Below are 118,093 nucleotides of genomic sequence, written 5' to 3'. Positions count from 1 at the left end.
GGTGGGAAGGGTATAAGGCCCAATAGTCCCACATTGGAAAGATTCGTTCCAGAGCCTGGGGATATGAGACGGATGTCTCTAAATCCTGCAGATGTATTTTGGGTGGAAAATAAAACGAGGAAGGGGTCTGAGCGGTGCGTGCGGGCCCCAAAACCGGACAATATCTGGCAGGGGAGCCCTGTGTTCCCCCCTCATATGACCCCCATGTGGGCATTGGGTGCGCACGTGCCCCGCGGAGGTGGGGGCGTGATATTTAGTATCAGAACCGAGGACGGCTCTTGTCTGATGGTGGAAAAGGTGTGATGCTCAATAGTCCCACATTGGAAAGACTCATTCTCAAGCCTGAGCATATGAGACGGGTGTCTCCAAATCCTGTAGATGCATTTTGGAAGGAAAACAAAATCGGAGAGGGATGAAGGACGCTTGCGTGAAGCCCCGAAACTGGACAATATATGGCAGGGGAGCCCCGTGTTTCCCCCCTCATGTGGCCCCTACGTGGGCACTGGGTGCCTCACATACCCCGCGCAGACGGGGGCGTGACATTTGGTATCAGAGCCGAGGACGGCTCTTGTCCGATGGTGGGAAGGGTGTGAGGCCCAATAGTCCCACATCGGAAAGACTTGTTCTAGAGCCTGAGCATTTGAGGCGGATGTCTCCAAATCCTACATACGCGTTTTGGGTGGAAAATAAAACCGGGGAGGAATCTGAGCGGTGCGTGCGGTCTTCAGAACCAGACAATATCTAGCAGAAAAGCCCCGTGTTCCTCCCTCATGTGGCCCCCACGTGGGTGCTGGGTGCCGCACGTGCCCCGCGGAGGCAGGGCGTGACATAAAGTCTCAATTGTATTGTTCATTGCTACTCCTAAGTGACAACAAGAATAACTACTGTAGCAGCAACAAAACAAAACTAATCACTTCAACATGACACCTAACAACAGTTCCAAAAAATTTGACAGCCCCATATGACACCCAACAACTTTCATGCCGGTAAACAGGCTTTATAGATGAAAACCCAGAGAGGAGTTGGCACGTGTGCAAATCGATCTGGCCATTGGGCCAATGTCAACTTGAGTCAATGCCACCGTGACAGTATCATTCTAACTTTCTAAGTATTGGAGCATGGGACTTACTAGGGCACCGCGTTAAAATTTTAGGTAGCTTTCTTGTTCGCATCAATATCCATCCTTTAAGATAGAATTATAGGATAATGGGAGCAATTCTATGATCTTATGAAATGAAACATGTCTATGGAGGAGCTATCGTTGTTGTGAATTGGATAGTGTCATGTGTTGCTAATTTTACGGGATCTACTATGTAGATGGTCTTGACAAATATTCGTTCTAAATTGTTTGATATTTTATTTCAAGGATGAGGTGGGATGCAGGGTGGAACGCTGGGATTAGCCCTTTATAATAAAAAAATTTCCGCTAAAAGATTACACATCATTTAGATCCTTTTGGGAAAGCATGACTTCTCATAAATGCCCTTTCTATGGCCATACTAATTATTTCAAGGATTTTTATCCGGTACCTAAAGCGTTATACCAGGCTACTCTCTATTCATCTCGTCCACGTATTTCAATATGCGTAAAACCGAAAAAGGTAAAGGCAAACTGGCGTTAAAACCGGAAGGTTGGGGGTGAAAACTTTAATCCCAGATTCGACCAAATTACAAGTAAACTTGCATATTTTTATCCGCTGGCCCGCTAAATCGGTAACCAAGTATCATAATGTGAATGGCCAGAAATTTTTTGAAATAGTTTACTACAGTTTATCTACCACTAACTGGAGTGCTGTAAGTGGCTCATAGCCAACTTTGCCCATGCCTTTCTTTTTTCTCCGAAAATTATCACTTTCCTACCCTGGAATGTAGATACATTGTTCTTGGTATTCTCAGTTATTCTCAAGGGGGATTGTATCTATTTCACAAATATTTCGATTGTCTATTTACGTATATGTTTTTACCGTTCATTCTCTTTGTAGCTCTCTTTTTCCCCTTCCTCTCGGAAAATCAGACTCTTCCAACTCCTACTAACTTTGCATAGGAACAGAAGGCTGTTCAGGTGGGCATGCAGACAACGACAATCTGGATCTCTATGGCCTTTGAGTAGCCTCTCGAAAGGTTCTCTATTACCTACCCCTTTTTTTATGCTCTTTCTAATCTTTTTTATCCCCGCTTGCTTGCTGTTTTGTCTGTTTTACCTTTGAGGGGAGGGCCGGTGGGTGAGGCCGGAGAGGGAGGGAGTTGCATGTAGGGCATGGTATCACATCCTTTTCTCTGTAATATTTCTCTGTCCTCCATTGTCTGTGATATGGAAAAACTGCCCCCACTTTGTCCTGTTATTCAAAATATTTGCTTGCCCAAAACATTAGATGGTGTGGCATACGAGCTTAATTCATACCATCAGTCTCGCCAAATAATTCATAGCATTAATGTCGCTTTGTTGACCCAAAAAATACAATTAGGATCTGGACTTCCTAGGAATTATGGTGGCTTATTGGGAATTTCCTCAGGCCTTGTGCGCAGCACGTGATATATTGATGCATTAATGGTCTATATACATAAATGTATGTGTGTATCGAAAGAGAGAGAGTTATATTTGGCTACATGTGAGTGGAACTCTGTTTAAATTTGGTTATATTTATATTGAACAATAAGGATTTCAAATCGACCAATGATTTACCATCTCTAAATTATTTATCAAATATGAGTCGATATTTGAGTACAATCAGGTCTACCTCTCTAGATATGGATTATCGATTTGAGATCTTCATTATTTAATATAGATTTGACCAAATCTGAGTAGAGATCCACTTGAGTGCAGTCATGTCTATCTTTCTCTCTCTATATATATATAGAGAAAGTTAGAATAGGCTATACTCTAGTGTAGCCAAGTCCAGATTTAGTCTTCTCTGCCTGTTGGATCGACATGGATCATGAAATCTAGAAACATATTGTTCATAGCAATCCTGCTGCAACATCCAAAAAAAAAAAAAAAAAAAAATATAAAAAAGACAAAGCATTAATGGGATGCAATAACACTTATATTTTTTTTTTCCAGTGCAACATCATCTTTCATGGGATGGGATGTAATATACCGCCCTCTCTCCCTGGTCTGGCTTAGACCATATCCTTTTCTATTTATTTTTGTTTTATTCCTATAGACTAAGTATTTATTATCTAGAGGTTAATGTTTATAGTGGCCACATTAGTATTTATTTCTTCAGAGTGGTGTTTACTCCCAGCAAATTTGTATTTATTTTTGAGCACTTAGTGTTTATTCCTTTAAATTTTTTATTTATCCTTTTTTGTTGTTGTTTGTTATCAGGTACTCCTCATTTGATGGAGGATAATTATTTTTTTTGTTGATTTTTGAGATATTTATGTTTCACCACAAACGCAAAGGAGGATGGGGTTGGGGGCCGGGGAAGGCCGGTGGGCACGGACGACAGATTTATGTTAGAATAGTTATCCTGGGATAAACAAGTTTGACTGGAAAAAGTATTTTATGTTCTTAATAAGCCTCATGCCAGTCCTGTTCCCGACCCATATGCTGCCTAAAAGATCTTAAAAAAGTTCTCAAGAAGCATCGATCTAAAAACTGCACCCATGTATTGGCATAAACACAAAAATCCAAATAGATCTACGATCAAACATTTTTCCTCAATTATTTCTGACAAAACAGTTAATGATTGCAAGAAAAATATCCAATTCGTGTGAGCTATGAATGTAAATGTGGAGGATCTAACAAAGGTGCATGCCCGACTGGTTGCGTGGACATGTACCCAACCATATTACCAATCCATGTAGACCCAAACCATAGGAGACATCCTTATCACTTGGCTAGGCGAGGGCCGAAACAATCCTTAGTTTCATACAAGTTCAGGGACGCATCAAGTAAAACCGGACATGACACAATTAAACCTGAATGAGCACAATTTGTCACAACAGCAATCAATTTAAGACAACCGGTTCAGTGTAGATATCAAACGAAGAGTTATATATTATTTTCCCTCTCCTTTGGAACTGTCAATAACCTCTAATTGGGACTGCAATATCATTTTTATGGAGGGAATGCCATATTTCGTTTTCAAACAAACCATCTCCCCCAAGCCTATATGACTAAAGTACGGCTGGCAAGAGTACAAGAAGACACCATCAAAGTTAATGTCTGCCAATCTCTTGGTTTAGATGCTAAAAGGAATTGCATACTAGGTAAACTGAAAGATCTGAAAAGAGTTTCCTCTAGTTATTAGATATTGGATGCATGTCAGTCTTTTTGAGGCCCGTGATGTTAGGGGACAATAGCGACCTACCTTACATAAATGGGAATTGTGAGTTTCCGACAATTTCTGAGATGGGTTATTTGGAAAATAGGTGCAGAATCTATCTAAAAACTGTTAGGTAGGAAGCAAAAGATAGATCAATATATGCCTATCACACACTGTCAAGATATAGCTCCTCGTGATCTTATTCTTGTATTCAGAAACACAACCACATGTTCTCTGGCCTGGAATAACGGGTCTGATGATCCTGGTACACCAAGTGCCTCATAAATTAGTCCTGCTTTGAAAAACTAGGAGAAGAATAAGATCAAAAAGAAAGAAAAGACACTAGGAGGAAAGTCGCATGCTCTCTCCCTCTCAACATGTGAAACCCCAGGCCGCAGTATCATTCGTAAGTCCAAGCGTCCCCTCCAACGGCGAAAAGTAACACTCGTTATTATTATTATAATCACAAGTTATGTCTGTAACTCCTTCCTGCTTTCCTTCCGTCTTCTAATTATGTCATGGCTTCCCTCAGTAGACCTCGCACCACAAAGTCAACATCTGGTCCTCATCAAGGCCTCACGCGCTCCGTGCAACACGCGGGCAAAACAAAAAACAAAAAAGAAAGGCCTCGCGGAGCTACCCATTAGAGGAGGAGAGTCCATGGAATAGGAGAGGCACTAGAAGAGCTCTTTCTGAGACGTCCTTCCGGCCAAAAGAGCGAATGGAAGCCAATGTGGCATCAAACCTTCAAACAGGTAGTTCACTAGCTTATACTTCTTCTTCGACGATACCAAGTCTTCTTTCCTTTACGTAACTTGGATTGGAATTAACCCAATGCATGCAGGCAATTCATCTCCATCAGTCATGATCAGACTACCGTCTGGTGATGTCGAGAGGCAACTGGAACGAGCATGGGAGGTTTTAGGTGCGTCGATGGATGATGGCAGCATCGCCGAGCAGCTTATCTTGGTTTGGGATCAGATACGGGTGGCGCTTGTCGCGCCGCTGCTAAGGATTGGCATCTTCTTGTGCTTGCTCATGACAGTGATGATCCTTATTGAAAAGATTTATGTTGGCATGGTTAGCCTCATTGTTAAGATTTTTGCACTCAAGCCGGAGAAAAGATACAGATGGGAGCCCATAGCACCAGATTTGGAGAAGGGCACTGCGGCCTTTCCAATGGTCCTAGTTCAGATACCCATGTACAACGAGAAAGAGGTAAAAAACTAACACCCCACTGTTTTTTTTTCTCCTCCCATAGGTTTCGAGTACTTGGTCTGTAAGCCTTGGTGTTGTTCAAAGGTATACAAGCATTCCATTGGGGCAGCATGTGGTTTGGACTGGCCATCGGATAGAATAATAATCCAAGTGTTGGATGATTCCACTGACCCTGCTGTTAAGGTATGTCTCTCAACTCTGAACAGATGCATTGTTGACATGATCTTGCTTTCCGTTGGGCAACTTCATATTGTTTTATGTGTTTTTCTTCCCATGCCTTCGTTCTAGTTATCGGCGACACCATACAGAGGCTAAAAGGTGTGGGGAGAGAGAGAGAGAGAGAGAGGATGGAATCATTGAGCTGCACTTACGTAGGAAACACCATTGATCCCCCTGCAGCTTTTGGGTGGATTTCAGAGAGTGCACATTGTTGGTAGGCTAAAGTGGTATGATATAAATGACAATTGACAGATGAGAGTGAGTTGGATCTCACCTATTACCTGGCCTCAAATCCAGCCAATTTCCTCTCAAAGACTCTGTCCTTCGACTCCAAGCCATGTGGGAGAGAGAGATAAGGACGCACAGTTGCCCACAAAATACAAGGTACCTAGAAGTAACGCTCGTTAAAAAATTTCTCTGTTTGCAGTTGCCTGCAGCCCTGCTTACATAAAAGATATATGAGTTGAAGACCCTCACGGTAGACTTTCCTACTGCTGTTATCAACGCTTGAAAGACAGGTCTACAAGTTCAGGCCCAATGGCCTCTGTGTGGTAGCTTGGGTTTTAAGGAACACCAGCAGCTTTATCATTTTAATGTAGATGGTTGAGACTGCTCGAGAGTTCTGTTTTCACTTACATCATGCCTCACCACAAAATTTAGCAAAGACTATTAGGACTTATGGGGATGCAACCTTAAAAAAAAATCTACACATTATATGTAATTTGAAAGCTTCAGAGTCCAGCAACCCAAGGACAGCTTCTGAGACCTTCCAGCTCCTTTTACTGCATCTATTGTATCACTTCCTCCACACTCTCAATGTTAGAATTCAGAGCCATCAATGAAATACTCTTCCTCTATATTCCCTCATTGCACGCGCGGATTTTTAGCTATTATTAATGTCAGATGCCTTAAAACAATAATGAGCACATATTATTAGGATTTCTTGCGATTAGATCTTCTTTAAACAATTAATATCTTTAACTGTTAAAGATTCTTCATGATTCATTAAAATCTCGATGATATTGATAATTATGTACCCTTTTTCAGCTTTGGCTCACCAATCAATCAGTTTGTTTGAACCCCATTTGTGCGGTGGACCGCACACAGTGCGGTCGGCTTATGCACAGGTTTGGATTTTGATTTGAGCATTCACCCACACTCAGGGATTCTTAGTATGTGGTGCCTAAGTGATTCTTGCCTTAAGACTGGGCAACTCCTCCCTCAATTATGAGGTTGTGTACAAAGATTACAAAGATTGCTGTCGCCGGCACCCAAGACTTTTGGGAAGCTCGTCTAATTTGTTCAGGTGTGAGTCACACTGAATGTCTAATACTGGCTGGGCCAAAAGTAAACAAAAATGACTTGAAATGCTTCAAGAATTGTCTGATATCAAATCAACATAGCCTATAGATCCAGGGTACTGCTTAATTACTTACCACCTAGCGATTTTTGAAGGTATGAAACAGCACACGCATACAGACACACATACACGAACTCAGCCTGGGTCCCATGGATGAGGTGGATGGTAACGTGGGAGGACCAGTTTGTATGTCTCATCTCATGAATACAGCATTATGTCTTCTAAGTTAGGTTCCTTACGAGTTTCTAAAATTATTGGGAGATCCAATTATTTTCCTACCACAATCCATATAGGCGATTGTTCGGCTTCGTGCCACCTAGCACTTTTTTCTGAAGGGGTGAGACATGAAAAATTATATCCTGCATTGCGTGCACCAACGTGGCCGTGCACTATGCCAATCACGTTGTCTCATTTCTATAAGCCTCATTTATCATGTGCTCATCTCGGTGATTAGCCCACAAAAAGGGACGGCGTGGTTGTCATGCTGTATGGCCTATGGTGCATGCGGTACATAATATAATTTCTTGTGAGACATGCACACACATTCATACAAACATGCACAAACTCAACCTGGGTCCAATGGATGAGGTGGATGGTAATGTGGGAGGGACCAGTTTACGTCTCATCTCAATACAGCATTTTGTCTTCTAAGTTAGGTTCCTTTCAGTTTCTAAAATTATTGGAGGATCCAATTATTCACCTACTACAATCCATTCAAGTGGGTCTTACCTGATGACCATATGTGTTTAAACAGAACCATGGCTTATCTGTGCTTGTGCAATGATTGGCTCACATTGGCGATCCATGTACTGCACCACAAGGTCCTTCACATAGCCTGTAGCAGGGCCCGTTACGCACGAGCCAGGCCCAAACGTGACACCATCCGTTCAGGCATCTATGGTTTGATAAGTAGGACTTTCTTGTGCAGGATCTATACCTTGTGCAGGACTGTGGTGGTGCATCATTTCCTTCTTGCTTGATGACTTCTTATAATAAATCGAATTGAATGATAATTGCATCATACCATGGAGTGAATACTGGATTGTTCATCTTCTTTGCTTTTTGATTCAAGTCACTTTAGTTGATGGTTTCCCTTTAATGAATTGGCTAGGAATTAGTGGAGATGGAGTGCCGAAAATGGAAGAATAATGGTGTGAATATACACTATAAATTTAGAGATAATAGGAAAGGATACAAAGCCGGCGCTCTAGAGGAAGGAATGAAGCACGACTCCGTGCAAGGCTGTGATTTCGTTGCGATGTTTGATGCTGATTTCCAACCTGAGTCTGACTTTTTGATGAGAACTGTTCCTTTCCTCGTGCATAACCCAGACATTGCTCTTGTCCAAGCTCGTTGGAAGTTCGGTGAGATTTTTCTTGTTTTCCCTAATTATTGATTTCTTCTTCTTCTTCTCTTTTTTATTCTGAGGAGAAATCATGTTAATTTATGTTAATCTAATTTCAGTTTGATATAATACAAGATAGGTGTTACTGCTTGACAATTGAATCCTCATCTAAATCGCTATAAAAATGCATTTCTAAATCGATATTCATGAATGCAAATATAATGAACTCTCAAATTGTTCAGCACTACTGCTTTTGACACTTTCACATCAAACATCCATTAAAAAATAATGATATTTGTATGTTCACTCCCTCTCTCCCTTTCTCACATAGAGAGAGAGAGAGAGTCTAATATGGTCCTCCTTGACGTATACGCATGATGATAATAAATAAGTATATTTCAAACTGGCTTACCCAATGTAGCAGTTAGATCCCTCCGACATATGGTGATAGATTCTGAATCCTTGGTAACATCCCCAAGAGTTTGACTTAGGTTAAGTTTTATTGGTGGTGCTTGCACTATTATTCTCAAAGGATGAGGATGAGTGTAAGGACTTGTACTGGCATTGTGTCTTATTCTATATTTATTATATACTGAAAATATTTTAGGTACTTATATAGAGAGAAAGAACCTAAATTGTGAAGGGCCTGCCTCTGCCCGGTCCACTTGACCGGCCCAAACCGGGCTTGGCCCATACTAGCCTCACACGTGCTTTGCAACGTGGTAGGCAGAAGACTTCCATCGGAAGTCTTCCTTCCTCCCTTCTCCCTGATGACTCCGACTAGGAGTCCGGAGACCTAGGGCCACCGAAGCCCCTAGGTCTCCTCTATATTAAACGATTTCTCCCTATGGACCTCCACCTACGATTATCAAGATCCATTCTCTCTTTTCTCTTCGTTGAGTTCGCGGTTGCCCGATCTTGGTGCTCGCAGAAAATTGGGGGCTGCTGGATACCCACCAGAGCTGAGGTAAAAACCCCAAGCTCCTTTTCCTTTTCTTCATATTCTCCCATGGCCTTAAGCGCCCGCCATCAGCCGAGAAATCGATTGAAAATCAATCGAAAAACTCCCCTGTTCACCATCCCTATTTTGGCCAAGTTTCTTCTTTCTTTTTTTTTCTGACCACCAGCCTTGCAGCCTCTTGGAACCGGACCTTTCATTGAGTCCCACGGCCTCCGCCTACCTTCTTCCCCGGTGAAGCCATAGCCATCGATGAGCGGCCAACGACCAAAATCAAGGGAAGGGTTTCGGTTCTCCTATTTTTCAAGCCCTTTCCCTTGGATTTTCTCACTGGCTAGCCATTGCTGCTAGTTGTCTACCACCTCCGACCACCGGCTAAGTCTCCCTAGCATGACCCTTGATGATCCCCACTTCTCTCTCCACTTTTTCAGTCTAGTTCCTCTCTCCTATTTCCTCTTTTTTTTCCCTCTTCTCCCTCTTTCTCTTCGAGCAGATTGATGTACCCCAACAAAGAGTCTCATCTTTCTATCCTAGGACCTAAGTGGAGTTCGCTGCAAAGAGCCCTAACTGCCCTAGTGCTCAAGGAGACTATTGACCGATCACCCCATCCTATTGAGTGTCTCTAGAACTCACTGATGATGAAACCATATTGAAACGACCTTAGTCTTGATCGAGTCCATGCTCTATGATTCAATTGATCAAGTTTCTTAGACCTTACCTACCTGGGAGTCGCCGAATGCCCGTCATATGACCAACCATTCACTTTATCTTGTTATTTCCAATTACTAATAAAGTTATTGAATAGGAATTAACCTAACTTAATATCTTTAAATAGGTTTAGTAGGTTCGCCCTAGTAAAGTTTGAAAGCCTAAGACGGAAGAGGTAAGTAACCCTGACACTTCATACTAGTTTTTAAATTTTTACTCATTTTCCGAGTTACATAAAAATATAAAAATAATATTAAATGTTGATGAAATAATATTTTCTTAAAATTAAGGATCAAGCATGCGATATTATGAAACTCATAATTTATTACGAAAAATGGTTCCTCATATTTAAGAATTAATGACCTTGCCTTATAAAATATGAACTCTATATTTATGAAATTTGTACTTTTCAATAAAAAATAATTTCCTGATTAATCTACTGTTAAAGGCTTATTTATAGACTATAGACTCTCTAAAGCATTTAGTGATTCTTATTTGTATATGAATTTAAGAATAATGACTTAATGAAAAATTTCTTTTAAGCAAAGATGTTACTACAGATTCTCGAAAATAGCTATGTACGTCCCTCGCCCACGGAGATAAAAATAGTTGGCAAATCGACTCTCCGGCCAATGGGATTATACTGAGCTTGGCATATGGCCTTCCGCCAGCGGCATTACAGTAGCCTTAGCCATACGGCCCTGGCCAGCCAGGTTACTAGTAGTTGGCTATGATATTGATTTATGGCTCTATCACGGATATAAGGTGACCTTAGATGCATTTAGTGTTCGAGAGAATTATTATGAATTATGAATATGACAAAATGATAAATGATTTATGACTTTGTAAAATAGATGATTTATGAATTTTATTTATGCATTAGAAACTATATTTATGTAATTTACATGATTATGCATTGCAAGAGCATGACTGATTATGATTATACTGTTATTCTAAATTTTTGTTAATGGCAGTTAATTCTCTAAATAATTTATCGATGTAATAAAAATTTATGCTTGATTTGATAAGGTAATAAAAGGCTTTACTTACTGAAGCTGTGTAGTTCAATCTTCTTCTATTTTTTTAACGAATAGAATCACTAGGAATGAAGGATGATCCAGGTTTTGAAGTTCACGGCTAGCAAACTTAGCGGTTTTGTAGAAGAATTTTAGTATTTTAATTGACTATAAAATTTGTAGTTATATTACTTTCTTAAATTTTAAGGTTTATGGGTTTTTGGTAATTCTTATTTGAATTTAAACACCTCTGAACGATGTTTGCCTTATTATTTAATGGATGATGGATTTGGATCATTTTGCTATATTTTTATTTGAGGTGGTTTTGAGTACATATTGTGATTATTGGCTTCATGTTATCGTGGGCCACACTCCTGGGGCATGTTATGTCCTAAATTTGGGGCGTAATATAAATAACATCTCTCAGCTAACTTTTTGTGGATAAGTTCCTAAGTTTTTACAAAAGATATTAAAGTGGATCTGATCCATGACCTATGTGAACTTAGGGATATTGTGCTACTGGTCTATTGGGACTAATAAGGGGATGATGGTGGTACTTTTGATTGAATTTGATAAATTTGATTGAATTTGAGTTTTACCCTAACGACGGCACAAGAATTTAAATCAAGAGAGTACGCAAGGACTTGTGCTTGTGTGTATTAGTCCCTGCATCACTGGTTTTGTGTTGGAAAACCTTAGGTACTTATATAGTGTGAAGGAAGCCAAATAATACTTTGCAACTAGCCTTTTTGGATAATATCCTGAATTGTTACAAGGAGCCACTGGCATTATCTAATTGACATGGTATTGGTGATAGTTTTTGAGGACAGTGTAATTGGTGGTAGTGATGGAAGTAATCTCAAAGCACTCCACATAAACTGCGTAATAAACTTTTTTGCTTCTTGACAATCTCAAGAACTAAGTTCTTTCCCTCTCTATTATTATATGGATTTATTTTTCTATAGATTTATTAGAATTTGAAGAGTTTTCCTGATAAATATGAGCAACCATACAGTGAATGCTGATGAGTGCTGATGACGAGATACAAGAGATGTCATTAGATTACCACTTCAAGATCGAGCAAGAGGCAGGGTCATCTACATGTGCTTTTTTTGGATTAATGGTAAAATAATCTTATGGTTTGCATAGTTTATATATAATGTTCTGTGTCTTTTTGCTCATATTTAACCATAAGATTTGAAAAAAATAATGAATGAGTAGTAAAGTACAAAAGACTGTTAAGCATGCTAGAAATAGGGACGAGCAAGTGCATAAACGCCTTGATATGATGTATGAATGCTTCAGAAAGGATGGAATACAGTTGATTCAATGAACACATACATGATCTGTATTGGGCATTATAAAGTACTAAAGATATTTATCTCAGCATCATTACGTGTTCAAATAACAATACAATATTTACATTTGTTGTTATTACATGCTATTCCTTATCCATATGGTCCATTTTTACCTAAACGAAATGAAGTTGATCCTTAAAGAAAAGGGGTAATTAAATTGCTGACTAGGTGTGTTATCAATAAGCAAGTCTTTATGTCATATCTTGAAATTTGAACTCTTAAGTTGTTAGATATAATATTTGCTGGAAATTGGACCCGGGGGCTACCGCGAAGCCGGGAAAGGAGGAGCTTCGCTGCAGGGACGGTGGTCGGCGGCGCGCCGACTGGTGACGTCCTCCTGGAGGGTGTAAGTCCTGCAAAAGCCGGTGGCCGGGCTCCCCGGCGCCGGCCCTCCGATGCTTAAGTCAGAGGGGGCAGATATGTGGAGAGAGCAAGGAAGAGAGTATATGGAGAAGACAGCAGGAATATTTGGATAAGATGAAGAAGATGAAAAGGATGATATCCTCCATTGTGTCTGTGCTGTTTGCTTCTTTTCACCCGGTCCAGGAGGGTTCTGTCGGGGCCCCCCTTCCCTTCTCCAGGTTTTCTTTATAGAAGGGGATTACGTTACCTGGGAGGTGGCGGGGGAATTGTCTCTTTTCGTCATAATTGGGCACGATTTGGCCCATTGATGGCGTAGTGGAGAACGGGACCAAATCAGACCGGAACCAGGAGTTGTCACGGTCGATCGGACCTGTTGGAGTGGTTGAACCGCCGGCCGTGATGGGCCTGGGTCCGTGGATGGTAAGTGCATTTATTACCGAATGAACCGACCGTCAGGGAGACATACGCTTGATGGTTCAGTGATCCGGAGATCGTCTTGAGCCGTGTTCATTAAATGACTGAGTGCATTGGAGACTTGAGGGAGTCTCATGCATTAATGGCAGGTCGTGCCAATACCTGCGGAGATCTTATGCCTTGATGGCTCGGAGATAGTGGCAGGTTGTAGTAGAGTCGCGTGTATAGCCGCGGACCTTTCGAGAAAGCTAGGCGGGGAGGAGTATTAGTTAAAGGCATCGGCTCGGCAAGAGTGCCGAGCCGAGCTGGTCGCCCAGAGGGGCGCCCTGTGGCGGGGTTGCTTCTAGTACTTCTGGTCGACGCCTTTGGGCGAGCACCTTCTGGCCGAGCACCTCTATTTGGCGCTCTCTGGTCGGCGCTTTCTCTGGTCGGCTCTTTCTAGCCGAGCATCCCTACTTGGTTATTTGGTTGGGCGCCTCTTGGCGCTATCTCTGGTCGGCGTCCTTTAGTCGAGCGCCTTTCTAGTCGGCGTTCTCTAGCCGAGCGCCTCCGTGGCGGTATGACTTGGGGTTTTTTCCCCCAACATAATAGATCACAATATATAAACTAGCTTTCTAAAGATCTTGAATGAAAAATTTTCTTTTACTCAAGCATCTACATTTTTTACTTATAGGGACTGCGGGTGTATGGCGGATTTCTGCCATCACAGAAGCTGGAGGTTGGAAAGATCGAACAACCGTAGAAGACATGACTAGCTGTTCGAGCTGGTCTTCGAGGTTGGAAATTCGTATATGTTGGTGACATCAAAGTAAGTTACCCATACTTTAATCACATATATAGTTAAATTTATGTAGATCCAAGAACGGCATTGATGAGCATCTATTATTAATAATAACATACAGATTATTCTTTAGAATTCGTCGCAACTTTCTAATTATTATACTTTTACCTGAGAGTAAATCATTAATCAAATTTTGCTTGTATTTTAGGTCAAAAGTGAGTTACCTAGCACTTTCAAAGCTTATCGATATCAGCAACATCGGATGGTCCTGCGGGCCTGCTAATCTGTTTAAGAAAATGGCAATGGAAATCATACGTAATGAGGTTTATCATTTTTCATTTACTGTTTTTCATGAAGAGTTGCGAAGGAAGGAATATGGAGATCTTCACAATCATTTGATTTTTTTTCCCTTTCCGCAGAAAGTATCTCTATGGAAGAAGTTCTATTTCATATACAGCTTCTTCTTTGTTGGAAAGATTGTAGCTCATACAGTAACCTTTATCTTCTACTGCATCATAATCCCAGTTTCTGTTTTGGTTCCTGAAGTGGACATTCCTCAATGGGGGTGGTTATGTTCCAACAATTATCACTCTCTTAAAGCTTTTGGAACTCCAAGGTAAAACACCTATAGAATTGCTATAGGTTGCCTTACTTCAATCATGGCTACATATGAATAGTAAAGCACATCATCATCATCATTTTAACTACCATTATTAAAGAAAAGTTATGTTTTTTTGTTACAGCTCTTTTTCATCTACTGATATTTGGGTCCTAGTTGAAAATGTTATGTCTTCCATTCGGATTAAAGCAGCTACAACTGGTCTTTTAGAGGCTGGGAGAGTCAATGAGTGGGTTGTCACTGAGAAGGTTAGGAGACGCTCACAAGACAAAACCAGCTCTCAAATGGAGGATCTAAGAAGCCAATAGATCTCAAGAGATAAAGCCTTTGATCGACAAACCAAAGAAGCATCGACCAAGGTTTGGCATAGGTATATTCCAACCTGCTTTGGTGCATGCTTATTTTTATGGTTAAAACTGGCAACAAGAGAAACATGGTCTTACCTGAGGATTTTATATTTAATTGGTGTTAACTCTTAGATATATTTACGCAAAGAACTAGCTAAGCTTAGACCAACCTTGTAATTTGGGCCTCAATATGCTATAAATGCCAAAAAATGTTGGCCTGCAAAGATATTAATGACCTTCTAACAGGGGTTGATATTATTCCCTCTGAAAAAAAGGGTGCTGATATGGCTTCGTATAATACTAGATATGGCGACGCAACGTGGGGTAGCACAAACCAAGTTTTGGTTCTCGATATGCCTAACTACTGCAAATCATAGTTCAGAATACATACGCTTCTATCACAAGTAGGGCGATCTTGTTGAATTGTATATGTATACGTGTGTCTCTCTCTTTCTATATATATTTGTACGTATGTATGTATGTATCTTTATTTACTGTAGATGATTTTTCATGGTTGAATACCAGATTCTATTCTCGGAACTTGGGCTCGGAGTATTCCTTCTATTCTGCGGGTATTATGACCTTGCAAATGACGGGCAAGGTTATTCTGCGTACCTCTTCCTTCAAAGGCTTGGCATTTCTTGTAACAGGCTTTGGTTACGTCGGCATCCATGTTCCTGGTTCTTAACATTACAGGTTCCTAATGAGTTGCACAGTGGAGCATGTCGAAGGATTCAATTGCATATAGCTGCTTCACAGCCATAATAACCATTTTTATACAATTGTCCTCATTCAAATTTACACTGCTGTTGCAGAATTAGATTCAACCATTCTGTCAAATAGGAAGAAAGCTAGCACTCTGACAAGTACGATTTTTTTTTCAGTAGCATTATTTCAGTGTCAGGAAAGTCAACCATTTGTAAGATTGCAACTTCATTATGAGAGGAATATTAAAGAATAAATTCTTAACGGAGAATTTAGTCGTATATTTCGGTTGCTACTAGTCCTCCTTGCTGTGAATCTTGCCAAAATTCTTGTTTGTGCATGGATAGATGTTCTGGAAGCATTAAAAGATTTGCAAGAAAAATTCCATTCAAGGTGATCGGCTGTTAGGATTATGCCCCAAAGATTTCTTAACAGATAATGACAAAACTTGAACAGAAAAATATTGTTGGGTAATATACTAAGGCAGTCCAAGTCTGTAGCTTCTGAAGCTGTGCCCTTGAATTTCTTGAAGTGCGCTGCCACAATAGTGAGCACCATTTTATATTCAAATACTATCTTCTTTTTTTTTTTACAGAAATTTAGATTCTCTCATTTTGGTTTCAGTAATTTCATCTAGGCCTGTAAATGTTAACTCTTTTAAGTGAGTTGGAGCATTTGTGAAGAATCAGTTAGAAGATTATCTGGTACAAGGTTGCCATTAGACCAGGAAGCTTCTTGGGAAGTAAATTAAGACTCTGTTTGGCAGAGTTGTTGACAGTAGAGTTTCGAAAGTAAAACTTTTAAAGTAGAGCTTTTATAAAAAGCTATTTGCTGTTTAATAATTATATTTCTAAAGTGCTGCAAGATTTAATATGTGTTTGGTAAACAAACTAAGAAATTACTTTTGGTATGACAAAATGACTATAAAAGATATTGCATAGTATTATACAACAGAGCATAATAAAATATAATATATATTAATACATAAATATATAATATAGTATAATATTACTGTATGTAATATAATATATATAAATATAGTAATATAATATTGTATACTATAGCAAATATGTACTTTCTAGTCCTCCAAAAGTTTTTCCAAACGGGGCCTAAATTCTCAAGCCGAAGCCTTTCTTGCAGCTAAAAACAAATTTTTACTTCAACTCTCATAGGCCATCTCAAGTACATATTTGGCTCGCTGAACTATGCTGCTTTAAGCTTCCAATGCCTGTTCATCCACATCTTTTGTGTTGAGGTCATCATTTAGCTATTAGAATGAATACTCTAACAACCATCCAGGCAACAAAATTTATTCGCTCACCTTTAATTTGGCTTTTCAAGAAGATAATATACTTTTTGTTCCTGAGAAAAAGGAGGGGAAAGCCTATAGACTTTATTAAGATAATGAATGGAAAATTGGCATTAAACAAACACAAGAGATTATTTTCTACTTGTGAGTAGAAATCATAATCAAAATTAAAACTTAATACAAAACCTTTTTTCAAATCAATTGGTAGTAAGTTTGCCGAGATCGAGGCATGTACCAACACTGTCCTAAAAGCGTGATTTGTCTCTTACATGTGGGTTTGCAGCGATCTCATTCCTAAGATACAACAACTCGATTTAGCCTGATCCTCTTCTAACGAGCATAATCATTGGAGAGGCTTGATCCAAATTAATGGCCCGTTCAAATGCCTAGGGAAAAAAAAAAGTAGAAAGTTGAAGAATAAAAGAACTCTATTTGTGGATTAGGTTCGTGACTTGTAGCCAGCTGTTTGTTTTGGGCTCAAGTCTCTTCTCAGATGAATTCCATTGATTAGCTTATCAGTGCTAGCTCTTCTTGGAGTAACAGAAAAACAGACCGACTCTAAAAGGAATTGGAGATACTAGCGTCATCTTCAAGCACATAACAAAAGACAGAAGGATGAAGAGAAAGAAGATGAGGTGGTAGTGTCATCTTCCAGCATTAATGTGAATACGGAGTGACGACAAACCAAAGTAATATTGCTGGAAAGAATATATGGGAGACTTTGGCAGATTCTATATTGTGTCCAATCAGACCTCTCTGTACAGTGACCCCTTACCACACTGTTGGCATTGAGATATGACATGGCATGGAATAATTACCAGGCATTCAAGCAAACAAGCAAAAGCACTGGCCCCTTAGTCTTCTCATTTTGGTGAATTAAAGGTGGTTGAGGGGCATGAAACACATGGACCCAACATGAGACGAGTTCCTGATGTTATTTTGGTTGCTTCAGTCTTGGAAGAATTTCATAATGACAACTAAAAACTTAGCAGCCTTCTCATTTAATGAAAGGTGGCTGAGGGGCATGAAACACATGGACCAAACAAGAGACAGAGTTCCTGATGCTATTTTGGTTGCCTTCCGTTTGGAACTAGCAGCACTCGCCAGTCTTGGCTACATAATTCTCTTTAACATCTAGCCAAACTCACAAAACACGAGCAGGGCCCGCCAGTCCTCTTCCTGCTAAAGTTCCAACAATAGCTGTCCCTTTTCCCGTAGCCCGGTCCATCGACCACAGCCACACAGCCGAATCTCCTGGGCTGCTATTTTTTTTTTTTTTTTTTGCACGGTGATAGAGTTAATCCTTTGCCCCGCAATATTTGATTGATAGTGAATGAGGGTATTATATTTCAGCTATGCATTATATCATGAAGCTAACGAGACGGTGAATTAGGTGGCGACATATGTAGCGAGCTACTCAGAAAGCATGCTATGAGTTGTGGAGGGCGAGATGCCTGATGCACTTGGAATTTTTTGTTTGCCAATATTACTAGGTTTATTCGTATCCATAAGATATAAAATGTCCGTAAAAAAAAAAAAAATAAATAAATAAATAAATGATAAAATGTTTGGCCTTCCGCATGCATAAATATGGGAAAGCAAACACGGGCAAGATGAAGTACGTGGAACTGGAACACCATCAAGTCAAGCATAATGGAAGGGACGGCACTCCTGTATCGCCTTCACCAGCTGGTACCCATCCTCCGGCCCCTTCCCTCTTTCCCCTTTTTCGCTTCTTTAAATCCTTTTCCTTATGGTTTTATCACTACCTCCTTCCTCCCTGCATGGATTTCTCAGCTCTCGGCTTCTTCGCGTCCCTGTGTTCTTTTGTGGAGACGTCGCCGAGGTTTTCTTGGCACCAAATTTGGGTGATATGGGTGCAGATAAGAGCCAACGTGGTGGCCCCGGTGCTGAAGATTGCTGAGGTCCTGTGCTTGATCATGTCGGTGATGCTGCTCGCGGAGAAGTTGTCGATGGGCGCCGCCAGCCTCTTCGCCAAAGTCTTCCGGCGGCGGGCGGAGCGGCGGTACAAGTGGGTGCCCATGGAGAAGGACTTGGAGGAAGGGAGCTCGGCCTATCCCATGGTGCTTGTAAAATTCCCATGTACAATGAGAGGCAGGTAAGCCAAATATTTCCGCTGCTTGCTTTCCATTTATCTGCTCATTCTCTGTTCTCCCAATGTCAGTGTGCGTGTCGCGAATTCTTGCGTTGTTTGCAGGTGTACAAGCTCTCCATTGGAGCGGCGTGTGGAATGTCGTGGCCAGCCAATCGAATCGTAGTTCAGGTGCTCGATGATTCAACCGACCCGAAATCAAGGTAATTGGTAATTTCATTCACCTCAAGTAGTTAATTGCCGGGTTCTTCTTTAAATGTTGATTTTGGTACATGTAATGCCATCACACGATGTGAGGCTATTTCAATTCAAGTTTCAGGGCTTGCATGGAGATGTCATTTCCTAAGTTCAGCCCACCAACTGGAGTTACTGGACTGAATAAACTGAAGGGCGTCTTTTAGTAAAGGATGTCATTTTTTAAATAAAAAAAAGGGCATCTCTTAGTAAAAGATGGTATCATATGATATGCATGATACTCTTGTCTCCCGCCTCCTGACCCAGGGTACATGCCGAGGGACGTGGCCAAGGCCGGCCCGAGCGGTCGCCCAAGGCCCTCGGCCTCAATGTACCCAAAAAATAAGGCCCAGCTCATGTACCCAAAAAAAAAAAGGTATTTTTGCATGGATACCCTTCTAAATATCAAAGTTGCCAATGATACCTTCCAAAATTGATATTTGCATGTATACCCTCGTAAAATACTTGTTTTGCTATTCCCCCCTCTTTATTCTTATTTTTGCATATATACCCATACCATCTAACGCCGTAAAAAAATAACGCTTCAAATAAAATGACTAAAATACCCTTAATGGGTAAGCGTGCAAATAGAAATTTATATAAGAGTATACAAGCAAATAGTAACTTTACAAGGATATTCATACAATTTTCTATATTTAGAAGGGTATATACGTAAAAAAAAATCGTAGTAGATGGAAAGAATTTAGATACATTAATTAATATGATAGCCTTTATAATCCTTTGTAACAGTCAACATCAACTAACCAGCTCCTTTGTCTTCCAAAGTAGTACTTAAGTCTTGTAGAATTCTTAACCTTCTAAAATATCCTCCAAATTTTACCTTTAATTTGAATAGTTGTTGCTCCATTTAAGAACCTATACATTGAATAAATAAATATACACAATATAAATTGTAAGAGAGAGTGTTTATCAACCAAACCTATCCTAACAAAATAAAAGAAAAAAAAGAATAATATACAGCCATATTATGTTTCAACAATCAATCAAAAATGGGTGGTATTTCGTCATTCTTACCTTCAAATAAAGTATATGGCATGCGGTTAGAAACCAAAAAATAGAGTTTCAATATAGGTTTACAGCGAAAAATAGGAATAAAATAAATCTAATCAAATTAACCTCCCACCGGAATGGTTCTGATCGACTCGTTCGACAAGCATCATCAAAAAAAAAAAAAACCGATTTTTCGATATCCGATGCAAGTAGCCACGTTGACCCAAACTCGCGTCATCGGATTCACCACCCGATCCCACCAACACTCCATCCCTTCCTCTTCTCCTCCGCCTCCTCTCTCTCTCTCTCTCTCTCTCTTTCGTCTCTAACCAGTTCTCGGCTCCGGGCTTGGGCCCACGATTGGGATCCCGATGCGCCCGGGGGGGGTGGGGGGGGGTGGGGGTGCGCGGGATGGGGAAGCCAGGCGCCCGGGGGGTGGTAGAGGTGAAGAAGAGTAAGGGTAATAACGTCATTTCATATTTTAATTTTATTTTTAATTAATATAAATACGATTTTTTTTAACACTGTTAGAACAACTGTTATATTAGGGATATTTGTACAATAACAGAGTTTTACGAGGATATACATGCAAATATCAATTTTGGAAGGGTATTCACGCAAAATCTGATATTTAGAAGGGTATCCATGCAAAAAATCCCAAAAAAAAAGGCCCCAGCCTCAACGATGACATAATCAAAGGGGTTTTAAAGGGGGATGCTCAGCCCTCCAAAAGGGTTGCATTTAATAAGGCATTGGGGGAAACCGCCTTTCATGGGCCACGTGTCTCCTGGCGGCCAAAACTAGGTGTCGGAGCGGTTTGGGAGTTGGTTTTGAATTTATTTTTATTTATTTTTCCTTGTCCAAAATGTTCCCTCTCAGGTTTTCTTTTCACATAGTATTTTTAAGAAAAAGAAATTTGAAGGAAGAGGGCGCGTTGACGGTACGTGCCGCATTGTCGGTGGGCCCCATGCATGGGGGCTAGGCCCCATTGGTTAAATTGCTCTTGTGCTTGCTATCCAAGCATTTCTGTATAATCCAAGCATGCATAGATCATGCAATAAATATTTTAAAATTATTAAAAAAGATAGTGACATAGCTCGGAGCAGCTCAACTTGTCAACTAAACGACAACAAGAAAGATTAAATGGATTAGCTACATTAATTTTCAAAATTAAAGTTGATAAAATCTTATTTGCGGTCAACTATGTCACAAGAAAGATTCAATAGATTAGCTATATTATCGATTGAAAATAGTATTTTAATGAATCTTAAGTATAAAAGTTTGATTAGTAATTTTTTATCTCAAAAAGCTAGATGAATTATTGAAATAAATTTTTAAAGTATTTTGCATTTATTAAAATGTTTTATTATTTTTTTTAAAAAAAGCCTCTTTTAGTGAGTTCGCCTTAGGCCTCCAAATGCATTGGGCCACCCCTGGACGTGGCAACCCAACACAGGCGCATAGAGCTTGGCCCCACAAGAAAGCAAGCTAACAACATGTCAAACAACCAATCTAACAACAATCCAACACCACAGGTAGGATAAAGATTTCCTAAACTAATCAGATTTCCAGAAAGCTTGAATTGCCCACACACGTTAATCCCAAAATAACCACAAGTTCAAATATCAATGCAGAATTACAAGTTATTCAGCACAACCACTTCTCAAAAATTTTATGGTTCTACAAAACCATAATGTTAAAGAGGGTTGTGAAAAATGAGTGCATCAGTAATGATAATGGAAAAAGAGTGCATCGGTAATAATATGAGTGCAACATCTTCCAAATATTGCCTGTTAGCTAGTGATAGACATGCTCATGTTTTTAAGAATAAGTTTACTGATACTGTTGATGACACATAAGTTTGCAGATAAAGTGTGTGCGCCCATGCACAGGTGTGCGCTTGTAAACTTATAAGCTCATCATGATCAAGATAGATGCTAATCGATAAAAATTATAACGTCATCTGTTCGAGATACATACCCTACTTCACTTTGTGGCTCCGTTAAATCGATAAAACATGATCCCCCCCAACCCCAACACCACCCCCCTTCTCTCTCTTCTATCTCTCTCTCTCTCTCTTGCACACTCGTTTTATAGTGTGGATTTTCCTATTTTGGAATATTCAGGAGTCATGATAGCCGTCTAAAATTTCGTGATCTGTTTTTGAATAATAGGACTTGGTGCAGCAGGAATGCAAGAAATGGGCAAGCAAAGGGATTAACATTAAATATGAGATTAGGGACAATAGACATGGATATAAAGCAGGTGCTCTAAAGTTAGGTTTGAAGCACAGCTATGTACGTCACTGTGATTATGTCGCCATTTTTGATGCAGATTTTCAACCTGAAGCTGATTTTTTGTTGCGAACAATTCCTTTTCTTGTCCATAATCCAGAAATAGCTCTAGTTCAAGCTCGATGGAAATTTGGTGAGAACATACTTATGGTCAACTTATTTTCTCATTTTTTATTGGCAATAAAGTTGTAAGCTTATACTAGTAAATTGCCTTGTATTACAAGAAAATTTGATGATTTATCAACTATTTGTTCCATCTTAGTGGCACCAATGAATTAATACTTGTTACATTTCTTGTTTGACTAATAATATAATAAACATTGTTAATGTTAACAATAAAAGGTAATAATGTTTCTCATGATGCCTCTTCTAGGGTTACACAGAAACTGTTGCTAAAAATCCTTTCCAGTAAGAGTTCACATATTTCAGTTTGTGAGATTTCAATACAATGTCATCCTTTAGGGCAAGAGTTAGCTTATTCTTAGCAATTTGTGAGTCTTCCATTCATTTGTATTCTTGTGCGATTTATATATTTAATTTCTCTTAACACTGTCATTTCATATGTTTGTAAGGCCTATGGTGATGCATGCAGAATATGTAGGATAATAGTTATATGACTGATACATTCTTGTAAATTAGAGATAATCTATTTTGACTGTATTTCTTTTTTCTTTGGAGGAAGGAATAGGCACAAAGTGCCTCATCGGCATTCTCGTTAAGATAATGAATATTCTCATTGAGGAATACAGAGAAGAAAGGAAAAAAACATAAAGTTGTAGCTTTCTAGTAAGAAATGCCATTCACATAAAGTTGTAAGGAGAATTCAATTTTCATGTTGAAGCTCATATTCATCGGATAAGGTTTTCTGCTTAGAGTTACAGATGAAGGAATTAAATATATTCGTCATTTTTTTACATGGAACTAAAACTTTTTATGGTTCTGCCATTGCCATTTTTTTCATGAGATGATTTTTCTGATTTTGTAGTGAATGCCAATGAATGTATGATGACAAGGATCCAAGAGATGTCAATGGATTACCATTTTAAAGTAGAACAAGAATCTAGTTCGATCACATACTCCTTCTTTGGTTTCAATGGTAAGCAATCATCTGGAATTTCTAAAACTTCTGATTTAAAATGCACGAAAGTACTATCAGATGTAGCAATGAAGAGTTTGTGGCATGCATCTCACATTTATACTGGTTTGACAATTTTCTTTATGTTTTCTTGTGATTATTGACTAAATTAGATCTGTGAATTCAAATGTGCGATGGAGAGAGAATAAATAACTAAAGTTTGAATTTATAAATGGAAAACTTAGTTTGGTCTTTTTGGACATCTAATGGCTACCATACTAGAAAAGTAGATTCCTTTAATGGAAACAGAGTATTACATGGTATATTCCAAGTCCAATTAAGTCACTAAGTTTTTGACATTATATAAAACAAATAAAAAATTAATCTTGATAAACACATAAGAAACATATGTCAGTGCTAGCTGACTTAAAATTACCTCAGCAACAGCACAAGAAGTAACACCTATACTAAAATTATTCATCACATATTTTTTTCATTGCGTGGAAACATAATACTAACAGAAGACAAGGAAACAAAGATTCTAATGTATATGGGACTATAATGGATATCAAGCAGTCTGAAATGTAAAAGAAACTCTTTAACAATTAGTTGATTAGATGAGCTTAGGTCAAATACTTTTCATATGTTAACTGGTTCAAATGAAGAAGGTGGGTTGAGACATTTTTCTTCTATACTTTTTCTTTCCTCTTCTTTTGAGAATAACTGCTGGAGCACCACCAAATTGGGTTTACCAATGCCAAACACTTGGGAAACGCCAATGTTTGAACCTACAACCTTCTCCTGGGCTATGTCAATTTTCAGTGTTCCATTCATTATGTGGAAACTAAATAAGCAAATTCAAAATGGAGGATTTCATGGTTATAAACATTAATTATGCTCTCATCTTTTTTTTTTTTGGACAAAAGGTACTGCTGGTGTTTGGAGAATCTCAGCTCTTGAAGAAGCTGGAGGATGGAAAGATCGAACAACAGTGGAGGATATGGATTTAGCAGTTCGAGCAACTCTTTGTGGTTGGAAATTCGTTTTTGTAGGAAACATCAAGGTATTGATTTCATTGTTATGTATAATTGGATGCATGATTATTTATCAGATATATTACTTTTGGATGGATTTTGATGTTAAGCCATAAAAATCTATGGGTAAAAGACGTCATATTTAGAGGCCAATAGCTGGTAGCTCGGTTGGCACCCATTTGTGCACCTGAGAGGTCTCAGGTTTAAACCTAATGGTGACAAATAACCACCATATTTAGCCCCAAAAAAATAATTTCATGTTTCGAGGAAACATAAAATTTTCTATGGCATATTACTCTTTCTATAAAATTTCAACCACTTCCAGAATGTCTGTTTGTTTCAGTTGTGTTCCCACTGATTTTTCTTACCACTAAGAGCTAAGACATATTTGTCAAATGAAATGGAATAATCAGACCCCAGTTAAGAGTGAAGCTTTGGCAGCCTTCACTTTTGGTCATTTATTCTATCACATTTTACACGAGTTTTGGGTATTACATTTGTTGTTTTAGTATTACATCTGTTGTTTTGGTATTACCATGATAACCTTAACGAGAATACAACTGCATCTTCTCAGCTGATTATATATCATTAATTTTTTACTTGCGAAATTGTACCTGACCATTCTTGTGTAAAGTTTGCTATAGTTACATGGGCACCAACAACACTTATTTGAGCTTGTTGGCACCCTCTTCTTAGCACATGTTGGGAAGAGGTTCTCATTTCATCTTGTATGATGACAAAGTTACACAGGCCTAATTGTTGTAATCTTGCTTGTATCAAGGTTGGTTTAGACTATGCCTTTAGGATGCATACTTCAGTTTGCTCAAAAAAAAAAAGAAGAAAGGATATATTTCAGGATGATAGTATGAGTCCAGTGACTGAAGACGTGCTCTAATGATGATGAATTTAATTAGGACAACATCTTTTAATTTCACATAAACCACATTTGTAAGGATAAAATAACTCAAGCATTACAAACCACTGTAAATTTGCACGAACATAAATAATTTGTTTGTTACTGATATAGATGTTCTTAAGAGATTCCTATGAAACTATAATTCTTCGTATGTATGATACTTGAGCACAAATGATGTTTGTCCTCCTTGTAATTTGAATGGGTTGTTGCAGTTAAAGGCCAAGATGAGTGATTATCTGGATGCATGAAACTAATGACTCAATATTCCCTCAAAAAAAAGTAAAAAAGAAAATAATGCTTTGATAATTTAAGTATTGTTGAATGGAATTTCCACTCTGTCATTTCAAATGCAATTAAAAAATTATTTCAGGTTAAAAGTGAATTGCCTAGTACATTCAAGGCATATCGTAATCAGCAATATCGATGGGCTTGTGGTCCATCTAATTTATTTAGAAAGATGGGAAGAGATACGAAGGACAGTGGTTAGTATCTGTAATTTTTAACTCTGTATGAATTCTCAGAGTGTTCTAGCCCTAAGATGGTTTCCTCATTTTTCCATTTTCTTTTAAATGTTTCAGAAAATATCACTATGGAGGAAAATACATTTGATGTATAGCTTTTTTGTTGTTCGAAGGATTATAGCCCATATTGTTACCTTTACATTTTATTGTGTGGTCATACCGGCATCAGTCCTTGTTCCTGAGGTCAAAATTTCAAAGTGGGGAGTGGTTTACATCCCGACAACAATTACTCTTCTGAACTCAGTTGGAACTCCAAGGTGTGTCGCTACATCAATTACCTTTAAATAGCTTTTAACAAAATGTTGAAGAACTCTAAAGGAAATTGTCTACTAGTGAATATTTTGCTTTCTTCTTTACAATTTTATCTCTTTGTTTGCAGCTCGTTCCATCTATTGGTCTTCTGGGTCCTCTTTGAGAATGTTATGTCTATGCATCGAACGAAAGCAGTTTTGAGTGGTCTATTGGGTGTAGGGAAAGTAAATGAATGGGTTGTGACCGACAAGCTAGGAAGTGCTGTAAAAGCAAATGAAGGCGAAGAATCTGGCAAAAAATCTGGACCTACAACATCCAAAAGGTAGTTTGGGCACCTACCTTATTCGCATTGACATTTGGAATTATTTATAGAAAAACATTTATTTAATTATCTTCATGTGGTTCTTGTCAGTTCTCTACTTTGTTGAGCAGATATATATATGAGTAAATCGTTTTAACCAATGTCAGTGATTTTAACCAATGTCTCAACAAATTCTGTGTATTTCCTATGCTCATTTTGAAAAAGATTCAATTTAAATATTTCAGGTTTATATAAATGTATTAGCTTATTAAAATTTCTACGTGAGGTTAAATTTTGGCTCTTATATGATTGAAGATGAGTTATATCTAGCAATTGCTTTTCCTCAGGATTCTTCTTCCAGAGCTTGGAATGGCAGTATCCCTTCTAATATGTGCATGCTACGACTTCGCCTATGGGAAGAACTACTACTACTTTTACATCTATCCCCAAGCTATGACATTCTTCATTGTGGCTATTGGTTATGTTGGGACCTTTGTGCCCAGCTAAAAGACAATTAATATAATGCTTATTGCAATATTTTATCCCAACTATCTTCTTAAAAAACACACCTGTCCTAAGTACTATCATTTTTCTTATCTTTTCAGCAACCAATTTTTAGTACATTTTTCCTTAGGGAAAAGAAGAACTTTTTTTTTTGTTTGTTTTTGGTGAAAGAGGAGGGAAAATAAGAACTTCTGGTACTACTATTTGAACCTTTGCTGAATCTTAACCGTGAAGAAAACAGTGTCTTTGCGCATCTTAATTGACAAGGAGGCAAGATTATTGTGTTCATTTAGTTGTACTAATCATGCTTTAAAACTTAAATAATGCATATTGATGCCATACTGACTTGAGATGATTAGTTATTTATTTGATTTGATGGGGACAAAATACTTGCTAAGACTAGTAAAACCTATGCACTTCTTTTTTGCTTGTCTGCATGCACCTATCTGATGGTTGCAAATGCAAGCACTTTACACTTCTCTGCATTGCCAAGCGAAATAAATAAATAAAAGTTATATACGGTTGAGTATGAGCAGGTCATACCGAATCCAAGTCTGGACCAATTTGAACTGATAATTTGTACCAACGAAATTAGACCCGACCTGACTTGATCTCACCCCAGAAAGCATTTTGGTTTGAAATTTGGAGACTTTCAGGTTCTGGTCTGGGATGTTAAAAGGGTAATTGAACATAATCTGGTTAGGCCTGACTGCACAATTAAGTTTCCTTCTTTTCTGATAGGAACCAATTTTCCTTCTTAATGACCTTCTTATCTCATGCCACACTTACTTTACCCTTGCCTTTTCCTTTATTAATACAATCTTAGCAGTGGTTTAAAAGTAAAGTTCCCTATCACTATTCATTAAGCATACCACTACATCTCTTTTGACAAGTGTACTATCAAAAATTATTGTTAATATCATTAGAGGATGATTTCTAATCCAATTACACTGAGTGATTGCTCTAAAGGTCTGTCACCTTAAATCAATGACGACTGGGAACATACGGCTGCTAGTGAGGCCCAGTTATGCTGAGAAAATGATCACGTCAATGGAGACAGGAGTAGCAACTAATTGACACTAGTGAGCAAATCGATGGTCTTGCTTTCCAACAGGCTCGAAAGAGATCCAAGGCAAAAAAAGGTGCAATAAGAAATTGCCAACCGTTCATAATATATACGAGAGCATGTGCCATCTTGTGAATGACATGAGGCCCCAACATCAACTACAGACAGACTAAACAGTCTTCCCATGATCCGAGAACTTGTCCATTAGTACCTATGTTCAGATCTCTCTAATGAGACTGGCTTGGGATTCTTTCAAACGATCTTTGTTCTCTTAGTTATATACGTAGAAAGTAATGCCAAAATTTCACTCTAAACCATATCTAACTAAACATAAGAACAATGATACAGTACCCTGTTCAAATTGGTCCTACAGGCACAATTAGTTGATCGTGACAAGCATGACCTTCGTCATGAGTATGCGCATCCATGCAAAGTGCGGCCTCTGTTGATAGGCCAAACTTATGACTAAAGCATAAATTCCTTAATGATATATTAAGGAAGAAAATGACTAAAGCATCACCAATCTGGAAAAATATCACTAAACTTTTGGATCTTCTCTGGCTTAGCATCTACTTCTATCTCGAAGAAGGCTCTGAAATCTTATTCTGGAAGAACTCTCTCTTGAAAGTCTCTTCCCACATCTATCTGAGGTTGCTGTAAACAAAACCATGTCAAATGATACTCCTGTCAAATGATTTGATGACTCTATCCTGTTTTTGCATTAGAGTTTAGTCGACGATGTTAAAAATAACCGTTTTGAGGATCATTTGACCTATTACTCTATTAGGTTAATACCTTTGAAAAAATCTAGTATTCAATTTATTTTGAAAAGAATTATATTTATATTTTTAACATATTTCAATCTTCAAAAGGATAACAAATAATTTTATATTTAAAACAGCTATTTGTTAACGCAGCCAGGAGAGGTATCAATGCAATAACAGGATATTGGAGATGTATATATGCGAATAGTAATTTTTGGAGAACAAATATGTAATAATCCATTTTTGCTAGGATATATGTAATTTTTTTTATAAGATAATAGTAAAGGGTAGTGAAACCCCTACCATTTTATTAACTATGTGCAGTTGGCTAACAGCCTAATAAACAATAGAGGATTTACTAACTTCTCAAAAGTTAGTAACCGGCATCTTTGTCACAAATTATACATAGATCTTACTTCATATTCCCAGGGCTTAAAACCTAGATGCAAAGTTGAATAATTGCGACAATAATGAAGCGACGACAGCACCAGCTGGACCCGGAACGTGGTCTTGAGCCTGCGTAGATGCAACACATGCTCAAAGGCCCATCAACTCGATATAAAAGGCCAAAACACCAGTAAGGAACTCGTTCCATAGTGCGTCCCTCTCTCCAGCATCATCAGGTGCAGTGGTGTCAAGAGAAGAAGGCCAAGGTGATGGAAGGTACACAACGGAGTCCTCTCCACACCTTCGACTACATTTTGACGTGCCGGGTTAAGTATTCTCAATACTAATCTGAATTGTTCTGTTGAAATGTAGCCAATAACTTCATCCTCTCGTGCTTTCGATTGCTCGGTCTGTGAGATAATCTTCTCATCGCCTGTCGCCAACATCTTGAACAAAATTGGCGTGATATGGAGGCACGTCAGGGCTATGGTGATCATCCCAGTGATGAAGGCTGCTGTTGTGTGTGCCTGTCATGTCGGTCATGGTGCTCGCCGAGAAGTCTCAATGGCCTTATAAGCCTCTATGCGAAGCTGTTCCGCCGGAGACCCGAGAGGATATACAAGTGTGACCCCACAGCTGAAGATGAAGAGCTTGGCACCTTAGCCTATCCCATGGTCCTTGTCCAAATCCCCATGTACAACGAGAAAGAGGTAGCTAAGCTCACCATCTCTCTCTCTCTCTCCTCTCTCTCTCTCTCTCTAATAGTGGTAGAGCTATATGGGGTGATGGCAGGTGTATCAGCTGTCGATAGGAGCCGCGTGCATCTATCGTGGCCCAAAGATCGCATATAATACAAATATTGGATGACTCAACTGATCCAATCATCAAGGTATCATGATCATTTGCAGCAATGGAAAATTGGGAATTCATGAATGCATGGTCATGTCCCCATGGAAACTGATAGCCAGCGTATCCCTCTTTAATTGAATCCTGCAGAAGTGTTCTTTATCCATTATAATTTATAACTATATATTATCATTTGAGTTTCAGGATTTAGTGAAAAATGATGTGAGAAATGGTTCGGAATGGGAAGAACATAAATATGAGACAAGGGATAATAGGAAGGGATACAAAGCCGGTGCTCTAAAAGAAGGAATGAAGCACAGTTATGTGCAGACATGCGAATATATTGCCATGTTGATGCTGACTTCAGCCTGCATCTGATTTCTCATGAGAACAATCCCTTTTCTTGCGCTAATCCTAGCATTGCTCTTGTCCAAGCTCGTTGGAATTTCGGTAAGGACCGTTGCGATTTTATATAATATATCATGACCTAGTTTCCACTTTCATTTAGGTGGCATCATTAATACTCTACAGAAAGTTCTCTCTTCCATTTGTCATTGTAATTGTAGCCAAACATTACCTTTCTAACGTCTTATTGAGACATCAATATTAATTTCAGCCATTAATATATGTGGCCTTAACCCTATTGAAGACATATATAACATATGCTAATCCCTTTGGGGAAGATTAGTCATTTTTTTATTGTCTAGAATCAACATATATATCCTCTCACAAAAAATTAAAGTTCATGTTTTAAGTACATTTTCAGAAATTTTGGTTGTAGAGTAGTTGAAAAATTATTCTGATCGGGTTTGTAGTGAACGCAAATGAGTGCTTGATGACAAAAATGCAAGAGATGTCAATGGATTACCACTTCAAGGTGGAGCAGGAATCAGGTTCTACATCATGTTCATTCTTCGGCTATAATGGTAATATATATTTCCCTTCAAACAATTTTATATTAAAGAGCATGTTATTATATTGTAGATTTTTATTAAGCAATTATATCTCTCAGGCTATATGAGGACTTACTTGTTGCATGACAGGAAAAGGGAAGGGAGACAAAGATGAAAACCTTTTTTAATGTCTACATACAAAATCAGTATATGCTTAAATATGACTTCGAATTTTCATGATAATTTGTTAGTTGCAAACTTGTTTAAAAGCAAACAGAATCGGTTAACATTTGGTAAGTATATAGATATATAGATTCTTAATTAATGAGGAAGAATTTTTTATTTAATGCCTGAATAATACTTCAAGTAAGCCCCTACATAGTTTGAATATTAACTCAGATGATAATTGAGGGACAAGATGCATCATAATACCCACACATTCTCCAAATCTATTCACTTACAGGACGGCTGGAGTATGGAGAATCAAGCTATAAGTGAAGTGGAGGTTGGAAGGATCGAACTACCGTAGAAGATATGGACTTAGCAGTAAGAGCAGGTCTTGGAGGCTGGAAAATGATCTACATTGGCAGCGTCAAGGTACTACTTTCATACATGCAATAGAACCTTTGTTCTCGAATCTAGTAGAAATCATGCAGACTATATAATATAGTCACCATCATAATAGAGGATCACTTCAATAACATTCTAATGATTAATCCTAATATTGTAACCAGCACTTGATCAAAGATGCTAACCGTATCTACCGACCGCAACGTATCAAACCCTTTTTTCCTATGCTACTTGTTCATTTTTTTTAATTAAATTAAAATAAATTTATCGTGTTCTTACCTTTTCTTTCTTTTTCTACCATGATAAACGCTAATAATTGATTACAAGTAGATGATCTCATCATATTTACTTTTGAGCAAAAAGGAATACATTATATTTTATGTAAATTTTCAACTTCATACGATTTGCATTTTTCTCTCTTGTTTTTTTACATTATTATTTGGTTTCCTTTTGGACATATAACTGATACCTCTCATGTGCCCAATTATAACTTGCTAGGTCAAAAGTGAACTACCAAGTACCTTCAAAGCCTACCGCTTCCACAGCACCGCTGTCCTGTGGGCCTGCGAATCTCTGCCGTAAAATGCTATGTGATATCATGAAAGCCAAGGTAAGATTCCTTTTACTCTTGTAAATCTAGAGCTAGAACATTGATGAAATCATACACATATATGCTTATGGCTAACAAACACTGTAGTAGCATAACATCAGCCAATTGTAATAGCCAAACTTTATCAAAAAGGGCTAGCCGCTAGCTAGAAAGAGTTATTTGGATTTATTGGCTCTATATAACTATCCAAGATCTACTGAATGCATGCTTGATATGCCTTGATATCCTCACAAGTTAAAAATCTAATTCTATTCAATATAATTATAACTACACAAATCCAATCATAATACTACGATCAACCTGTGGTCAACTCAATAAGCCGGTGCTACAATGTTTCATAGTTTATATAAGCCATGGGCTGAGTCAATTCAATATTATTCATAACAATGCAGGGCCTCACCTAAAAAGACTAACTAGAAATGTTATTCGGATTCTTCGATCTTGTATAAGTATTCAAAATCTACTCAACACAGTTGATTTGGAATAAAATATGTACTCACACAATGCCCACATCAATTTACAACAGCATATGTTGCTCGAGTGTTGGCATGATTGCACCAGTTCTACAACACAACTTATTTATTTCTTGTCCTGGTACTCTCAAGGTGATGCATCGCCTCCCTTTATTTCAAAAAAAAAAGAAGGAAAAACAACTTGTCCTCATACTTTGCTAGGGCATGTGCAAATTTTGTTTGTATACAAGGTGACAGCAATTTACCTAAAAATTTTGTTTGGGCTTCATTAGTAGAATGTCACAACTTGTTAGGGGTTGTGTCATACCAATTAAGATTGTGCCATTCTTCAATATATTTAAAAATATCTAGGCTGTCATGTATCTACCATGTCAGGTTGTGAATTTTTGAACGGAGTCTAATCTAATTGTGCTTCATTCCTCCTCTGATGCAGAAAGTATCGATATGGAAGAACTCTATGTGATCTACAGCTTTTCTTAACACGAAGGATCCTATCACACTTCGTCACCTTCTTCTTTTATTGTGTGCTGATCCCGCTGTCAGTTTTCTTCCCTGAAGTTGAAATTCCCAAATGGGGGATGGTCTATGTTCCATCAACAATTACCATCCTCAATGCAGTTGGAACTCCAAGGTTTGAACCATAGAACTCTTTTTTTCTTCTACAGCCTAGATGTTCTTGCATATATCAACAAAGGAGAGAAGCCATGATCATATCTCTTAGCAGTCACAGTGTATGCTAAAAATAGTTCTGTTTTCGCCACAAAGAAGAGGAAATTTCCCTAACATGTTAGATCTATACTACCTGCACCATTGGATTTACATGTCTGGTATATTAACATCAGAAATACTCATGCTTAAATGTTCAAGAAACTTTGCAAATTTCAGTGTTTATTTGAACATGGGCACTTTTCTTAATACAACAAATCGATTTACACTAATTTTTTTTCCTGATATTGCAGTTCTTTTCACCTAATTATTTTCTGGATCTTATTTGAGAATGTCATGTCCTTGCATCGATGCAAAGCCGTCATTATCGGTTTATTAGAGGCAGGGAGAGCTAATGAATGGGTTGTTACTGAGAAATTAGGAGATATGTTGAAGACAAAACCAAACATTAAAGTTGCCAGGAAATTTCGATTCAAGTTCTGGGAGAGGTAAAGCTACTGACATCATTCATCAACAATAGGCATGAATTTGAATTGATCGAACTTGAAGTACTCAAAAATGGATGGCTAATGCTGATCAAACATTATGGTCTTTGTTCACCAGGTTACATTTCCTGGAGCTCGGGCTTGCGGTATATCTCATGATATGTGCATGCTATGACTACTACTTCCGAGACGATTACTACTTTGTTTTCCTCCTTCCACAGGCCATAGCATTTTTTATCATGGGTGTCGGTTATATCGGCACCATCATCCCTAGTGACAACTAGATGACAGTCTTAGCTCCTGCGACAGTCACAGTGCTCTTTTTCCATGTCCATGCAATTCATTTGTGCCTTCGGACATCCATTGCGTTTATTACACCGCTTTCAATAAAAGGAATGGCCAAACTTTGTGCTGAAGAGAATCATCAACTTATGTATGTGATGAAATATTTTCTGAAAACTGGGACCAAAAAAACCATAGAGAAAAAGGATGATACCTTGGATAGGCTGCCTGCTGAAATAGGGAAACAAAATATTTTGATTTTCCTTGGTTTTTCGTTATTGTGAGGGGAGAAGAGAATTTGAAGCATTTTAGCTTATGTTTCTTCACTGCTGCAGAAGTGTTGAACAATCTTGATGGAATCTAAAATGCTTATATATTACTTTTTTTTTTCTTGATATAATAAAAACTAGCAAAAGAAGCAAATTTGCAAGGATATATTTGGTGCAATCTTATGAATTAGGGTGATGTAGTTCCAGTGATCTCTAAGAGAGAGATAAATCTTAAAATACCATATGCTGAACTAAATTTAGTAGATTTAGTAGTTCATGCCATTACTTGCCTCCTGGGATAAGAATGGCATTTCTTTTGATATCATCTACTCATGAATTCTCATCCAAAAAAAAAAAAAAAAATCTGCATCGACAACATTTGTACTATTTCATTCAATTTAATAAAGCTGGGGGAAGTTTCACTTCTTCCTCCATTTCCCTTAAAAAACAAAGAAAGAGAAAAATAGAAGGATAGTGCGGGAGTGACCCAGAGGACAATATTAAATGACCTTGGTCCGCTGTCCGTTGTTTTCTGTAACAACCCAGGACCTCACCCAAAATGGCTAGCCGGAAGGTTTTATTTGAGTTCCTTGATTTTGCATAAGTAACCCAAATCTACCCAGCGAATAACCGATGTGGGACTAAAACAACCACGCCCGCACGGATCCTCACATATTCCCCCCGTTTCAAGGCCCTGACGTCCTCGTCAGATTAGGGTTCAAATCTATTCAATCTAATCACAAACACCATGATTGGCCTGTGGTCAGCCTCAATAGATTCGTGCTGCAGTGTCCCCTAGTCCACATAGGTTATGGGCCGGGTTCGCTCTGATACCATTTGTAACAACCCAAAATCTCACCCAAAATGGCTAGCCGGAAGATATATTTGGTTCCTTGATCCTGAATAAGTATCCAGAGATCTACCCAGCGAATAACCGATGTGGGACTAAAACACACGCCCGCACGGTCCTCACATACTTCCCCGTTCAAGCCTGACGTCCTCGACAGGCTAAGGGTTCATATCTATTCAAATCTAATCACAACACCACGATTGGCCCGTGTTAGCTCAATGGATCCGTGCTGCAGTGTCCTCCAATCCAACATAAGTTATAGGCCGGGTCCGCTCTGATACTATTTGTAACAACCCAGGACCTCACCCAAAATGGCTAGCGGAAGGTTTTATTTGAGTTCCTTGATTTTGTATAAGTACCCAAGATCTACCCAGCGAATAACTGATGTGGACTAAACACACGCCCGCACGGATCCTCACAGTTTCTTTCTATCAAAGGGGTGCCGAAGGCATGGGGGATTTGGCTGAGCATGAGCATGCAGTCCTTGTTGTTCATGAGGATTATCTGCCTATCAAAATAAAATGAGACTGGCGTTGGATCCTCTCAAGAAATTCTTATTATTATTCCTCCTGTATATAGTCACCACTTATAATAACAAGTTGGATTCGATCAAGGTATTTTCGTTCCTTCTTGATTTAATCTTTGTTATTATAACACAAACTGCTGCAATTGTAAATATTCATCCTTGCTGAGTGATGCAATGAGCATCGTGTGGCCATGTATTTAGTGTCACATCAGCTATACATTAGATAAATTTTTGGTATTTATATGCAGTCAGAAAAGCTAAATATTCAACTATTTTTTTTGAATAAGAATATAAGTTGCTATAAATTAGGGGTGGCAATCGGGTCGGGTCGGACATAAACGGGTCGGGTCAGATGTTAAACGGGTCAGAAAAGTATAAATCTGAACCCGACCTGTTTATTAAACAGGTCGGAAAGTACAAACCCGAACCCGACCTGTTTATTAAACAGGTAACCCGGCCCGACCCGTTTAACCTATTTAATAAACAGATCGATTAAACATTTAAACAGGTCGGGTTTCCTTCTCTGACCCGTTTAACTAAATAGAGAGAGAGAGAGAGAGAGAGAGAGAGATGGGAGGCCATGAGGGTGGGTTGGTCATCCTGTCATCGATCTCGGCCACCGGTGGGGTTGCTTCTGGCGAGAGAGAGAGAGAGAGAGAGAGAGGGGGGGGTTCGACGGAGAGAGATAGAGAGAGGTGGGGGTTCGACGGAGAGGTGGGACTGTGGTCTGTGGGAGGGTTCGACGGAGAGAGAGAGAGAGGTGGTACTGTGGTCTGTGCCTCTGTGGGAGGGTTCGACGGAGAGACTGTGGTCTGTGCCTCTGTGGGAGGGTTCGACGAGAGAGAGAGAGGTGGGATTGTGGGAGGGTTCGACGGAGAGAGAGAGAGAGGTGCCTGCTTCGATCGATAGGCCACCCCTACTCAGGGCTTGAGGATGAGGGGGATGGAGTGATAGACTGGTGGTGGTGGCGCCGGAGGAGGGTTTGGTGGTAGGGTTTATGGGGTGGGGGGAGGATAGAGGGAGTGAGGCATACCGATTGAGAGGGCGCCTCTGAAATCAGCGGCGACGAGGTCGGGGACGGCAATCCTTGGATCTTAGCGGAGAGGGTGAGGCCGAGATCGATGACAGCGGAGATGGAAAGATCGAGTTCGGCAAAGCAGTGATTCGAGAGCAAGGTCCGCCGCCGCCGCCACCGCCGCTGGAGCCATGGCCTTCTTTCCCATCTCTTCCTCTCTCCACTCCCTTGACGTGCGGTCCCTGATCTTCCGAGGATCTGAGCAAGGCGGCGACTCTGTGAGGGTCTTGTGAGGGTCTTGAGGGAAGACGGGAGGGAAGACGGCGGACGAGAGAGGAAGAGGGAAGCCTGAATCGGTGAAATCCCTATTCCCTGAATCCCTGATCGAGTGATCAATTCGTGCCCTCGCGAGCTCGCGGTGAAATCGAGCCGAGGGCCATGCGGGCCCATGCGGGCGTGCGGCAGAAAGTTGGGCCACCCTGAGCCTTTGTCTCCTGGCCCTTATCTACCAGCCCAACAGATTATACGGGTTATACGGGTTAAACGGGTCGGACGTCTAAAACCCGTATCCGACCCAATTAATAAATAGGTTAAACGGGTCAACCTGTTTATGACCCGAACCTGTTTAGGCCAAACCCAAACCTGTTTATGGCGGGTCGAACACGGGTCGGGTTGGCGGGTCGGATCATATGCTATAAATTATATCAAAACCGATGCCAGAATTAAATAGGAGGATATGGGGAGGACTAGAGTGTAGTTGCTCTTACTTTAATAATAATAAAAAAAAAAAGGAGCAACCAACCAAATCTCCATGCTTTTTCTCATGTTGCAGCCGTCGACTTCATATCTTACCAAATCTCATGTTTGATCACATTGGCACCCCGTGACTTTATGCAAGTTTCCTCCATGTGCAGCCGGTCCACTTTATTTCTTGCCAATTGTCCATGTTGATCACATGACTAAGAGCGCGGTATTGACCGGCCCAAAAGACTCACACAGGCTATAACTCCCTGCACGGACTCTTAGAGCAAGGCAAAAAAAAATAATATATATGTAACCTCATGTGCCTCGCACGTGAGAGCATATTTTTATGGATTTTATTGAGCTATGTTGAATAATCGGTTACGAGGCTTTATGATTTTTGTTTGCATTTTGATGAGGTTTGTAGTTAATCCTTATTTATATTTACTATATTTATATTGGTGTGAGTGTGTAGAATTCTTACTTAGCTATAAAGCTTACGCCACTTCTTCTTTTCTTCTTTCAAGGTCTTAGGATGCATAGTTACGAATGGATTGGGCATGAAATTCGAGCATCAGATTTGTGAGTTAGTTTGTTTATTTTTGATATTGATAGGCATTTGAAGATCATGTAACGAAATCCAATTGAATTATTTAAATGTGATTGAATTATTTATTTGAATTATTTTGCTATTCGCTATTGAGTTATTGGATATTGCCATCTTAGCTCTTGCATGATCTCTAAGACATTACTTTAGAGCTCATGCGGCCCGTGTTACGTGCTCGACCCAAGTGACGAGCTCGGGGGGTGACATTTTATATCCAAACCTGGCTTAGAAAATACCTATCTGAATGACTTAGTCCCATCTTTCTCTAAGAAAAGAGATGACTAAGTCTGATCTATCTTCAAATTAAATCTAAGCTAGACAAGACCTATCTCTGATATTTTTACTCCGAGCACATCTTGAATTAGTTAGGTTTACTTAAATCTGGTTGGGTTGGCTTAAAATATGAATCAACTTTGGGTTGAGACGGCTGGAAGCCATAATGTAGAACTAGGATTGTGTTCAGATGGGTGAAATATCTGAGCTTTCCTCCTGGTACCACCATATTTAAATTAATCATGTCGTTCGTTTCAAGCCAAACAGAATACGAGTTGGATGTAGACTAAACCAACCATCCAAAATTGCAAGTTAGCAGGTTGCATTTGAGTAAGCCCAATCTCCAAATTGCACCCCTAGTTTTTTTATTGATGATAACTACGATCGTGCCTTGCTATACCATGGGCATGCATCAGAAACATCAAACCAAAGAGAGCACATTGATTGAAACGGTTTGCCAGAATTATCAGGCATAACGCTCATACTCCCAAATTGGGCCAAATGAGAATGGAGACATATAAATTATCCTAAAATCGGCACAAATTTTTTACTCTTTGTTGCACATGGATGGTTTTACTTCTTTGATAAAAGCTAATTAGGAACAATAGTGTACTAAGCTTTCAAGAGTAAAATGCTCAGAAAATAGCTCTATTCTTTCCAAGCTTGGATTCATTCAGATCTCTGACTAAATGCATAGAGTCAACAATGGACTGAAAAATAATTGGGTTTCACAGCTGGAGGACTCGGCAGCGTGATTCCTCTGCTACGCCACGCCAGTGACAGAGATTCAAACAATTTGAGTGATTGAATGAGTAAAATAGATGTAGTTTACTAATGTCATGTGATTCTTCTTGCCAATATTTTGACGTTATTTCGACACGAACAATTGGTCGATTATTAAAGTGACCAGTTTTTGTTTTTTTTTTTTTTGACAGAACAAGAGGGCCAACATGCTTGCTTGATTATATATTTACAGTTTGAATAAACATTCTCTGTCGTGTATTGCAAGGGAGTGACCCTGGCACAAAGTCGTGTGCTATGGAAACCTTTGACAGCTATGGAAACATTAGAAACCTTGGGCTATGAAATGCAGAAGAGTAGAGATGTGTAGGCCATACTAACAAATCTGGCCGTTAATAGAGAAGGTGTGTGTGTCATGCCCGAATCCACTACCCAGATCGGCCATATGACACGACCGCATATACACCCTGAAGAATATTGAAGACCTAAAAATTTATCACAACCTTAATATATATATATCTATGAACAAAAATGACCTCAATTCATAACAAATAATAAACTTGTACAAAATTACAAGATTATTCATCCTTCCGAAAACAAGGATGCTATATCTATTCATTTTTGCTACTTGTGATCTCAACCATAGTCAAGTACTACTTAACTTACAACTCTAAAAAAAATACAAAGAAAGATATCAGCTTTTCCAGCTCAGTAAAAATTCTAAATCGCTACACCATAAGTAATAGAAAAATAATCACATAAATAATACCAGGTAAAATAAATATCATATCAATACTCGGAAAGCCCATATAATTAACATGCGCATAAGCCCTTATTATCATTTTATCAAAGAAGCACATATATATATATATATATAAAATATATATATATGCTTCTCCGGTTTTCAATCCGGGAGCTTTTCCGGCAAAGATCTAAGGCAAAGAAATCTGGAAGAGAAGCTCGAAACAGGTGGCGATTCTCGGAGTTTTCATCAGTTTAACAGAGGAGGATAAGACTAAATAGGAGGGATCTCGACCTTGTCTAGCTGGTGGTTGGAAATCACCATGGACTCTCAAAGTCTAGCACGATCGGGGAGGTGGGAGTTCTTCTCCCCTCTTTCGTGATAGGTTGACCACGATCGGTGTGAGGCCCAATAGTCCCACATCGGAAAGACTCATTACAGAACTTGGGCATATGAGGCGGATGTCTCCAAATCCTGCATATGCGTTTTGGGAGGAATACAAAATCGAAGATGGGTGAAGGACGCTTGCGTGAGCTCCAAAACCGAACAATATCTGGCAGAGGAGCCACGTATTTTCCCCCCTCATATGGCTCCCACGTGGGCAACGGGTGCCTCACGTTGCCTCACGAAGGCGGGGGCGTGACATTTGGTATCAGAGCCAGGACGGCTCTTGTCCAATGGTGGGAAGGGTGTAAGGTCCAATAGTCCCACATTGGAAATACTCATTCCAAAACCTGAGCATATGAGGCGGGTGTCTCTAAATCCTGCAGACACGTTTCGGAGGAAAACAAAATTGGGAAGGGGTGAAGGACGCTTGCGTGAAGCCCAGAATCGGACCAATATTTGGCAGGGAAGCCTGTGTTTCCCCCTCATTGTGGCCCTCACGTGGGCATTGGGTGCCTCACGTGCCTCACAGAGGCGGGGGCGTGACATTTGGTATCAGAGCCGAGGACGGCTCTTGTTCCAATGGTGGGAAAAGTGTGAGGCCCAATAGTTCCACATTGAAAAGACTCGTTCATAGCCTAAGCATATGAGGTGGGTGTCTCCAAATCCTGCAGACTCATTTTCAGTAGAAAACAAAACTAGGGAGGGGTGAAAGATGCTTGCGTGAAGCTCCGGAACCGGACAATATCTGGCAAGGGAGCCCCGTGTTCCCCCCTCATGTGGCTCTCACATGGGCACTGGGTGCCTCACGTGCCTCGCGCAGGCAGGGGCGTGACATTTGGTATCAGAGCCGAGGATAGCTCTTGTCTAATGGTGGAAAATGTGTAAGGCCTAATAATTCCAGATCGGAAAGACTCGTTCCAGAGCCTGGGCATATGAGGTGGGTGTATCCAAATCCTGCAGACGTATTTTGGGAGGAAAATAAAACCAAGGAGGGGTGAATGATGCTTGCGTGAAGCTCCGGAACCGAACAATATCTGGCAGGGGAGCCCCCGTGTTCCCCCTCATGCGGCCCCCACGTGAGCACTGGATGCCTCACGTGCCCCGCGCAGCGGGGGCGTGACAATCGGTAGACCCATTCACAGGTTAGTGGACCTGGTTTCTTCAAGGCAGCCTATAAAGTTAGGCCTTACAATCACAACCCTTCTTTTATCTCCTTTACGGCTCTCTAGACACCGGTGGCATGCCCGCATACAATTTAGCTATCAGGCTAGTAAGGAGCAACAACATTCCACTTGTATTACAAATTAAGATAGCAAGGCGAAAAAGATTGCAATCTAGCTTGGAACCTAAAAATTCTATTAATATGGGGGACTTCTGCTAGATCTATATGCTCACTAATGGCACACGTGTCCAGAAAAAACATAAGAACAAGATCTAGGAAACCACGTGGTAATTGGTTGCTTCCTGTAAGGTAATCCCTCCATCAATTTGTTTTAAAATACATGCTGATCTAACTAATATCAGTCGCTAATGACTCGATGATCAGTTCACACCATATTGGCCACAACGTGCTGACCAGATCCATCACATGCATATGTACGATAGAAAGGCCCATCTCCTTCGTATAAAAAGGCTAGAGATCTCCTGCCAACCTGTGCACAACGGTGCGAGAAAGAGAAGGCCGAGGTGATGGAAGGTACACTCGCAAGACATCTCGACAAACCTCTCCTACTACATTGTGCTTTGAAGTGAAGCAAGCCTTGGTTTTCTTTCTGCACTAATCTATCATCTGTTTTATCCAAACTTAGCCGATAGCTTCCACAGCCTCAGACTTTCCATTGCCCGGGTCTTCGAGCTCCTCTTTCCTCGACCACCACTGCCTTCTTTCTGGAACAAATTAGTGTGGCATGGAGGCAATTCAGGGCATTCGTCGTTGTTCCAATGGTGAAGGCCGCCGTGGTTATGTGCTTGATCATGTCGACAATGGTGCTCGTTGAGAAGCTCTTCATGGGCTTGGTTAGCCTGTACGCCAAGGTGTTTCATCGGAGACCGGAGAGGATGTACAAGTGTGATCCCATTGCTCGGGATGAAGAGCTTGTCACCTTAGCCTATCCCATGGTCCTCGTCCAAATTCCCATGTACAATGAGAAAGAGGTAGCTTACAGCTCGCCATCTCTCTCTCTCTCTCTCTCTCTCTCTCATAGCCAGATCTAAAATTGCTTCAGAGAAAGCTATGGTTTAATGGCAGGTGTACCGGTTGTCCATAGGAGCTGCCTGCAATCTCATATGGCCGGATGATCGAATCATAGTACAAGTACTGGATGATTCCACTGATCCAGTTGTCAAGGTACGATGGTCAAAAAGTAAACTCTTCTTTCTGTAATAGTCTATATCTATAATGGAAGACTAACGGGTGATAGACTAGATTATTTATATGTAATATCTTTTTTTACGACGGGCGCACTGCCCGACGAATCCAGCTAGGTATAAAGCTGGAACAGAGCACCAAATCTTGTCCATCTATCTACGTGGCCGCCTTGTCCCGTATGTTCAGGTCCGTGATTTCCTGTTTGGCATTGCAATGGAAATCACTCCGTAATTCGCGCTACCATTGAAAAAAAAAAGTAAAGAAAAGAAAAACAACTGTTCTACCCTACCCATGAACAGGTCGAATTTATAATGCTGACATGGCAAATTGTTATTGGTGGATATTCTGAGGTTTACGCCAGAATAAATATGAATGGAGCCATATGCAATGATTGCAAGACCTCTGTAAACAACGCCTGTAGAAAATTCCTGCATTTATGCATCCCAACGGCTGGTAAACAGCACAAATACCTTTTTTTCGTCCATTTTAGATACATTTTAAGATGCATGTTGCACTGCCCTAATACAAGCTCAAATTATTTCATGATCATTACCAACAATGTCACAATTAATATGGATTTTAAAGCTGACCTTGTCCGAGAAGGAAGCAAGTGACCCACCTCCTGGGTCTCCCTCCATTTATATGTCTTTGTGCTAGTTGATGATTTGTGAGAGACAACTGTTCTTACCAGCCATGGAGGAACCTGCTCCAGTCTTTCTATAGCATCCTTGGTTTATTGTGACCATCAACTGAGGTGAACTGGATTTGGATTTAGCTATATTTAAGCCTTTCCGGTCGGCTACACTAGAACTTCCACAATCAACGGATCACGCCCTTTAGGTATCAAGTCCTTATATACTTTTGGTAGGCAGGAGCAAAAATAGCATTAGAAAAGGTTCCTTCCAGCATGATGGCTCCACTGAATAGATTCTTATGTTTTTTTTTTTTTAATGACTCGCATGTTATCCAATTCCTTTTCACCTAAATCTAATGCAATAGAAGTGGCTTTCTAAAGTTTTCCCTATTGAAAAGCTTATCAATAGAGTTGATGACAAAGAGAACGAAGATATTCTCCCAGTCGTTTAATTAAAGAAAGTCAGAATAAACCTTTGTTACAATTAATGCTATTTTAATTTACTGTCGCCTTAAATTTCAGGACTTGGTGAAAAAGGAATGCGAAAAATGGTTCAAAAAGGGAAAGAATATAACATACGAGACGAGGGACAACAGGAACGGATACAAAGCTGGCGCTTTAAAAGTAGGAATGAAGTATAGCTACGTGGAGACTTGCGAGTATATTGCCATGTTTGATGCCGACTTCCAACCTTCACCGGACTTTCTCATGAGAACTGTTCCATTTCTTGTGCATAATCCTGATATTGCTCTCGTGCAAGCTCGATGGCAGTTTGGTAAGTTTGCATATACTTTAGTTCATGAGCTTTTTTATTTTGTTTTTTTCTTAGAGTAAAATGGATGGGAAGACCCTTTGAATTCAGTTAATTCACTGTTTCACATAACCCAGTCCAACGCAATTGACCTCAGAAAAAATTACACACCCCGTGTCCTGAATCCAATGTTTGAAATACCAAGGATCGAGGTCTTCCAAATCTAACTTTAATCTCTTTAAGGAGGGATTTGAATCCAAATTGTTGATATTAAATCTTAATAGCTTTATCGGATATTTTTAAGACATCAATAGTTTTTTAAAGTCTTGCCCGTTTGAGAAGGAAAAATAAAAGGTCTTTCTACTTGTGAATCCACACCTGACCTCTTAAGATCCGGATCAAAAAATTTTGGTGAATACCAAACCCAAATTCAGAGCGTGTGGCGTGCGGGGTTTCGTTCCAGTGGGAAATCAAAGCAAAAAAAGGCCCGTTGGAGCACCAAATCTCGATCTTTCGTACGCTGGGATGGCGAAGGCCTCCAAGATTCGCATTCCTCTCGTCGATGAGGACCAACTAATTGGGCTCCCACCACCAACAAAGGGGTTTGGATTTTTCTTTTATCTCGTATTTAGGCAGATAAGATTAGGGTTTTATTTTCCACATTGAGATGATCCTAGGTTTTAGTATTGCTGGAAAAATGTTTTTTTTTTTCAAAAAAACTGCATGCACAATTTTTTTTTTTTTTTTTTGATCTGCTTCTGTGTTTAATTTGTTTGGGGTTGAACATCATCAAAGATGGGTTTCACGACTGGGAAACATTTTTTTTTATATTTTTAATGTGGTTTTGGTTTCTTTTATTTGACTTTATCATGGTTTGTACTTGTAAATCCACTTAATTCTTATGCATGTTTATTTTTCTGCTGTGTGGATTGGAAACTTCTAGGATTTTCATCCCATGAATTACTTGTAGGGTTACATCAAGCTTTTGTTCCATGGGATGAAAGCTAAATGTTACAGTATTTTTATCCCATGGAATACAAACCCTAGCTATCTAGAGGGACCCTTCAAAGAGAATATTGCTATCCTTTTACATTAACAAGTGAAACATATGATTAAAGTGTTATGTGTATTTTGTGGTTTCGAAATAAGGGACGAAAATGGTAGATATGATTAAAGTACTGGACTAGTACATTGTATATATGCATTTGACTTTATTAGAAATTGTGGTTCGAACTTTTTCTGAAATATTTAAAAAGAATTATAGCGAAGCATTTGTTTGTATGTTAGAGTCGTCATCGTTGTTTTGTCACAATGTTCGATTTGTGTTTCTCCATGTATGTCTTATTGTGCAATGTGCATTGTTCACTGTATGCATCTGCAACATGTGTGTGTGAGTGGAGAAAAATTGCAACCTATACTTTATAAGACTTAGTTTAGCAGGGTATGTTGTATAAAAGTTGGAAACACTTCATGTGCAAGTAAGCTTTTGGTCAATGTTGTTTAATTTATCTTCCAAATGCTTAATGCTGATTCGAACATCAATTTGCACCTTAGACTGCTTTTAACAACTTCAAAAACATCATAAGCCCGGTTTTATTTTCTTTCATTTTCTTTCTTTTCTGTTGATGATAATCCTTGTTTTATCATTTCAGTGGTTCTCTTTCATTAATCAGACTGTTTTTATTCTATATTCTCTGACTTTGCTGCAGGCAGCATGCTCTTCTTTTCTGCTCCAGCTCCCTGTTTTGTTCTCATTTCTTCTTCTTTTTTATTTTTTTTCTTTTTACTTGATGGAGACCAGCAGATATGATCCTCTTTTATTTTTCCAAACTATTTCTCTTAATAGTGATTAACAAGGGGGGTGTCCCACCATTTTGAGTGTTAGGACAGGGCATCATGCCATGTTTCAGAATGGGATGAGTCAAAAAAGTGGACCAAGACAAATGAGACATCTATTGTCCTAAGTGTCAGGTATGCTGGCCCATTCCACAAAAAAACCAGGATAGCTTGCATGGTATTTACAATTAAAACCACTACCTTAATAGTGTATACATGAATCCCTCTGTTTGATGAACCAAATCTTGACTATACAACAGTGATGGCATATGATAACATCACAACTAGCAATGGAATCATGTGCCACATTATTGAAATAAGTAAATCAAAATGGTAAGTCATGTTGTCACAGCTGTTAGATGCATCTTATGCAATTGAATCAGCACCTCTACTAAATTACAACGAAAGTTAGATTCCAAACTCGACATAGGAACCAATATTAACACTGATCATTCTACTGTGGCACTATCCAGCTAGAATACGCTATGTTTTATATATGCTAGCTCTTTCACAGGCAAATTAAAGCTATAAAATATACTATATTGGAGAGAATATTTTTGTTTTTTTGGAGGGAAATACTGGAGAGAATGTTACTTTATAAAACTAGATCTTTCTATTTGAAATTCTTAAATCTGTAAATTGTTGAGAAGGTGATGACAGTAATCTTTTTGTGGTATTGTAGTGAATGCCAACGAGTGCTTGATGACAAGAATTCAAGAGATGTCAATGGATTACCACTTCAAGGTGGAGCAGGAATCTGGGTCTTCAACCTGTGCATTTTTTGGTTATAATGGTAGAATCTCGTTCAATTCAAAGTTTTAATACTGAAAATATGTGTACTTACCTTACTGGCTTCCCAATGAAATAATATGCTTAAAAACAACATGAAAAGTTTCACTTGTTTGCACACTACAATGACAGGATTAAAAAAATAAATCATTGTAGATACATCATAAAGATTATATGATAAAAATTGACTTGGAACTACTTTTTCTAATAAAGTGCTGAAGCTATATTTGATATGAAGTTAGAGTATTTCTTATGGAGGGTACTTTCTCATTCCATCATCCGTAATTTTTCATAAGCGAGGCACAGCATTTACAATCAGGGGGAAAACCTCTAAAAAAGAGGAAGAACAGTTCAATAAACCTACTTTATATTCAAAAAAATATTAATTAATCACTTCTCTGAATAAGGCAATGCACATGAATCTAAATAATGACCGGCATTGGAATTGGGCTACACAAGTTGCCAAGCAGTCATATTCACCTTTTATGTATTTATAATTGCTAAATTTGACTCTTGAATCCAACCTTGTTCTGATATAGGGACTGCTGGAGTGTGGAGAATTCAAGCTATTAATGATGCAGGAGGTTGGAAGGATCGAACTACTGTAGAAGACATGGATTTAGCAGTTAGAGCAGGTCTTGGAGGCTGGAAATTTGTATATGTTGGTAATGTTAAGGTATTTCTTCCAAAGTAATATGTTTGGAACAGTTGATAGTTGTTACATTAATTTATTTAAATAGGTTAAAACAGTGTATAATTATTATAGTTTCTTATAATGAGGGCATCATCAGCTCCCTAGTTTCTGTGAAGAGAAAACCTATATTGTTCTAGTTCTTTCATCTGCTGCCACCTTCTAATCATTCCATGATTCTAGTTCTTTTATTCGTTAGTACCCTATTTCACCAAAGACACGATCAAACACCAATAAAGTATATATTTAATATTATTGAGCTTTACTAATATACATTACTGTTATTGTTCTCACAAGACCTTTTCTGGCTTTCTAGGTTAAAAGTGAGTTACCCAGCACTTTCAAGGCTTATCGTTATCAGCAACATCGTTGGGCTTGTGGGCCAGCAGTTCTAGTTCGGAAAATGTTTTGGGATATTGTTAAGGCCAAGGTCAGTCTTTCCTTAGTAAACAGATGTGAGATCGAATGAAAAAACATGATGTGCTTTGCGAGTATCATGTGTGGCCTCCATCCACAAGGTGGTCATGCATTATATATCACAAGTGCACAAAGGTTTTATGTCAAATAACATCTAGCATGTCATGCATCGTAGACTATTAGCATTTTAAGATTATAATTGTTAGAAAGAAGCTAAAGCTGACCTGCTTAATTTCCTTCTGTGATGCAGAAAGTATCTATCTGGAAAAAACTACATGTGATCTACAACTTTTTCCTTGCACGGAGGATTGTATCGCATATTGTCACTTTCTTGTTTTATTGTGTGGTGATCCCTTTATCAGCTTTCTTCCCTGAAGTTGAAATTCCAAAGTGGGGAGTGGTTTACGTCCCAACAACAATTACCCTTCTCAACTCAGTTGGAACTCCAAGGTTTGCAACTTCAAACTGCTTTCTAGTATTCAACCTTGTTCATTTTATTTTCAACATGAGGAAGCACTGTTCTTGTTTTTCCTGGCCTTCAATTAGTGCTGCAAGTGGATTGGGGTGGGTAGAATTCCAACTTGATCTAGTCCAGACCCAGGCTACTTGCAGGTCCCATATTTTGATCCAGGTCCAACTCATCACTCAATTTGTCTGGATCAAATTTTATCTCTTTCTAGACAAGGTTTGGTTGATTGACTCCAAGGGCTACACCCTCGAGTTTCTAATGGATCTTCCCTGCTCAGGTCATGTCTCATTTCATGAGATCTATTTGCAACTTCAATTGAGATTTGGTCTTAATTTGGGAACCATCCATGATTCATGGGTCTTAAAATTTGATGTGAATCAGGTTTAAGTCAATTTGGGTACAGGTCAGATCCAAGCCTACTCAACCTGCTTGCAGCCATAAGAATAATGCATGTAGCAGATTTGGACTTAGTTTCTCACAACAAAATGGGTCTTTTCCTTCCATTACATGAGGAAGTTATTAATATCATGGATGCTCATGCTTCAATATTCGAAACTTGATAGAGGGAGTTAAAATCTGCTACAGTTAGAGCTATCAACACTTCCATGTCATACAATATATCTCATGCTTAGCCAGCAGAAGTTGGTCTGTCGGTTGACACTACTTTCCTCAGAGCCTGTCCTGTGGAAGGGATTTGAGCTCAACTCAGAATGGTGGGGTTCCACTATTATTTGTAAAAAGAAATGCACGATTTGCCTTTTGTATTTTCTTTTTGTAATGTTGCTTTTTTCTTTTTATTGCAGCTCTTTCCATCTAATTATCTTCTGGGTCTTATTTGAGAATGTCATGTCCCTGCACCGGTGTAAAGCTGTCCTCATTGGCTTATTAGAAGCAGGGAGAGCTAATGAATGGGTTGTTACAGAAAAATTAGGAGATATGTTGAAGACAAAGCCAAACATTAGTGTCACGCAAAAAATTCGATTCAAGTTCTGGGACAGGTAAACCTAATGATACTCTCTTCTTATGATGCTAAAAGTAGTTGTTTGTTTATGTTATTCAAATTGACCACAAACTTTAAGAGGAAAAGAGATCAATCAAAACTTTTAAGTTTACGACGAACTCTAAGAGGAGAAGGATCAATTAAAATTTCTTACTCCTAATGCATTTCCAAAGTTGATTAACATTTTGTTGTTTTATCATTGTCAGATTTCACCTCCTGGAGCTTGGGCTTGCAGTATTCCTCATGATTTCTGCATGCTATGATTGTATCTACCGACGAGATTACTATTTTATCTACATCTTCCCTCAATCCATCACATTTTTTATCATGGGCTTTGGTTATGTGGGCACCATTATCCCCAGTTAGATATAGAAGCCATGTGGACCGCCTAATCCATTGAACACTCTCATTTTTTTTTCAGTACAATTCTTTTTTGTCTTCATCCAACCATCATATTTGTTAATGACTTATTTGTAATAATATCCATCAAATTTTATGAAAAGTGGAGTCATTAATTTTGCCATATTGAATGTCCTGAAGAATTAAAAGACTATCTAGTATGGAGAAAGAAGTAACAGGTAACGAATGCCCTTATTTTCTTCTCTGCAAATAAAAGCAAAGATGCAGGGGGAGGGATTCTAAAAGATGTGTGTATTTCTGATCACTAGCTGGACAATGCAAGCATCATAGCGAAGGAAAGCATATGCCGATTTTATGTGAACATGTATTTGAATATAGTGTGGATGGTATCTGAAGATAGTGTTTGCTTTGTATATATGTAGGGATCAGAGTTCTACCTGTATCTGCTCATTTTGACCGAGGTCTTAACAAATAAATATTTATTTGAGAGAATGGAAAGGAAAAGGATACGATCCGGTTGTGGACTTCAGACGGACATTCATGCATATAGAGGAGCAAGCCTGCACTTGTCTGGTTTTGTTGCTGCAGATATTGTAGGATCTACACCAACAATTGAATTTAATGTTCTTGAATGATAGAAATGCATCATGGAAGGTGAAAAAGAAAAAGTTATATGAAGAACAAGACCAAGAATAGATTCCAACTGGAAAAGGAATGAACTATATTTTTTGAAGTATTGCAGTAATAATATAGGTTTGGATCCTGGACCTGTTCAATGGGTAAGCATTGGAGCTCCACCAAGGTGGGAAGGGTTGTACATCAACTGAGCGAATAGCTGTTAGCAATCTTCACTTCGTCATCAAAATCAACAAACAAAGAGCAAGAGATATACCAATGATCAAGCATAGACCAATTGAAACATTTAGGAGGAGCATCGAAGCAATGGCAATCACGATGGGAGAAACTAAGTAGTGATGGCCGCTCAACCATTCAGCCCATTTCGTCGAATACCACTAGAACATCGTAAAACAACCACTAATGATTAAGCAGAAAACCAATTCAAACACTCAGCAGAAGGATTCGATGAGTGGCAACTATAGTGGGAGCATCCAAGCAAAGTGATGGCTACTTAATCATTCAATGACCTTTCACTAAACATAAGAATACTTGAACAAAACTATAGTACGAGCTAGAACAAGCATCTAGATTAAGTTAATAAAATCTTCCTAAAATAGTTGATGGATTAAGTTAATGTAATCTTTCTAAAATATATTCGATCCAATGATCTTGAATGAAATATGAATTAGGGCTTGCCGATCATCTTTCTATCAGATATTTTGGGTTTAAAATTTAGATGGTACATCTCCAATATTTAAATCTGGATGTGTGTGGTATGCATAAATTTTGCAGCTTGTTCTCTCTCTTGTGAAAAAAAATGGCACAATGCATTTAACATGTAAATGACTAAACAACATCAGACAAAATCAATGCGGTGTCGTGGTGTAGTTGGTTATCACGTCAGTCTAACACACTGAAGGTCTCCGGTTCGAGTCCGGGCGACGCCAAAAACTTTTTGTCAAAATTAAAATTTTACTATATTTTTCTCCACTCGTACATGTGGATGGTTTCAAACAGGTTCATGAGAACGAAATGGATTGGCTGCTGACAGGTGATAAATATAAACTTTTACATTTTGTTTTGGTAAACAAAAATTCTAAAAGTTTTCCATCTTATCCTATAATTTACTCCACCCCTTGGCATACTCTCTCTCTCTCTCTCTCTCTCTCACACACACACACTCACACGCGCACACACACACACACACATACGCACACACACAGATTCATTTAAAACCTCGTTCTATTTTTATTTTATTTTATGTTTTCTACATATGGATGGTTTCAAAGAGATCATGATGGAATGAATGGATGTGTTGCTTAACACTGGTGATACAGGTGATAATTTGGACTCATTATGTTAGTGCAATGTTTCATTTGAATATTGTATTCTACTATATTTTATTTTAAATGAAAGTCATAAGTGTCCATAATATTGACTCTCGATTGAAATTCAATTCAATATCATTTCCAGCATAATTTGCTGAATTTTAGATGTAGCATAATTAAATTTAACTTTTTTTATCTATTATTCATAAATTGGTTATAATAATAGGAAAAGAGAGAATGGGAGGTCAGTGATAGGAAGTGGGTATGGACAGATAGGAAGACAATAAAAACTTTGAATGCTTCGCTATTTAAGTAGTGGACTTAGAATCATTTGCTACCAAAGCACAGGGCAATAAATTTAAGTAAATAAATCAAATTAAGGCGGCAAAACAGAATGATTTTTTTCAAGATGCCTACATCCATTGGCGGAGAGAGAGTATTACTGTTTCTAATGACATTACAAAGTTAAGACGGGTATCAAAGAACCCTAACTATTTGCTGAGGCACCTAAACTTGCTGGCACAACCCGATGCAACCTAGTTTAGGGTGGAGTTATCCTAGTCGAGTCGGGTTTGTAGAGTTAAGTTGGGATGTGCCATGTTAATTAAGTTAAATCAGGTTGAATAGGAACTTTAAGACAAAAGAGCAAATTGAGACATTTTTGTTGGATTATAATTGTTGAATTGAGGTGTTGTTTAGAGGAAGAAAATGGGCAGCTTGAGACTTTTTCCAGCCAAACCCAACAGAGAGATTGGAACACAGCTAGAACATTACATCAAATAGCAGATCTCACTAATACCTGTTGTGTGATAAAAAAAAAAAAAAACAGCAGGTACTACGATCTTGTCATGCTCCACCTCTCAAGCAGATAGGTGCTCTATATCTCTTCTTATAAGGAGCAGTTTCAGCCCACGCCACCTTTATTGTAGCATATCGGACGGTCAATAAATCCACTACGTGAAGAAAGTTTTCAAGCCAAAGGAAAAGCTATGGCATAGATCAAACTGTACGTCTCTTGACTAAGTGTGTACTATGGCCTTCTCTTTTGTCATTTCTAGCCATTCTCTGACTTCAATCTAGGTTGAAAGAGGCTTTAATTTGGATCTGATCGGGCTTACAGATCCCTTCTAGACCAAGCCATGCATGCTAAATTTTGTGGTTCCTATAACGATGTTACTCGGATGGCAAATTATGCAAGTGATGAAGTTGTTGCAGTAAGCTCATGTCCTCTCTCATTATAACTCAACCAGCCATCCTGTCACATGCTATAGCCACTAATGGATTTGGACACAATTGTGCAACAAAATGCCATTGTCACGGTCCTCACACCTTCCTTCACCAATCAAGACCCTTCTGGCTTCTATCATCATAAGGTATTGGGCTATCTTACCAACTAGGATTCCTACTATCATTATCAAACAAAATATGACAGTTTGTTTAAGAAGGAAAATAAAAAGAAAAGAGCGATCTACAATTGCTGAATATCTATAGTCGAAGCATGGACTGTGATGGTTAGCTATATGTCATAGTCCTATGCCGGTTGATAAAAGGGTGCCATATGGGTTTATAAGTCTAGGTCAAATCTCTGCCTAATAGTTTAAGCATTTTAGATTGTGAATTAACTGATGTACATGCAGCTAGTACACAACTGACAACTCTCGCATATTTTGAAAATAATTAGGCCGAGCGCGCGCGCACGTGCGCGCGTGAGAGAGAGAGAGAGAGAGAGAGGTGCCCATGGACAAGATCTCTTGTGGGGTGCCAACTATTGTCTTCCATCACCTTGGGAGATCCAATGCAAAGAGCGGTGGCAGCGAGCATATGCCTCAACTTGTCTATTGAAAAGATCCGTCGTCTGTCATCCCTTGTGTTGAGTGGCACAAGTGGTACTTGGTTTTAAGACAAGAAGACAGCCAAGCCTCCTCAAGTCTAATTCAAGGATGAATATGAGAGTGATAATTAAGGATCCTTTATAATTTAGATTGAATACACTCCTTTTTGTCTCCATCTCTTTTTATAAAATATATTTTAATGGACAGACATGAAGGCAATCAAGTCCATCAGAAATTATGTGGTCCTTATATGTATGAGCCATATTATATACGTACTCAATCCACTTGGCACATATAATTTCCAACTTCTCCTTCCATAGGTTGTGAACTTGAGTTTTTCTTGAGGGAAAGGACAATTGCCAACTTGATTTAGAAGGATATTTGTATGCGCAAAAGAACTGAACTTTCCTTCAAAAAAAAAAAAAAGGATAACACTTGAACCTAACCTTCCTAGCTAGTAGTATATATATTCTATCATGCTAAATAAACAGAAAACCTGTCATAATTTTCACATACATTTTATTGTTGGAGAGGCATATATTCTGATGAAACAATCTTACCTGTAACTAGGAACCTGAGTCAAGGGGTTTAAAATGGGAGAACAGAAGAAAAAATATGGTAATCAACATACCTTAACCCACTTAGTTTTTTTCGTATATACAAATTTCATAGAAGGGACCTGCCCTAGAACATTGGATACTGAAGGCTAACTAAGAAAAACTAGCCCCTTTCGGTTCGATCATTGCATAAAAGAGGACAGGTCCAAAACGTTGGATGCCGCAACATGTTGGTTGAGGAGAGAGCTTTGCATCCATGGAACCGATGCTGCCCTAATTATTCCAGGTCTTGGAATCCAAACCAAGTAAATTGACATATAGTTTGAACAACTTCCCAAAAGTTTAAACAGCCTATCAACTTTTGTTCCTTCTGAATTATTTCTCCATTTTGTCTCAACCCATTTATTATTTCATAGGAACAACTAAAATAGAGAGGGAGTGAGATTGCAGCCATATCACCACTAAATAATAGCACTTCTTTTCTTAAAAAAACATATGCTTAAATGTCAAAGAGCTGAAATGTTTGATCAAGGTTGCTTTCATGCAGCCACCTTCCTCAAAGGAAGAGTGGTGCTGAGTTAAAGGCCCATCTGCTTTTCTGTTAATGGAGTTTGTATAAAAGCTTAAGCCATCCAAAGAAAGGCCGCACTCTCTATCATTTCTCTTGCAGAGCTTGTACAGAGGGGAAGCAAGAGGAGGCCATGGCATTGCAAGGTACAGTGATTCTGACTCCAATCTATCTAACGACTCATAGAAAAGTACCAACACTGTCTACTGACGGCTTGTTGCTTTGTTTTCTTTGCAATGTAGCCCATGCCTCTCGTCCTCTTGCGCTCTCGCTTGCTGAAGCCTTCGAGCTCGTCTTCTCATCGGTCGGGAGCGTTGTGCCGGACCAAATTGGATTGATATGGCTGCAAGTGAGGGCAATGGTGCTCGTGCCGGTGGTAAGGGTTGCGATCATCTTTTGCCTGATCATGTCAGTGATGCTGTTCATTGAGAAGTTCTCCATGGGGCTCGTTAGCTTCTATGTTAAGGTCTTCCGCCGGAAGCCGGAAAAGATCTACAAATGGGAGCCCATCAGAGAGGACGAGGAGTTGGGAACTCTGGCTTATCCTATGGTCCTCGTACAAATTCCCATGTACAATGAGAGAGAGGTAATCTGCCACCTTTGAACCGTCCATGACTTAAAGATGCATGCGCAGATGTATATATGTAGGTGTATAAATGTGGAACATACTTATGTACATTTATACACCTTATATGCATATAGTACACACTCACACACATATATAGATATACATATATATATACATATATACATATATACATATATACATATGCATACATACATATATATATATATACACACACATATGCATACATATATATATATATATATATATATATATATATATATATATATATATATATATATATAAACACACAAAGACACACACGTGTGTATGATATATTAGATATCATATATGGTATATATTGTTTATTATATATTTTGACATAATGAATTGTTTTTAAATTGGAAAGCAGAGAAATCTGAGCATAAGTCAGTAGATAAGTGAAGAGTGAAACAGGGTTCAACATATAGATAGTCACAGGAAAAGCAGTTGACTATAGAAAATAAAAAGGATACAAAGAAATGGTAAGCCATGAAACAGATTGAATCAAAATAGATAAAACATGTAGGTAGGTTCCTGTAATTCCTACCCTTTTTTTGACTTAAAAAAAAAAAAATGGTTACTACAGTACCTACACAGTTGTGCATGTGTGTGTAGTTGTTGATGTGTATGTGAAGTGTAAACTAAGAAAAATAATCAGGTGAAGAAGAAAAAATCATTTTCTTGTCATTGTAACTGGAACATTTTCCTTTGCATGAACTCCCTGTTGGAGATATTCTGTTTCTCCTTCATTTTCTAATAACATTCCACATCTTTCCTCTTCACCGAGAATTTGAAAAAGAAAAATAATGGTTCCCATTTTTTTTTTTTTTAAAAAAAGAGAAAGGCCTGCAGTAAACTATTTCTTTTGCCTTCTAGTAGAACGCTACATATGACAACAGCTACAACTCAATATGGCCAGATATTGACTAAATAAGCTCTGAAAAATGCTGTTTAAAGCTTTGTAACTCAATGATCAAAGCTCAAAACGAAACCCTTATGTTCTAATATCCCATAATATATTGACCATACTCCCAGAAAACACTAAAAAGAGACAAGAACCTTGCTAGTGAGTTTTATTGCCTCATTTCAGAAAAAAAGGTACCGCAACAATATTGCCTCATTTCATCTTGCAATCCTATATTCAATGCTGAAACTGAGTTTGAGGGCCTTGAATTTTTGTATTCAAGATCTTATATCCTTAAATTTTTTTTTTTTTTAACAAAGAAACTAATGCTAATTAGACTTGGAAACTAACCTTGTTAAGATAGTAATTTCGTTATTAGATTTTCATTTTTTTAATAGCTTTCATATAACTTCTACTATTTGCTAATTTTGGTTCTGTGAGCTTTCTGCAGGTCTATCGGCTATCGATTGGAGCTGTATGCAATCTTGTGTGGCCATCTGATCGACTCATCATACAAGTTCTTGATGATTCGACTGATTTAACAATCAGGGTTTGATTCTCTTCCTTTATTATCTCCTTTCTTTCTTTCAAACCCTTAGTATTTAGCTAGCATGGATACTGTTATGGTGCAACCTCATGAATTGGTATGCTGAAAGATTTTTCAGTTGAAAAAAAGCATTGTTTAGCAAAAATTAGATACGTATGATTTATTTTCACTATAGAGGCTAATGACTTTGGTATATTAGTTGACAATTCTTTAATGTCCTTGATGAATAGAGAAACAGAGCTATGCTTCAAAAATTAGATTGAAGAACCAAGCATCAAAATGGATTTATAGGAACTACCATATGGACACTAGAGTTCTAATTTCTTTTTTAAAAACTTATTTCATTTACAATGATGCTTAGATTTTGATTTTATGTAGGTTACTATCACCTGTTAATAGATCATCAAGGATATGGTTACAAGTGCCCATGTCCATTGCCATAAAAACAAGTTAAATTTATTCCAAAGTACATTGAGGTGAAGACAACCCGTAATGTAGGCAAAACTTAATCTTTGGTTCCTCATATTTCTGGGAACCAACCAATTGTATTAACTCTAGTATAATTGGCAAACTGGCCTATAGCCTGGTGGTTGCACTCCACCACATGCATGGGAAGACAATCTGGCTTCTAATCTTGGAGTTTTTGTTAAGTATTTAAATTACATAATTCTAATATCATTATTCTCACCAGAAATGAAAAATAAGAAACTAATATAGCTTGTTTTATAATTTCACTACCCTATCATATTTTGCCCCTAAAAACCTAGTATAGCTATATAATTTGCCTTCTACTCCCAGTTTCTTTCTCTGTTTGCCTTCCTAATTTATCCAAGTATCAGACAAGAATGTAGCCAGTAGCTCATGACAAAAAAACAATCTTTAATTCTAATTTAGCCTACCTAGCAGGGCTGGTTTCCTTAAGATGAAATGCTACCTCTGGATAATTTAGAATCTATATACCAAATACATATACCCTATGCAAATTAATTCACTAGTTAAAACCATTTTCATTTTTCCCTCAATTCTTTTGAAATTAAAGACATGTTCTCACCTCATTGTTAATCTCCAGCGAGGAACAAAAACACAAGTCTTGTGGACCAGCCATAATCCCCATGCATCCTTTGCTTATTATCAGACACTATCAATGTGGACAAGCAAACCAATTTTCAAAAACCACATATGGACTAATGATTTACTCAAGTCGAAATGCCTATGTTTTTGGAGAACTTGGATGCATGGATGCCTGGCCAAACAACGGGGTGAAGGTGGGATCAAATCCAAGTCTCTTGTATACGAGAGACTTCGCTAACTCTGCAAGTTGAAACTCGATATCAGAAAACCTGCATGTGATATCGTTTTACCTTAATAATGTATTTATTAATCTAATTTAGAAATCACCTGAGACAAACTATTAGCTAGTTTCATAATTCAACTTTAAGATGAAAAAAAAAAAAATCAACCTTAAGCGAAGCCCAATTTTTAAAATTCACTCATGGATTTTTTAATCTAATGAACATTTTCTATCTATTTAATATCGGTATATGCATGAGATTTTATTTTTTTTTGAGTTGCAGGATATGGTGCAGAAGGAATGTGACAAATGGCTAGGAAAGGGAATAAATATACATTATATATCAAGAGATAATAGAAATGGATATAAAGCTGGTGCAATGAAAGAAGCAATGGAGATTGACTATGTACAACAATGTGAACATGTTGCAATATTCGATGCTGATTTCCAGCCTGCATCTGATTTTCTCATACGAACTGTCCCTTTCTTGATGAACAATCCCGAAATTGCTCTTGTTCAAGCTCGATGGAAATTTGGTAAGCTTATGGAATTATAATTGCGACAAATTGAAATTATGATTTTCCACCTAACAGATGCACTAGGAAAAATTACCACATGAGGTTTTCTGTGTGTGGTTTTTTGAATTGCACTCTTTGTGAGGCATCATATATGGAGTAAGCACGACATCTGAGCATAGTAGTGCATAGGACCAAACCCTATAATCAATTAGAAAGAAAAACGGATATAAAGATAAACTTACAACTAATACATCTAAAGAAAAATTATATATTTTTTGTTCTTGTAATCTTTCCCTGCTCTTTAATGTTCTATGATGATGCTTAATTATAATTGGTATCTTGTGAAACAGTGAATGCTGATGAATGCCTGATGACAAGGATACAGGAGATGTCATTGAATTATCACTTCAAGATTGAACAACAATCTGGCTCATCAACTTTTGCTTTCTTTGGTTTTAATGGTAACTCTTATCATGCTTGAGACAATCCCGAAGTTGGAAAATAAACTTCTTTCTTTTGGTCTTTTTGTCCTTTCTTTCTGGAAAGTAGTCATGTTAAAGATAATCTAAATGGTATAGAAGTTAATGGCTAAAATTTCACATGGTACAATTGGAAATTGAAAGAGAAAGAAGATTCCATTAGAGTGACATTAAGAGATTTAAATTAAAATGTATAGCTAAGAACTATTTCTGTATGGTTTCTCAAAAAGGAACTATTCTGCGAGAATATGCATCAACGGATCTTCTTTTTCTCTTTATAATAATGAAAACCGGCGCTCAAAGAGGATGATCCTATATATACCACACAGTGGATGCATATTCTAAACATTTCTATTTTATATATTCTGACAATATATCCATGAAATGATCTTTCTTTGGCATCAATCCTCCAGTATTTAACTTCAACTCTATAACTTTGGCTTCTATTAGTATAATGAAAATATCAGTGAAATACTGGCATAAAGCAGTTTCAGTAATGTTTTATCGCTAAAGTTATTATCTGAGATAGCCCTAAGACCTATGAAAAATTAGCAACACCCTTATGCAAACCTATTAAGGAAGGAAGCTTTTCTGTGATTGTTCAAATATAGGGACTGCTGGTGTTTGGCGGATCCAAGCTATTAATGAAGTCGAAGGTTGGAAGGAACGAACAACTGTAGAAGACATGGATTTAGCTGTTAGAGCATCTCTGGCAGGTTGGAAATTTGTGTATGTTGGTAACGTTAAGGTAATCATATTAAATTTTTATATGAACAATAAACTCACAGCTGCTTGATTCTGAAGCGTCTTTTATGCTTCCATATACTTAAAAGTATCTCATATCAAATATGTCTAATATTGCAAGACACCTTTTTCACATAAGTTGCAGATTTCATCTACCTCCATTGCTCTTGTCACATAGGTTAAGAGCGAGCTGCCAAGCACTTATAAAGCTTATCGCTTTCAACAGCACCGTTGGTCTTGTGGACCAGCAAATTTGTTTCGGAAAGTGGCGATGGAGATAATAAAGGCCAAGGTGAGTCGTAGATTGCAATAAACATCATGCATGAGGAAGTATTCATATGCTTCAAGAGACCTGCACTTGGCTATATGTGTAGAGAAAGAAACTTAAACTTGCTGATTCAATGCTGAATTGGTATTTACCCGATTCATCGATGCAGTTTTAGGCTAGCAGCCCATGCAAGAAACTAAGATTTAAATGATGGTGAATGCGGAGCTGGTATAACTGCTTTTTTTTTTTTGGTGCTGCAGAAAGTACCTCTTGGGAAGAAATTCTTTTTGGTCTACAACTTCTTCTTTGCTCGGAGAATTATTTCTCATAATGTTACCTTCTTTTTCTACTGCGTGGTGATTCCGGTATCTGTTTTTTTCCCTGAAATTCAAATTCCAAGGTGGGGAGCAGTTTACATTCCGACAGCCATTACACTTCTCAATTCAGTTGGAACTCCAAGGTTTGCAACTTCTTCAATTCTCATCTAAGTCCACTTATTAATCAAAACTATTTCCATAAATTGAAAAAACTATTTCTTTTTTTTTTTTTTTGAGTTTACCAGCAAAGGATAGCTCTCTCATGGATTCAGAAATTTAGATAGATAAGGATCACAAAAAGTCTTGCCCAAGTTGTCAAAACCTAACAATATTGTTTGGTTGCACTCTCTTCTCTGACAAATCTCGATCTTATTATATCTTGTTCTCTGTTGCAGCTCTATTCATCTAACCATCTTTTGGATCTTATTCGAGAATGCCATGTCTTGGCATCGATGCAAAGCAGTCTTCATTGGTCTAACAGAAGCAGATAGGGTTAATGAATGGATTGTCACTGAGAAACTCGGGGACATGATGAAGGCAAAATCAATTTCCACAGTAGTTAAGAAGTTCGGAACCAAATTCTGGGAGAGGTATTTTATTACCATCTTGCATTTAAAACTAATGCTCACTCTCCCAAGCAGTTCATTTGCTGGTAGATTTTTAAAATTTAATTTTTCTTTTAATTTTGTGAAATATAATTAAATAGGATGGACTATGCTCCTATCAAGAGGAGAGATTATCTACTTCTCATGATTCCAAAATTAATAATGAACCATTTAAATGGAAGATCCCACTAATAATTTCTAAAAACTAAATATCGCATATTTTGATGGTCTGTAATTTATGCATCATGTGGATACAAAAATTAATAGTTTTCATTGTGCTAGTATACTAAATTATATGATAAAGTATTTAAATTGATAATCCAGCTTATTAATGATGATCTAAATATATTAATATATACATATATATATATATATATATTAAAAAATATGGTATTTCATAATTTTAGTTATTTATTTTTATATTTACTTGATGCATAAGATAAAGATTATTAAACACTTGAGTTTTTAGTTTTTAAGCTTTTTTTAGTACTATGGATCATACTCATCTTGAGAGGAGCAAAATCTATTTTTAATTAAATTAGCATGGTTAAGGATAATAAGACAAAGATTCACTTCACACTTATTTAATCTTCAATTGCATTGCCCTTTCTTTCAGATTCCATTTCGCGGAGATTGCAATTGGAGTGTACCTCATACTGTGTGCTTCCTATGACTACGCCTTCAATACCGACCGCTACTTCATATATATCTTCCCACTGTCTCTCTCCTTTCTTATTATGGGATTTGGTTACGTTGGTACCTTTGTCCCTGGAAGCAAGTAGTTGAACATAACCAGGACTCCAAAATTATGCACTAGCCTAGTGATATCCTCTTCTTCAAGCTACTCCCAGCAAATTCTTTTATGCTTCCACCATTCCATGATTTCATTGGATTTGTCAATGTGTATAATAAAAGGGCACTTCATAGCTTATGATGAAGCATTCAGCTCATATCATGAAACTTCTTGTAATGAAAGCATACATAATGGGAAAAAAATAAGCCAAATTGCTCTAGATAACAATAAAATTAAGGAAGGACAGGATGAGGGGAACGAAGTGATACAGAAAAGTACTCTGCGCAGCAATAAAGACAAGAACAATTCTTTGGTTTATTATGAGTTGGTGTAAACTTCATTCTGATGAATATTAATCACTTGATTACATGTATCTCTCTTATTATGTTAATGAACTATTGATATTGTTTGAAGAATGGAAGCGAGTTTGAAAAGTGTCATTGGTATTATTTTTGCTCTAATAGTTCTATAAATAGAATGAATAAATTTAGTTTTTTTCTAAAAAGAATAACAACCTAGGATCTCATCTAAAAAAGCATTTAAGTTTTTTTGGTTCTATATAAGTATCCAAGATCTACTCAACGAATAATCGATGGTAGGATTAAACACACGCCTATACGGGTCATCACATACTATCTTCGTTTAAGCTCTAATGTTTTCGTCAGACTAAGGGTTCAAACCCATTCAAATCTAATCACAAGCATCATTATCGTCTCATGGTCATCCTCCATGAACCTATGCTACCGTATCCTCTAATACACATAGATTATGAGCTGGGTCCATTATGATACCATTTGTAACAACTCAAAATTTCATCCAAAAAAGCTAGCCGAAAGATATTATTTGAGTTTTTTGATTCTATATAAGTACCCAATATTTATCCAACGAATAACTGATGTGAGACTAAATATATCAAGGTTTGTTTGGTATATTTCCAAGACACAGTAGCACCTCCTAGGAGAAAGACATATCCTGTGGTGGATTTAGCATCTAAGGTATCGCTAATCTAAGGTATATTTTTTTTACCTTGGATCTCTTACTCCTTCTAAGTTCTGCTTCTACTTCTATTTCACTTGTCCTTATTCTAATAGAGTTACTAGCTATATCACTATCTACTCTAGTCCTAAATGGAAAGGTGTCTTCAAAGTATTTTGCATCTATGGCTTCTATTTTCTTTTAGGTCCTATTTTTTTTTTTAAAATCAGGTATTTTCACTTTTGCCAAGCACCCCCACTTTCAAATAGCTAAGACTAGATTTTCTATATTTTCAAACTTCATATGGAGTTAGATCATTATTTTTACAGGAAATCCTATTAAGGATATAACAGGCTGAAACTAGAGTTTTTCTCTTCAAATTCTCTGGTACTCCTGAGCTTATAAGCATGGAGTTAACCATATCCATTAAAGTCCTATTCTTTCTTTCTACTACTCCATTTGATTGGGAAGAATAGGGTGCAGTCACTTCATGAATAAATTCATTATCTTCATAAAATTGAGTTATATCATTAGATGTATATTCACCTCTCCGATCTGATCTAAAAATTTTAATTTTCTTTTTCTGTTGGTTCTCAGCTTTGATCTTAAAAATCTTAAATTTGCTGAGCACCTCATCCTTGGTTTTAATTAGGTAGATGTAACAAAACTTGAATAGATCATCTATGAAGGTCACAAAGTATCTGTTACCACTACAACAAAAAGGATTTTTGCCGACTTTGTATTGCCGACGCTAGTTAAAAGCGTCGGCGATTTTTTTTGTTGGGACAGTAACCACCGACGCTTCTGGGAAGCGTCGGTAAAAAAGCTTCCAGCGACGCTTTTTTTAAGCGTCGGTGTCTGGGCGCATTACCGACGCTTATAAGCGTCGGAATATTTAAACACCGACGCTGTTATGCGTCGGCATAACGGAAGAACACGACGACGCTTATAAGCGTCGTCGGACTTCATTCCTCCCGCATACCCCCTACCTCTAAAGCCCTAAATCCCCCGACCGACTCCCTCTCTTCTCAACCCTTTTCACCGATCTCATCCATTCTCCTCCGCTGAGCGCTCTCCGTCGTCGCGATGGGGGGAGTCGCTGCTGATGCGGGCGTTGAGCAAGCGGCGGACGTGGGTCTTCCTCTTCCTCGTCGTCTACTCCCTCCTCCTCTCCTCCTCCTCTCCATCCGCTCCTGGTACAACTCGGCGGCCGCCTCCGCCTCCTCCCGCGCCGCCGCCGGCTGGAAGGTCCTCTACGCCTCCGTGCTCTACGGAGGGGTCTTCGGCCTGCTCTCCATGGGGGCGGCGCTGGCCGTGGCGGTGCCGGCCACGTTGGTCACCTGGATCACGATCCTCGTGCTGCTCGCCTTCGCCGGGAAGCCCCGACGGGCGCTCGTCGCCGACGGCCGTCGGATCACCGCCGACATCGACGGTTTCGCGCTCAAGATCCTCCTCCGAGAGGGAAACCTCGTCGCCGTCGTCGGCGCCGTCCTCAGCTTCGTTGCCCTCCTCCTCCGACGGAGACGAGGCGGAGCTGAGGACCAAGGTTTTTGTTCTATCATTGCATCTCCAGAGTCTTTCAGAATATTTCGTCTAAATCATTACATTTTTTTTTTATAATCTATAAAATTTGGATTTATAGCTGTACCTTGTCTATTTTGTGTTAATGCTTTTTGGTGGATAGCTATATTCTTCCTTAATTCCTGGGATTTTCTTCATTTACTTCTTGCTGTTGTCACTAGAATCCGAGGATAAAGTATGGCCTTGGATGTCTCTCATCTAATTCTATGTAATTCTCTTTTTCTTGGAGTTAACCTTTTCTTTTGTTGCTTTTGATTGACCGAAATTGGTCCATTGCATTGTTATTGCTTGAAGGTCTTTCCTCTGCTCTTTTGGTGTGCTTTTGAGGTTTAATTGTTTTGGGTGGGAAAAATTGTGTTACAAGCTCATGATTAATAGATAACAAGATTGTTCTCTTGTATTTCCCTCCTTCCCACCATTTGTGTTACTCGATCTATTGTTCTGCTTCTTTATTTAGCTGACTGAGCTCTTTTTGCTTATTTTTCACTGAAATTGTGCCTCCCGTTATTATCTTGTTTAAAGCATTACTGAATGTTTTGAACTCTGATTTGATAACTCACTGGTGATATGGAACATTGAATGGAGATTTGTAGGAGATTTTTGGCCCAACACATACTCGTATGTTGACAGGGCTTTACACATATGGTGTCTTTTTATCCTTATGTTTGCACCAATAATGTGGCTTACATGTTCTTCATGTGATCTAAGAACTAGATCAGTTTCATGAGTGAACAATGGCTAGGCCTTTGACTGACATGTGAGCCTTGCAGTCAAGTTTTAGGCATGTCATGTGGTTTTTTGTCTTTCTCAATGTTGGAGAAGAGAATGGCCAAACCAGCTACCGCACAAAGTGTTTTGAATTTTTACTTGTAGAATTTTAAGGCTCACCAAAATTGTCTGTAGTAGAGTTTCTGTCCAACATAATCTCTACCACGATTTAAGTAGAAATTTCTTTTTTACTCTCATAGTATTTCTTTTTTATACTCATAGTATTTTTACTTGTAGAGTTGTCGGCCTGTTGCCTGTGTCTGCCATATGCTCATCTCATTCATGACTGTAGGTTAATGAGGAAGCAAGTGATAAAGTTTTGGAGGTGGAACAGAAATATAATGAGATTCGAAGACCTATCTACATTAAACGGAATGAGATCATCCAATCCATTCCAGACTTTTGGTTAACTGCGGTTCGTAATCTCTCTTTTTTAGTAATTATATATTTAAGCTACAACCTCTTTTTTGGAACATTCTCATCTAATAGTTTTTCTTTTTTGTATTTCTGTGTGTAATGCTTAACTCTTTAGTTCCTGAGTCATCCTGCTCTTAGCGATCTTCTGACAGAGGAAGACCAAAAGGTATGCATGCTGTTATTTTTGAAACATGCTGTGTTCAAACTAAGTGTGGTGGAAATTGTTACTTCATCCAGAATAAATATATTAACTATATCAATTAGAGATATCATTCTAGGACCTTTGTCAGCTTCTTCTGGATTTATCTGATGTCTGGTATTACTTGGAACCCATTATAGATTTCCAGGTGCTTGTGTTAATAAAGTTCCTTTGATGCAGATTTTCAAGTATTTGGTTTCATTGGACGTTGAAGATTGTCAAGATTTGAAGTCAGGCTACTCCATTATATTTGTGAGATGTTGTTTATTTTTGACGAAATAGCCATTCTGTTGCTATGAATAAGTATATTCTTGTGATTTATTACCTTTAATCAATTGACTGGGTGTTTGTAATGTATAGAACTTCTCTCCTAACCCATATTTTGAAGACACAAAGCTTGTGAAGACTTATTCCTTCACTGAGGAAGGAGTGGCTAATATAACTGGTACGACTATCAAGTGGAAGGAGGGTATCGTAAGGTTATTATCTTATGCGGTAATCATTGATATTTTTCTGAGTCAGGTATTAGTTTTAATGTTTGTTTCTCATAATATCTTGTAGGAGATTGCCAATGGTAATGGTCATGAGAAGAAGGGAAGCAAGCGACCTTTTACTGAGGAAAGGTTGGCTTTAGTACCATGTAATCTTGTTTTATAAGCAATTGCTGGATATTTAACTGATTTTGTCACGTTGAGTATCTGATAATTTATGATAATTCTGCTGTTGTTGCTTTCAATATTAGGATTATTCATATTTATGTATATCATATGCATATTCTTTCCAAGTAGATCACCATTCACATTTCCCTCCTAGTTCTTCTTAGAAGACCAGGAATCTTATTTTTGCTATGGCTATGGCTATGGCATGCAAGCAGTCAAGGACTCCATAGTGCATATACAATGTGTAGGCTGCATATACAGACAATATGCAATTTGTATCAACATCCATGTAGTGCCCCAGCATGAAATCCATCAAAGGCCAGCCTTCTTAAGTCCTTCCTTCAACATGCATATAAATAAGTATCATATTTTTTTGAAGAGCTTAATAAATTTTGTATTCTTAACTTCTTAAGGTTTTTTTATTACAGGTTCCTGATACTTCATCTGCTCGTAGAAATGGTGACTCCATTGATCCCTGAAGCTTTTATTTTGGAGTTTTATATGATTTTTTTATGCTTTTTGAAGTACATTGCAAATGTAAATTGACAGTATGAATGTAATTTGACAATATGAATGTAATTTGACAAAATGAATGTTTTGATAAATATGTTTGATTGTGCTATGAGTATAATCTCGTTTAGTGTGAATGCCTTTGATTTTGTAAACAGAGTTTTAAAAAAAAAATTTAAATTTTTTTTAAAAAAAATTATACTCTAACGACGCTTTAAAGCGTCGTTAAAATCCCGGTGTTTTAACTATTACCGACGCTTTAAAGCGTCGGTAGGTTTGACTTTAACGACGCTTTAAAGCGTCGCTAAATTGTACGTTACCGACGCTAAAAAGCGTCGCTAATGACCGACGCTTTGAAAAGCGTCGGAAAATTATTTATCCACTGTAGCATAGGCGACGCTTTACCGACGCTTGGGATAGCGTCGGGATGGTTTTTACCGATGCTTAAAAGCGTCGCTAATGGCCAAAAAAAGCGTCGCTAATGCCCAATTTTCTTGTAGTGTACCTTTTCTAGAAGTTCTACCCGAGTCACAAACATCACTATGGATCAACTCTAATAGATCCGAATCCCTATTAATAGATTTAAAAGACTTCTTTAGGAGTTTGGCTTCTACACAAATTTGACATTTCTTATGATTCTTAAGATCATTTTTTGGTATTAGATTTAGATTCATAAGTTGTTTAATTGAATTATAATTTACATGACCTAATCTACCATGCCAAATAGAAGGAGGTTCTATATTCATAATCAAAAGATTTTCATTCATTGAAGGAGCTATTATATTCAACTTAAACAATCCTTCACTTAGGAACCCTTTTCTAATAAACATTACACCATGAGAAATTACAACTTTATTGGACTCAAAAATAAGACAATAGCCCTGCTGGATAAGTAAAGAACCACTAATTAGATTTCTCCTAACAACTGTAACATGTTGGACGTCGTGCAGGGACAGGACTTTTCCAGAGATAAGCTTTAAGTCCACACATCCCACTCCTAACACACGTGCCTTCGAGCTGTTTGCCATGATCACAGCTCATCCACTTGAGACCTGGTAAGAAGAAAACCAGGAGCGATCCGAACAAATATGAATACCAGCTCTGGTATCAATCTCCCAATCAAGTACTTGTAAAGTCATGTTAACTTTAGGAGTGAAGAAAACAGACCTGAAAGCTATCTCAGAGGAGCCAGCGTCAGAAGTCACCATGTTGACTTGAGCACTGGTTGTGTGTGGACCTTTCTTCTTGGATTGAAGAGGTGCAGTCTTCTTATAGAAGCACTAGGGAGATAAATGGTTGGTTCGACCACACACATAACAGAAACGAGCATCGCCTTCCTCTTTCTTCTTCTTCTGCTCCTGCGGTTGAATAGGTTTCCCATTATAATGGTAGTTAGAGTTTCTAGGATTGTAAGGTTTCTTTTTGAAATTCTTACGGAAAAGTCGGTTCTGATTTTTCTTAGGAGGGGTCTCTACATTATGCATTATTCTTGTATTCAGTAGAGGTTTTACTCTAGAGCCTATGTTGCTCTTCAATTCTAATGGAGTTCAAAACTTGGATTAGGATGAGACTTCCTTGAGTATGGCTCAGAATCTTAGCAAAATCAGACCAGAAATTAAATAGTTTATCTATCAGACATGCCACCTGGAATGATTCATCCAAATTGGTTCCATTAGCCCTAAGCTGGTAAATCAAGATTTCAAAATCATGGATTTGGTTATTCATAGGCTTTGAGTCTACCATCTTAAAATTATTGAAGTCGGAGACCTTGAACCTCTTTACCCCAGCATCATCAAAACCATATTTGCTATCTAGGGTGTCCAGAGTTCTTTGGCACTCTTGGTTATGTAATAGATATCATACAGCCTCTCAGAAAGGGCACCTAGGATTCTATGGATGCAATGATAGTCTATCTCATCAGGTGTCCTAGAGGGTGTGCTGGTGGAGGCAGAAGGTTAAGTGTTGAAGGAGATTGAGTTTTGGCGAGTAGCATATCGTGAAGTAGTTGGATTAGACCCATTATCAACTTCAGTAGTGCTTTTACCTATGGCTGAGATCAACTCTAATGTGGTGAGCCAAAACCGCATTTGGTTCTGCCACCTCCTAAAGTTATGTTCATCAAATTTTTCAGGTTTGGCACTAAGGTGGTCATTAGTGTTTGAGGCCAGAGGTTCAAAGTTAAAGAGAAGGAACAGAAACCTGAATGAAGGTAAAAAGTTCATGTCAAAAAATTACACTAATATTTATATTGAACTTTAGATATCTAATTGATATATCCAAAAAACTAATAGCCATATCAGCTCAAGATTGGTGGTGGAGCACTAGGCTCACTCAAGTACCAGACTTTCTTAGGCACGTATGCCTTTTTGACAAGCTTTTCTTTGACACTATTAGTTAGTGGATATAGTCACTAGAAATCACACAAATTCAATTTTTAGAAAAACCTAAGTGCAAACTTAAATTTGTTATTATGGATTAACTAATTTTCGAATTTTTCGTTTGAATTTTTCGAATTAGTAATAATTGATTACTAAATTTAATGCTAGCAAAACAATTATTATAATTGAAATCTAATTTGTCAATTCAATGAATTATATATATATTAGAATTGATTTATTATCCTATTAGAATAATTGATTACTAATTCAGTGCCAGCAAATCAATTATTGTAATTGAGATCTAAAATGTCAAATCAATGAATTATAAGATTTAATATCTTATTAGAATAATTGATTACTAATTTTGTGCTAATAAATTAATTATTGTAATTGAAATCTAAAATGTCAATTAAATGAATTATAAGATTTATTATCTTATAAATCAATTATTTGGTGCAAGGCATACAGCCTTTTCTTTTACCATTTTTGGGGTGGGGGGTTGGAAGGGGACTTGGGCTGATCCAGTGGACTGGACCATCACGTAGCACGAAGATAATGTATGTAACAAAATCCTGTTTTCCGTGCAATCTGAATTCTCGCTTCTTATTTTTGTTATTTTTCTCTTCCGAAGATGGTTTAGACTCAAGACAAAATCAAATAGAAAATCAAATGTGAAAAAATTTTCATTTTTAACGGGCACCATCCTGCCATACGCTACTTGTATGCTCGTTCCCTTTTGTGCCTTGTAAGTTGGGAAAACTTTTATTAAAGGAATCTAGGAGAGGCACAACATAGAGGCATAACCCTTGTTCCATGGATAAGTTAACCGAGTAAAATTCTTTAAAACGAAAAGGTGATTTGAATGATTGGACCGCCCTCAATCGATCAACTGTGGACGTTTTCCGCATGACACTCATGTGTTTGCTCAGGAAAAATATATAAAATCCAAACTTCCTCATACAATAATTTAGATTGCTCTGTGGGTGCCATCCATGTGATGCCTGCATAGGATACCAGGTGCATGGCAATTAGGTTTCAAATGATTAGAATTTCTAAAAGCAAAATGAAGAAAAGCCCAAGTTGAAGATGGCAGCATGTCTCGGAACAATTATATTTGTATTCGTTGTGGACGAAGCCACTAATTCTACAATGGCATCTCAAAGAACTTCTTTCTTTCCGGCAACAAATTTTATCATCCCAGTTATTCAAAAAGAAATAGTAAATTAGAATAAAGATCCATGCTAGCTCAATATATTTAGGGCATATTTGGTCGAAAAAAAATTTGCTAGAATGAAAAATAAAATAAATGACTGATATTCTTGCCATTTAATTGGGAGAAATCTCGATTTCAGAAAAGAATGAAAGCACTCCAAGCATCTAAAACACAAGTTCGGCTCTTCTAAAATATTCAAATTTTATTCCGACTCCAACTCCGATTTCAGCCACGAATCAAACGCGTCGAAGAACATGGCCATTCCGATCGCAAACCAAAAGCACTATTAAATAAAACCATTCCATGATTTCCAGCTGAATATTTCTTACAAAATTAAAAAGTAACCTTTATAATTACTCTTGTTTAACGTTTAATAGGAAAAAAAAAAAAGCTGAATGAGGGGATATTTTTCCAGTTTTATTTCGCGCTTCCATATGTCTACCTAAATTCTACAAGCATCAGACGTCTAGATTTACATCCATGAAATGGACGGCGGAGATGGCCCCCTGACTGACCTGCTTTGAGAGGGAGCCCTGCCCAATCCCCTAAAATACTATGGAGCCACACCTGCGCTAAACCACTCACATCTTATCACGTACCCAATTCTCCACCGGGTTCGGGTTGTATCTTTCGCGCGAAAGAACGATTGATCATTGTTTTGGCTACACGACCGTTGGATCGCATCTCACACGGAACTCAATTGATTTCTCCCTTCGCGGCTTCTACAGATCTTGAAGCTTCCATTGTGCGATCCAACGGTGGATTCTTGCGGAAAAAGGTACACCGTTGTTTCGCGCGAATGCAACCGATTATTCAGAGTAGCCCGACCCTCATTGGAATCGCTGCAGATAATCTCACAGCCAATCCGAATAACAAAAATTTGCGCACCGGCAAAACGTAAGAACGAAGGGATCCAATCAAAGAGAACGGTGCCATAAAGAAATAGGTCCCATTTTTATGTCCCTTTGCGAGGTGCGAGAACATTATGCGAGAAAATGCAGCGCAAACGTGGCCCCAGACCTATCTTACTTTTTTTATAAGTAGGGACGGTGGAGGAAAAGCACCCCATAGCTCAAAAACCAGCGGAAGAATTGGAGTGAGGAGAGCGGCGGGCGGAAAAGGAAGGAAAAAAGAAAGAAATGAAGGCGAGTGCCGTGAGAGTCGCTCTCTTCATCGTCCTCGCCGCCGCGACCGCGACCGCCGCCGCGACCGCGACCAGCGACGCCGCCACCGCGCTCCTCCTCTCGACCTCCTTAGACGCAGGTAAACCCTCTCCTCCTCTTCCTCCTCTCAAATCATCCAAGGGTTCTTATTGCTTCCATTTGAGTAGAAGATTGGTTGGGGAACGTCTCTCGGTCCGTCCGGGTCTCGATCTCGCGGAGATTGGGGTTCTTTTTGCGATGGGAGGAGGGGGACTTCTTGGATCGGATCGTGGTGGCGTGGAGGGTGGCGCGGAAGATGGCCGTGGCGCCGCTGCTGCGAGCAGCTGTGGTTCTGTGCCTGGCGATGTCGGTGATGCTGCTGGTGGAGGTGGTCTCCATGGCCGCTTTCAGCCTCTCCGTCAAGCTCCTCCGCCGGCGACCGGAGAAGCGGTACAAATGGGAGCCCATCAAGGGCGATCTCGAGTCCGGCAATCTGGGCTACCCCATGGTCCTTGTCCAGATCCCCATGTACAATGAGATAGAGGTGCCTCTCTCTCTCTCTCTCTCTCTTCTAGGTTTATTTGCAGTCGCTGTGGGGATTAATGGGGGAAAGGTTGGTTGCACATAGGTGTACAAGCTATCTATTGGGGCAGCTTGTGGGCTCTCCTGGCCGTCGGATCGAATCATAATCCAAGTGCTCGACGATTCCACGGATCCAACGATCAAGGTACATTGCATCATAATCTCGATTAGTAGGTGGATTATTACAGCATATAAATATATATCACTAACCAGGTAGATTCGCTAATTAACTACATTTACATTTCGATAATTGATAATTTCACCCATTATTTTACATTTTCCCACCTCACATTGTTTTACAAATTTTAATTGTTCGATCGGGTGAGATAATGTTATTTTCACCCAGTATTTTTATATTTCCACTGAGTTGTAGTCTACTGTTTTTTTTTGTTTTCCTGCTACAAGAAAAGCATCGGATGAGAATATCATTATTTTACCTTCTTCGACCTAATAATGGAAGGGTAAAAAATGCGGCTGACGAAAGTTACCGTATCGCGTCACATGGAAAGTATCCCTGTAATTGTGAACACGTGGGCCCCACACATCGCGAAACGTTTTTTATCCCTAGGCTTGTGGCTTGGCTGGCGTGCGCTTAAAATTTTATATATGAGAAAACAATAGGCGCGCGGGTTGGTCGTACATGGGTGGTTGTGAGTTAGACGGCTAACGACCGGACCTGTTTAATGACTTCCTCCTGCCCCTTGGAGTCCGTGGGAATTGTGGGATCATCTGATGTTAGGTCCTAGGATACTAACCTTGCTAATCTTGTCCCATTATATCAACTTGATATAAACTATTGGTGGAGTTGTGTTTTCCTTCTTTTTGGTGTGTGAGACAAAATTATGTCAATTTAACTTTCGAAGTTATACTTGTCTCGCATGGTAAATTTGTTGTTATTGGGTTGGTCAGAATGAGTGGCCTGTTTTGTTAATCCTTTGGTCAGTCTAGGTTCGAGATAAAAAACTGTGGTGAGCTGCAGACGGACTTCTTTTAATAAGTTGGGTGATGGCATCCGAATTTGCCCAGGGGATTTTCTAAGAAAATGACATCGAGACAAACTTTGTGAAAACAAATATGGAAAGAGACATGGAAAGAAGGATGCTGTGCGGGTGGTCCTTACTTGTGAGAGTATGATTTTACTTCTGAAAATGGAAGAACTGTGAGAAAAGTCCTAAGGTTTGGTGGGGGTGTAGCATTTGTCATATTCTTTTTGGAGGTTTCATTATTTATTCCTAATCTGAGGAGGGGCTGACTGGGTGGTAATTGTTCACAAGTTTTTCATTGAGATTATGGTCCAAAGGAGTTTGGTTTTCCTCCCAATTTAGGACATGATTATTTGCTCCTCCTAACTTTGCCATAATGAGGCCTTCTGTCTGCCGTGAGCATGCTGATTCCAAAGCGAAAAATTGCGTATGAAAAATTGATTTAGCAAGTCAAAGACAGAAATGTTATTTGTACTCAAAGGACTAATCAGTTATTTGTAATACCATTAATATAGAATCATGGTGATTTACCTGAAAATATTCTGTAGTGATTGGATATACAGCATGATGCTTAAATGGGCAGTGGACGGGATAATTTTGTTGAACTTTGATGTTTCTTTTATACGATATGGTTCAAATTGGTTCAAATGACCTCCACCGGTTGGCAGTTTCATCAAGTTTTTCTTCTGAAGATATTTTATGCTTAGTGGCCCAAATTTCATCTGAAAATATGAATAAATTATTCCTTATGGTCTTTTGTTCTTTTTGTTTCTTAGTTAGTTGAACATACGCTTGTCAATATAAAGAACCCTCTGAATTAGCTGCAACTAAGTGAATTCTAGTTAATTCGGATTACAATGTCTGCATTGTAAGTACAACTAAAAGAAAGATATCATTGCTGGAGGTTTAGCTTTTTCTTTTTTCTTTTTTTTTTGAAGTTCTGCTTTCTGCTTAACTCAAGATCAGTAGACAGGTCAACTTGGTTAAACCATGGTAATTTTCCCAACCATCTTCTCTTTAAAATCATTATAATCCATTAGTGTATGACCTCAGCTCAGGCCACTTAGTATATAGTACAGCATTTCAAAGTATAATTTTGGTTGGAATCACCTACAAAGAATGGCAGTGTGTATTGCTATGGTGTGGCTATTCACACTTGTTAAAAGTTCTAAGGAATTTGGATACTACCTTTCAACTATGCCAAGCCTCTTAGCCCATCTTTATCAGGTTCTAGAGTAGGTTAAGATTTGTGACCCAGCATACAGTTCCTTCTGCTCCTTGATTATATCATTGATGTAACCTTCTTTTTCTTTGTGAACAGAACTCAGTTTAGATATATATTCTATTTATTTGTTACAATTCTAAAAATCATGCATCTGTTGATGTTTTCAGATGCATCAACAAGTATCAATAATCATAGCCAATGATCGAAATTTACATACAGCATATTTCCACTAGGCTCTTATGATATTGTTTTTTATCCAGCAAGCATATGCTGCTAAAGTTAGCGTTTAACTATATCTTTGATGGTACCTTTCATTAAAATAAGCATTGATAGCACATCATATCACATAATCATTACCAACCTTCAAGACTCATCCCAAATACTTGGGTCATCATAACACATCACAGTAACAAATTATGTTCAGGGCACCTATGAAGAGATTGCATTGGAATAGTGAACATCGAAAAGAAATAAATAAATAAAATTAAACCCTCATGCCAATTTTCTATGGACATGGGAGTAACAATAAACTCAAGGTTCTGGTTCTTACATGGCTTATCTTGACATCTGAAGCTGTTGGTATCTGGCACCCAATTAATTCGAGGAAACCTGCCTTGAAAATTGGCATTGATATATTATTACATATCAAAGATATACCTTTGAGTCCAAACCTTACCTAAGGGGTTGTTGCAGCCAAGTAGTTTAACCTGTCTTAATTGTAAGTTTACGGTTTTTCAGCAAATACTTTAATGATTCCAAATTTCCAATTCTATCTGCCAGATAAATAGGCTAGCAAATTAATTTTCTTTCTTAAAAAATTTGAGTTTTCTAATGCTCTTAATTTTCTTTTGCAAAATTTCCATGCTAGGATCTAGTGGAACTGGAATGCAAGTTTTGGGCAAGTAAAGGCATGAATATATATTATGAGGTCAGAGGCAACAGGAAAGGGTACAAAGCAGGTGCTCTAAAGGAAGGAATGGAACATAGCTATGTTCAACAATGTGAATTTGTTGCCATCTTTGACTCTGATTTCCAACCAGAATCTGACTTTCTTATGAGGGCTATCCCTTTTCTGGTGTATAATCCAAATATTGCTCTTGTTCAAGCACGTTGGGATTTTGGTAAGATCAACACGTTCTTCGGCATAAGCTTCAATATCCATAGCAGTAATTTCACATATAAAAGAATTTTACTATGTTACTTAATGACTCATTTCATAATGTGCTAGCTCCAGACTGCATCTATTTTGTATATCTAAATTGCCAAGTGATTTGAGTTCCAAAAATAATGGATGCCATTACTTCAGCTAAGACAGCTTAAAACTACTTTCCATTAAGTAGGACATGATCTAAATTGTGAATCATTATATTTATGCATGCATATGTAGGCATTGCATTTTTCTGAGTGACTCACATACCTAAGCACAAGACTGTACCTTCAGCTAAACAAAAGGGAAAAAAAAGAAAGACTTCAAGTTTGAAGACATGCAGAAACTCCTGTTTACTGGTAGACAGAAAATGCTGTCTTCCCTGTTGAATCTAAACTTAGGTAAATGTGTCTGCAATTCTGAATCCACTTCAAAGCTTCATTAATTCATCTCCATAGATGACATTAATTTAGCCCTAGTGAAATCTATCTTGTCAACGCAAACATGCAGCCTAATCTGATAAGTAGACTTTATAGAAAAACAGTTAAACTTTTAAAACACTAGATGTTTAAAACAAGCTACATAATCATAAAGTTTGGCTAAATAGAACACAGTACTCTGAATAATTAGGTTGCATTTTAAGCACAAGGAAAGTTTAATAGATGCATATGTGGTGATGAAATGCAAATGGTGGAATTTTATCCCGAGACAATTTGACTTGGAAAGTGGCCTAGACAAGTGGATATGAGATCTTCATGATCAACCAAATAGAACAAAATACTCTCTATTCATTTTGTAATTTAAGTTCTAGGGAAGTTGAATCATGAATTTAGAATTGGCCATTGAGAGCTCAAGAATGATGAAAAAAATTGAGGAAAAGATAACACTTGCAAGAATTTGAGGGTTGAAAGAAGAATGTGAAAAGTTAGCTGGGATGCTTTAATTGGGAGAAGTGTTCTGTATGGCTGTAACTTTGACTCCACAGTCAAATGTGGAGTTCCTTCAGGTGCCATTTTCATCGCATTCCTATAAACATAAACGTCTGGTTTGAGGATGATGAAACAATTTGCCTGTTGGCCTTTCTTTCCTACCTTGTTTTCTTGCCTTTTTTCTCCTGATGTTTGCTTCCTGTTTGTTAAAAATCATTTCATGTACTGTTTGGTGAAGATTTTTTACTTTCCATTTGTTTAAACAGCATGTTATTTTTTCGTAGAAGCAGTTATCTTGAGTCGTCTAAGAGAATTATTTGTGTGGCTATCTATGGGTTCACCGCATATATGATCTTTGTCAAGTCAGCATACTCATGGTGAAAAGGGGATGGATAGGTTCAAGTCCTTCTTGTTATAACCCCAGGAACAGCTAAATAAAATGATAAAAAAATAATAGAAAATAAATCTGTCACGTTACAAGATTTAACGTGAGTCACCAACAATTTGGATATCCACCGGAGGAGTGAGAGATCCACTATAATAAATATAGTATTGGGCCTTTTAGAAGAGTTCACCAAGGAAAATAATCCAAAAAAATATAAGAAAGATAAATGTAAGAACAAGACTTTGCCAAGAAATCTAACCTTGTTCCACTCCTGCATAAAAGACACTGCAGTCCCTCTTTATATGACTTGAGAGAAGGCATCAGTTCTCTTATTACCCAAGTTAGACAAGGACTTTGTCCTATCCTTATGGGTCCCATAATCAACTCCAAATGGGACTTGGCTAATCTGGCTTTTCTAATGGCGATGTAAGCAGAAACCCAACAATTCCAGACCTAGTAAGGGACTATCAATGCCCCCTTTCCACCCCTCCTCTCTCCTCCCCTCCCTCACCACCCCATTGCACCAAAAAAAAAAAAAAAGAGACAGAGAGTGAATAACATGTATGCTAAAATTAATGAGTCATCGCAGCAATTTTGCCTTACACTTGGTGATGTATGAGGCTTGATACTCTTTCTGCAAAGTTTCCTCAACAAGTTTTTTCAAAAAAAGTTTTTATTCGTTCTGATATTTCTGTTTTTAATTGACAGGAAGTTGCTGACGTGGCATTTCCCGGACGATTTTGCAGTGAATTCTACTGAGTGCTTGATGACAAGGATACAAAAGATGACCCTAGATTACCACTTCAAAGTGGAGCAGGAAGCAGGTTCATCCACCTTTGGCTTCTTCGGATTTAATGGTAAACTGCCACTCCTTTTAATCTCAGTTTAATTATTTGGAATAGAAATTTGTTTATTGTCCTAGTAGATATATCAATTTTGCACTCTTTTTTTTGTTAAGATAACTCGGTAAGTTTCTTTTTGGTATTTGTTATTTTATAGAAAAATGACTTGAACTTCGATTAAGTAGTACTGAAGCAAATCAACCGGATGCTTTAAAAATGGAATAGGAACTAAACAAAAGTGATAAGCTGAAAACACATTCTGCAAGAAATGATGTTTTTTCTAGGACTTTAACCACTTCTTTTTTTTTTTTGATATACTAAGACTTAACCTCTTTAGATTGATAGCTTCTTATATATTGGATCTGTTTATAGGAACTGCTGGTGTGTGGAGGAAATCAGCTATTGATGAAGCTGGAGGTTGGAAGGATCGAACTACAGTAGAGGACATGGACTTGGCTGTTCGGGCAAGTCTTAAAGGATGGAAATTTGTATACGTTGGTGATATTAAGGTATTAAATCTGCCTTAGTTCAAGCTTGTTTTTGAAGTTTGAGGTACGGGACATTGTAACCTAGTTTATGTGGAAAAAAACAAAGTCGTGTTCTCTTAAGTCTTAACCATTGTCATGGTTTGATGAATGCCTCACTTTAAGTGAAACCGTGGATAATGGTTTAAGTGTCTTCATTTGTATCTTTCAAGTTTTATCGCTGTCCTTACAGGAAAATTGCACCAATTGAATAAAATTGACAAATCGATCCATGCAAGATGGGATCACAGACCTTCAAGTTATGACTGGCGCTATTCCGGAATCCAGCGAAATAAAAATTGAAGATCACCAATGGCCTATTACCGGATAAAGTTGTTTAACCTAGCTTATATATACGTATATAATGTATGAATTTGAACTATTTCTGCAAAATAAAGGGTTGACGAACTTCCCACTAGATTATTCATTCTTGTAGTATCGGGAGCACTGACAATTACCAGATATTCTGTAGGCTATGAAATCATCTCAGTTTCACTTTGACTCTCTGACAGGTTATTGTCTGTGTACCACATTCTGTCAAGCGTTTTAATCTGCAAATCTCTGATGAAACCAATTGTTTTTGATGTTAACATTGACTGTAGGTCAGAAGTGAACTGCCAAGTACTTTTAAGGCATACCGCCATCAACAGCATAGGTGGACTTGCGGGGCAGCAAATTTATTCAGGAAGGTGGCCATAGAGACTGTAATGACCAAGGTAAGCATTCTTGCAAGGTGCAGGGTATGAGGATATTATGTAGAAAATTGTGTTTTGTATTATCTGATATGTTCTTTATATGCAACAGGAGGTATCATTTTGGAAGAAGTTTCACGTGCTTTACAGTTTTTTCTTTGTGAGGAAGGTTGTAGCCCATATCGTCACCTTTATTCTCTACTGTATTGTAATTCCAGTGTCGGTTCTGGTTCCCGAAGTCAGCATTCCTACCTGGGGAGTGGTTTATATCCCAACAACCATTACGGTTCTCAATGCCATCAGAAATCCTAGGTCTGAAACTTTCAAAAATTATTTAAATATTCTTTTTCCCCTGATGAACTGCTTTTGAGTAGTAGAGTCACATCTTAAAAGTAGCCCCACCGTCTTCTTAACATAATCACTGACTATTTGATCTTACATTTATTGTCCTTTTAAGCAAAAACATGTGCACAAACTGCCCATTTTCTTAATTTCTTTAACATGTTATGCTTTGATTTGGCTGTCAATAGGTCGATCCATCTTATGCCATTTTGGATTCTTTTTGAAAATGTGATGTCCATGCACCGGATGAAAGCAACCATGGTTGGTCTGTTTGAGGCTGGAGGTGTAAATGAGTGGGTTGTGACAGAGAAACTGGGAGATACTCTCAAGGGAAAGCCTGAGACCCAGATACTCGAAAAGCATCCGATCAGATTGAGAGACAGGTAACACCAATGCATATCGTATATGTTTACATCAGATGGACATATTACTGACATCAGCGTCTTGCATTCTTTCATCAGATTCACGTTCTCAGAAATTGGTTTCGCAGTCTTCCTCTTCTTTTGTGCATGCTACAATGTTGCTTTTGGAGAAAATTACTACTACATTTATATCTGCCTCCAAGCTCTTGCATTTTTGGTAGTCGGCTTTGGTTATGTTGGCACCTTCACCCCCAACTCATAGCAATGCCAGCACAGTTAGTCATCATTTCTATAACTTCTGACAATTCTTTTGCTAGATCATAAAAATCGCATATGATGAGAGAAGAAGCTGTTGACACTTGACAGGGAAACCCGAGTTCAGTAATTGCTCATTTGTAACAGTATAGGCAAACAGAGGCCACAAAAAATTAAAGAAAGAAGGGCCAGATTTTTGGAGCCCTTGTTCCGGTGATTTCATGTTTCATCTAACATGAAGTTCCACCATTCTTCTTGCCAGGTAGAAGCATAAATTTGATGACTATATGAATGCATTATTTTTATATGTAGAAGAGAGGAAAAGGAGGTAAAATGACATTGTATGCCCCCGGCTCTCTTTTCAAAGCCGGAACTTGATTTTTATTTTTTTATTTTTTTTGAGGGATTCTTTTTTTGAGGAAACTTGAATTTTAACCATTGGTTAATGATATCGTTGTTCTGGTTGTGGTGGCTGATGCATTGTTTCATGTAAGCAACTACACTGGTAGGAAGCAAATATAGCACTCATCTGCAGCAAAGCTCTGTCGTGTATGGAGCTGATCAATGCTGCTGAACTATCATGACAAACTAGTCGTAGTTGTGACGGATTTTTTCTTCAAACAAAAGATGAGATGCATGTCCAATTGTCCATACATACATAGAAGTGAACGAACCTGATGACTCGAGCATCAGGCGCATGTTATTGGACTTTGTCGTGTTTGTGAATACCCAAGAAATAGTTTGCTTGCAGGGAAGTCCATGCAGAATCACTGGGATCCAGTCGATGCCTATTTGGTTTTAGCTACGCGGATGCAAGTGAAGAATGAGTTTATAAAAAAGCTGATAATTTTCCTTTCTTTCTCGTTTTTGGTTCGAGGTACGTGAAGCCAAGTGTTTGCAAATGAAGGTGTCTGAAAATTCTCTACGCTCTTTTATTGGGCGTGTCCGTACGTCTTTAGCGCCAGCATTATATAATATAAAAAAAAAAAACTCTGTACGCTCCACACCCTAGCAACTTCTTGATTTTCCGCTTATAAGTTCATCAAAAGAGAAAAAATTAGCAGGCCGAGCTTCTGCACACTTGGTGGTGTGTCGCCTAGTGTAATAGTCTATCTTTATTTTTCTCCTTTTTTATAAAAAAAATATATTTATTATTTATTTTTATGCTAATTTTTATTTTGGGTTTTGGTAAGCGTATCCAATGAATGACTGGACCCAGTTAATGACGTGGGCCAAGCTGGCCAACTGCGGATGGGACATAGCCACCTTTGTTTCAGGGATGAAAATACATAGCAGTCCACGTGCCAGACAGAAGAGTTAGTCGTGTGGATAGGAGCTTCATCGTCTGGCCAGATGATAAGCCCAAAGCTTGCAAACAAACTAGTGCGCCCACGGTTCTGAATTCCAGATAAACTTGGAAGAAAGGTGGTGGGGGATTTATGCTGTCACCTCCACTAAGAGAAGTTGACAAGTCCTGCGTCGCTAAACACAACCAAACCTAATATGCATTTTGGGCTTGGTTTGGTTTATATTTCTATTTTCAGCGGATTGAATTTGGTTTTCTTAAAAAAATAAATTTGGTTTCGGAATTCATAAATATCTGGCCCGGGACAACCTAAGCTAGTTCCAACCCATTTACTCATTTGCTTCACATCTCCTTCAGAATAACAGAATTATTTTTCAGAAAAATCTGACCAAATCTAATTATATTCGAAGTAAACCGTCTCTATTCAAGTTTAGATTTACATCACAAATTACATTATGAATTCTTGATTTGGTTTTAGGATCTCAGGTATGAAGCTAGTTGGAATAATCACCCCTCCTCTCTTTCAAAGGGAGGGAGAAAAAAAAAAGAAGGAAAAGTTGAATAAAATTTGAGCTGAACTGATAGTCTTAAAAGGAGATTAGGTTAGGTTAGACTAGATATTATAAAAATCTATGTTTGATATGATTTAATGCCAGCGGTGCGGTATCAGCACCGGGAGTGCTCCAAACTCGAAAATATCTCTCTTCCTTGCCTAAAATAAAAGGACGCAAGCAAAACATTGGGCGCATCCACCCCAAGCCAACACCAGCCAGGCAAGAGGTAATCTCTCCTCCTCCGCCAGCAGGACCAAATCGACGCCAGGACAACTCTTGCTGTCTCTCTTTAATTTATTTATTTATTTATTTATTCATTTATTTATTCACGCACCGTAACAAGACTACCATAGCATTAAAAATCTCCAAAGAAAGAAAACGTCACTTTTAGGTCGGTAAACATTGATAGCATGATTCTGGAATCAACCAGAAAGAATTAAAAAAAAAATAAATAAATAAATAATTACGAAACTTTGGCTTAGTTGGACTTGTAAGGAAACTTCCAGATCATTCTAGAGTTCCATCATCAGTCCTTCTTAATCCCCCACCCGAGCCGCCTCCCTTCTAAATTCTATTCCTTTTCTTTTCTAATCTGAATTCCAAAATCTCTCTCGCGAGGTGAGATGGCGGCGGAGTCGGAGAGCCAGGAGGCGAACGCGGAGCAGCGGATGAGGGAGGCGGCGGCGGAGTCGGAGAGCGAGGCGGCGGAGCGGGTGAGGGAGGCGGCGGCGGAGTCGGCGGGCGGCGGGGAGAGGAGGAGATTCTTCCCGATCTACGTCGGCGTTATGGGTCCGCCGCCGCCGGCTGACGGAGGGCCGGTGCCGCCGCCGGACCGGATTGTGCTGGTAAATCCGCTGACGCAGGGGATGGTGGTGCTCCAGGGGGACCCGGAGCTGGTGGCGGAGCTCCTGTCAGGAAGGGGAGCCGGCGGCGGGGGAGGATCCGGCGGCCCGCCGCCGGCGTCGAGGGCGTCGATCGAGGCGATGACGATGGTGGAGGTTGGGCAGGAGGGGGAGGAGGTGGGGGAGTGTCCGGTGTGCCTGGATGAGCTCGCCGGCGTGGTGAAGGAGATGCCGTGCCGGCATAGGTTTCATGGGCAGTGCATCGATAAGTGGCTGGGGATGCACGGGTCGTGCCCCGTGTGCCGGTTCCGGATGCCGCCGGAGGAGGAGGGGGACTCGAAGAAGGGCGGCGGCGGCGGCGGCGGGGAAGAAGGGGAGGCGGAGGAAGAGAGGAGGAGGAGGAGGAGGGAGGTTTGGGTTACGATCGCTTTGAGCGGGGGACAGGGAAGAGAGGAGGAAGCAAGCGATCATTAGGGAGGCAGGTTGATGCTTTGGGATTTGATTTTTTTTTTTTTTTTTTGTTAAGGGATTCTTTCCCTTTATGTTTATAGAGATTATGTGCAGTTGATGAAAGCTGAAGCAATCTTTTATTTTTAGTCAACATTTATTGATATCTAGATTCGCATGTTAGATTTGGCATGATTAATAGATGTGAGCTCTTAAGAGTTCAAATTTTTTTAATTTGTGATTGAATTTGAGAGGCCCAATTAGATAACCAGTTATGGATTTTTGCATGATGTCACGGGATCCTTGTGATTATAGGTTGCATAAAATGTTCATGAGATTGTGATTTCTTGGTTTGCATCAAATTTTTTGACTTGGTTTCTTTCTTTACATGAGGGAAAATTATGGAGACACCTTTTCTAATCTCATTTGAGATTGGAGTATAAATGTACAAAGAAAGGATAGGGCCTTGAATGTATATAGAAAAAATTTGGGTTAGATATTCCTTTATGGCTAAATAACTTTAACTGGTTCCATTACAAAAGGATAAAGCTACTATTTTTCTGAATTCGGCAGGGATGGCGGAAGTTAGTTGACCTTAAATAACTTTCCACCAAAACTAAAATTCCGCTCCTAATTTACTGAGGGAGAGATATCCTGAAATTTATAATTATTTTATTATCATATGACCATTATATGATAATGATTTCTAATAGAGATAAACAGCTTAGCCACATTGCATCAAAATATTTTTCGTCTAAATTTCAATGGTCGTTTCTGTAATTTTTCTTAATATTAAATGTTTACATCTATTAAAGATAGAAATAATAGTAGAGATAGGAAATAGCAAACATTTAGAAAGAGGCACTCTGTCTCTAGCACACTACTATGTTTACTTGATAATCTCCCACATAATCTTCTTGGAATGGGTGTAAACCTTAGTTTTTCTTTTACTTTGCCAGACATGCTAGTATAAACCTGATTTTTTCTTTACCAAACACAATGGGTAGGTGTCTTATTAAGGGCCAAAATACAAACCTTATCCCTAACATTTCAAGAAAAAAACGCTTGCTAAATAAATCTCAGTGTGAGATGAAGCATTTCTTCATACTATATCAAAACTAGAGTTTAGAGGATCACCTGCTGGATTTTGGAAGCTTCAGAGAACGCTCTGCAGTGGGCTCGGTGGATTCATGAGAGTCCCCGTGCTGAACTTCCAACGTACTAATAGAGAGAAATCCAACACACGTGCAGGACTTCACATTCTTTTCATTACATATGTGAGAGTGTAAAAAATATAACATGAGAAGCAATTTGCGAGCAAGATAATACATGTGATGTGATTTAAAGGCACCATGGCTGAAGACAGGTTTTCCAGGGCCACGTTTTGGACCTCATTTCTATCCAACCAAATGGGGAGGGAGGGTATCACATTCCAGGCTACATGATAGGCCAATGGGGCGACCGGCTGGATGACAGCATATATTGCGAGCCACTTAGGAGATACCCTATGGACTAGAGAGAGATGCCCGAAGCACTTTGGAATATTTTGTTTTTCGATTTTATTGGATGTATTTGTACCTGTAATATATGAAATGCATGTTTTAACAAAAAAAAAAAAGACTCAAAATGTATAATAAATTAGAAATTATACCTACATCAGATGCACCACATCAGCGGTACATCGCAAAAATAATTTGATAAAAAAGAGGGAGCAATAATTCAAAACAAGCCGCGTGATGTATGAAGCTTACATGAACGAAAAATTTGATTGATATGGTACGCAACTATGCGATGCATCTGGGGTAGGTTGTACAACTTCTGATAGTAAACATTCCGATGATTTAGTGAAGTCATTAAGATGTACCAATTCCAATATCTTGAATTTGAGAAGCTCACACTTTTAAAATTTATTATCCCAATAGATTAGATATTACTTCGAAATCTTTTCTTGTCATTTCAGAAAAAAAAAAAAAAAGTCCCAACAGAACGTTGGCAGTTCCTATTGTTTCTGAGAATATCAATGTTTCTGAGGGACGTTGGCAGTTGACATGTTATGCACCGATTAAAGTAAAAGGAAAGCATTGAGAAATAAAATAAAAAGTTACTTGGTTAAATATATTATAGTAGAATTAACAAATAAAAGGAAATATGCAAATTCAGAAGCCCAAACGAGTAAATAACAATAATAGCAATAATAAAAGGTAGGGAGCAAAGCTGGCTCTCAATGACCAACGATAGTTGTGGGAAAATTATCATTCTTTTCCAAGCAATCCTTTTGATTTCATGAAACATGTGTGGTTCCTACTTGCTGCTATCTAGACGGTCGTGGAGCACATGATAATGGTCATCATGATTTATAACATATCTTTTGTGAATGTCTCATTATTAATATTGTTTAATGCTATATAATTTCTTTCCGGTTAAGTTCTTGCAATAGAATACTAATGTGCTAGAACATCAATTCAATATTTGAACTGTGGCATTCACACTGAAAGAAAAGGAAACATGTTAATATTGGATTCAACTAGCATATTACTATCGGATACATCGTAATATGATTTGTCTAGATGCCAACTAGACTGGCTGATTGGCAACCTTCTTAACCTTCTTAACACACACACACACACACACACACACACACACACACACACACACACACACACACAACATATATATGCATCCATATATGAATATATTCTTAAACCCTGCTAAGTTTAGATTAGACTTAGGAGATTCCATATCGATGATCCGAGCTATTTGATGTGATCTACTATCTCTAGATTACTTATACAATAAAATTTATATAATTCGGAGACCCTTAACTTATGTATCAACTGATCAAAATTTGGACAATTTGAATAATACAAACAAAATACATTTTTTTTTGACTACTTAAAGCATAGGGTAGAGATATTTAATCGTATAACTTTTCGTATGTAAGCAATTTAGAGATAGTAGATCATATCCAACTACTTAGATCATCGATATAGATATTTCAATTTATAAATCTGATCAAATTTGAGTAGAAATCCACTCAAGTGTAGCCAAATCATGCTTGCTCTCTCTCTCTCTCTCTTTTATATATATTCGTGCAAGTGCAAGATAGACTTTGTTCCTTTTAAAAAGAGGTGTATGCTACTATCGAGATCAAAATCAAAAATTGGGCATCCAAATTAAATATTCTCACCATTTGTCATAATTTATATCACTAAAAATACGTAGAAACAAAAAAAAACATGTATTTTCATAGTAAAATGATATGAAACCACATTTTGTTATGATCCGAGCATTAAAATCTTTTGCTTCTCAGTCTATACATATTTTAACATTTATAGACTATAATCAATAAAATAGATTATTAATTTAATTATTTTATCATATATTTTAGTTTACTAATACAATAAAAATCGTTCATATTTGTGTTTTTATGATACTAGATTAGAGACCACCAAAATGCATGATATTTGATTTCTAAATATTTAGTGATATAAATCATAATTAATAGTGTAGGCCTTCCAATAAAATACTGTATTATTGCCTTTAGACTCAGAAGAGGTAGAGCCTGAGTTTCTATTGGAATCTCTCCCCAGTGCAACTGCTGGGTAAAGGGGTCCCAACAGACTGGGCAAAGGCTGGTCGGCATCCCAGAGAACCCTATGAACAGGGTCCAGGATCCCATGGAGCATCCTAAAAATGGTGACCTCAGGCTCACCTAACAATGGCTCAAGCAAAACACATTCAAATGCCATGTGTCATCTCTCCTAAGTAAACATACCTAAATAAACATACAGTATATGCGAGCTATAGTGGAGGACCAAGCTTTAGAAGGGTTGGGTTTTCTCACCCTACAAAAGAAAAAAAAAAAAAAGGAAGAAAAAAAAAAGAGAGGAGGAGGGTCTGGTTCGGGCCACCATTCATACGCATACATCAACAGCAACAAACATATAGGAGAGCAGCAGCTAATGGCAGATGAGCTCTCAGATGCTGTGGTCCTCAAGAAAGGAGAAAATTCTCACAAGTGCCTCATAGGCTATTGATGGCATTGCTCGCTCCCAGCTTTTACTGCTCAACTATCTGTTTAGATCAAGCCCTCGTGGCACCCCAAAACTATTAGTTTCCTGCATGCCAATTGCTGGCTGTTTAACACTGGCCTCCCCATGGATGCTACTGCAGCATCTCTTCGCCCCACTGAGCTTCTTGTTAGCTTGAGTCTCAATTGTTTTCCTGCTATTAGGATTGATCTCTTCAGACCCTTCACTCCAATTGTCAAGAGAAGAGCTGCGCTCCAGCTTCCATTGCTTTTGAATCTTAGCCTCCTGTCTCCCTAAAGATGAAGTTAAGCAGCTGTCTGTGGAGCAATCAGCAAGTTCAGCTCGTTTGGGAATCAAGCTACCTCGCGACAAGGAAGAACTCAGGCACTCTGTCTCCACTGCAGAGAGCAGCTCCGAGAGCTCAGCCTTGGCAGCCTCCACTCCCAATGAATTGGAACTGCAACTAGCAAGTGTTTCATGTGCCTTTCTTAAAACCGATTGCAGGTACTTCCCCTGCGCTTCTATGCGGAGCTGTAAGTGCCTCTGCACCTGAAGGAGCCATTCGAGTCCTCCATTAGAAAAAAACTTTGGTTGAATCAGATGGCTGTAAGTATCATCTGATCTCACCTCAATTTGTTCCTGCAATTTTCTCTGCACCTCTATTTGCATCTGCAACATGGTCCTAAAAGAAAGAGAGAACTTTTGTTTCGTATGCAGCACCAATACTGGGAGCATAGATTGAGAAAAGAAGAGGGTTGTGATTTCATTCATCATACCCATTAAAATGAGCTGGTGTTTTCCCCTCGTCAATATGCACAGCTTCATTCTCTACGGTCTTGTTATTTGCTGCCTCGCAATCTGCTGCAGAAGACCCTTTTAGTCCAGCAAGAGAAGTTTTAAGTTCAAACACATACAAAATTAGAGTACTTGACCTTCTTTCCTATCATCATTCGCTGTGTTCGTATCTCGATTCTTTGCTAGCCTATATTTCTAAAAGATACAAGAGTGGATTTAGTATCCATACTTCAAAAAATTCTCCTTTCAAGAAGATACTGAAGGTATGAATCTTGTTAGGGAGAGAGCATGCCTGAAGATGACTCTTCAGATGGTAGAGAGTAAGCCCGGGAACTCCCATCGTCCGCATCAATGATTTCGGTGTTGCTTCTGTGATTGGATAAGAGAAATGAGTAACTTCAGAATAGAGAGAGAGAGAGAGAGAGAGAGAGAGAGAGAGCAGATTAACAATTCTAATGTAACGAGTTAGAGATTGACACTTACTATCCGCTCCACCAAGTTGAGAGACTGCATCAGCGAAGCACTCGTGAAGCTGTCGGGTCCATTTAAGCCGTGGCTTAGCATCAACTGACAGGACCAATCCTCGGTTGTTGCCTTGGTTGGGCATTTCCTGCGAACCCATCAAGAAACTAAAGGCACGAGAACTTGCAGAAGGTATTTAACACCCTTGGAGTCTGATATGGGGCCTAGGTCCTTGCCTCTCTTCCACCATATATCTATTGCAGGAGATGCTCTCCTGCTGTCTCTGGGTTTCACTCAGCCTTCTCATGTATGAATATATGAGTGGGCCTTGTGGAGGAATATATGCATGAGCTGTGGTTCATCTTTTCTCCAATCCATGCCATCTTTCTTTCATTGTTTTCCTCTCTATTTCTTCCACTTCTTTTGACTTGATAGGGAGAGAATCTTTGGCGCAGTAAACAGATAAAAGCAAAACAGTTCAAATTTGGGTCTCGAAAGGATAGAAAATAAAAGAAAAGTAGCTACCATTTTTTTCGATATTCCACATTATCTTCTCTTTGCTGGATTTCCCCCCTACCATATTGAATAATGAGGTTGCAACTTTCACCAGCAGCATGTAGCTTCGAATGTCAAATATAATTGACTGCTCTTTATCACATGTTTCTCTCCTAATCACCACAGCAAAGGTATTTGATTGCCCGAAAGGAAATTTCTCATTCCAGAAGGCAACAAATTTTTTTGATAGAAGTGGAGGATTGTACTTGGCTTTTCTGCTGGTAGGAGAACCAAAGAATCCAATCTAGATCTCAGAACAGAAAATTTTGGAACTTCTCTTGCTCGTTAGTCCATGCAAAAAGACAAAAGTTCCGTGGAAACACAATACTCCAGAGGGCAATGAGGATGACAAGAATACAAAAGAAGCAAGATAATATCCCTATTGGAATCAAACTTTTTAAGCTAGAGCTGTATGGAAAAGCGGTTAAAATGCAGCACACACTCTGTATCCAGATGGTGACTTCACATGCTTTTTATTATAATTCTTGAAGGGAATGAGTGCTAGTACATAGATTTGCACTCCATGAAAAGCAGCACCTCTTATTGGCACAAGTTCTCATATATTTCTGGCAATAAAAACAGATACCTGAAATACCTCAGCATGGGATGCAAATCCATGTTGTACCAGTGCTTCAGACTCTGAAATACAGAAACAAAAGCCTTGCACAGGTTGTACTGAGGCCATTTTTCCATTCTGAATCTGGACATCATGGTATTCTGAAGCTCTTGCATCTATCACTCATTATTAAAATTGTCGAGAAAAGGGACACTCCAGTAATCTTTAAGTGGGCAGTTTGGACGCTATATCGTTCTCTACTTCATCTCTTTGAACATGAAATCCTGCTCTTGCAAAATGACAATTTTGCACCAGATTGTTTCAATTGCATTGTTAGCATGGAAACATACATTTCAAGAGGAATTGTATTTGTGGTTGTTGTAGGCTATTGCCTTAATCCAGAAGGGATGGATGAGATGAGTCCATTAACACATCTGAAAGGACAAGCAGATTACTTACATTTCTTGAGATGCGGATTGTTAAATGTGCTTTCCCAAATCAAAATTTGATGATTCATCTTCAAGTGCTGCCATGTCATTACCAAACATTCTCATGGTCTGTTAATCATGCTAATCTGCCTAAGTTTAGACATTAATAGTGCCATATTATATTCTAACCTTGTGTCGGTGCAACAGCACACAATCAAAGCAATAATAAAAGGATCTGACAAAGCATCCACTTATTCAACAGCACCACTTGTAGTCCTTGGTGTCTATTTCCTCCAAAAAAAAAAAAGACCCCATCTTCATGATGCAAATTTGGTCCCTACTTTCGGTGTGAAAGCAAATGTAATCCAATAGAATGAAAACTTGCCTTTATCTTTTATTGCTTCATTCCTAAGTGCCCTCAGCTGTCATAATCCAAGACCTCACCCAAAAAGACTAGCTAAAAGGTATTATTTAGGTTCCTTAATCCTGTATAAGTGCCCAAAATCTACCAAGCGAATAACTGATGTGAGATTAAACACACACCTGCATAGGTCCTCACATGCTCCCTCCGTTTAAGCCTTAACGTCCTCGTCAGACTAAGAGTCTAAATCCATTCAAATCTTATCACAAGTACCAGATGGCCTGTGGTCAGCCTCAATGAGCCCATGCTGCAGTGTCCCTTAATCCACATAGGTCATAGGACGGGCCCTGTCAACCTAATTTGCAAACTCGAGTTGACCCCTGAAATGAGTCGCTAAATTGCCTTGGTTCTCGAGTCGCCTACTGGACCAATCACCCGGCCTTATCTAGTGTCCATTGGTCCGATGGACTATATTAAACGACCTTGGCCCTGATCGAGTCCATTGCTTATGATTTACTAATCAAATTGCTCGAGCCTGGCCCACCTGGAATCGTCGAACAATCGTCCCTATTTCTTGTTATTTAATTTGATTAAAATTGTCAAACCAAAATTAATTTTGTTTTTAATATTTTTATAGGGTTAACTGAATTGTCTACTAAAGTTTGACAATCTAAAATGAAAGAGGTAAGTAAATCTTGTACTCCTTATTAGTTTTTGAACTTGTAAGTAGATCTTGCACTCCTTATTATCTTTTAAATGATCATGTCTTCCATGCATTAAATTTGCTTGTGGAAGTATCATGTATTTCTTAAAATAATGAATCGACATATGTGTTATAAAAATCGTGTTTTATTATGAAAAATAGTTTCATGAATTATTTGATGAAAATAACTTTATTATGAAATATAAATCTGATCATGTCATTTATTATTCTTTATTTATATATATGTGTAAATTTGAAAGAAAAATATATAAGTTTTCTAAAAGCTCTCAGATTGCTATGACCATCTCTAGAAATAAGATCAATCAATACCCTGGAGCTGACATCCAATAAAAATGGCCCTCTAACAACGGGTTAAAGTTAATAACGAATATGAACTATGATATCTTGTTGTTTAGGAAAATGGCTCTACCACCAGTTATAGTGACCATAGCATGAATATCTGTGAGCAATATTTTGATCTATGATAGGATTAAATGATATGAAGAATGATTTACGAAATTATTTGCAATAATGAACATGGTACTATATTTATAACAGATGGATTGTTTGTTCATACACGATTTGCTTTATGACATATTCTTAATATACTGTATTATGAGATGCTTATTTTAGAATATATGTTATTTTCCATAAATGATGTCATGCTAGTGAAAGGTAAGGATGGTCTGGGCTGAGAGTTCGTACTAGCAAGCTTGGTGATCTATATAGTAGAGTAGAACTTTAGTTCTTCAGTTCATTACAAAATTGTAGTTAGTAGTGATTTTCTGAATAGTAAAGATTATAGGTTTGGTTTTTTTTGTTTGAACTTAGACGCTCCGATACTATTTATCACAACCCAGGACCTCATCCAAAAAGGCTAGCCAGAAGATATTATTTAGGTTCCTTAATCTTGTATAAGTACCCAAAATATACCCAGTGAATAACCGATGTGGGATTAAACACACGCTCGTATGGGTCCTCATACAATCAGCTATGTTTCCTTTGGTGAGTCACCAAGATGGCATGCTGGAATATTAGATTTGTGATAGCATTCCCCTAAAAAAAAAAAAAACAAAGATTTGTGATAGTAGTTCAAAGGTTTTGTTTAACCATTTGACCTCTGGGAATGGTTCCTATAGCCAAAATTAAGTCACACTACAGTTCCCAATACCAGGTTTTCTTGTGCAAGGAGCTAATAATCATGTCTCTCCGAATACTTTCCATATATTGAAGTAAGCAAAAATATTTAAAGTATAGAAGAGATGCGAACAATTGAGGCACCTTTTTTTTTTAATCAACTGCTGTACTTTGGAATGCTTTCTTGCTTTAATATATTCCACAAAAAGAAAAGCAGATTCCGGGATGATGCTGAGAGACCCAAGGTCAGTAGGCAGTAGGTGAGTCTACTCATAAGTCATTTGGCAAAGGTGCCCATCAATAATTCCCAAAGAGCTCATCAACCTAAATCCAAAAGCATGCAAAGGAGGTGAGAATATGGCCGAAGGAATCAAGAAAGGAACTAGCATGATACCCCACCTAAAAGAATTTCCATATATATCATTGCAGTCGCAAGGATGGTATACAGAAAACTTCCAATATTATGTGAGCATGATTTCACATTGGCGCAATGGAAATGAATGATGAGATGGTGTTTTGTTGATGATGGGCTTTACCAGCTTTCTTGACCAAGTTAATGGATGCGTTCTTGAATCATCATATTTGAAGGAAAGATGGTTAAAAGACAAGATGATCCTTGTTTTCTGAGGAAAAAAGGCAGGATAACCTTAGCTGAGCCTGACAAGATATTAGAAGTCTGACTCAGGTATCCGCAGCCCAACTTCAAACATGACTTGGCTAAGTGGCTGGCTGGCTTTGTGCTTTCAGATGTACATGGAAAGAATCGAGAATCCGATTCAAAAGCTGCAGCAAGATTCTGATGACAGCATTCAGTTCTGTGAGGGAGGAGTAGCTATAATTACAGCTGGCTTGCCAAGCTCAGCTGCCTAAAATATGACCATACTTGGAGAGCATACTAGTTAGAATATCCAACACGGGACGCACCAAAGCTGCAAAATTTTGAAAGTATGGGCTAAAGCACCATAGATCAAGTTACCGACTCTGACCCAATCGGCACCTACTGCGGATGCTTTCATCATCACCTCTACTTTTGTGGCATTTACCAAAGCCATTGGGCCTTTATTTAGGCATCATACAGCTAGTTGCACATCAATTTGTGATATGGTACAAGCCCAACAGCATATAGGAAGGACTGCAGAAACAAAGAATATGATGAAAAATGCTCCAAACAGAATGACTGACCAAGAAATGCAGGTACAACATTGTATTTACTTAATAATGATGATTTACGACTGCGATTCTTCTGGTAAATTGAAGCTCTAGCCTACACTTGATTTGCCAAAGGACCACATTCTTGCCTACAGTGTCATCCACTCCCAGTGAAATCAACTTGAGTAGTATAATTTGGTAAAAATTTAAATACCAAATGTTATTACCTGCAAAGCTGACAAAGTCAAGGATATAAAGATGATTTCCTGGCAGCTAGATGGTTTGACTCGGTCAGCATGTCCAAGTATACATTTTGAGAATTTGAGTCTGGAATATATGAGGGATCATTCCATGCATACCAGAAAACTCATCCTTTTGGTTTCTAGTGACAATCTCTAATTCGACATCATGATCACATTTCAACTCCTACGCATCAACAAAAGAAACGAAGAGCTGCACAATGTGCATCTCCACTTCAAAAACATTCGTACAGTTTTTACGAAGACAAAAGGACATCACGAGGTGAAAAGAAGGTCATATGACGGATGAAACAATGGAGATCCTCAAGCATCAAATGGAGGAATCACCTTTAAAGAGAACATAATGATACCTCAATATTGCATGATAATTAATAGTTTAGTATCTTTTAGCCATGAAGACTAGAACAGAATCTAGTTATAGTAACAATGACAACCTTCACATGATGTTTTCTATCCTGTTTAGATACCCTATGTTCCAATATCTCATCCTAAAGGCTTCAAAAGAACCTTCAATCAACCATATCAGAAGAACAGATGATTCTTCTCTTCCTTGAGGCTTCACAAGATAGTGACAGAGGAGGACCCCATGTGCTAAAGGAAAACATATAAGGGCCTTATCCGCAAAGAAACTGGTAGATAGAATTTTGAGAATAGCTGAAAGCTCAAACAAGCTTAACAAATTTGAAGGTAGGGACATAATAGAAATGGCATCAGAGCTTAGGTTTAAGATCACTAGAAATTATGATAGAAATGTACCGGAGCAAAAGGTTATGATTATTAGGGATATGGCAAAAGTAGCAGAAATAAAATCAATAAGTAGATGTAAGATAAAATTATACAACAGAGCATAATAAAATATAATATATATCAATATATAAATATATAATATAGTATAATATTATTGTAATGAAATATAATATTATTATAATATAGTAATATAATATTGTATATTATAGCATAATAATTTAATATAATATTAAATTATTTAATATAACATATCAATGTATTATGATATAATGTAATATAATATTATATTTATAGTATAATATAATAATAAAAATATAAAATATTATAATTATTATCAAAAATTAATTTTTTATAATATGACAAATTTTCTAGCTAGGTGGTAAAATTGGTTAAACAATTATTAAAGAGTACATTTTGTGTAATTGTTATATTTTATTATGAGTATTTTGGTCATAAAAATAGCTTCTTGACCGGGCCTAAAAGTACTTTTTCGCAAAGCTCCAAAATGGAGCTTCTCCCAAAAATCTATTTTTAGCTATTTGAAAAAGCTAAAACAGCTTTTCGAAATTTTTACCAAACACTTCTATTTTATTTAAAAGTGTTTTTTGATCCTCCAAAAGCTCCCCAAATGGAGCTTTAGACTAAGTCATGATTTGGTTATCATGACCAACCCAACCTTGTTCCAACTATTGGGACAACTTTATAATCCTCATTTGCCTAAGCATTCTTATTTGTCACAACATTTTTTTTTATTCTACAACCTTAAGTAGCATCCCTCCTTAGTGAAGCTTCCGTGATCTTCTTACTATCTAACCCATATCATCTTGGTTAGTTATCCATTATTTTCTTCTTAACTCTTGTAACTTCCGTAATATGCTCAATTCTTACTCTATCCTTTGGGGATTTGCCTCCCATATATCTCATATTACTATTTTTCTTATATTTATTTTTTTGGTAACCTTTTTATTATCTAATATTTTGAGTCATATAATATTGCATATCTCATTTCTATTTTATAAAATTTTCTTTAATGCACCAAGGTGTACATTAATATGATAATGACAAAAATACAGGTGACTATTTTAATTATACTAAACTTAAAACTGACATTGCCATCAAAAGTAATGATTTGATTTCAAACTTAAATAATTAGAAAATGGAAATCCACATGTTATTGGCTTCCTTTCTCTTTAGTGATGTATGCATAGTAAACTCCCAATACCATGATCAGACCAGCCAGTCATTTGTAATGGTAAGGAACCTACAAACTTTATCTCAAATATTAATTTCAGGTCAACTTTCCAGATTCTTCATTCATGTATGCCTATACGAAGGGCTCTTCAGTGTCGATCACCCAAATCTCTTTAATTCATAGTACCTTCAGACTTCACCTTCTCCTTCGATCCATCACACAAATTGAAGCCCCTCTAATCTGTCAACTACCATCTTGGCCAGTTCTCTCCCTCGCCTTGTTTATAATATTTCTTATTGTTATAACACAGTCAGAGGCTAGGCTAGAATCGTATGCCGATACCACTTGTTCTCGTATTCGGTGAAGACTCGATGAGATCAGACTCAATATCCTAGCAGCCAAAGCACAACCATCCTTGGATCCTCATTCTGCAATGTATGGTCGGAATGTAAGTTGAATTTGGTCAATAGAAATGATTCAAGCATTTATTTTCCTGGGCTGTACTATTCTTGATCTGCTGAACTTTTGCTTGTAATTGCCAGCTGATTGCTTAGGCAATCGGATTTCATGAAGATAGTTTCCCTTTCTTCATTTTTAATAAATTTCGGTGGCATTTCCTGCTTCCTTTTCATTCAAAAAAAAAAGAGGAAAACCATCCGTGTCCATTGGGTGGGTACAAGCCTACAGTGGCTTTAATTCAGAAAAACTAAACTAAAAAGAAATCCGGCGCACTTCTAGTCTTCTCTCTGTTACATTAAAGACTTCCATATATCTAAGTACTTGCACGTACTTCCCATTCTCACCATTGTCTGATAGTCTGGTAGGTTACGAAGCATCAGAACATGGTATTCAAGTGTCATCTTCACCACACATCAGAGTACATTATTACAACAACAACTCTTGCTTCTTGTCATTCATCCCATTAAACTATTTCAGTACTAATAAGTTGTTAGATTGTACGAGACTACTAGTAACAGCACTGACTAATGAAAAATCGAATCATCTTAAAACTAGTTCTGAGTCAGCTCCTTCCAGGTGGCTTCGGAGTGTGGCGATTGTTAGCACCAGATCCCGGATAGTCGTTGCTGATCTGCAAATCCATCCTGCCGCTGATAACTTCAGATATGGCTTCTTCTATGTTTATCTGCATTCATTACCGATGACTTATTGGTGCAATTCGCTTAGCAAAAATTATGTGAGAGCCTAAAAGATGAAAAGAAGAGAGAGAGGAGAGATTATAGCAAATGGATCCCTTGTTTTCAAACCTGCTACCAACCACTGCCTTGAATATATATTCTCAATGAAAAATGTATATATCTTTTAGAAATATGGATTCTTTTCTTTCATTGGATTGCTTCGCTTTTTTTTTCTTGTTAATGTTTTTGTCTGGCAAATAGTTCACGCATTTCATATAATTAATGCTAGATATGAAGAAACAAATTATACTTTCCATGAGAGAAACATAATATTAAAGGCCTTCTCAAAGATGTTCGTCTACTGATTGTTGTTTGGATATCTATACATTATTATGAAGAACTAGCTAGTCTGCTTCATGATTTCACATAAAATATAGAAAAAAAAATCCTAGCAGACTGTGCCATGGACCAACATATTGGTAGAACTACCTAAACAAGAGTCTCTCCTTGATATTTCCATAATGTTTAGTTGCGGATGCATGTTTGAAAATGTAAGCTCATTTGGTTCATAGAAAAAAATTTCTTTCACTGGATATTTTTCCTGCAAAGCTAATATCTAGATGTATCATTCTAAAAAAAGTAATTTTTATATGTTTGGTTGACTATAGAAAAAGTACATTATATGGTAGCCTACATTGATTGGGCATTTATTTTTTTGAGAAAGCTGTGTAAAAATTTGTTGCTCTTAAGGAAGAAAAAAGTCCTACCACATACTATCTAAAAGCTAAAAAGTACTTTAAAAAAAATCTTAATTCTCATATAAATTTTTTTTTATAAAATATAATTTTTTTAAAAATTATTATTATTATTATTATTGAAAACTTTCGTTGACCACACTTTTTTTTTTTTTTCCCCTACTACCAAAGGAGTCCTATATGATAGAGGTACCAAGATATCTTTTAAGATTCCAAAGTCTGCAGCATAGATCTGGGTGGGGTTTATGGCGTGTAAAGGCCGGCCTGCGCTTCCTGCTGGCTATGTACGGGGGTGGCCGATGAAGGGGCGGGCCTTGGCGTGTTGTTATATCTTGATCTCCTCCTTGTTCTTTCTTTTTTTCTCTCTTTTTATTTCTCCTTTCTTTATTCGTTTTCTTCTCCTTTGTATCATTTCGTTTCCTTAATGAAATGATGGTGACAAGTTAACCATTTTGCTATAAATCCATAAGTCTAGTCCAGGTTTCCAAATAAAATACGGAAACAGAAATCCTTAAATAGATCATTTCATCTGAAGGTTCAACTTGACTTGTAGATTTTTCAATTTTCAAAGTAACCGAGAATCTCTCCTAAATTGCACGAAACTCCTTTTTTTCTGATAAACAAACATACATGAGATTTTTATAATTAGCGTTGTTCAAGTAAATTTTTTTTAAAAAAAAAAACTGAAGAAACCCAGGAAACTCGAATTTACAACTCGACGCTTTATGATATGCTGTTTTGGAGGAGCATGTCTAATGATGTCCTTTGCCATAAAAACAAAAACTAATGAAATGTAAAGGAAATGATAAAAGAGAAGGGATACTTGAGATGAAGATGTCAAAAACATTGAATGAACCTAAACTTTAGTTGCCGCTTTTGGATGAAATTATTGGTACCTTTGAAGTATCACCAAGTGATGGAAGATCTCCAGTCTCCTGCAGCAGCTTTTGAACCCCTGCATCAAACACAAACAATCAAGTAGTTCAGGAGAATCCTCTCAAAAGTAGTTCATAGAAAGAAGCTAAGAAGTTAAAAAAAGGGGGGGTGTTGGGGGGGATCGCTGCGACATTGAGTGGGGGCTAGTAGATGATTACTTGTGGAAGGAACAGCATGGGAGGGGGTGATGTGGTGACAAAAGACCAATAGAATTACAAGTAGATGAAGGAAGGCCCTTCCCATTTCTCAAGCTCTCACTGCGAAGCAGGTGTTGATATCACATGTATTGCTCCTTGATCGAATCTCCTTTTATACAATTCCTTATCATGGACAACTCTCGTGTGGGGCACATTCCTCCACACTTGAACCAAAAGTCAGAAAGATTAGGAAACACCCGGTCTGAATGCAAATGGGCATCTACCTAACTCCCACTCTCTCTCTCTCTCTCTCTCTCTCTCTCTCTCTCTCTCTCTCTCTCTTTATTGTCACATTGCTGTTCCCAAGAACAAAATATCATATGATTTCCATCTCAAAAAAGTGCATCACATGATTCTTACTCTGCCCTCGTATAGGGAACGACAATGATGCCCTTGGGGTGTACCAAGAAAAGCAATGGCTGCACAAGGAGTAGTGTTTGGTCAATACAGAGCAACTTCAAGGAAGTTTGTGAGAATTTGTATAGACATGTGTTTGATTTCATATCGATTATTCATCAAAAAAATCTTATGTACTTATATAAGATTAAGAAGCTCCAAAAAAATATTTTTCGATCCTGAGTTATTACAAATGGTATCATAGCAAACCCAATCCATAATATATGTAGGCTAGAGAATACTGCAGTACAGGCTCATAAAGATTAACTACGAGTCGATGATCGTGATACTTGTGATTAGATTTGAATGGATTTGAATTTAGAGCAATTTCAAGGAAATCTATAAGGATCCGTGCAGGTGTGTGTTTAGTCCAATATTGATTCTTCGCTGAGAAGATCTTAGATACATGCAGGACTATCTATTTTGGGTGAAAAAGGCTACAAATGACATATTTAGTTGGGGGTGGGTGAGTAGCTCATCATGGTGGATATTTAGTTGGGGGTGGGTGAGTAGGTTATCACGGGGGTGGGACAGCGGCCAATGGAGCTTAGATTATTCTTGAATGGAAGTGGGGGAGATGCAAGTCCACATGGAGGGGAAAGGAAGTAACCCACTCTAGGAGTGGGCTATGACATTAGATAGATCGTGATATCCAAAAATCTGAGAGCTCAAGAGTGCAACCAATTAGTTCAAGTCCAAAGTTTTTGTGAGGTCTTGGGAAAAGGTTCAGGCATAAAATAAGTAAAGGCTCGTACTCTACACTCAAGTCATAAAATAATAAGTGGTGCCTTTAGCATTTCGAGCAACCACTAGTTATGACTTCCTCATTGCGCTTACTGCGCATGATAGGAGAGGCAGTTATAGCATCTCGTTTAAGTCAAAAGTCCAGTGATTTGTGCCTCTGATGTGAAATATAGCCACAGTATGACAAATAGACTTCAAGCATGGGCGGTTCTACTTTTCTTCCTTAAACTAAACGGTTAAAGGCCGCACTATATTTAACCTCCCAAAAGCTCCAAGAGCCACTGGATATCAACGGGCGGCAAAAAAGAAAGCAAACAAGGTATTACTCATCTCATAGCTGATCCCCATAAGGCTGCCTTAGGTCTCGGGAAAAGAAAATAGGAATAGCCATAGCTATTGAAATAGATATTTCTCAATTCATTTTATTTTTATTCAATTACAATCTCTAGAATAATTTTAGGTTAAAAAAGCTTTGTTTTTTGCTTCAAGGAAAAAAAAAGTGAAGGTTTTGCACCAGGTATAGATAGTTAGAGTTTTTTTTTTTTTTTTTGAGAAGTTATGGTTGGCATGAAAGGATTTCACTAAAATAACTAGTTTTTAATTATGTCTGCTTTTTAAAAAAATATTTAGAAGGCAAAAGACATTCCTTATCCTATGTCCATTATATCAATGAAGCAAATATAATTGTCATGCCTTGAATCCAGCACCCGAATCTGAAACGTGACACGACCGCACACTCCCTAGAGCAGAGCCCTAGAAAATATGTTAGGCTAAAAAAATTTATCTCAACCTCAATATCCGTGAATAATAATAATCTCAATTCCTTAATTCAATATCTGTGAAAATTTATCTCGGCCTCCGTCGCGCCCCCGCGAGCTCCGTCCCACCCCCCCCCCCCCTCCGTAGGCAGCAGAGGCCTCTCATCCTCCCTCCCTCCCCATGCGGAGGGCCTCTCTTCCTCCCTCCCTCCCCCACTCGCTCTCTTTAGGCCTTCGTCTCCTCGGGCTCCAGCTGGGTCCGTTTCGATACGGGCTCGGTTTCGATTCCGGTTTCGAATAAGCCGAACTAGACCGGTAGGCCACCGGTACACCTACCGGTACCGGTTCGGCATACCTTGGTCCAAACCATTTCTTATCTATTTGATTTACTTGTCACTCTTATCAAATCAATTATAACGTATCCAATAAATTTCTTTCAAATTTAAAGTATCTTTATTCATATAATCATGTTCTCAACGTCTGATACATGTAATAACTACATAAATATATTTGTATTGAAAATCATATAAAAGCATACCATCATATGCCAAACTGATACAAATCTCACGATACAAATCCTACGATGCAAACCAATAAACATTTATATATATATATATATATATATATATATATATATATATTGTGATTCAAGTACAAAGATTTTTATCTCTTTGCTGACAATCCAGACAGGCTAATCGCCTGCCCACACCGCGGGGTGCATAGAATCCTACTCAATGTTTTGCCCAGAAGATTATTCTCTTATAGAACTAGATCAACATCAAAAATCATCCGAGGTGTCCAACAACCCAGAATTCTTTACTGATCTACTAAAGGGTCCACCATCATGTAGTAATCTAGGACTACCCTCTGAGTCCCTTTAACCAAAATTTTTTCAGATCAAGCTAGAGAGAGAAAACATCAAGATAGAGAGAACAAAGTCAACCCAAAAACTCAAGACCCCTCATATGGTTGCATAACATTGACCTAGATCCATTCCTACTGTTGCATAATGCCGACTCGAGACCAATACCGGCTCGAAGCTCCAAGTCACACAACATTGGTCGAGACCTCTCTAAGGGTCGACCTGACTTGACAAAATACCTAAACTCGCTACTTGTCCATTAAAACATGTAGAGAGAGAACGAGTAGAGAAAGAAAGAATGATAAATAGAGAGAATAAGAGAAAAAACTTGAGAGAGGAGAGAGAAAATAAGGGAAGAAGAAGAAAACTGTGAGGCCCTCTCTCCTTCCCTCCATCTCCTTCCTGAAATAAAGGAAGGCCCTCGACGACCCCCAGCGGCCAACAACCCATGGCGGTGTCGGCGGCATGCCACGCCTAGCGATGACCGACAAAACGGAAGAAAAGAAGTACCAAAATGGGAGAGACTTTGTCCGCGATCAACTCAACGATTCGCCGGTGGATTCAAGGGAGAGACGATGGCTACAGTGGTGCCTGGGGTCAAGGGACCCATGGCCGGCCAATGGGCAGCCGGCAGCGACCGGTGGCTAGCAGCACCAATATCATCAAAAATAAAATAGGAGTTCCGACCCCTTAGACTGTGGAACAAAGGATCCCGATGGCCAAAATCTCGACCATGGCCATAAGCCACTGCGGGGCACCGAAGAAAGCTCCCCGGTGACAAGCTCCAACGGCGGAACCAGCCACAAACAAGAAGAAACAGATTCATTTTTGAAAACAGGAAAAACTGGGGTATACCCTTCTCGACCAAATTCCGGCGATCACCCGCCAAAATCGAAGCTCCAAATATTCGAAAAGAAAGAAGAAAGGAGTAGCTCGATGGTGGCAGGGTCCTTACTAGTTTTTTGCGGCAACGGCGCGATGGCGACTGGTATTCAGAGAAGAAAACGAGAAAATATCCGATGAAGAGCTTCGGTCATGGCTGGAACTTCGGTTGGGCATGAAAAAGGGATCGGGAGGCCTCTATATAGGCCTCGGCCATGACCAAAATCTGACTTGGAGTTGGATTCCATTCGGCAAAATGGAAGAAAGAAGACTTCCATCAATAATCCTCTTCTTTCTAGACATGTGCCGATTTTGTGTGTGTGTGTGTGTGTGTGTGTTTTGGGCCAATTCAATTGAACCGGTCAAATGGACCAGGCCCAATTCGCTTAAAGAGTTGGGTTTTACAATAATGACTAGTGAAGAAATGACTTATGCTAAAAGAATATATTGATTATGTTCTTTAATTCCTTATGCCATTTTTTTTTTTTGGTACATTCCTTATGCCACTTCACAAGCTAAGAAATGACCCAAAATCCATGATTTCAAGTTATTTTCTATGAAAGTATTTTATAGGAGACAACCGTAGCCACCATGAACTAGGAAGATATCACAAAAACGAACCATTAACTAGTTACGGTCCTGAATCATTGCACCGGGACTTGAACCTGAATCATTGCACTTGTGCGTCCAAACTTTTTACCAATTCACCTAGCAATGGCCCTGCCAGAAAGATATCATGCTCTTTGCAATTTATGTAGGGCAAAGTCATGGACAGAAATCAAAGTTGAAGAACTGACAGGAAAGAAGGGCTAATCGCAACCTGACAGCTACGCGGGCTGATTAGTTAAGTGACAATACTTACAAGAGAAGTAGATACTTGTATAAAAAGAGGCAAAAAATGGAGTAGCCGGGATCATTCTTCAGAGTCTCCTAACTTGACCTAACCTAACACAACCTCTTGGTGACCGTAACTCAAAGGGGTTTTTTTTTTCTTCCAAACTAAACCAATCAAAACAGAACTAATCATTAGCATAAGTTCACATAGCCTGGTTGGGCTTATACATTTATAACAATTTGCCAATGTATTAACTGCTACATAAATCAATCTATATACCCATATATAAAGTCGGCACCGGTATATATCCTGCCGGGCGCATGGTACTGTTGATAAGGCGCATGGTGTTCTTCTTTTTTTTTTAATGATAAAATAGTTGCCATAAATCCCAGGGAGTGCTTGATTTCACGTAAGTAGCCTGAAATCCTTTGAATGACTTAACGCTGTCAAACATCATCTCATCTCCATCATTATATTGTGCAAACAAAATCACTGACATTGTTACGTTTTCATAACATATGATCGGTCAAAAAAGTAAAAGGTATTTTGAATTACCTAACGTTCATTAGGACCTTAAAAATTATTTCAATTAGGCAATCTTAGATCGTAGCAAACGATATTTATTTGTCTTTACTGTATTTGGTCATTACATACGGCAAATATACTATTTCTATAAGGTGGCATTAAATATCTCTCCTTTATAAGAACTCAACAGGGCTGTTTCAAGTTGCACTGCAACCTAAATTGCAGCAGTTGATATACAAAAACCTCTACTTTCTATGCTTCGAAGAAGACCTTTGGAAAAAGAGAGACGAAGCACGAAAGATAGACAAGAGAGGGGATATTGATGTATCCCATGACCATGACGGTTCATCCCAGCATCTCCTTCACCAGGGTCCTCTTGGAAAGTCCCTCGACTGAGCGCATGTAGAAGGAGAGGGCCTAGGTGTTGACCTGAATGCCCATGGTGAGGGAGCCGGCGGCGTGCAGCCTTGAGAGGGGGGGGGGGGGAGAAAGTAGAAGGAGAGGAATGGAGCAGGACGTCAGAGGTGGCACATACAGGCATAAAGGTGAAGGGGGTGGGGATAATAGAGGAGGATGGTGGTCTAGAGGAAGGGGTTGGAGTGGAGGACTTGGGCAAAGACGGGGAGCAATGGTTTCCAGGGTGAAGGAAAAGGTGGGAAACGAGGAAGTTGTGGTAAACGCTGTGGTGGGGGTAGCGTGGGCCTTAAAGAGTTGGCGAGAGCCGACGGTGATATCGAGTGTAGTAGTGAGGAGGGATCTGAGAGTGGGGAGGTACAGGAGAGGGGAGGAGGAAGAGAACAGAGAACGGAAAGGCCAGGAAGTGTCACCCCAGGATTTAAAAAAACAGCAGCAGCAGAATAAATTTAAAATAAAAATAAAATTTTATTTTAAATAAAAAATTAAAATAATTTTCTTTTTGTTTCGAAGGAAAGGAAACTAACATGTACGATAATTACTTAGATCCAAGTTTTTTCAGAATACGTTGTCAAGAATCAAATTCAGAATTTCTAATTCTGTTTTTGTAATTTCCTTTTGTTTGATGCCCAGAATTTCTTAAGAATGTATGTTACACGTACCTGACCGCTAGGTAAATTATGATTGTACGTAATTCTCTCTGCTTGAAACGTGAAGAGGAGAGGACTAGAATTCATCAGAAATCGTAAGGGATATATCTTCTCTTTTGAAGAGCTTGAGTCAATTATTTTTCTTATCATATCTCTAGTTGTAAGAATAAATGAAAGAGAACGGAAATTATGTGTCATAAATTCGCTGAATCTGCTTTATCTTTTTACAAGATTTAAGTGATTGCAAGGCCTATGGTCACTTGGAATTTGTTTGCAAGCTTTTTGTGCTGTGTATGCACAAATGTGTGGATACTTAAAATGGTCCACAAGTTGGGGCAAGAAATTAAGCCATATTAAACATACTGACGTCTGGATTCCGCCTATTACTTCGTGGACCATAAGGCCTTCTGAATTTGACCCAACACCGTTATTATAAATAGAGATTCCAAACCCAGCAACCCAAAAGAAAAAGAAAAAAGAAAAATACAAAGAAAAAACAGAGATGGCAATCACTGGACAAGTCCTACTGACCTATACCTTGCATGATCCATATCCATTTTGAATGCATGATGATCACTTGTAATTCACAGCCCCATCCTAGCAAACATGTTTGTAAACGATGTTCATAATGGTTAGACCAACACTGGAGTGGAGATTCTCCCAAATGAAGGAAATATATAGCTTACCTCGCATGTAATGCTAGTTAGCTTCTCAAGATAAAAATTCAACAAATCTATATCAATTTGAAGGTCAAATTACCACATTTGCAAACCAATAACTATCCTATCTAGGATTGTAGTCAATGTTGCTAAGATCCTATCTCAAACAGTTTCAATTTTTCTTACTAACAAAATAAATAAAAAAATACTTCAGACAAAAAAAGAATATCCATGGCAGCCCAAGCTAATCCTGTTTTCCAGGAAGCAGAAAAAGAAATCCTAAAACTCCTTTTTTTTTTTTAATGAATGTAAGGGAGGCTGGAAGCCACCAAGCTTTATTGAAAGAACATGGGAATATTTTTGCAATCTATATACGAATGATTTTTGTTGGGGGAAAAAATGGACCACCCCACAAATACAATTAAAGCACCCAAATCCGACAGCGAGCCGAGCTCCGAAGGCCGAGCCGAGCTCATAGGCCGAGCCGAGCTCAGAAGGCTAAGGCCAGAAGGTCGAGCACAGAAGCTGTCGAGCTCATCCAGGTTGCCGAGCTCAGAAGACTAAGGCCAGAAGGCCGAGCACAAAGGTTGCCGAGCTCATCCAGGCTGCCGAGCTCAGAAGACTAAGGCCAGAAGGCCGAGCATAGAAGGCCGAGACCAGAAGGCCGAGCCGAGCTCATAAGGCTGAGCCGAGCTCATAGGCCGAGCCGAGCTCAGAAGGCCGAGCACAGAAGGCTGCCGAGCACAGCAGGCCGAGCATAGAAGGCCGAGCACAGAAGGCCGAGACCAGAAGGCTGAGCTGACCTCAGAAGGCCGACCTCGTCGTCTATATGCTGCAGCCATGCCCTGCAGCAGCCTCACCGCACCATGCTTTACTTGCCGGCCACGCCATGACATATCAATTAGGGACTATACCCTGCTACGACTGTCAACGCCTCATCATTCCCAAGAATATACTGTACTGCGCGCCACAAGCAAGCTCTGGCTGCACGCCATCTCCTCCTATGATGGGAATGGGCTATCCACGGCAACTTATTACTTCCACGCCCACGTCCAATCGTGACGGTAACCCATTAATTCGCCCAGTCACATCACAGGTAACCCTGCCACTCTTCCTATAAAAAGGGAGGCTTCTTCCTCCCAAAGGGGGTTTTTTCAGACTTCTATATACGGTCCCTCTCTCTTCTCCAAAATTAAGCCCCCCTCTGACTTAAGCATCGGAGGGCCGGCGCCGGAAAAGCCCGGCCACCGGCTTCTTGCAGGTCCTCCGGAGGACGCCGCTCGCCGACGGATCGCCGTCCGCCAGTGTTCGCCGGAGCTCCTCCTCCTCGGGTCGCGGCCGCCCCCGGGTCCAATTTCCAGCAACAGTTGGTGCTAGAGGAAGGGACCGAGTCGCGGCCATGAAACTAAGGAGCAGAGGAGTCTTTAACGCCTCTCAGCATCATGCTCCAAGTCCCAAACGCTCAGTCCAGAATTCACCACCAAGATCTCCGATAGATCAAGTTCCACAAGTCCAACTCGAGCACTTCGATGCGCTAGTGCAGCAAGTCCAAGCGCTAGCCATTGCAGCCCAAAGCCTGCAACAAGTGGAGGCCCCTCCTGTGCCGCCTCCACGGGATCATGTTAAGCAGAGGAAGAAACTTTCTCCCGAGCCATCTCGAATCAGGCATGGCTCCCGCTGCAACGACGTATGTAGGGGCAACTAGTGAGAAATAGTAGTCCAAGTCTCACGTCAACGAGTTGGGTGGAAAGAGAAATAAAAGCTGAGGTCTGGAGAAGGAGAGTTATGGAGCTTTAAAATGGGATTGTAAGCCTCTATGACAAAGGGTACAGCCCCATTAAATCCCATTGTCCTTCCAAGTCTTCTGTCTTCCGGCAGTAAGCAAGAAACCAGCATGTACTCCCTCCTCACGGGCGAGTCCTTAGGACGGCGCCCGCGACGTTGCTCCCTTTCAGAGCGACGCCATCACAGAAGCCCCCGCCAAGCTCATACAGGCCGAGCTCATGAAGACCGAGCTCATGCAGGCTGCTGAGCTCAGAAGGCTGCCGAGCTCATCCAGAAGGCCAAGCTCAGCAGGCCGCCGGGCTTAGAAGCCCGAGCGCAGAACACCTCCTAGAAAATCGAGCCAAAGAAGGCCGGTGCTGAACCAAGTCCTGAGGGACTTCGAAGCTCGAGAGCCATCAAAATATCTCCAAAAGGTACAGGACGCCACTTTGGCTTCAAATAATTTCAATATTTTATCTATTTTCAGGTCGGAGAACCCAAAAAACGACCTACGGGTATCTCTATCTCCAATGTCGCCCCGCTCCGAATAAGGGCGCACGATCGACAACGAATGAAGTCCATCTCCTGTATGTCTCCAAGATTGGATGCCCGACCAAGCTCGGATCTCCCAGTTAAAGGATTAACGTCATGCTACATCAACTATCGAGCTCGGCTCGATCTCCATCAACTAATCAAGCTCGGCTCGATCTCCATCAACTATCGAGCTCGGCTCGATCTCCATCAACTAATCGAGCTCGGCTCGATCTCCACCAACTAATCGAGCTCGGCTCGATCTCCACCAACTATCGAGCTCGGCTCGATCTCCACCAACTATCGAGCTCGGCTCGATCTCCACCAACTAATCGAGCTCGGCTCGATCTCCACCAACTATCGAGCTCGACTTGATTTCGGCTCGATCGCCAATAGACAAGGCCAAAGAAGACCGCTGAGTCAACCTGGAGCACTTAACTCCAACTGCATTAGAGATACACCCTACTTAGCACGTACATCTCTATACATATTTGGCTATATTACAGGATGATCGACGACTGGCCTACTTCCTTCGCCCGAGCCAAAAAGTAGCTCGAACTCGGAAATCGAGGGGTAGTGTTGGGGAAAAAAATGGACCACCCCACAAATACAATTAAAGCACCCAAATCCGACAGCGAGCCGAGCTCCGAAGGCCGAGCCGAGCTCAGAAGGCTAAGGCCAGAAGGCCGAGCACAGAAGCTGTCGAGCTCATCCAGGCAACTGAGCACAGAAGGCTGCCGAGCTCATCCAGGCTGCCGAGCTCAGAAGACTAAGGCCAGAAGGCCGAGCACAAAGGCTGCCGAGCTCATCCAGGCTGCCGAGCTCAGAAGACTAAGGCCAGAAGGCCGAGCATAGAAGGTCGAGACCAGAAGGCCGAGCCGAGCTCATAAGGCTGAGCCGAGCTCAAAGGCCGAGCCGAGCTTAGAAGGCCGAGCACAGAAGGCCGAGACCAGAAGGCGGAGCTCAGAAGGTCGAGACCAGAAGGCTGCCGAGCACAGAAGGCTGCCGAGCTCAGAAGGCCGAGCACAGAAGGCTGCCGATCTCCGAAGGCCGAGCACAGCAGGCCGAGCACAGAAGGCCGAGCACAGCAGGCCGAGACCAGAAGGCTGCCGAGCACAGAAGGTTGCCGAGCTCAGAAGGCCGAGCACAGCAGGCCGAGCATAGAAGGCCGAGCACAGAGGCCGAGACCAGAAGGCTGAGCTGACCTCAGAAGGCTGACCTCGTCGTCTATATGCTGCGGCCATGCCCTGCAGCAGCCTCACCGTACCATGCTTTACTTGCCGGCCACGCCATGACATATCAATCAGGGACTATACCCTGCTACGACTGTCAACGCCTCATCATTTTCAAGAAAGTACTGCACTGCGCGCCACAAGCAAGCTCTGGCTGCACGCCATCTCTTCCCATGATGGAAATGGGCCATCCATGGCAACTCATTACTTCCACGCCCACATCCAATCGTGACGGTAACCCATTAATTCGTCCAGTCATATCACAGGTAACCCTGCCACTCTCCCTATAAAAAGGGAGGCTTCTTCCTCCCAAAGGGGGTTTTTTCGGACTTCTACATACGGTCCCTCTCTCTTCTCCAAAATTAAGCCCCCCTCTGACTTAAGCATCGGAGGGCCGGCGTCGGAAAAGCCCGGCCACCGGCTTCTTGCAGGTCCCCCGGAGGACGCCGCTCGCCGACGGATCGCCGTCCGCCAGTGTTCGCTGGAGCTCCTCCTCCTCGGGTCGCAGCCGCCTCCGGGTCCAATTTCCAGCAACAATTTTGATCTCAGATTACAAGATAACACATTGCTCAGCCATATGCCACCGTTGTAGAAATATTTCGAAACTCGGTTCTAACCTCTGAAAAATTGCCGACCTATCCATTCTGTTTTGAGTTAAGCCTCTCCTAACACCCCCGGATCTGTGATGACCTTCTGAAGTTCTTTGGGAGCCAAGCCGATCCCAAGCCTAAAGCAAATGTAGTATCTCCAGAAGAACAGAAAAAACAGAGGTTTTTTGTTTTTGTGAAATTTCTTCTATTTCTCTCTTGCCACACATGCTAACAGAATTCCATCGCAAGCTGATCCCAGGATATTCTAGTTGGTTTCTGAATCTTCTTTCTCCTCCATGAAGCTCGTAAGTCCTGAAAATTAGTAGGCCATCCCCCTAAAATGCAGACATGTCTTCAGTGTTGTCCATATGCTTCTCACAAATGAGCATTTAACAAAGAGGGGAAAAAAAATTCGGCATTGCAGGCCGCAAAGTGGATATCCGACACTCACGGCCCATCCCTTCCATGCCAAAATTTTGCTTGCGTGGAGCCGGTTTTTCAAAGCTGGCGAGGTGAAGTTCTTTTCTTTTTCTTTCCTTATTTCCAGAACCGCTCTTTTTCAAATAGTCTTATAGAACACGCAAAGAGGCCACTTCTTTTCTTAAAATATAAAAAGGAAAGAAAAAACTGTAAAAAATGGTTGAAGGTGGTTAAAAAGTGGTGGTACAATAAAGCTGATCAAAAGATAATATTTAAATTTTTTAACCTTATATAAGTTTCCAAGTTTCAAGATCTAACGTGGGACTAAATACACAACTACATAGATTCTCAAACTCCGGCATCCTTGTTAGACTAAAAGTTCAAACTTATTCAAATCTAATCATAAGTATCATAACTAGTACGCCAAATAAATTTGTATCCACTAGCCTGCATAGATTATAGATCGTGATACATTATTTATTACAATCCAAAATTTCATCCAAAAAAATAATCAAAAAATATTATTTAAATTTTTCAATTTTATATAAATATTTAAAATTTATTCTGTCCATAATTGATGTATGAACTAAAAAAGCTAAGTAATAAGTCATCACCAAGTGTAGAGAGAGAAATAAAAGAGAAGGAAGAGAGAGAGGTATTGGGTTCTGAGGGGTCTCCCTCTCCCCTCCCGTCTTTCCACTCGGCGAAAGATTAAAGCGCAAAGAATCAAATAACGCCCTCCCCGGAGTCCACAAACGCCTGACCTGTGGTTCGTATTCCCCTCCTTCCCACCTCTGTTGTCGCTAAACCAACCAGGAGAAGCCATCAAACGAACGAAGAAGAATGCGACGACGAGAGAAAGATCCCTCAGAGACACGGCAAGTAATCGCAACCCCCCACCCCTCCCCGGTTCTTCTAAAATAAAAGTCGAAAAGAGTGGAAGATAGAGAAGAGAGAGCCAGGGGGAGATGGCAGAGAGCAGAGACCCGGCGATCAAGCTCTTCGGCAAGACGATTCCTTTCCCGGCCAGCGACGACGACAGACAAAAAGAGGAGGAGGATAAGGTAAGAAAAAAGAAACGAGTATCTCTTCTTAGTTTGTTCCTTTTATGTCCTTGTGTTCTCGATCAGGATTGGATGTTATGATGGGTTTGTGGAGGAAAGATTTGATCTTGCGATGTTTTGGGTGGTGGATTGCTGCGAAATTCTTTGGTTGTTCTGGGGATTAGTTTGATTGTGCTTTTTAATCCCATATTTTTGTTTGGTTTTCTAGGATGGATTCTTGTGAATTTTTGGTTAGGAAAACTAGAGAAGGAGATGGACATTTTTAACTTTCATTAGACTTTCATGGAAAGAAAGAAAGAAACTCTGATTTTCTTTACTTGTAAGGATGTTTCCATCCCACTAGAACCTGCCAATTTATTTTTTTGTTCGTATTTCTACTTTTTAACTTTCGTGTCTCTGAGAGTTAGTTCCAATAGAACCCTCCGTTGCAAAATTTTCACCTAGTATATATGATATATTCCGATGCACAAAAGCTGAAAGAAAAAAAATTGACCTTCTCACCTACTAGCAGTTATTCCATATGTCGCATGTAGTTAATTATTTACCCTTTATGACTAAAATTATATTTGCAGTTAAATGCTACAGATTAGTGTGTAAATCTACTGAATGTAATCATTACAAAAAGTGTTTTGATATGCAAAGTTAAAACAAATTATCTCTCTTGAACTTGGGTTTTGTTCCATCTTACTGATAATCGTAAGATTAAATCGTTTTATTGCGAGTATGCGGCAATTTAATAATACTGGATTTCCTTCAAATGCTTTGACCATTGGACTTTGGTTTGGAGTGCAGTTAGGAAATGCTATTATGTATTACCATTCCAGCATTAGATATATCATGATCTTAAGATTTTGTGTCAATAATTATTAGCAACAGGCCTTCACTTTTTGTTGCAGCTTTCTGACAGAAACTCGACTATGAAATTTCAGGGTAGTTCAGATAAAGCAGCTATCCATGAAACCAAGGACAAAGTTCATGGCTCTCGAGATTTAGAAACAAAAAGCAGGCCATCAATATCCTCCTCAGCAAACGAGACCTTGAGAACCTCTGCTGATCAAGAGGGTGCACCTATGAAGAATTTAGAGCCTGAAGAACAAAAGAATAAAACAGGTGGCTCTCAAGAGAAAATGATAAAGAAGCCTGATAAGATACTTCCTTGTCCTCGGTGCGGCAGCTTAGATACCAAGTTCTGTTACTACAACAACTACAATGCCAACCAGCCACGCCATTTCTGCAAGCACTGTCAGAGATACTGGACTGCCGGGGGCACAATTAGGAATGTGCCTGTTGGAGCTGGTCGCCGCAAGAATAAGAACTCAGCATCCCAATTTTGTCACAATTCTGTCTCCAATGCCACCTTCCAGACAGTCAGACCTGAAGTTCCCGACCCACTTCATCATCCTCCAATAGAACCGAATGGTACTGTTCTTAGTTTCGGCTCCGATGCCCCTCTCCGTGAATCTATGGCCTCTGTGTTCAATCTTGCCAAGAAGACAATGAAGAATTGCAATCGAAATGGATTCCATCGACCAGAAGAGCAGGTGACTCCATTACCTGCTGTAGAAAATGGCGATGATCAGTCAAGTGGATCTTCAGTGACAGCTTCGAATTCTACTGGTGATGGAATTGGTGCTAATCAGAAAGAGACAGTCATTCAAAACTGTCAAGGATTTCCAGCTCCAATCCCATACATTAATGGATCATCACCTTGGCGGTATCCCTGGAGCCCATTTCCTGCTTTCTGCCCCTCAAACTATCCTCTCTCATTTTACCCTGCACCGGCTTATTGGGGTTGCGCAATCCCTGGCACTTGGGGCTTCCCATGGATCTCGCCTCCAGCTTCTTCAAGCAATGGTTCCTCAGGAGCTAAATCCAGTTCTCCAACATTAGGCAAGCGTCCAAGGGAAGGAGAAGTGCTCGATCATACCAATTCAGAGAAAGGAGATAGTCCTAAGCAGAGCAACCAGGAGAGGTGTCTCTGGATGCCTAAAACATTGAGGATCCATGGCCCCGAAGAAGCTGCAAAGAACTCTATATGGGCAGCCATGAGTTTCAGATACGACAGTGCTGATGGAATTAGTGGTGGAGGGCTATTCAAAGCCTTCCAGAAAAAGGAAGGGTCAAAGAATCACACTGCAGAAACCTCCCAACTCTTGTATGCCAATCCTGCAGCTTTGTCACGATCCCTCGACTTCCAAGAGAGCTCGTAGTGGAGCTGAAGGCCGTTGTAAGATCTTTCTTACATATAGCAAGTGAAGTTTAACTGATTAGGTAAGTTGACAATCCTGAGATTTTCCGACATCGTAGTGCGGTCACTCCATGAACTTGAGGAAGACAGTGAGAGTATCTCTGGTTTTCCCATCAGAAGCCATCTAGGTGGTAGCTCAAGTGACTTTCAGTCCTTCCTCGATGTAACAGTAGAATTCCCCTTTAATTTCACATAGCTTATGTCTTGGCTGAATTTACCTACATGTATGTATATCAAATGATTGAGAAGAAAAGAGTGATGCAAGGAAGAAATGGATACTTGCCGTTGTACTGTAAATAATTTCACGAACTTACGGTCGTGCCTTTTTTTTCCCTGCTTTACATCTAAGAGCTGTCTCATTTGCTTCGCTCTGTGCTACTTTTCTGTCAATAACAAGTTTGCTGGTGTTAACCAAAGTGGGAGAGATATGAGCAACGGCCAAAAAAATCAAAGGACTGAGGCATGCCTTCTTTAGTTGCAGCGAAAGATCCAAGAGCGCATTCATGGAGGCACAGAGGAGACCAGACTGGCAGAAAGTCCAAATAATTGAAGCCAAAACAACATACATAAAAGTTGGTAAAGCAAAAGGACAAAAGTTGCTGTAGGCCCATCTATTGTGATGATATACATGAATGCCTTCCACAAAGAGGCCAGCACCTTTCTTTTCCAAGAGACCTAGTCCAGATGACTCATAACTAAAGTTGGAGGTAAAGGAGCTTTCTGAAGGCATAAAATACCACTAAAAAATGTCTCCTTTTCTGAATTCATAAAGGAGGAACATAATTCCAAAAAGCTAGTCATCTATTCTCTAGTGCCACATGTAGTGCATTTCTATCCTGCCATAACAATTCTGGACAAACTTGTATACCGCTTGAATAAGAGTTGATATACTATTATCTGTAACTAGATTAACTCCTCTTTGTAATATTATTAATTCTATACTTTTTAAATTAGTATGTGACCTGTCTATACAAAACATAAGGTAGAGCTTGTGAATTTCATAACAATTTGAAATCAAGGCTTTCCACTTTGATAAAGAATTAATTTGTTAAAGGTTTTCTTTATGCTGATTCTGAACAAGATCCAGGGCAGCATGTAATTGTGTGGATGAAAGCTCACCTTTGTATCAGGCAGGATTTTGATCACTTATACAGTAACAGAATTCTTCAGAGAGGGAAAGAGGGTCACAAAATTTTTCACCTCAGATATTACAGTCGGTTATCAGCCAGAAATTTTAGCACATGACTACAATTCATACAGAAACAACCTCCTAAAATGACAGAACTGAATTGCTAAAAGTTTAGAGTCCATTTCAGATACTTAGAAAGAGAGGGAAAAAAAGGTTTAAGGCTTTACCGAGCTCAATTTACTACAATATAAATGTAAATGAGTTCAAACACCTTGAACCTCCTAACTCTGGTTAGCAACCACCAAAACAGTAGCAAGAGAGATATCGAAACCCTAGAATGCAAAGCTATTCCAAAAAGTTTCACTAACTAATTTATGCAGTCGACTCATATTGCATAAAGAATTATGAGCATTTCCCAGTCAAAAGGGTTGAGATTGTTGATTTCATGATTGATCTGCTGACTTTTGATCTTTGGTGCTCAATCTTTTTGACTTTTGATTTTTTTTTTTTTTTTAATTATAAGTGATGCCATTTGCACTTGCAGGATGACTAACTTTATTTTTCAAATGGTTGAATATTGTTAGACTTGCTAGTCAACTTTTGAACTCCAGGTAGACATCCACAAATAAAGTTCATCTATCATAGTGATAACATTTCCTAATTAGCGAAAGCAGAAAAGACTTCCTTTAACTATGTCATGAACAATACTTTATTTAAAGGATAAAAACAACCAAGTGACCACAGAGATGTCATAGCGCAAAAAACTAGGTCTTTTAAGTTTTAAGCATGTTATTTTTCTCCCTAGAGTTGGTCCTGCATCTAATGAACCAAAATTCTTGAGGGCTGGTGAAACGAAATACTACATGCCTTGTTTGTTCCTTTTCTCGATCTGTAATAATGCTGCAATGGGTGATATTTCTTATTATAACAAAGCAAAATTTAAATCACACTGCTTTTAATGCAACAAAGCTCATCAGTCTATTTGCAGCATTCAGTTCATTCATGGATTTTTTTCATTATTTTTTGAGGGAAGGAATTAGGTTGGGGCCTAATTCAATTTATATATTAAAAAATCAAACTAAATTACAACAATTAGCCTTAGCTCATGAAGATGTAAAAGAGAGTACGAGGGTATCTGAGTTAATACAGGGACTAATTCCTCATCTTCTCCAAAGATCACCTTGTCCGGTCCTGCATTCCTTCATAATTTCATCTGAAGCTAAACTTATCAGATAATCAATAATATAAACATGATTTTAGTTCTATAAATCCAGGCATGGTTATTTGGTAAGCCACAACCATTTCGAATAAAACGTGGTGCTCCCACATGAACCGTCATGAGCTGTAGATTTCTTTTGTAGCCTCTTCCCAAGAAAGGTAACAAAAGAAGCCATTCGATCTCCTTCCTTCTGTTTTACCCCACTCTAATGTTCCATTGATTTCCTTGCGTCTCGTAAAGCAAACTAGAAGCATCAGCTGGTGTTGGTAGGGACAAACAAAAGCTAGTTTGGCACTCAAAAAAGCACTGCAAGCTCTGTGAAAGCTAAGTTGTCTTGGGGCCCTTAAGCATGTGAAGCAAGTGGTTGTTCGTCACATCTTCTCCTTGCCTTCCTCAATCCCCTCTATTGTCTTCTTCAGAAAGGTGGTAAAACAAGTACCTGCCTGCTTTGCAATTGCCAATTGTATGTAAGAAACAAGAGGAGGCAATTGAACTGGGTGGATCTGCACCTATCTGCTGAAAGAACAAGTGCAAATGAAGCACTCTTCCTTTTGCTGCAGGTTTTCTTGATATCTTAGATACACTTGAAATTTTTTATGGAAGGAAGTAGGCTAGGTGGGATTAAATTTCTTTGGATAAAGGAAAAATTGCACCAAAGTAGGATTAGAAAGTAGGCTGGAGAAGCCACTAATGTGGTAGGAATGGCATTGTTGTAGACCACTTTGATGGAAAGGAACAACAAGATTTAGAAGTTCACAAGAGAGAGTAGATAATGTGAACGACAATTCTTGAAAATAGAAGATTATCTGTGGGTATAAATTTCAAAAAAAGAAAATCAGAGAGAGAGAGAGAGAGAGAGAGAGAGAATGAAAGAAAAAGAAAAAAAGCATTGGAAATTTACCCATCACTTGACCTATTCCTATGGCCACAAGGCTCATCATCAGCCACAGGCCCACAAAGGAAGGCTATCAGAGATGGTAGTGCCAACTGACCTGTAAACTGGAGGGTGACCCCTTCGTGCGTTCCTCCGTCATTAACTTACTGGGAGTTGAAGCAAGAAAGGGACCTTGCAATTCAAAAGCAGTCCACCATGTTAAAGCACGAGTATAGTTTCCCATCAAAAGCTAGGAAAAGTTTCAAGTAATGGTGGTGGGAGAGAGGGCCCAACTAAATATTTATACGTTGTTATGTCTTTATTTGAGCAAAATACAGCAAAAAGAACCACCAGATGACCAAGTTTAAATGATTAATATCCCTATCAAGCTTAGATCGGTATGTATATATCCGAAAAAAGATAGGAAGGATGAAAGTGAAAGGATAGCCTAAACCATTAGCAACTAATACTATTTGTTGTGGGAATAAAGGAGCCTGGACTTAATCCCACATCAACTAAATAGTGGAGAAGTCTGTTCCTTAAATAGAGGGGCGCTACCCTTTTTTCTTCGGAGGCGCCTTTTACAGGGCAAAATCGTGTATTGGGAAGAGACTATGAAATCCCCTTCAAAGCGGACAATATCTCTGAGAAGAAGCAATTACTTCCGCAGTTTAGACCAGTGGGGACGAGGTCGGAGGGCAGCAGATCCCTCCGTAGCGCTGGACGCGCAGGCCGGAGGCCAATCTTCCTTGACCTCATCACTAGTGGCCATGCAAGTCCCCTTGACTCCGGCACAGACCTCCTCGCTAGGGAGCTATGTTGTGAAAATAAAGGGGCCTAGACTTAGTCCCACATCGACTAAATAGCGAAGAGGTTTGTTCCTTAAATGGAAGGGGGCTACCCTTTTCTCTTCAGAGGTGTCTTTTGCGGGGCAAAACCATGCATTGTGAAGAAACTATAAAACCCCTTTCAAAGCGAACAATACCTCTGAGGAAAAGCAGTCGCTTTCGCTGTTTAGACCGCTGGGGACGAGATCGGAGGGTAGCAAATCCCCCCATAGCGCTGGCCGAAGGCCGATCTCCCTTGACCTCATCACTATTAAAACAAAATATTTTATAATAGATAATCTAATGAAGAGTCTAAGGCACGCCTCGGACGAACTCGCCATGTTAACATGCAATGCATCATTGGTATCCGTATGGGTTTGCACGCGTGTATGACCGCAGGAAGGGAATAATACATCCTTTTATCTAGGACAGTCCATAATGTCATGATAGGGATCTCCATGGAGTGAATTTAATTTGTTTATGAACAAGTGACGTGTCACAGAGATGCTAAGATTCTCAAGACTCTTAGTACGTTGAAAACGCGTAAATGCCAGTATGCCTTCAATCTGATGAACAAAAACTAATGGGAGCTTGAGGGGAATCAAATCCCATTTTACACCAAGGATGACAATTACGAGAATGCAGTGGTGTAACTTCACAAGCTAAAAGTAAAAGTTTACTGTTTAGATAAATTGAGTTTGCATGGTTTTCGCTGTAACTCAATATGGGTGGTTAATCTGGACGTGTACTGATGAATGTAATTTATGACCCCACATCTTTGAAGTTTTAGATGACGCCTAATTTGGTGTTCAAATCAAGGTCTAAATTATGGACAAGAACTTTTTAGATGACCATTGGAGGCAAAACTCAATTCATTTTTCTTGGTATGCGTCACGTTTCTTAGCAACTATGGTTGAAGACACTTTTTAGTCTAAAATATTATGAAAAATATGTAATTTAAGAAAAAGAGGCGAGGACTAAAAGTTTCTTGGTAGGTCTATCATTTAATATTTAGTTTTTTATTTCTTTCTTTGCAGAAGTGACACCCGCTATCTTTCTCTAGTCTAAAGTGGCGTTAGGCC

General features: G+C 38.9%; 8 protein-coding genes, 1 non-coding gene and 4 pseudogenes across 15 annotated transcripts; 11 read left to right on the top strand and 2 right to left on the bottom strand.

Annotated features, from left to right (window-relative positions):
- The first annotated feature begins 4,900 nt into the window (after positions 1 to 4,900).
- LOC103705261 lies at positions 4,901 to 15,915 on the top strand (annotated as a pseudogene).
- A 2,872-nt stretch (positions 15,916 to 18,787) lies between these two features.
- LOC103703038 lies at positions 18,788 to 27,533 on the top strand (annotated as a pseudogene).
- Positions 27,534 to 28,232: 699 nt separating this feature from the next.
- On the top strand, positions 28,233 to 34,801 carry LOC103705252 (annotated as a pseudogene).
- Positions 34,802 to 42,086: 7,285 nt separating this feature from the next.
- LOC103703027 (glucomannan 4-beta-mannosyltransferase 1-like) lies at positions 42,087 to 49,895 on the top strand. Of its 2 annotated transcripts, XR_005512136.1 has the most exons (12): positions 42,087 to 42,134; positions 42,247 to 42,592; positions 42,687 to 42,785; positions 43,963 to 44,215; positions 46,710 to 46,820; positions 47,356 to 47,492; positions 47,824 to 47,937; positions 48,175 to 48,374; positions 48,471 to 48,670; positions 48,775 to 49,106; positions 49,197 to 49,391; positions 49,600 to 49,770. XR_005512136.1 is itself a non-coding variant. In XM_008785729.4 (10 exons), exons 2-10 carry the CDS (start codon positions 42,380 to 42,382, stop codon positions 49,757 to 49,759), a joined length of 1,482 nt encoding a protein of 493 aa, XP_008783951.3. In that variant the 5' UTR covers positions 42,087 to 42,134; positions 42,247 to 42,379; the 3' UTR covers positions 49,760 to 49,895. The 2 variants fall into 2 exon arrangements, 1 of the variants encoding a protein (XP_008783951.3); XM_008785729.4 differs by lacking the exons at positions 48,471 to 48,670; positions 48,775 to 49,106 and having other exon boundaries at positions 49,600 to 49,895.
- A 1,349-nt stretch (positions 49,896 to 51,244) lies between these two features.
- Positions 51,245 to 51,318, top strand: TRNAV-AAC. Its single transcript has one exon. It is a non-coding gene; the product is annotated as a tRNA-Val (tRNA).
- A 3,591-nt stretch (positions 51,319 to 54,909) lies between these two features.
- Positions 54,910 to 62,145, top strand: LOC103705244 (glucomannan 4-beta-mannosyltransferase 9-like). The gene is made up of 9 exons (XM_008788896.4): positions 54,910 to 55,242; positions 56,619 to 56,717; positions 58,289 to 58,541; positions 58,874 to 58,984; positions 59,614 to 59,750; positions 59,925 to 60,038; positions 60,275 to 60,474; positions 60,727 to 60,921; positions 61,553 to 62,145. The coding sequence occupies exons 1-9, from the start codon at positions 55,015 to 55,017 to the stop codon at positions 61,716 to 61,718; spliced, it is 1,503 nt and encodes a 500-aa protein (XP_008787118.2). The 5' UTR covers positions 54,910 to 55,014; the 3' UTR covers positions 61,719 to 62,145.
- Positions 62,146 to 63,722: 1,577 nt separating this feature from the next.
- LOC120110995 lies at positions 63,723 to 65,129 on the top strand (annotated as a pseudogene).
- On the top strand, positions 64,463 to 66,874 carry LOC103700321 (NAP1-related protein 2-like). The gene is made up of 7 exons (XM_039127720.1): positions 64,463 to 64,474; positions 65,346 to 65,468; positions 65,586 to 65,636; positions 65,850 to 65,921; positions 66,030 to 66,143; positions 66,231 to 66,292; positions 66,757 to 66,874. Exons 1-7 carry the CDS (start codon positions 64,463 to 64,465, stop codon positions 66,872 to 66,874), a joined length of 552 nt encoding a protein of 183 aa, XP_038983648.1.
- A 4,618-nt stretch (positions 66,875 to 71,492) lies between these two features.
- On the top strand, positions 71,493 to 80,313 carry LOC103703010 (probable glucomannan 4-beta-mannosyltransferase 3). 2 transcript variants are annotated; one of them, XM_008785699.4, is made up of 10 exons: positions 71,493 to 71,692; positions 71,760 to 72,115; positions 72,200 to 72,298; positions 75,230 to 75,482; positions 77,569 to 77,679; positions 78,037 to 78,173; positions 78,791 to 78,904; positions 78,993 to 79,192; positions 79,411 to 79,605; positions 79,684 to 80,313. In XM_008785699.4, exons 1-10 carry the CDS (start codon positions 71,569 to 71,571, stop codon positions 79,844 to 79,846), a joined length of 1,752 nt encoding a protein of 583 aa, XP_008783921.2. In that variant the 5' UTR covers positions 71,493 to 71,568; the 3' UTR covers positions 79,847 to 80,313. The 2 variants fall into 2 exon arrangements, with proteins under 2 accessions (XP_008783921.2, XP_008783930.2); XM_008785708.4 differs by having other exon boundaries at positions 71,763 to 72,115; positions 79,684 to 80,096.
- Positions 80,314 to 81,775: 1,462 nt separating this feature from the next.
- Positions 81,776 to 83,333, top strand: LOC120110994 (E3 ubiquitin-protein ligase MPSR1-like). The gene has a single exon (XM_039127228.1). It carries the CDS (start codon positions 82,323 to 82,325, stop codon positions 83,013 to 83,015), a length of 693 nt encoding a protein of 230 aa, XP_038983156.1. The 5' UTR covers positions 81,776 to 82,322; the 3' UTR covers positions 83,016 to 83,333.
- A 3,378-nt stretch (positions 83,334 to 86,711) lies between these two features.
- On the bottom strand, positions 86,712 to 89,063 carry LOC120103780 (myb-related protein 2-like). 5 transcript variants are annotated; one of them, XM_039127227.1, is made up of 7 exons: positions 88,298 to 89,054; positions 88,107 to 88,183; positions 87,952 to 88,009; positions 87,796 to 87,877; positions 87,647 to 87,701; positions 87,382 to 87,568; positions 86,712 to 87,312 (listed from the first exon to the last, which is right to left on the bottom strand). In XM_039127227.1, the coding sequence occupies exons 1-7, from the start codon at positions 88,434 to 88,436 to the stop codon at positions 87,059 to 87,061; spliced, it is 852 nt and encodes a 283-aa protein (XP_038983155.1). In that variant the 5' UTR covers positions 88,437 to 89,054; the 3' UTR covers positions 86,712 to 87,058. The 5 variants fall into 5 exon arrangements, with proteins under 5 accessions (XP_038983155.1, XP_038983153.1, XP_038983152.1 ...); XM_039127225.1 differs by having other exon boundaries at positions 87,382 to 87,701; positions 88,298 to 89,063; XM_039127224.1 differs by having other exon boundaries at positions 86,712 to 87,701; positions 88,298 to 88,720; positions 88,802 to 89,051.
- Positions 89,064 to 96,185: 7,122 nt separating this feature from the next.
- Positions 96,186 to 98,487, bottom strand: LOC103705237. The gene is made up of 3 exons (XM_008788883.3): positions 98,350 to 98,487; positions 98,152 to 98,210; positions 96,186 to 96,508 (listed from the first exon to the last, which is right to left on the bottom strand). Exons 1-3 carry the CDS (start codon positions 98,432 to 98,434, stop codon positions 96,386 to 96,388), a joined length of 267 nt encoding a protein of 88 aa, XP_008787105.1. The 5' UTR covers positions 98,435 to 98,487; the 3' UTR covers positions 96,186 to 96,385.
- Positions 98,488 to 110,294: 11,807 nt separating this feature from the next.
- On the top strand, positions 110,295 to 113,310 carry LOC103702980 (cyclic dof factor 3-like). The gene is made up of 2 exons (XM_039127221.1): positions 110,295 to 110,714; positions 111,644 to 113,310. The coding sequence occupies exons 1-2, from the start codon at positions 110,619 to 110,621 to the stop codon at positions 112,922 to 112,924; spliced, it is 1,377 nt and encodes a 458-aa protein (XP_038983149.1). The 5' UTR covers positions 110,295 to 110,618; the 3' UTR covers positions 112,925 to 113,310.
- Positions 113,311 to 118,093: the final 4,783 nt, after the last annotated feature.

This window comes from Phoenix dactylifera, chromosome 6 (assembly GCF_009389715.1).
Source record: "Phoenix dactylifera cultivar Barhee BC4 chromosome 6, palm_55x_up_171113_PBpolish2nd_filt_p, whole genome shotgun sequence".
Taxonomy (NCBI): domain Eukaryota; kingdom Viridiplantae; phylum Streptophyta; class Magnoliopsida; order Arecales; family Arecaceae; genus Phoenix; species Phoenix dactylifera.
The sequence above is the reverse complement of the archived record's forward strand: the minus strand, read 5'-3'. Positions and strand labels throughout refer to the sequence as shown.

What these genes read in the sequence shown, in the direction of transcription:
- LOC103700321 (XM_039127720.1), top strand. An exon ending in CAGACTTTTGGTTAACTGCG is followed by an intron (nt 65,469 to 65,585) that starts GTTCGTAATCTC and finishes TTAACTCTTTAG; the next exon opens with TTCCTGAGTCATCCTGCTCT. An exon ending in CGACCTTTTACTGAGGAAAG is followed by an intron (nt 66,293 to 66,756) that starts GTTGGCTTTAGT and finishes TTTTTATTACAG; the next exon opens with GTTCCTGATACTTCATCTGC.
- LOC103703010 (XM_008785699.4), top strand. Translation starts at nt 71,569, where the DNA reads ATGAAGGCGAGTGCCGTGAGAGTCGCTCTCTTCATCGTCCTCGCCGCC. An exon ending in TAGAGACTGTAATGACCAAG is followed by an intron (nt 78,905 to 78,992) that starts GTAAGCATTCTT and finishes TATATGCAACAG; the next exon opens with GAGGTATCATTTTGGAAGAA. An exon ending in CCGATCAGATTGAGAGACAG is followed by an intron (nt 79,606 to 79,683) that starts GTAACACCAATG and finishes TTCTTTCATCAG; the next exon opens with ATTCACGTTCTCAGAAATTG.
- LOC103703027 (XM_008785729.4), top strand. Translation starts at nt 42,380, where the DNA reads ATGGTGAAGGCCGCCGTGGTTATGTGCTTGATCATGTCGACAATGGTG. An exon ending in CCATGTACAATGAGAAAGAG is followed by an intron (nt 42,593 to 42,686) that starts GTAGCTTACAGC and finishes GTTTAATGGCAG; the next exon opens with GTGTACCGGTTGTCCATAGG. An exon ending in CCACTGATCCAGTTGTCAAG is followed by an intron (nt 42,786 to 43,962) that starts GTACGATGGTCA and finishes CTTAAATTTCAG; the next exon opens with GACTTGGTGAAAAAGGAATG.
- LOC103705237 (XM_008788883.3), bottom strand. Translation starts at nt 98,434, where the DNA reads ATGGGAAGGGCCTTCCTTCATCTACTTGTAATTCTATTGGTCTTTTGT. An exon ending in CCATGCTGTTCCTTCCACAA is followed by an intron (nt 98,211 to 98,349) that starts GTAATCATCTAC and finishes TGTTTGATGCAG; the next exon opens with GGGTTCAAAAGCTGCTGCAG. An exon ending in CACTTGGTGATACTTCAAAG is followed by an intron (nt 96,509 to 98,151) that starts GTACCAATAATT and finishes TAATGAATGCAG; the next exon opens with ATAAACATAGAAGAAGCCAT.
- LOC103705244 (XM_008788896.4), top strand. Translation starts at nt 55,015, where the DNA reads ATGGTGCTCGTGCCGGTGGTAAGGGTTGCGATCATCTTTTGCCTGATC. An exon ending in TCAAGCTCGATGGAAATTTG is followed by an intron (nt 58,542 to 58,873) that starts GTAAGCTTATGG and finishes CTTGTGAAACAG; the next exon opens with TGAATGCTGATGAATGCCTG. An exon ending in TGCTTTCTTTGGTTTTAATG is followed by an intron (nt 58,985 to 59,613) that starts GTAACTCTTATC and finishes GTTCAAATATAG; the next exon opens with GGACTGCTGGTGTTTGGCGG.
- LOC120103780 (XM_039127222.1), bottom strand. Translation starts at nt 88,436, where the DNA reads ATGGGTTCGCAGGAAATGCCCAACCAAGGCAACAACCGAGGATTGGTC. An exon ending in ATCTGAAGAGTCATCTTCAG is followed by an intron (nt 88,010 to 88,106) that starts GCATGCTCTCTC and finishes TGTATCTTTTAG; the next exon opens with AAATATAGGCTAGCAAAGAA. An exon ending in GAATGATGATAGGAAAGAAG is followed by an intron (nt 87,878 to 87,951) that starts GTCAAGTACTCT and finishes CTTCTGCAGCAG; the next exon opens with ATTGCGAGGCAGCAAATAAC.
- LOC103702980 (XM_039127221.1), top strand. Translation starts at nt 110,619, where the DNA reads ATGGCAGAGAGCAGAGACCCGGCGATCAAGCTCTTCGGCAAGACGATT. An exon ending in AAAAAGAGGAGGAGGATAAG is followed by an intron (nt 110,715 to 111,643) that starts GTAAGAAAAAAG and finishes ATGAAATTTCAG; the next exon opens with GGTAGTTCAGATAAAGCAGC.
- LOC120110994 (XM_039127228.1), top strand. Translation starts at nt 82,323, where the DNA reads ATGGCGGCGGAGTCGGAGAGCCAGGAGGCGAACGCGGAGCAGCGGATG.